Source organism: Tamandua tetradactyla, chromosome 12 (assembly GCF_023851605.1).
Source record: "Tamandua tetradactyla isolate mTamTet1 chromosome 12, mTamTet1.pri, whole genome shotgun sequence".
Classification (NCBI taxonomy): Eukaryota; Metazoa; Chordata; class Mammalia; order Pilosa; family Myrmecophagidae; genus Tamandua; species Tamandua tetradactyla.
In genome coordinates this window covers 18,310,434-18,454,612 of record NC_135338.1, presented here as the reverse complement: position 1 = coordinate 18,454,612, position 144,179 = coordinate 18,310,434, and the positions used below count along the sequence as shown (strand labels likewise).

At 43.1% G+C, this 144,179-nt stretch overlaps 3 pseudogenes; 2 read left to right on the top strand and 1 right to left on the bottom strand.

Annotated features, from left to right (window-relative positions):
- Window positions 1-39,786: 39,786 nt before the first annotated feature.
- Window positions 39,787-97,746, top strand: LOC143651350 (keratin, type I cytoskeletal 18-like; annotated as a pseudogene).
- A 14,565-nt stretch (window positions 97,747-112,311) lies between these two features.
- On the bottom strand, window positions 112,312-114,100 carry LOC143651349 (acetoacetyl-CoA synthetase-like; annotated as a pseudogene).
- Window positions 114,101-142,656: 28,556 nt separating this feature from the next.
- Window positions 142,657-143,957, top strand: LOC143651247 (ribosome maturation protein SBDS pseudogene; annotated as a pseudogene).
- The last annotated feature ends 222 nt before the right edge of the window (window positions 143,958-144,179 follow it).

Below are 144,179 nucleotides of genomic sequence, written 5' to 3'. Positions count from 1 at the left end.
GAGGTTCGGGTCTTCACAGCACCTCATGTCCTGTGCCCCAGGTGCTCTGTCTAATCCCAGGTGCCCGGTAGGGTCCTGGAGATCACAGACCAGCACCACCCTGGAAACCGGATGCCTCGGGAAGCCTTGGGTGAATGGTTGTAGCCAGTGAAGGTTGTCCCGTGCCCGCCAGGAGGCCCTTCCCCACAGAATCAGCACGGGTCACACTTATGCACACGGACAGGCGTGCCTCCTTCAGTGTGGCCCTGTGATGACAGTGCACAGGTCAGATTTGGCACCGTGTGGGCTGTAATTAAAATGTACAGAAATTAAACACGATGCTCCTGCTCTGCCTGAGAAGATGCAGCACCCCTGGATGGGTGTCTACCTGGGCTCTGGGTGCCGCCTGCTGCTGCACTCCCTTGGGCGTCCTTTATGCCTTAAGTGCTGGCAACTGGCAGGCAGGGTGCTCAGCTGTGCTCGGGTGACAGGGAGTGATGGCGGTGCCAGGCTCACCGTCTGCCCCCAGCCCATCCTCTGCTCATCTGCTGCCTGGTCCTGCCTGATAGTTCCCATTCTGGATGCGATTTGGGGAGCTGGTGGCTGCCTTTTCAAACCAGTTGCTAGTTGCTGACGTGTACATACTAAGTGCAGGCCATGCCTATCAAGAGACAGGCCCCATAAGTCAGGGCTGGATTCTAGGAAGAAGTGGGCAGCTGGGATGTGGCAGGAAGGGTGGCACCCCAGGATAGGAGGTCAGCAGGGACAGGGGAGGGTGGTCTCCTGGGGGAAGGGGTCAGCAGGGACAGGGGGTAGTGGTGCCGTGGGGGAGAGTGTCAGGAGGGGCAGGGGAGGGTGGTCATGTCCCGGGGGAGAGGGCCAACAGGCATAGAGGAGGGGCAACAGGGAGGGAGGGAGATTGCCCGGGTCCTGAGGGTTTCATTTTAAATTGGGGCCTGGTGGACGGCCTCCTGTCTGGACCTCAGCCAGGCCACACTTGCTGGGGCAGCCTCCACCCCAACTACAACCTCTCTGCAGTGGGTGGGGCCACCTCCCCTGTCTGAGCTCCTGCCCCAGACCATTTTATCCTGGAGCCTGCAGGTCAGGGGTGCTGGAGCGTTGGTCCTTGGGACGCATTTGCCGCACAGTATCCTTGTTTGCTTGGTTTTTAAGAATCTTGGGTTAGAAAACAACAGAGTTTTTAGCTTGTCTTTTATTTTTTAATTACCTGTTTTATTAACACGCTGCTCTAATTGGTTTATTTCTCAGTAGGCCTGTGACACTGAATGCAAATAAATCATAGTATTATATATTTAATTATAATGACAATTTTGAGTTGTAGATTTAAGGGATTTTTCTTCCAGGCAGTTCAGGTCACTTTATAAACATTAGCCAGTGTTTCCAACTGCTGGTTTCGTGTGAAAATAATGATTCCATTTTATCAAAAAAAGAAGACTAAAACTTTATGAATTTTTTTTCCTCATCTGTCTCGGGACTTGTTCCAGGAACTGGAGGTTTTGATCTATTCCTCATTGAGCATCTGCTTGATGTTCACTAATCTTAATGCCTTTTTCTGTATCTTTTAGCAGTTCATCCTTGATTTTGAATTGCTCCCTCTGTGCCTTAGGGTCGCCTAAGCCTGTGGGTGGTGGGCATGGAGCGGATCCTGGGGCTGTGCTGAGCAGCCGTCCCGGGGGCGCCGGCCTTTGGCTGCGCCTTGGAAGCCGGACATGCTGGGGGGGGGCCTGTTCCTCCCACCAGCCTGGGGCTGGGCACACTGGCCAGAGGGCCTGGGCAGTGTCCTCGCGAAGGCCATCGAGGGGACCAAGGCCAAAGGAAAAGCGCAGACGGCGCAGGATGCAGTGAGATGCCTGGACAGTGCGCTCCGAGGAAGAGCCAGGGCTCTTTTTTACAACAATCCGTGGAGTCCTCCCTTGTGTGACAGGCCAGGCTGGCCTTGGGTGACCCAGGCACATGGTGCCTGCATGCCCTCACCACTCTGTTTTCCCTATGTCCATCTTTTTAGGGCTGGGGCACAGAACAGCCTCGGCATGAGATGGAAGGACCTTTATTGCCTGTTGTTTTTCTAGATGAGCAGTTGACAATGTGAGACAAGGAATGGGCAGGCCTCCTGGGTGCTGATGTAACCAGCCCCTCATAACGGTCCTTTCCATGGACTCTGCTTCCTCGCACCTCAGGCTCAGGGACAGCTGACCCTTGTCCCCCAGGCCTGCTTGTGCTGACGCAGTCTGTTTCAGACCCAGAGTCAAGACCCTTCTCGGCAGCCACAAGTAGGTTTCCCTCCTCCAGGACCTGAGGCACACCAGAGAGGGCTCTGAGGGAGAGCAGGTCCGAGACCATGAGAGGAGCAGCAGGTGGACAGCTAGACTGAGGACAGCGCATTCCAGCCTCCCTCCTGCAAGCCTGGGGTGATATTCATTGGAAACCCAGAAAGGGCCCCATCCCATCTCTTGGTTCTTTTGGTTATTGTCTGTTAATGACCCTCCTTTCCTACATCTGTCCATCCTCCCTACCCTGAAACCCACAGAAATCCTCGCGGTGGGTTTGCGTGTTTGGACCGATCCTGGTTGGGTAAAGGTGTTGAATCTGACTCTGCATTGGTGCTTGCGTGTGCAGCCAGGGCCAGGCTCACTGTGTCCCTTTGGGAAGACCCTGTGTGGCCTCTGCCCTCACCCCCAGCACCAATGAGGCACCTTCCCTTGAGTTGGTGCCGCAGAGGGTGTGCTGGCTGTCAGGTCTGGGAGTCATCATCCATGCCGGACCTTCATTTCACCAGCTAGGTGCTAGGTGTGGCGTCAGCTTCACAGAGCTGTGAGGATACACATTGCTGAGTTGCGATCCCAGCTGGTCTGTGAAAACCAACCTCCATCCTGGCTTTTCTCTTGCCAGTGCCACTCCTCCTTCTCCCATGCCCCCCACTTGCTCCAGCTGGGGGCGGCCTGGGGCCTCAGAGCGAATTTGCCTGATGCAGCGCCTGCATGGGCACTTGCGTGTGATGGGGAAGGATGCTGAAGGCCAGGCCACGGGAGCGCAGGGACCCTGGCCATTCCACACCACCATGCCGGTTCCATCCAAAACAGCATGGCAGATGGCAGGGCTGGACTGCGCTGGTCATTCTCGGCTCTGCCATCTCTGCAGCCGTCTCCTCGGGTGTCCATGTCTTGTCCCACACCTGTGGGGAGCTCACGAATCATGGCGCCAGGGGCCACCACTGCCATGCATATCTCATGGAGAGCACAACCGCCTGGTGCCCACCCCTGCACTGGGGCTGATGGAGGGTCCACTGGGGCGCCGTCTGTCGGGAGCTGCCCTACAAACCCACTACTGGGGCCCTGTTTCAGAGCTGCCAGAATGGGGGCCTGCCATTGGCACCTCCAGTCTGCTGCATGGATATGTCTGCAGGGACATCTGTGGATGGTGGTTACTAGGGACGATGCCCACTCAGGGCCTGTGCTCCCAAACTCAGATCAAGTCCGAGGACTGGATGTCCATGGGGTGGAGTTTGTTGTTTTGATTTTTCTTGCTCTGCGGTGGCAGCATCTTAGTGCACCACTGTGTTCTCTGATGGGTCAGTGGGATTCAGCATTCCTGGGGCATGCTTCTTAGTTCCTGGAGGCAGTTCTGGGCAGCACAACCTGTGAGTCCAGCATAACCGAACAAATCCAGGACAGTAACAGCTGTTTCAGCTAATACTTCTACAGCAAAATCATTATGTTGATTTGATAGTATACTATATGGAACACAGATTTATATCCATAATCAACGTTACTGGAGAAGTATTCACAGCACACAGCATCATCTTTGTTCTCTAGAGTCTATTCTATTTTCTAGAGTCCTTTGAAAAAATTTAATTTGAAAGGTAATTTTCCAATAACTTGTTTTAAGGAAAACTCTTGTAAAGGACTCAGGCCTTTCTTTATAAAGCATCTGTTCAAAATCCTTTCCAATCATCTCTTTAATCACTGCTGCATGAGAAATGTTATGTGGAGCTTTCACTTGTATGCCTTTTTATTTTTAGACACTTTTATGGCTAGAGTTTAATCAAACATCATAGTATACTAAGAAGATCAGCAGAGGTGAGTTTTCTGCCTAGTGGGCCTGTGGTCAGTGTTTCAGAAAAACCATCTTGCATTTTCTGAAGCTCAGGTCCCAGCATTTACTGTGTGAGGGTCAGGTTTCTTTGCTATCATGGCAGTGTCCTGGGGAGGAAGGCAGAGCCAGGAAACCTTAGGATTTCAGATCTAAGTCAGGAATGCAGCAGTGTCCACCTCTGCACAGTCCCTGTTGGGAAGATGTGGTGCCATCCATGCAGTCTCTGTTGGGCCAACACAGTGCCGTCCACCTCCGTGCGGTCCCTGTCCCAGCACAGTGCCAGGACTCTGCATCCGCTCCCAGAGGCACTATACCCAGAATGAGCGTTGGTGACTGGGTTCTTGGGTGCTCATTTTAATCCACTAGCTGATGTGATTAAACTGAGGCCTTTTAGCCCCGTGAGCAGCCCCAGTTTCAAGACTGAGTGACAGCGAGAGCATGTGTGCTTAAGGGGAAGCATGCTCACACGGGCCAGAGCAGAGCAGGGTGAACGCCGGCCAGGCTAGGAGAAGAGGGGTGTGAGGCCCCGGGCTGTGGCTGCAGGGAGACGACCCACTGAACCCTGCACTGCAAGTCATTCTTGTGGAGATGCCGGGCAGCTTTCAGGACGGGGGAAGATGTCTGACACGGGCCTCCGGGTCACCCACCCTGATCTGCAAGCAGCCAGGAACTGCATGGAAGCTGGGGGTACCGGCAGTGTGCAGGGGCCCATCCTGTGTGCTCGCACTGGGGGCCTTGGACAGCCTTCATCCCAGTGGCTCTGGCTGTCAGAGGCCTGTGCCTGTTGCCCTCTGGGGAGCCCCTGTGTGAATCCTCTCCCTTCAGTCTACCATGTACATGGTGAGAGCCCCGCACACCCCTTGCAGGCTTCTGGGTAGTTTCCAGGCATGGATTTGTTCTCGTTTTATTCACTCCTTTTCAGGAGACCTTGCTGATAGTGGCACAGGTTTCTATAAATGAGCAAAGCCAGCAGCCGTGCTCGACTCAGGCTGATGGACAGAGCCATTTTGTAATCAGCCGCGAGATCCTCAGCTTCTGAGTCGGGTTCTAACTGTGCATGGGGGTGCATGGACAGGAGGGTGCTGGGACTTCCCAGTGCCACGTGGATCCTCTGCTGAGATTTATCCCTGACGGGCCTGCCGTCTCCAGGTGCTTTCATTCTAAACCACTGCGGATGGCAATTTTCACGCCCATTTCTTTTACAGGCTTTACCTTTGAGTTCAGGAATTGGATCCTGGGCACATCTGCTCTTGGCCCCCGTGTGGCACAGCCAGGCCCGGGCCCACTGCCCTCTGCCCATCCCCTCAGGCTTTGTGATTTCTCACTATCAGAGGCCTCCTTGTTCTGCATTGTGAAGTTGTCTGGGGATGGAAGCTCAGAGCAGGGTCACATTTAGAGGCACAGGCATGAAAAATTGGTGAATGCGCCTGCGGGGCCACCCACCAGCCCTGCATCCCCAAGGTCAGGTCTGCACATGGCAGTGAGGCTCATGCCACAGCTGGAACTGGCACCGCACCACAGGGTGCCCTGCCCGCGCTTTGGCCACCTTCACTTATCCCTTCGGTGTGTCAGTTGGATGCTCCCAGTCCTGGGTAGAAGTTTGCTTAAGAACCAAGCACTTTCCTTACAAAGGTACCTATTCTTCTTTGTCAATCTGAGAAGGAAACTTCTGCGTGTTTAAACTCGGTTGTTGAATTCGTGCCGTGTCTGTGGTGGCTCTAGAGGTGACAGTTCTGCCTGTGAGCTCTGAGCACCAGGCCTCTCCCTGGTCTGGGCATGGGGTGTGCATGGCTGCCTTCCCCCCAGGGTTGGGCCGAGGGCTATGGCTGCACTTGAGTCCCAGGAACATCCAGGCCAAGCCACCGCCACTGGCCTCACGTCAGAGCTGCCACCTCTCCATTTTCTAGCATGTGGATGACCTAAAATAGATGCTTCTGAATTGTGAGCGGGAGCCCAGGCAGCCATCCCAGCCACGTGGTGCCTCATAGCAGCAGCCAATGGGTCCAGGTCCTGGGCATAGCTGCCCACGCTGCCCTCCTGCCCTCGCGGTCGACTCTGGGGCTCCGTTCAGTCACACCAACCAAGGACCATTACGGCTCCCAGAGCTCTTCTTGACCCCAAGGCCAGGCACTACTTGTGTTTCTTCATTTGAAGATTCTTTGACTTTCAACTTATGAGAGCCAGTGGGGGCAGTCCTCTTCTTTTTGGAGCAATGGCCGCATCCAGTGTGGGGAGGGGTGCCTGCTAGGGAACATGCATCCTTTGTCCCGAGGTCCCACGGCACCTGCTGCCTGTGGGCTCTGTGCGCTGGGCCGCGAGAGATCCTGTGTCAAGGGAGATGGGTGCATGGGGTCACTTGCTTTTAAAATGTCTCGAGTTTAAAAAAAATCACTTCTCTTAGTTCCATAAGAAGACACTTGCGTGTTTCCTTTGACAGCTGTTCACACAGTGTGTACGTGTGGGGGCCACATGGGTTTTGTCTTTCATTTTGATTTCGTGTAAGTACTAAAACTTGTGCTTTTGCTCCCCACATTGGAGGGAGGCGGGTGGTGAGAAGACCGTGCTCTTGAAGAGATAGTCATTCTCAGTCCCAGGTTTGCTTGTCTGGAAAGCTTTGTGGATGTCAGAAGCTTGGGCTGTTGGTCGACTGTTCTGACCTGCTCACCCAAAAGTGTGCGTGAGCTTCTCTTCCCCTTTGTGAGGCCTTGAGACCACGGGCTCCCTGCTCCCTAACCCGCCATTGGTCCACAAATGACGAGGCATCTTGGGGGCCCAACAGAGGTCTCAGGGTGCTTGGGCCCTGGTACCCACAGCCAGGGTATGTGCTTCCTCATTGTTGCTGCTCCTGGATACGGGTGTGCGGAGGCAGGGCCAGGACTGGGCCTGCTCCTTGGGGGCCACAGCCAAGCAGGATCCCTGGACCTGGGGTCTCTGGCATCCTGTGTATGCGTCACAAGATGTGGCAGTTGCTGAGTGGCCCTGTCCCGTGACTTCCAGGGCTGACCCCCTCACCTCCCCTCTTACCCTCCTGGATCCCTCCTGGTCCATGACCCTGGACAAGCCTGGGTGGGCTTTTCCATCACATCCGTGGCATCAGCTCAACCCTGCCCGTGGCACCACAATGTGCTGCAGTGTGCAGGATGTAGGCACGGCCGTACGCAGCCCCTGTCCCGCTCCACCAGGCCCCTCCTTGCCTCACCCAGCACCCCCGCACCCCTGCCGGGGCACCCTTTACCATGCTCCAGGGGTGCTCTTTTCATCCAGGTCTAGGAGGGCAGGGCCAGTGGCTACTTGGCTGGGCATGGCCATCCTGGGGCTCCGACACCCTGCCCGCAGCAAGGGCCTCCCTGGGTACCTCCGGGGCTCCCATTCCGAGTAGGTGCTGCCAGAGTTGAGCGGACATGTAGCTTTGAAAGCTGCTGGTGTCTGTGGACTGAGAGGCTGTGTTTTCAGTGGAGGATACAGCAGAGCTTTCATTTACCACGTAGACCTTTAGCAGGTGAAAGGAGAAAACTTTGCAGAGCTGCACGCCCTCCCCACGCTGTAGGCTACCTTCCTGGTTTCGTCATTCTTAGCAGTAAACACTGTGTCTCTGTGCCTTTCCCTTGACATGCCTCTCACACAAGGCACACATTCCCCACAGAGCTGTGTTATGTGTGAGCACCAGACTCCCCCACCTCTGAGCAGGGAGGAGAAGCTCACTTAGGCCGGTGGTTGACCGTCCAACAGTCCCAGAAGCCAAGCACCCTGGGTGCTGCTTCTAGAAGCTAAAGAGAAATGGGCCTAGGAGATGGAAGGACTGTGCTTCCGGGCAAAGGGCCCTGCAGCAAATGCCACTCCTGCCATAGGGGTAGGCACAGCCAGAGATGCAAACTATAGCCCAGCCAAGTGGCAGCTGCAGGGTACCTACCCACCATCCTGTGCTGCTGACTGCCGAGGATCCTGCCCCTGCCTGGGTGCACATTGAATGGGCAGCATGGCAGGACAGATGTCACAGGGCACAGGCCTGGGGTGTGAAAGTCTCACCCACTTCTCATATCCCGCTGTCTAGTTGGAACATCTATTTGTCCAGCCAAGCAGGTCTGCTCACCAGTCGGTGTCACTGGCCTGGGCTTGTGTGACCTCTGTGTCCTTCGCACTCAGGGTCTACCATGAGTGCCCCTGTGTCCTTGTTTAGGCCTCAAATGGTCAAAAGTCTCAAGAAAGATCACTCAAAACTCCACGCACATAGTGTAGAGCCAGCCACCTCCCATCTGCCTCCTTCTCACGGGGCTGTTCAAGTGAGGCGTCCTTGCCATCCTGGGAGAAATTGTGGAGGTTAAAATGGGCAGGGCCAATCCGGGTGAGAGAATGCCAGTGTGGGGCGGGGCCTCCTTCCAGGCGATGCAGGGGTGTGCCCAGACGTGCTGCCCAGGACCCAGGGGGTTGACCTGTCCTCGGAGGCTTGGGACCCCCTTGCTCCTCACCCCCCAGGCGTCAAGACATTGGGAGCTGCGATGCAGGAAGCAAAGTTTCCAGGGGTTGTATGGGTGCCCTCTGGGGTTGTTGGACAAGTGAGAGCCCCTCTTTTTTTTTTTTTTATATATTTTTTTATTAATTAAAGAATTAACAAAACAATTAGAAATCATTCCAATCTACATGTACAATCAGTAATTCTTAATAACATCACATAGTTGCATATTCATCATTTCTTAGTACATTTGCATCGATTTAGAAAAAGAAATAAAAAGACAACAGAATAAGAATTAAAACAATAATAGAAAGAAAAAAAAAAACCAAAAAACCTATACTTCACATGCAGCTTCATTCAGTGTTTTAACATAATTGCATTACAATTGGGTAGTATTGTGCTGTCCATTTCTGAGTTTTTATATCCAGTTGTACAGTCTGTATCCCTTCAGCTCCAATTATCCCTTCTCTTTTTTTTTTTTTTTAATTAACGGAAAAAAAGAAATTAACCCAACATTTAGAGATCACACCATTCTACATATGCAATCATTAATTCTTAACATCATCACATAGATGCATGATCATCATTTCTTAGTACATTTGCATTGGTTTAGAAGAACTAGCAACATAACCGAAAAAGATATAGAATGTTAATATAGAGAAAAAAATAAAAGTAATAATAGTAAAATCAAAACAAAACAAAACAAAAACCTATAGCTCAGATGCAGCTTCATTCAGTGTTTTAACATGATTACTTTACAATTAGGTATTATTGTGCTGTCCATTTTTGAGTTTTTGTATCTAGTCCTGTTACACCGTCTGTATCCCTTCAACTCCAATTGGCCATTACTTAGCCTGTTTCTACGTCCTGCTGGACTCTGTTATCAAGGACATATTCCAAATTTATTCTCGAATGTCTGTTCACATCAGTGGGACCATACAGTATTTGTCCTTTAGTTTTTGGCTAGACTCACTCAGCATAATGTTCTCTAGGTCCATCCATGTTATTACATGCTTCATAAGTTTATCCTGTCTTAAAGTTGCATAGTATTCCATTGTATGTATATACCACAGTTTGTTTAGCCACTCTTCTGTTGATGGAGATTTTGGCTGTTTCCATCTCTTTGCAATTGTAAATAACGCTGCTATAAACATTGGTGTGCAAATGTCCGTTTGTGTCTTTGCCCTTAAGTCCTTTGAGTATATTCCCACCAATGGTATTGCTGGGTCGTATGGCAATTCTATATTCAGCTTTTTGAGGAACCGCCAAACTGCCTTCCACAGTGGTTGCACCATTTGACATTCCCACCAACAGTGGATAAGTGTGCCTCTTTCTCCGCATCCTCTCCAGCACTTGTCATTTTCTGTTTTGTTGATAATGGCCATTCTGGTGGGTGTGAGATGATATCTCATTGTGGTTTTGATTTGCATTTCTCTAATGGCCAGGGACATTGAGCATCTCTTCATGTGCCTTTTGGCCATTTGTATTTCCTCTTCTGATAGGTGTCTGTTCAAGTCTTTTTCCCATTTTGTAATTGGGTTGGCTGTCTTTTTGTTGTTGAGATGAACAATCTCTTTATAAATTCTGGATACTAGACCTTTATCTGATATATCATTACCAAATATTGTCTCCCATTGTGTAGGCTGTCTTTCTACTTTCTTGATGAAGTTCTTTGATGCACAAAAGTGTTTAATTTTGAGGAGTTCCCATTTATTTATTTCCTTCTTCAGTGTTCTTGCTTTAGGTTTAAGGTCCATAAAACCGCCTCCAGTTGTAAGATCCATAAGATATCTCCCAACATTTTCCTCTAACTGTTTTATGGTCTTAGACCTAATGTTTAGATCTTTGATCCATTTTGAGTTAACTTTTGTATAGGGTGTGAGAGATGGGTCTTCTTTCATTCTTTTGCATATGGATATCCAGTTCTCTAGGCACCATTTATTGAAGAGACTGTTCTGTCCCAGGTGAGTTGGCTTGACTGCCTTATCAAAGATCAAATGTCCATAGATGAGAGGGTCTATATCTGAGCACTCTATTCGATTCCATTGGTCGATATATCTATCTTTATGCCAATACCATGCTGTTTTGACCACTGTGGCTTCATAATATGCCTTAAAGTCAGGCAGCGCGAGACCTCCAGCTTCGTTTTTTTTCCTCAAGATGTTTTTAGCAATTCGGGGCACCCTGCCTTTCCAGATAAATTTGCTTATTGGTTTTCCTATTTCTGAAAAATAAGTTGTTGGGATTTTGATTGGTATTGCATTGAATCTGTAAATCAATTTAGGTAGGATTGACATCTTAACTATATTTAGTCTTCCAATCCATGAACACGGTATGCCCTTCCATCTATTTAGGTCTTCTGTGATTTCTTTTAGCAGTTTTTTGTAGTTTTCTTTATATAGGTTTTTTGTCTCTTTAGTTAAATTTATTCCTAGGTATTTTATTCTTTTAGTTGCAATTGTAAATGGGATTCATTTCTTGATTTCCCCCTCAGCTTGTTCATTACTAGTGTATAGAAATGCTACAGATTTTTGAATGTTGATCTTGTAACCTGCTACTTTGCTGTACTCATTTATTAGCTGTAGTAGTTTTGTTGTGGATTTTTCCGGGTTTTCGACGTATAGTATCATATCGTCTGCAAACAGTGATAGTTTTACTTCTTCCTTTCCAATTTTGATGCCCTGTATTTCTTTTTCTTGTCTAATTGCTCTGGCTAGAACCTCCAACACAATGTTGAATAATAGTGGTGATAGTGGACATCCTTGTCTTGTTCCTGATCTTAGGGGGAAAGTTTTCAATTTTTCCCCATTGAGGATGATATTAGCTGTGGGTTTTTCATATATTCCCTCTATCATTTTAAGGAAGTTCCCTTGTATTCCTATCTTTTGAAGTGTTTTCAACAGGAAAGGATGTTGAATCTTGTCAAATGCCTTCTCTGCATCAATTGAGATGATCATGTGATTTTTCTGCTTTGATTTGTTGATGTGGTGTATTACGTTAATTGATTTTCTTATGTTGAACCATCCTTGCATACCTGGGATGAATCCTACTTGGTCATGATGTATAATTCTTTTAATGTGTTGTTGGATACGATTTGCTAGAATTTTATTGAGGATTTTTGCATCCATATTCATTAGAGAGATTGGTCTGTAGTTTTCTTTTTTTGTAATATCTTTGCCTGGTTTTGGTATGAGGGTGATGTTGGCTTCATAGAATGAATTAGGCAGTTTTCCCTCCACTTCGATTTTTTTGAAGAGTTTGAGGAGAATTGGTACTAATTCTTTCTGGAATGTTTGGTAGAATTCACATGTGAAGCCATCTGGTCCTGGACTTTTCTTTTAGGAAGCTTTTGAATGACTAATTCAATTTCTTTACTTGTGATTGGTTTGTTGAGGTCATCTATGTCTTCTTGAGTCAAAGTTGGTTGTTCATGTCTTTCCAGGAACCCGTCCATTTCCTCTAAATTGTTGTATTTATTAGCGTAAAGTTGTTCATAGTATCCTGTTATTACCTCCTTTATTTCTGTGAGGTCAGTAGTTATGTCTCCTCTTCCATTTCTGATCTTATTTATTTCCATCCTCTCTCTTCTTCTTTTTGTCAATCTTGCTAAGGGCCCATCAATCTTATTGATTTTCTCATAGAACCAACTTCTGGTCTTATTGATTTTCTCTACTGTTTTCATTTATTTCTGCTCTGATCTTTGTTATTTCTTTCCTTTTGCTTGCTTTGGGATTAGTTTGCTGTTCTTTCTCCATTTCTTCCAAGTGAACAGTTAATTCCTGCATTTTTGCCTTTTCTTCTTTTCTGATATAGGCATTTAGGGCAATAAATTTCCCTCTTAGCACTGCCTTTGCTGCATCCCATAAGTTTTGATATGTTGTGTTTTCATTTTCATTTGCCTCGAGGTATTTACTAATTTCTCTTGCAATTTCTTCTTTGACCCACTCGTTGTTTAAGAGTGTGTTGTTGAGCCTCCATGTATTTGTGAATTTTCTGGCACTCCGCCTATTATTGATTTCCAACTTCATTCCTTTATGATCCGAGAAAGTGTTGTGTATGATTTCAATCTTTTAAAATTTGTTAAGACTTGCTTTGTGACCCAGCATATGGTCTTTCTTTGAGAATGATCCATGAGCACTTGAGAAAAAGGTGTATCCTGCTTTTGTGGGATGTAATGTCCTATAAATGTCTGTTAAGTCTAGCTCCTTTATAGTAATATTCAGATTCTCTATTTCTTTATTGATCCTCTGTCTAGAAGTTCTGTCCATTGATGAGAGTGGGGAATTGAAGTCTCCAACTGTTATGGTATTTGTGTCTATTTCCCTTTTCAGTGTTTGCAGTGTATTCCTCACGTATTTTGGGGCATTCTGGTTCGGTGCGTAAATATTTATGATTGTTATGTCTTCTTGTTTAATTGTTCCTTTTATTAGTATATAGTGTCCTTCTTTGTCTCTTTTAACTGTTTTACATTTCAAGTCTAATTTGTTAGATATTAGTACAGCCACTCCTGCTATTTTCTGGTTGTTATTTGCATGAAATATCTTTTCCCAACCTTTCACTTTCAACCTATGTTTATCTTTGGGTCTAAGATGTGTTTCCTGTAGACAGCATATAGAAGGATCCTGTTTTTTAATCCATTCTGCCAGTCTATGTCTTTTGATTGGGGAATTCAGTCCATTAACATTTAGTGTTATTACTGTTTGGATAATATTTTCCTCTGCCATTTTGCCTTTTGTATTATATATATCATTTCTGACTTTCCTTCTTTCTACACTCTTCTCCATACCTCTCTCTTCTGTCTTTTCGGTTCTGACTCTAGTGCTCCCTTTAGTATTTCTTGCAGAGCTGGTCTCTTGGTCACAAATTCTCTCAGTGACTTTTTGTCTGAGAATGTTTTAATTTCTCCCTCATTTTTGAAGGACAATTTTGCTGGATATAGGAGTCTTGGTTGGCAGTTTTTCTCTTTTAGTAATTTAAATATATCATCCCACTGTCTTCTAGCCTCCATGGTTTCTGCTGAGAAATCTACACATAGTCTTATTGGGTTTCCCTTGTATGTGATGGATTGTTTTTCTCTTGCTGCTTTCAAGATCCTGTCTTTCTCTTTGACCTCTGACATTCTAACTAGTAAGTGTCTTGGAGGACGCCTATTTGGGTCTAATCTCTTTGGGGTGCGCTGCACTTCTTGGATCTGTAATTTTAGGTCTTTCATAAGAGTTGGGAAATTTTCAGTGATAATTTCCACCATTAGTTTTTCTCCTCCTTTTCCCTTCTCTTCTCCTTCTGGGACACCCACAATACGTATATTTTTGTGCTTCATATTGTCCTTGAGTTCCCTGATACCCTGTTCAAATTTTTCCATTCTTTTCCCGATAGTTTCTGTTTGTTTTTGGAATTCAGATGTTCCATCCTCCAAATCACTAATTCTATCTTCTGTCTCTTTGAATCTATCCTTGTAGGTATCCATTGTTTTTTCTATCTTTTCTACTTTGTCCTTCACTTCCATAAGTTCTGTGATTGGTTTTTTCAGTTTTTCTATTTCTTCTTTATGTTCAGCTCATGTCTTCTTCATGTCCTCCCTCAATTTATCGATTTCGTTTTTGAAGAGGTTTTCCATTTCTGTTCGTATATTCAGCATTAGTTGTCTCAGCTCCTGTATCTCATTTGAACTATTGGTTTGTTCCTTTGACTGGGCCATATTTTCAATTATTTGAGCATGATCCGTTATCTTCTTTTGGCGTCTGCGCATTTAGACAGATTTCCCTGGGTATTGGATCCAAAAGTTTGGAAGATTTTTCTGTGAAATCTCTGGGTTCTGTTTTTCTTATCCTGCCCAGTAGGTGGCGCTCGTGGCACACGTTTGTCTGCGGGTCCCACCAGTAAAAGGTGCTGTGGGACCTTAAACTTTGGAAAACTCTCGCTGTCCGGGAGGTTCGCTAGCCGAATCAGCTTGAGCCGACCTGGGGTCCGAACGCAGGGAGGGTTGCTGGCCGCCGCAGCCCGGAAAAGAGCCCGTCCGAATTTCCTAGTCAGCCCGGGGCGACAAGCGTGGCGGAAGGGCGCCAGCGGCAGCGGCCCGCCCGGGAGAGTGCACGTTCCCGGGGAGTCACGTGTTTGGAAGGGGCCTCTCCCACCCGTCACCGTTCTCCGCGGCCTGGGTATTTCCGATCCAGTTCTCTCAGTTGGTCCGGGGGGCCGCGCGTGGTATGGGCGCCAGCCGCCTTGGTTTCAGGGGACCGCCTCTCCAGTTCTCCCAGCCGGCCTGGGAAGGGGGAAGGGAGTGACTCTGGCCGCTTGCCGCCCCGCCTGGTGAGGCCCGCGCGCCTCGGTGATCTCACCCGAGCTGCTTCTCTCAGCCAGCCAGCCGTTCCAGGATGGGGTACGCTGTCTTTTTTATCTCTGTTGTGGCTTTGGGTGCTTTCTGTATCGTTTCTACTCCCCTAGTAGCTGTCCTGGAGAAGACACTAAGATCCGCGCGTCTTACTAAGCCGCCATCTTCCAGGAAGTCCTCGAAAGCCCCTCTTTTGAAGTGCGCGGGGCTGGCCCACTGAGGACCGTTGGCCGAGGTCTTTCCAGCAAGCTGAAGAGGTGGCACCATGCTTCTTACAAAAGCCACTTCCCCTTCACAGGTCCCTTGGCAGGGAAAGACAGGACCACCAGGCCCGGCCGGCCTTGTGTCCTTTGTGCCCTTGACCCCAATGCTCCACCTCTGCTTTAGTCACGACGAGCCTGCTCAGTTTTTATCATGGCCTCTCATGAAGTGCTGCCTGCATAAGAGTGGATAACTCCTATGAACCGTCTCATCTTGGGGGCGGCCCTGTGCTCCCCTTGGCGCGTAGCTACAAGCCCTTTTTCCAGGGCAGGGCTGGGGTTCTGCACATTGTGATACGTGGTGATTTTTATCTGGGAGCAGCCACAGGGACTCTCCCCTGTTTCGTGTGGTGCTCCTTTAAGAGAACAGCGAGAATGGTGCCGAGTGTTTTCCGCACCTTCCCTCAGGTCTGCAGGGCAGTGTGAGGGCGGCTGAGGGGTCGAGGGTCTCCCCATGGTGCTGATAGCAAGGTCCACGGAGCAACACTGCTACGTTCTGTAAATACAGAACAAAATGGGTACCTACCCATGTGTTCTTTTTAGTAGTAAAAATGAAATGTGGTTCTGGAATTGAATTTTATAACTGTGTGACTGGAGTAACATAGGGATTTTGGTTTTGTGTTGGTTTTCATGTCATTTAGTAGTTTTAGTTAAACGTCTTGGTTTCTGCCATGAGAATTTATTTGTGATGCTATCTCCCCTTTCTGGAAATATTTTCCCTTCCTGTGTGGCCAACTTTGCATGAAATGACATGCCCACCCCCACCCCCGAGGGCCAGGCCCCCTTCTGGGGGGCATCCACACATGTTCTCGGCCTTGCTCTGAAACTGCTTCTACCCAACTTGCTTTCTTATTGATCCTGTCTGTTCCTGTCTCCTTCTCCAGCCTGTTTTGTAACCCTGCCCCCCATGTATGTGATTCTTTGCTACTGTTTGGTTTTCTGGGAATACTGACTTCTTGGCAGTGACTTTTTTTACCAGGAAATAATAGCTAGTCATGTGGTAAGCAGTGCCTGGGGGGGTGGGGAACCGAGCCAACATAGGGGTTGGCTGGATGGATGTCATTTCTCCCTGACCTTGTTCAGTAAGGTCTACTTTACAACAAGGCCGAGAATGGGAGATGGCTTTCTTTGGAAATCTTATAAGGGCTATTCGTGATTTGGCCTTAGAAGAGAGGTAAGGAAGAAAAGGTCTTTCAGATGATAAACCTGAAGTGGCTGGCTATTCCCAAGACAAGAGGTGCAGGGTCACCTCTGTGACAGGCCTCTCCTTTCTGTTGGGACTGGAGGGACTGGACCTGGCCCTGGCCCTGAGGGGCTATGGAGACCCACCTGGGGAGTGATTTCAGGGCAGCTTCTGCCTCCATGGCATATTGGAAGTAGAAAACAGTACTTGACTGGCACACCCCTCCCAGCCGTGCCTGTTTCAATTTTAACATCAGCCAAGAACACACTTGCAGACACATTCTGTTCTTTTTTCTAGCATAGTAAGGGTCCCAGCTCTGAGAGGAGATAATTCATAGCATCGTCTAATTGGAATACTCATTACATGATTTTTAAGGTACTCTCCTACCTGCTTTACCTATATCCCATTTTGAACTCAAAAACAGTCTGGTGGAGTAAATAGTATTGTTGTCTTGCCGATTTGACAGATGGCAAAACTGAGATGTACAGAGGTTACGTGTCTTGGCTGAGGTCTGTGTTCATTTTTAAATTGTTATTTACCCCTAAATAGCCATGTTCTCTTAAAGATTGATCCCATTTGTGGGGGCAGATCCTGATTCAGTATTGTAGGGTAGGATCTTTTGTTTAGGTTGTTTCCATGGAGATGTGACACACCCAATTGTGGGTGTGGTCTTCTTTGGAGATATGACCCTACCCGTTCAAGGTGGGTCTTGACTAGTTTACCTGGAGTCCTTTAGGGAGAAACATTCCATAGGAAGCAGAAGCAAATATTTGGAGAGCCAACATGGACACAGACATTTGGAGATGCAGAGCCCAGCCGACGTCACCACGTGCCTTCCCATGAGATGCTGAGCAGGCCAGAACCAGAAGGATCCCCAGGGGTTGAGAGCACCATTTGAAACCAGGAGCCAGGAGAGGATGCAGCCATTTTGAGTCAAGGTATAAACCTCTGATTGCCTTAGTTTGGACATTTTTATGGCCTTAGAAGTGTAAACTCGTAACTTAATAAATCCGATTTATAAAAGTCATTTCTGCTGTGTTGCATTCTGACAGCATTGGCAAACAGAAACAAAGTCTTCTAGCCATGAGAAGGCAGGTGAGGGACTTGAACTTGGTGCCCTCACCCCAGAACCTGCCTTCATCACCACTCTGCCTTGACCGTGCTGAGAAAGGGACCAGAGTAAGGAAGTAGGTGTGAACCAGGGTGGAAGTAGTGGAGGGAATGTCCGGTTTTGGATGTGTTGATTTAGGGATGGCTTTGATTGGGTAGTCAGTAAATTTGTGGGTTTTAAAGCTTAGAAGACAGGTTTTTGCTAGAAGTTGAGATTTGGGATTAACCAAATATGAGGAATGGTGTAGAACTGCATTTTATTGAGTAGATCTAATTTAACATTGCGTTTTGTATTTATTATAGCATTTAGACTTTCCTGGAGGGAGAATTAGAGATAAAGACTCCATTTTGTAAATGAGGCTTTTCTGACGTTGTGTGCTTGCCCAAGGCACTAGCTAGAAACTGGTGGAGCTAAAGGTAGACTTAATGCATACAGATAGGCCAGAAAAAAATATTTAAAATGAAGCATGGAGAGACAAAAGGAATGGTGTTTTAGTGTCCTCATTGCTAACGCACAGACCTTGCAATGACCTGGTTGAGACAAATGTTTATTGGCTTGTAGTTTTGAGGCCAGGAGACGTCCAAATGAAGGCATTACTAAGGTGATGCTTTCTCACAGAAGACTGTGGTGCTCAGGGCTGGCTGCTGGTGGTCCAGGGTCCTGGGCTCCTTGGTCACCTGGTGTAGTAGTCAGGGTTCTCTAGAGAAGCAAAACCAACAGGAGATAGCTACAAATTTAAGATTTATAGAAGTATCTCACACACCTGTGGGAATTCTAGAGCCCTAAAACCATAGGGCAGACTGCAGGCTCCAACTCTGAGGAAGGGTCTCGAAGAAGTGCACAGTAGGGACTCACTGGCTGAAGAAGTGAAAATCCTTTCTACTCCTTAAAGGTCCTCAACTGATTGGATCACATCTAACTGATCAAATTTTCTCCTTTGTGGGAGACATGCTCTTAGTTGATCACATGTGTCATCAGCCACAGCTGCAGTCAGCTGACTGATGCCTTAATAAACCAGCCTTCTCATTTATCAGTCAGCCATGAAATGACCTTGCAGTAACGGTTAGGCCAGTGCTTGCCTGACCCGATACCTGGGTGCCATCACCTGGCCAAGTTGACACGAGAACCTGCCATTACACCTGGTAATGCACGTGGTGGTTTTTCCTTTCTTTTCTGAGTTCTTTTGAGTTCCAGCTTCTGGCTGTTCCCTAGGGCTTACTCTTCCTGTGACCTTTCCTATGGGGCCCTTGGTAATAGGATTAAGATCCATCCTGGGCCACACTTATCTGAACTGACCTCATCCTATTTACAAGAAATGGACTCAGTTCAAAACCACATTTCTCTGGGATGTATAGCCGCAAACAACCGTGAGTAAGGAAGGAGATGAGTAAGAGATATAAAAGGTCCATGGTCTAATGTATGTGTAATTGGAGTCTGGAAAGGACAGCACAGAGAGGGGAATGAAAGTCATTTTTGTGGATTAAATAAGTGACACATTTCCAAACTGAAGAAGCACCTCAATGCACAAATTCAAGAAGCCAAACAAACCCCAGCAGATAAATTGTCCACTGATGTTCCTAGTGGCACTATTCATAATTGCCAAAAGATAGAAACACTCCAGTGCCCATCAACAGAAGAGTGGAATAATAACATGTGTCATATACATATGAGGGTCTATTCTTGTGGTTCTGGAGCATGTGACAACATGGATGAACCTAGAGGATGCAATGTTGAGTGAAATAAGCATGACACAAAAGGATAGATATAGTATGATTTCACTATTATGGCTTAGATAAAGACAGCAAACTTCAAATTATACGACCCTGGAAGTAAATCTGCACTCCCATTTAGCAACGAACTACATGTAACATCTCTGTAGCTAGAGAGTGCAAATAAATTCCCAAGCAATGGCTTCCGTATTTCACATTTTTAACATTGCCCATTCATAATTAAGATTTTATTTACAAAATTAAAAAAAATAGTCCAGTCCTAGATATATAGTAAAGCTGCAGAGAACCTTAGAGGAAATCTGAAAAGCTTCCAGGGGAAGAAGAGTAGTACAAAATGAACAATTAAACTGGCAGCTCACTCTTCAGCAGAAAACAGAAGCCAAAGGACAGTGGACTCTTGATTGTCCAAACAGGAAGCAGTCTATATAGAATTTCTGTATCCATCAAAAGTGTCCTTAAGAATGAAGGTGATATAGATATATATATATATTTTCATGGGCAGGCACTGGGAAATCGAACCAGGATCCTCTGGCATGGCAGGCAAGCATTCTTGCTTGTTGAGCCACTGTGTCCTGCTCTGATATAGACATTTAAAAAAAAAATTTAAGAAACAAACAATACACTTAGAACCACCAAAAATGAAAATCTTCATTAGCCTAACCTTAGGCATATTTAATAAAGGTATCCAAATAATGATTGTAAAACCTGTGTTGTACTGTAAGGTTCATGAACTAATATAAAATTAAAGCAAGGAAGGAAAAATCTATAGATACAGATATCAGAGTTTCTTAGATTCTAAATATTATACATTGTCTTCAGTCCCATTTGATTAACAGTGAGAACTGTACATTCTCAAAGTATCAAGTAGACAGTACTTACAGATATGAACTTGGCTATAGTAGTGGCTTTGTTGCAAACGTTTTCAAATTTTTGATTTCAGGAATTCATTTTATCTAATGGTACTGTAGCTGCCTCTAGTTATTTTCTTATGTTCTTTTGTAAAATATAGCATATATATACAAAGCAAAGAAACAAAAATCAATAATTTCAAACCACACTTCAACAAGCAGCTACAGAACAGGTCCCAGAGTTTGTCATGGGCCACCATGCCCTCATCTCGGAATTTTCCTTCTAGCTGCTCCAAAACACTGGTGGCTTTATCAAAGGCATAATGAGAAAATCATATGGTATCTGTCTTTTTGTCTCAGACTTCTTTCACTCAACATTATGTCCTCAAGTTTCATCCACATTGTCATACGTTTTCTTGGTGTTGTTTTTCCTTTTTGCAGGGGCAGGCGCTGGGAATCCAACCCGGGTCTCCGGCATGGCTGGTGAGGACTCCGCCACTGAGTCACCGTGGCCCACCCTGTCATATGTCTTGGGACATCATTTTATCAAACTGCTTCATAATATTCCATCAAATGTACGTACCACGTTTCGTTTATCCGCTCTTCTTTTGAAGTGCAGCTTAGCTGGGTAAAGAATTCTTGGCTGGAAAGTCCTTCCTTCTCTTTCAGGATCATAAATATGTTATACCATTGCCTTCTCACCTCCATGGTGCCTCTTGAGTTCAGACTGAGTAGTCTGAACTCAGTCTTCTGTGTCTTCCCTTGTATGTGACAAGTCACTTTTCTCTTGCTGCTTTCAGGACTTTCTGCCTCTCTTCAGCATTTGACAGTCTGACTAGTATATGTCTTGGAGTAGGCTTATGTGGATTTATCCTATTTGTAGTTGATTTGGGCTTCTTTTCTTCGCATATATATGTGCTTTATAAGGGCTGGAGTGCTTTCCCCCATTATCTCCTCAACTAATCTAGCCCTTTATTCAACTCTTCTCCTTATGTGCTTTGTGCTGTTTATTTCCTTGCGATCTAGTTCCAGTGTTTCTGTCTTTTTGGCCACTTGTTCTTTTGTGCATTTGAGTTCAATGGTCCTTTCTTCTAGCTGGCTTTTTCTTCTACCTCTTCAAAGCTGCTGTCATGTGTCTCCAGGATATTTTTAATTTAGTCAACAGTATCTTTTATCTCTGTGAGAGCTGTTGTCTATTTATTCTTTCAAACTCTACTTTATGCTCTTCTAGTGTCTTCTTGCTCTTCTTTATGTCATTAGCAGGGCCGGGCCTGGCACTCGGTGGGTTGTGATGTGGCTCAGCGTGGCTCAGTGCACCATCCCTGCCTCCCCATCTGGACACTCCTAGGCCTACAGGCCTCTGTAGGCAGAGGGGCATGGTAGGCTCTGGGCACCAACCAGCTCAGGGGTCTCTGTGTGCAGCGAGAACAGGTTGACTGGCTTCTAGGTTCCCCATGGGAGCTCACGGCTGTGGATTCTCCCAAGCGAGCTATGGGGGCAGGCAGGAGTGCAGGGTGCACCGTGGCTTCTGGTCCCACTGTTCCTGCCCCAGCCTGGGCAGACCTCTGGGTTTAGCTTCTTAGCAGAAAAGTGCTAGGAGGAAGGCCGGCCTTCAAAGCCGACCCCAGCCTTGGCATTTGGGCTGGTTTGTTTCTTAAGGCAGAACCCCCTAATAAAGGAATATTTTCACCACCACAAAGGGGTGATTGTTGGAACTGGAGGGAGTCGGCGCCCCCGGCATCCCCAGCCACGCAGTTCCCCCGCAGTGCTCCGTGTCCAGCCGTGCAGGGTCGTGGCTGAAAAGCAGCAGCTGGAAAAGGACAAGTGCCGGGGACGCACCCCAGGGCAGCCTCCCCGGCCCTGCGGCTGCTCCGCCCCCACTGGATGTCAGCTACTTTTTTCTCACCAGCAGCATAACAGTTATGAAAGCCCATATTTAGTGTTGTATTTATGTATCTGCAGACTGATTCTCTTGTTTCTGTTAGTAAACTGTTGATGGTTCTAGATCTTTGGGCTCCAGCTCTGGCTGACCTGCTGCGGTGACCAGTGCAGGGGTGGCCTTCCACGTGCCGGCCATGTGGCCTTGGGCTTCCCTGAATGGCATCGAGGTCTGGGAGGTGGGCCCTGGTGGGCCCGGCGTTGGCTGTGGATTGTTTGCCGTGACCTCGGCACAGGAGTTTGACCTTTTCATGACGTGGACTGGAGCAGGTCAGCACAGCTGGCGGGGACGCTTTTCAGGGCATGTGGGTGCAGACAAGTAGACACAGTCCTAGGCACGTGGGCTCCATCCTGGTCAGGTGGGCATGGGCAGCTGGGTGTGGACATTGGTCCTGCCACCCAGGGTGGTAAGGCAGACCGTCCCCGCCCTCCTCCTGTGACTTACACACTGATGCCGGCTTTCCTGGCGGGGGAGGAGGTGCAGAAACCCCAGACACAGCCCCCTACCCACACCCAGCAGGACGCAGCCGCCTGCCCACACCCGGCAGGACACAGTCCCCTGCCCACACCAGGCAGGACACAGCCCCCTGAATGATCTCTTTCAGGATCTTAAGTATATCGTACCACTGCCTTCCTGCCTCCGTGGTGCTAGCTGAGTAGTCTGAACTCAGTCTTCTGTGGGTTCCCTCGTATGTAGTAGGTTGTTTGTTTCTTGCAACTTTCAGAATTTTCTGTTTCTCTCCCACATTTGACAAACTGATTAGTGTATGTCATGGGGAAGGCTTATTCGGATTTATTCTGTTTGGAGTACACTGGGCTTCTTTGACTTCTATATTTATGTTCTTTATAAGGGTTGGGAGGTTTCCCTCCATTCTATTCTCGGCTACTCTTCCTAGCCCTTTACCCCTCTCTTCTCCTTCTCGAAAGCAGTGATTCTTATATTTGAGTGCTTTGTTTTGTCTATCATTTTCCTGTGATCCAATTCAAATTTTTCCATCGTTTTGCCATTTGCTGTTTTGAGTGTTTGAAATCAGTTATCCTGTCCTCTAGATGACTTATTCTTTCTTCTGTCTCTTCAGATCTGGTGCTGTGTGCCTCTGCTATGTTTTTTATTTGGTCAAGAGAGCCTTTAATCTCTGTCATATCTGCTATTTTTCTATGTATCTTTCAGATTCCTCTCTATGGTCTTCTACTGTCTTCTTGCTCTCCTTTATGTCATTCGCTGTCACACTTATTAAGTAGAGTCATACGAACATCTCTGATTAGTTGTTCGAATGTCTGTGTCTCCTCTGGTATTTTCATCGGGTCGTCAGGTTGGCCTGTATCTGTCTGCCTTGTGGTATTCTTAGTGATCCTCTGCTGTTTTCCTTGCATGTAAATACCTTGATTTACTTTGGGGCTTGATTTTTTTCAGTAGTCTGTGTTTGCGGGATGGTTGTAGAGCAGGGAGCAGGGTATGGGGTTGAGCAGTCAGTGTGGTGATTGGTTTCAGGCCAGGTATAGGTACAGTGTGTGGATGTTCAGCTGATGCTTGGCAAACGTGGGTGCCCAGCATCCAGGGCAGATGTAGTTGTGTGGCTGCGCAGATCTGGGGGGCAATTCCCTGGTGGGCAGTGGTCGAGGACATGGTGCCATTTACATGTATGTGTAGAGCCGTGGCACCAGGACTGCATTATGCTTTTGTGGACTGGGTGTAGGTGTGACCAGGCTGCGCTGTCTGTGCTTTCACAGAGCTGGGGAGCATGACAGAGGGCTGTGTGCATGCACAGGTATAGGAGAGCTGTAAACTGATGCGCAGAGCTCAGGGGCCATGGGGTGAGGCTCTGCAATACAGTGGGCAAGGAGGCAGGTGTAGCCCTGGTATGGAGGTGCTGGGGCTTGCTAGGGAGGGGTTGCTTGGAGTGTGGGGAATGGGAGGCAGTGATGGGGTTCTCGTGCATGGGGTGTGGCGTGAGTCATGTGGCCACGGGCTGTTCTGGTGAGGGTAACGCATTCGAGCAAAATCCCAGGCTTACTTCCTTCTCCCTCGCTCCCTTCCACGCACTTCTGTGGGCTCCATGCCACTGTGCCATGCTCCAGCTTTCTGCTGCTCAGCTCCTTGGCCTCTGCAACCAGGGCCCCTCCGTATGTAGTGCAAAAGGCTCTCCCATGTCAATTGCACTCTTTTTTTTTTTAATGATCATTGCATTCTGCATATGTAATCAATAATTCCCAATATCATCACATAATTGCATACTCATCATCATGATCATTTCTTAGAGCATTTGCATCAATTCAGAAACAGAAATAAAAGGACAACAGAAAAAAATCCATACATATCATACACCTTGTCGCTCCCTTTCACTGATTATTAGCATTTCAATCTAAATTTATTTTAATGTTTGTTCCCCGTATTATTTATTTTTACTCCATATGTTTTCAGTTGTACTCTTGACTCGTCACCTCAGCCACCCTCCTGTCCCTTCTCTAACTTTTCCATGGAGCAGGAGTGAACTGGATCTACCCTATTCGTTTATCTTTCTGGAAATCCTGGCTTTGTTCTTTGATATTTTCTGTCCCATTGTTTCAAATTCCTTTCTCTCCGCCCTCCTTCCTGCCTCCGTCTCACCCTTTTCCAGGGATGGGTTTCTTCGGGTGCATTCCTCAGCAGCTCTGAGTATATCACAGGGGGTTTTACTACACTTTTACTACACAAGCTGTGGTAAAGGAGAGCAGTTTCAAACATGTGTAAGAGATTAAGCCCTTCCTGCCAGCAGCCTGATGCTTTCATGGGGAACCTTCAATTCCTAGATGTGGTAGCATGCTCCCTGCCACGTGTCTATTGCCTCAGCGTCCAACATGACCTCATGTCCCTTGGTGTCCATCTCTCAGGTCCCTCGGCATCCATCCCTCATCTCTGTCTGTGTCTGGCATGGCCCCATCGTGCCCCTTGGTGCCTGGTATGACCTTGTTGTGTCCTTTGGTGTCTGGCATGGCCCCATCGTCCCTTGGCGTCCAGCACAGTCCCGTCATGTCCCTTTGCTGTCCAGCACGGCCCTGTTATGGTTCTTTGGTGTTCTGCACAGCCCTATCGTCTCCCTCGGTGTCCAGCACAGCCCCAGAGTATCCCCTTGGTGTTTGCCTCGGCCCTGTCATGTCCCTTGGCATCCAGCACAGCCCTGTTGCATTCCTGTGCAGGCAGCTTCCTGTCTGGAAGTCTTGTCTCCTCTCTCACTTATCGGTTGGTACTGGCAAAAGTGCTGTTTCCTCACCACAGCCATGAGCTCTGCTGTTGCCACCACTTAAGCAAACGTGGAGCCAACGTGGTGGCTTATGCGAGATGCTGTGGCCAAAAGGCGGGGCTGTGTTGGATGCGTTTCTTCAACAGGTAGGAGGCTCTGCTGGTGTCCCGGGAAAGGGGCGTCTGTGAGCCCTCGCTGCACTGTCCCTGTAGCCTGGTGACAGATGGCTGTGGGGCCAGAGACCTCAACAGAGCTTGTGCGTGCCCCATGCAGCCCCTGGGGGTGTTCTCGGGCACTCAGACGCCCCGTGACATCGGCCCTGTTGCCGCCCCACAAGACTGGCTGAGGCTCTCAGTCCCCTGTGGTGTCCCCTGCCTGTCACCCCTGGTGGTCTCCTAGGGTCCCCAAGACCTGACTCCTGACACATGTGCCCCGACTCAGTCCTGGCACAGGAGCCGGTGTTTGGCCGGGACACTGTGGGGAGGGGACATGTGTGGGGCCCCTCTGCCTTTGCTATCAGCTCCTGGCTCTGGCATCAGCTCCTCAGCAGTAGACAGCATGGCAGCCGCCCAGTGTGGGGAGGGTGGGGAAAGGACATGGGAAAGGACTGCAGCAAGGCAAGGATGAGATAGGTGAATTCAGTCTCAAGGACTGTGTGTGCCTGCTGTCCCCAAAGCCTCCCAGCCTCCTCTGCCTGGGCTGCTTCGTCAGGACGGGACTGAAACATGCAGAGGTGGCCTTGATTTCCCGTGTGAGTGGGCTCCTGTTGCTCCCAGGGCTTTTGGGCATCTGCTGGGCACAGCTGGGCTCCTGGCTCTTTTCCAGATCCTCCTCAGGTGCTCTCTGCCCCACTCTGCCCCACCCTACCAGAAACAAGAGCCACCCAAGTATTTGGCCCTCATATTGCCTAGCAAGCCCCCGTCCTCCCCTTGAGCTCTGAGCTGCCATGGGGCCTGTGCCCTTGAGCCCCCAGTGTCCATCTTGTGGGTCCTGGGGGATGGCACAATGCGCGTGGCCTCCAGTGGATAGCTCTGAGTATGCTTCTGGATTCAGGCACCCCTGCTGTGGGTGGTGCGTGGCCTCTCGCCTGTGTCCTCCCGCAGACCCTGCTTCCACCAGCTGGCCTGTGCCCGGCTGGCACACGTGCCGCAGTCCATCGGGGGTCAGCCATTTCACTTGGGATAAAGTGCCATTGCTAGTTGAAATGGGACAGAGTTTGGAGGCCGTGGCATTCACCCATTTCACTGCACAGTTCACTGGTTTTCAGGATGTTCACAAGGCGTGGTTTTGGTTCCAGACATTTTTAGCACCCCAGACCCAATAGCAGTATCTGCCCCTCTCCCCACCCACACCAGCCCCCGGCAGCCACTCACATGCCTTCCGTCTCCGTGGACATCTAGTATGTGGCCTTTGTGCTGATTCCTTTCACACAGCCTAACAGTTTCAGGGTCTATCCAGGCTGTAGCGTGCCTCAGAGTGTCATTCCTTCTTTGGGCTGAGTGATATTCCATTGCACAGAGACATGCAGTTTGTTTATCCGTTGTCTGTCAGAGGACATTTGGCTGTCTGAGTAATGCTGCTACAAAGATTTGTGCTGCGAACGCTTTGTGTGGATGTAGGTTTTCAGCAGGACTGGGAGTGCTGGGTCATGTGGTAACTCTGTTCACTTTTTGAAGAACGGTCACGCTGTCCTCCAGTGGCTGCTTGGGTTTCCTCTCCCCACCCCAGCAAAGCCTGGGGGCCCCGGCTTCCTCACACCCTCTCCACTACATGCTCCTGCCCTTCTTTTCCATCCTCGCCATCCTCGTGTGTGTGAGGTGGCATCCCATTCTGGGTTTGGCTTGCGTTCCCTCGATGACCATGGTGCGCCAATCTTTTCGTGGGTGTCTTGTGTGTTTGTCTACCTTCTTTAGAGATACGTCTATTCAAGTCCTTTGCCCATTTTGTTATATATTTTTATCACGTGGGCAGGCCCCAGGAATTGAACCCGGGTCTCCGGCATGGCTGGGGAGAACTCTGCCACTGAGCCACCGATTCTTGTGGTCGCTATTCTGAATGGAAAATTTTCCATAGTTGTCACGTCAGGTAGGTCAGTGCTTGTGTTTAGAAACATTACTGACTTTTGTACCTTAATCTTGTTTCCTACCACTTTGTTGAATTTGTTTATTAGCTCAAGTAGCTTTGCTGTAGATTTCTCAGGGTGTTCTAAGTATAGGATCATGTCATCTGCAAAGAGTGAAAATTATGCTTCTTCCTTCCCTATGTAGATGCATTTTATTTCTTTCTCCTGTCCAAATGCTCCAGCTAGGACTTCTAATACAGTATTGAGTAACTGGTGACAATGGACATCCCCGTCTTGTTCCTGATCTTAGGGTGAATGCTTTCAGCTTTTCAACATTAAGTATGATGCTGATTATGGGTTTTTCATATATGTCTTATATGATTTTCAGAAAGTTTCCTTTGATTCCTAACTTGTGAAATGTTTTTATCAGGAAGGTATGCTGGATTTTGTCAAGTGCTTTTTCCACGTGAATTGAACTGATCCTGTGATTTTTTCCTTTTTTATCTGTTAATGTCCTATATTACATAGCTCAATTTTCTTATGTTGAACCATCCTTGCATTCCTGGTGTGAATTCCAATTGGCCACTATAATTCTTTTGATGCGGCATTGTATTTGATTTGCTAGTATTTTGCTAAGAAATTTCATTCCTTTCTTGTATCATCTTTGTCTGATTTTGGTATAACAGTGATGGTATCTTCATAAAATGAGTTAGGCAGTGTTCCTTTTCTTCAGTTGTTTGGAAGAGTTTGAGTAGGATTGGCATTAGTTCTTTTTAGAATGTTTGTTAAAATTCTTCAGGAAAACCCATTTGGTCCTGGGCTTTTATTTGTGAAAAGAGTTTTTAGTGACTGGTTGAATCTCTTTTCTTGTAATTGGTTCGTTGGGATCTTCTATTTCTTCTCAAGTCTGTATAGGTAATTCATGTGTTTCTAGGAATTTGCCAGGTTCATTTCAGATGTCCAGTTTGTTGGCATGGAGTTACTCATAGGGTTCTTTTACAATTTTAAAAATTTCTTCAGGATCTGTGGTTATGATCCCCTTCTCATTACTGATTTTGTTTTGCATCCTTTCTATTTTTCTTTATTAGTCTAGGTAGGTGTCTATCAATTTTATCGATTTTCTCAAATAACCAACTTTTGGTTTTGTTGATTCTATTGTTTTGTTGTTCTCCAATTTGTTTATTTCTGCCTTAATCTTCATTATTTCTCTTCTTTTATTTGCTTTTAGGGTTAATTTGCTGCTTTTTCTCTAAATGCTCCAGGCGAACAGTTAAGTCCTCAAGTTTTGCTTGCTCTTGTTTTTTATTATAGGCACTTAGGGCAGTCAGTTTCCCACTCAGCACAGCCTTCATGAAATCCCGTAATTTCTGATATATTGTATTCTTATTATCATTTATCACTAGATCTTTACTGACTTCTCTAGCATTTTTTTCCTTGAACTGCAGATTATTTAAGAGTGTGTTGTTTAATCTCCACATATTTGTGAAAGCTCTGATTCTGTGGTGACTATTAATTTCTAGCTTTATTTTTTTGAGATCAAAGAAAGTGCTTTGGATAATTGCAGTCTTATTAAATTTGTAAAGACCCAGTTTTTGTCCCAGCACATGATCTATCCTGGAGAACATTCCATGTGTGTTCGAGCAGAATGTATATCTTGGTGTTTTGGGGTGTGATGATCTGTATATGTCTATTTGATCTAATTCATTTATCCTTTTGTTTAGGTTCTCTATTTCCTCGTTCATCTCTGTGTTGTTGTTCTGTCTATGGCAGAGAGGGATGTTTTGAAGTTTCCTACTACTACAGTTGCTACGTCTATAGCTCCCTTCAGTTTTTCAAATGCATGCCTCATGTATGTTGGAGCTCCTTGATTGGGAGCATACACATTTATGGTTGTTATTTCTTCTTGGCAAATTGTTCCTTTTATTAATGTGTAGCATCCTTCTTTGCCTCTTATGACTTCTTTACATTTAAGGTCTATTTTGTCTGATATTAGGATAGCTATTCCTGCTTCTTTTGATTACAGCATATAGATGAATTATTGTTTCTAATCTGTTCTGCTAGTCTCTGCCTTTTAAGTGGTGAGTTTAATCCATTAATGTTCAATGTAATTACTGTTAAAGCAGTTCTTGACTCTACTGTCTTGTCCTTTAGTTTTTAATTTGTCAAATCTATATATTATTTTCTCTCTCTCTCTCATTTCTCAAGCATTCCACCATGGCTCAGCAGGCAGAGTTCTTGCCTGCCATGCCGGAGACCCAGGTTCAATTCCTGGTGCTTGCCCATGCAAAAAAAATTGATTACCATTATTCATATTCTTCAAGTCTGTGCCATCCTCCAGACCTCCCTCTCATGTCTTTTTTTCACCTGACAGAACTTACTTTAGTATTTCTTGTAGAGCTATTCTCTTTTTGACTAGTTCTCTCGATCTTTTATGTCTTTGAAGATTTTAATCTCTCCCTCTATTTTGAAGGTTTACTTGGCTGTATAAAGAATTCTTGGCTTAAAGCCTTTCTCGTTCAGGATCTTAAATATATCATACCATTTCTTTCTTGCTTCCATAGTCCCTGTTGAGTAGTCTAAAATCAGTCTTATGTGTTTTAGTAGATTGCTTTTCTTGTGCTGCTTTCAGGACTTTCTGTTTCTTTTCGACACCTGACAGTTTGGTTAGTATATGTCTTGGAGTAAGGCTGTTGGGATTTATTCTATTTGGAGTTTACTGGTTTCCTTTGCTTTGCATTTTATGTCTTTTATAAGGCTTAGGAATTTTTCCCTGATTATATCTTCAACTAACTCTCCTAGCTCTTTATTCTTTTCTCCATTTGAGACACCAGTGGTTCTTCTATTTCTTCACCTCTTGTTGTCCATCATTTCCCTAAGATCCAGTTGCACTTTTTTCTTTCATTTTTCTTGTGATTTGTATTTTTGTACATTCTAGTTCGGTTGTTCTATCTTTCAGCTCACTTGTTCTTTCTTCTGCTTCTTCAAAACTGCCATCATGCATCTCTAGTGTATTTCATTTGGTCTACTGTATCATTCATTCCTGCCCTTCCACCCATCCTGCCTGTCACCTGTCCTGTCCATCGTCTTCCTGCCTGTTACCTATCCTGCCCATCACCTGTCATGCCTGTCACCCATCCTTCCTTTCACCTGTCCTGGTAGTCACCCATCCTGACCATCTACCCATCCACCCATGGCCTCACCTGGGTCTGGAACAAGCCACTGGACCTCTCTGTCCTCTGCCTCCCATCTGAGGGGGGCTCACTTCCTATTTTTGGAGTCAGTGTGAGCGAGCAGCCCCATTCATCATGCCAGGCCCCTGATGGGTAGTGACCACGCTGCCCTGACTTATTTGTAGTTTAACTCAAACACATAAAAAAAAGCGTGGTCACTACAAGAGCAACTCTTTGGAATTATTGAGGCTTTATTAAGGCCTAGTACATAACCAATTTTGATGAAGATTTAGTGTATGCTTGCAAGAAAGTATATTCTATACATGATACGGTATCTTCCAAGCCAGCTTGTTCAAACCTGGTGTTAAACCAGTTCTATATCCTTCATCTCTCAGAAACTGGAAATTCCCCTCAGCAATCCAAAAGTTATTTTATCTTGTTTTATTTTTTATTTTATTTCATTTTTCAAAACCTACAGCACCAGACTTTTATTGTTCCCCATGAAGCCAGGCCCTTTCTTCCCTGGTACTGTGCCCCTGCCCACGGCAGCCCCTCCTCTTTCACAGGTTCCTGCTCCTTATTTTGCTCTGATCTCTTGTGGATTTCTGGATTTTCTCCCCACTGCTGTAGCACATTGGGTCCCCAGGTGTTTCCCCCGAGTCTAACCACAGGAACAGTGCCATGGTTTTCCTGATGTGAGACCCTCCTTCCCACCACATGGGCACGTGTGTGCAGGTGTGGGTGCATGGTGTGTACGCAGCATGCAACCCTCTGGGCTCCCACCCATTCGCCAAGTCTTGCCATTGGCACCCCTCGCAGGCCACGCACTGCACCGGGCCCAGGCCGGGGCACCACGGGTGGGCGGCCCAGTGAATAAACAGTGAGTGAACCCCAGGGGCTTGCGACTGCACCAGTGGCATAATGCCCAGGCCAGGGGCAGACCCATCGGGTGACCCTGGGTCCATTCACCCTCCTGGGAGTGACCCCCTAGTCCCCACCTGGACCATGTTAGACCAGAGAGTAACCTGCATGGCCTTGCTTCCACCTCTCCTGTTTCTGTACCAATCGCCAGGCCATGCAGCTGCAATAACTGAAGACATATACTCTCCTATTCATTTAATTCTTTGACAAAACTTTTGAGGATATAATTTACAATTTTTCCAGGAAACTCAGCATAAACAATTTCCATTGGAAACTGGGTCACTCCATACATGTGTTAGTGTCTTCCTATTAATTCATTACCAGATAGTTTTGTTCAAATGTATTTGACATGAAACAAAATGTAGGCTTTTTGAGCAATCACTTCAGTGATTTTAATAAATATATCTGGTTGAATAACCACTGTAGGAGCCAGGGTTAATGGAAAGCCTGCGGAATTTATTGGGAGCAACTGGCTTCGGAGTGGCATCAGCAATAAACTGTGGAGACTGCTATCTGCTTAATTGGAGGACAGTCTGAGAGGGAGAGAATGTTTGCTTTTTCTTAAGCCCCAAGGTCTTGTTAGCTATCTCTTTTATGTAGGGAGTAATATACTGAAAAGTAGGCACTCTGTTTTTTCACGAAATGTATGCATGCTTTTAGTCACGTAAACCCTGCAGTATATAAGCAGGAACTAGTTAAGAATAAAGTTGTCTGTTATTGCTAAGCTTCAGACCCCCTGATCCCATCTGTCTTCCTTTCTTTCTTTCTTATCATTCCTTAATATCGTTTGAGCTCCGTTTCATGGGAAACAACAAACCACCACCACAGTCATTATATAGGATATTTTCCTCATCCCAAAATGTGCCCTGGTACCCTATTGCTGTCAGTCAATTCCCTTCATCTTCTGGCACCATAAATCTGTTTTCTCTTGCTATAGTTTTGTCTTTTCTAGAAAGTCATGTAAATAAAGTCATACTGATCATATCCTTTTCTGTTTGGCTTTTTAACATGCTTTTGAGTTTCCATCTTGTCATAAATTTTCAGTATTTCTTCCAGTGCAGAATTCCATTATGTGGGTATACCAGAAGTTTTTTGTTCATTAACAATCATGAGTGTTTGAGTGATTTGGGTTTGGGCTATTACATAAGCTGCCATGAGCAAATACAAACATGTCTTTTAGTAGACACATGTCTTTATTACTGTAAGGTCAGTATCTAGGAGTGGGATACTAGCTTATTTGGCAGGCTTGTACATTTGTAAGAAATGGCAAAACAGTTTTTCAAAAAGTGTCTCTCCCGTTTTGCATCCTGTCATGGTTAGGGACAGGTGTCAACTTGGCCAAGTTGTGGTACCTGTTTATCTGATTGGGCAAGTGCTGGCCTGTCTGTTGCAATGAGGACATTTCGTAGGATTAGGTCATGATCACATCAGCTGCATCCACAGCTGATTCCATTTGTAATCAGCCAAAGGAGAGTGTCTTCTGTAATTAGTGATGCTAAATCTAATCATGGGAAGCCTTTTAAGGAGGACTTAAGAGGAGACAGGTTCTATTCCTGCTTTGGCTGGTGAGCCTCTCCTGTGGAGTTCATCCAGGCCATCCATCGGAGTTATCGGCTTCGCAGCCTGCCCTGTGGATTTTGGACTCTGCTTTCCTATGGTCACGTGAGACACTTTTATAAATTTTATATTTGCAAGTGTTCCCTGTTGATTCTGTTTCTCTAGAGAACCCTAACTAATATACATCCTTACCACAAATGTATGGGATCCTAGTTGCCTGCGTCCTTGTCAGCCCTCTATGGTGAGTCTCACAGTTTTAGGCATTCTGGCAGCATTAGCTCATTGAGTCTTTAATCTGCAATTTAACTTGATATGTATCTTCATTATTCCCCAAGGAAAATCAGTACTTTACTTAGAAAGCTCTCCAGTGACACTCTCAATGCCCAGCCAACCCTATGGCATATTTCATTCTAGTTACCTTTTATTATTTTATGTCTGGAGTGATGAAAGCAAGTTTCTTTTTTCTTCCTTCCTTCCTTCCCTTCTTTCTTTCCTTCTTTCTTCCTTTTTCCTTCCTCCCTCCCTCCCTCCCTCCCTCCCTCCCTCTCTCTCTCTCTCTTTCCTTCTTTCTTTCTCTCTCTCTTTATCTCTCTTTTTCTTTCTTTCTCTCTCTTCCCTTCCTTCCTTCTTTCCTTATTATTTATTTTTCCTTCTTCCTTCATTGTTTTTTGTTTCCCCCTCCCGTTTTCCTGCTCCCTCCCTCTCTCTTTCACTCCCTTCATTCCTCACTTCCATCCTTCCTTCTTTCCTTCCTTCATTCCATTCCATTTTTAACCCCTGTAGCCTGATATAATCAATCTGGAAGTTCATTCCTTATCTTCCCACATCTCATTTACCCTCTTCATTGATAGTATGCAATGGTATTAATTTGATACCACTATGAGTTAAGGCTGAGAGGAGAGACATGTTCTTCCCCTCCTGGAGAATACATTCCAGTGGGACACATCCAGTCAGAGCCTAAATTATGTACTGTATTATAAAGGGAAGAGTGCTGTGTATACAGTTAAAGCAGGCACATGAATAACAAGAGACACAACATTGCAGCTTTTAAATACTATGATCTGCAATTTTCTAAATTTTAAGGTGCCTTAGGAATTACTTGATTTTTATTTTATATTTTCTTAAACTTTCTGATTCTGCTTTCCTATCTTCTATGGAACTCATATCCTTAAATTACTTAATCCCCAAGTACAAAGGGAAAATAATACTCGTTTTATATAAAATTCTTGTTTAACAACTTCAGGTGTCTGGCTCAAATATCCATCTTTCCATTAATTCATTTAACCAGCAAACATTTATTGAGGGCCCATTCTGAGTGACCCCCTGTACAGGGTTGTCTTTGTAGGGGGGAATACAAAACACCTGGGAGAAGTCATTTCTGTTGAAGAGATGATACTCAAAGACACCAGATGTAAAGCAAACTAGTAGATTCATTGCTATAACAGAGAGCAAAATGTGAGAAAGCATCTCTCCATTCCTGGGGAAATCCAGAAAGAAGCAGGTGAGGAGGAAGTGAGGGCCACCCCCAGCACAGGGAGGAGCCAGCATCAAGGCAGGGCCCCCAGTCCTGGTATTTGAAAGGAAGTCAGTGGTGTGGGACCAGAGAGCAGAGCAGAGGCACCAGGGACAGGATCATGAATGAATTTCTTATCTTATTCGATGGTCCTTACAGGCTCTCCCAGTCTTCCCTTTTAGGTTAAATAGCGTGGAAAAGAAGGGTGTGTTTAATATAGTAAAATAATAAATGGTCGATATAAAAAATTGTTTGACATAAAAACAGCCATAATCAGACTGTTTAGACATAGCTATTAGCAATATATTGAAAACATGCAGACATCTGGGTTTTGTCTATTTCCTTGTGCCTCTGGGCTATGGTGGGAGATGGCAAAGGAATGAGGTTCAGATGGAGCAAAAGATAATTCCTTGTTCTCATCTTATAATGCAGAACCAACATTTCTGCATCTTTATGACACTTCACTAATTAAGATAATCACTTACTCATATATTTATAGGATTTTATATTTGTATTCTGTATGAAATTACTTGTAATTACTTGATTACTTGTAATCACAATTACGAGTTGTTTTTCTGAAACTATTTCTGTTCATATGGCCTTGTACTTTTTACCTTAGAAAGACTCCTAAGCTGAAATATTATATTTTAAGAAATAATGCAATATATCATGAAGTTCAATGCAAAGAACAACTGTAAAAAAATAATAGAGATATAATAATACTAAGGGGACGTGATTCATATTTTAAATGACACAAGTTAAATTTAATATTATTTACTTAATATTTCATACTTAATATGAAATTCTTCCAAAGTGCTTAAAGGTTCCAAAATTCTTTCAAGGAACATCTTTGTAACTCTTTTACTCTGTAGACATCTCTGACCTGACTGATGGGTCACTGACAGTGGCACGGACTACACTGGGATGAAGAGACAAAAGGGCCTCTGGCTACCAAACCAGAACTTCAGCCTAAACACACAGACACACACACACACACACACACAATTCTTGGGGACATGGAGCTGACCTGGAGCCTCATCATAAGCTCTGGGAATCACTGCCCATGAGCAGGGTAGGAGACACCACCTCAGGTGGAGCCACTCAGGACTTCCCAGCTTGTAAAGGCTCCTGGATTCACCGACTCTGTCTCATTCCCCAGAGTCTCACATCTGTGCTGGGTGGACTCAGATATGGACGAAAATCCTGTGATACTCGTTCAGTCATTGTCTGTGTTTTCTATTGAAAAGCCCTTGATGTAAAGTATGAAAATGATTCCTTCCTTAAATTTGCTCTTTATTCTATTTGAGATTCAACATACGTAACTGATACAGAGTCAGGTGGACGTGGGTGAAATTTCCTTAGTCATTGGAAACACTGAGGTCAACAGTTAAGATGAGGAACACTGAAATTGAAATACAGACATTGTGACAGATATTCAACAGTAATTTGAGAAATAAGTATGAACAGAAAGAGATGAAGAAACAAGCAATGGATATTGGTTGGCCTGGGAAAAACAGGAGAAATGAAAATGAAAGATGAATTGATGATTAATTCTTTTTTATTTTTATTTTTTCAATTTACTTATGAAATATAACCACATACAAACACAAACATTCTTACCATATGATCATTTCAATCTTGTTATATAATCAATAACTCACAATATCATCACATAGTTATATATTCATCATCATGATCATTTCTTAGAACATTTGCATCATTTCAGAAAAAGAAATAAAAAGAAAACAGAAAAAATTCATGCATACCATACCCCTTACCCCTCCCTTTCATTGATCACTAACGTTTCAATGATTAATTCTTGAGTGAGATGGGAGCATGCACCTTTGACCCATGGGAGCCACCGGGGGGTGCTGTGGGTCCTCTCAGGGGACTGATGAAACCCAAGTGATTGGAACTGAATGGTCCCCAGGCCCTTGCTCACTGGCCTGCAAGAGAGGTCACAGCTGGTGCTTCCTCCCATGGGGACACCCAGAGCTGACAACCACCCAGGCCTTCCCCTGACAGAGGATCTACTCCCTGGTCCTTGGACACAGAAGTGGGTGACACTTTGGTGAGTTTTGGGAGGTGCCTGCAATTTTCCCTAGGAAACCTCAAGTTTATAGATTTGTGATGTATAGTTAACAAAATAGGGAAAGAGGGAATAGGATTGCTACATATTAGAGATTGAATCTTGGTCTCCACAAAGACATGTTCATGTCCTATCCCCTGCTGCCTGCTCCAGCACCCATGCATGTGTATTTACAGGTCTTTAGAATAATTATAAAATGTGTGAGAAGTCAGTAAAGTTATTAGTTAGGAAATCTGGAAACTCAGTGTCTCCTTCTTGACCTCTCTCTTTTTTGCAACTTCAATGCCCCTGCCCTTCCCCAGACATCCAATCTGCTCTGGATGCTTATCATCTATCTTCTACGCCCACCCATCTCTGAGGACCCTCTCAGGGCCATGGGTTTCTGGCTGCTCCCTGGGTGGCCATAAGCTTGTCATCTCCTCAGGGTGGAAGAGCAGGAGAAGCCCATCTTTCTTTTCTGACCATGATGATTGTGCTGTATTGAAAGGATGTATGTACCCTAGAAAAGACATGTTTTAATCCTAATCCCATTTTGTAAAGGCAGCCATTTCTTCTAATCCCTATTCAGTATTGTATGTTTGAGACTATAATGAGATCATCTCCCTGGAGATGTAACTCAATCAAGAGTGGTTGTTAAGATGGGTAAGGTAGAGACGTGTCTCCACCCATTAGGTGGATCTTGATTAGTTTATGGAAATCCTATAAAAGAGGAAACATTTTGGAGAAAGCAAGAGATTCTGAGAGAGCAGAATGACATATCCACAAGAAGCAAAGAGTCCACCAGCCAACGACCTTTGGAGATGAAGAAGTAAAATACCTCCTGGGGAGCTTCATGAAACAGAAAGCCAGGAGAGAAAGCTAGCAGATGACATCGTGTTCGCCATGTGCCTTTCCAGATGAGAGAGAAACTCTAACTGTGTTTGCCATGTGCCTCCTCACTTGAGAGAGAAACCCTGAACTTCATCAGACTTCTTGAACCAAGGTATCTTTCCCTGAATGCCTATAGATGCCATTTCTATAGACTTGCTTACTTGGGACATTTCCACAACCTATAAACTGTGAAGTTGCAACTTATTAAATTCCTCTTTTCAAAAGCCTTCCGTTTCTGGTATATTGCATTCTGGCAGCTAGCAAACTAGAACAATGGTCTTTCTGTGAATCAAATTCCTGGGCCCTTCTAGGATGGACCATTGTCCCATCAAGGCTGAGAATGGTGCTTAAGGCTGACTGTGCTGTGATAGGATGTGGTGTGTGAGAGGGAATAAGAGGAAATAAGATTGCTATATGTTTCTCTCCTGAGAGGGAAGGAGCCTGTTTCCTTGGATTCCCAACTAGAGGCTGTGCAGGGTTTTCTCCTGCTCTCTAATTCTACTCTGTGGGGGCCAGGCACATTCTCTGAACAGTCTCTTCTGTCCCGCTCTCAAACAGAATGAAAGGGGGAAACATGAGAAAAAATGTCTTACTCTTGAACAGGCCCCTTCTTCAAAGTTCTGAATAAACTATGGTAAATGCACCATATCCCAATAAGGGGGTTTCTGGGTCATGTGTTTTCCCCTGACTTGTGAGGATGGAGTGGGTGCAAGGCTGTGATGAACCCAGAGTCCTTTTCTCTCTCTTCAGACCCAGGAACTTCATCCCAGTCATTAAGGAAACTGGACTCTCCAACATCAGGGAACAATAGGTGACATATTTATGCATTTGTGCAAACATGCTCATAATGCAATTTTGGCACCTATCGATCATCCAACAAAGCCTCTCCCTCCTCATTTGCTTTCTTTCCTCAACCTCTACCTCTTATTTCTAGGTAACCAATATTCTACTTTTTGTCCATATAAATTTACCTATTTGGACAATTCTTAAAAATGCACTCACATAAAATGATTCTCTGTGACTGGTTCTCTCATGTCACTTCTTCACAGTTTTTGAGGCTCCTCTGTATTGAAACAGGGACAGCACTCCATTGCTTTTATTCCCACGATTATATTTTTATTATCTCCATGTTTTCAAGTAGTTCATTTTGCTTTTATCCCCACGATTACATTTTTATTATCTCCATGTTTTCAAGTAGTTCATGACCAGCAGATGTTTTGGGACAATTTTTACAATAAATGAAAATATTTTTCTGAAAACATGGCACATGTTTCTTCACTAAGTGAAATACCTCCTGTTCTAGTTTGCTAGCTGCTGGAATGCAATAGACCAGAAAGGGAATGGCTTTAAAGGGGAACTTAATAAGTTGCTACCTTATAGTTCTAAGGCTGAGAAAATGTCCCAATTAAAACAAGTCTATAGAAAAGTCCAACCAAAGGCATCTAGGGAAAGATACCTTGGTTCAAGAAGGCTGATGTTCAAGGTTTCTCTCTCAAGTGAGAATGCACATGGCTAACACAGTCAGGGTTTATCTCTCAGCTGGAGAGGCATATGATGAGCATGGTGTCATCTGCTGGTTTTCTCTCCTGGCTTCCTGTTTCATGAAGCTCCCCAGGAGGCATTTTCCTTCTTCATCTCCAAAGGTCGCTGGCTTTTGGAGATGAAACATTCTCCAAAATGTTTCCTCTTTTATAAAAAGGACTCCAGCAAGCCAATCAAGACCCTACCCAAATGGATGGAGACACATCTCCCCTCATCCAGCTTAACCACCATTCTTGATTGGGTTACATCTCCAGGGAGATGATCTAATTACAGTTTCAAACATACAGCATGAATAGGGATTAGAAGAAATGGCTGCCTTTACAAAATGGGATTAGGATTAAAACATGACTTTTCTAGGGGACATAGATCCTTTCAAACCAGCACACCTCCCCACCCCACCCCCCACTCCTGAGGAAACAGCCCCTGTGGGGGGCCCTGGTGGCACCCCACAAACATGCAGCAAGGCAACCCTTAGCCTCCTGATCCTACTCACCCTGTGTCCTCAGCAGCTGGGATGAGGCAGGTATTCCTGGCAGGTCACTTGACCTTCAGGCTCTTCAAAGCTGACTCCAGGCTCCTCACCTCCCAGATACCCTGTTTGCAGGCACTACCCATGGTGCTGACCCACGTGCCCTTGGCCTTTTTCCTTGGGCCCGGAGCGCCGGCTGGTGCTGCGCTGTGCAGGGAGCCCAGGACCTCAGGGCGCACCTTCTGGCCGAAGTTCTGGAAGTGCCCACGGGCCGGGAGGCAGCACTGCCAGCTCTGCTGGGCCATGTCCAGCTGCCCTCCCTGCTCAGCGTCCTCGCAGTACCATCTACGGTGAACAGCACCAGGACCCAAGCGTAGCCATTGCTACCAGACTGTTCTCTGGTAGGAAGGTGCAGCCCACAGCGGTGGCATGTCAGAGGCCAGGCGCCCACGGTCATGCTCTGGTCAGCATGACCTCAGGCCACATGGCTCCAGCAGAGAAGCAGACCCTGCGCACCCAGCCATAGCTCCTGCTGGACGCGACCACCGGTCCCCCAGAGGGCATCTTGGAGCCCCATGGCATCGGTGCCTCCGGGCCTCCACTTCCTTGGTGCAGGCTGAGCAGTCCTCACACCTGAAGTTGCAGGAGCCAGAGGCCAGGAGGCCAGGCCAGGCCAAGGATGGTGAAGCCAAGGGGCTTCTCTACGCCCTTGCACAGCCACCTGTCCTGCTCCAGGGGTCATATGTCCATGACCCGGAAGTGGCTGCCCCATGTGCTTTTCCTCTTTGGGGTCCCAGCACACACAGTGGGCAGCCAGATAGATCCAAAGGGTGATGAACACAGGTGCCCACACGGGCCCTTCGGGGTCCGCCCACAGGCGTGGTGGTCATCATGCAGTTGCTCTCCGGGCCCAGGCAATGCGTGCCACCCGCCCATTGTGCTCTCTGGGTTCATGCACCTTGGTCCCGGTCTTCTCTCAGCTGGGCACCTCCTGGTTGTGGGGCAGGTGGTGACTTGTGTGCAGCCCTGCTTCCGGCTGTGCCAGCTGATCCTCCACCACGAAGCTTCGGGAGGCCCCCATCCCCTCACTCCCTCAGGGCTCTGTCCGGGCTCTGGGCAGTCCATGCCAGGCAGGTGTAGCCCTGTGGGCACCATAGCCTCCATCACCTTTGAATAGACTTTATTTTGTAGAATAGCCTTATATTTACAGAAAAATAAGAAGACAGGACAGAGCATTCCCTTTTACCCTGAGCCCAGTTTTCCCTATTAACATCTTACATCAGTTGGTGCACTTGTTATAATTAAGGAACTAACATTCATATAGTATTTTTAATTAAAGGTCATGCTCAGATTTTCTCAGTTTGTACCTAGCTTCCCTTCTCTGTGTCACCATACAGAGCAAATGGCACATGACATTTAGTCTACAAGGCCTTTTAGGTTCCTCTGGCCTCTTACAGTTTCCCCAACTTTCCTTGCTTTTAATGACCTTGAGATTCTGGGAAGTGCAGGGCAGGCATTTTGGAGGCTGCCCCATATTAAAACATGTCTGATGTTTTCCTCATGATATAGTTTGTGGGGAAATCACCATGCACAGCTTTCAATTATGCTTCTACTCCTGTGGAAGCTGTAGCTAAGGGAAGTAGTTGGAATTTTTCTGCCTATATGATTTATCTTTTCCCTCCAATTTGGTAAATTTATGTGTTTTCTTATTTATTTATCCTCTTTTAAATTTTTCACTGTTGTAACAAATATGCCACACACATTTTCCCATTTTAATCATATTCTCGTGCATGATGCAGCCTTTTTAATTGTATCCTCAACATTGTGTTAACATTACTGACATCTGTTACCCTCCTTTTTTTCCACCTCAGATAGCAACTCTTCACCCATGAGGCTGTAAATCCTTCTTCTCACCCTGCCCCACCTTTAGCCCTGGTATTGTAAAACCACCAGGTGTCACTGTGAACTAGGAATTTCTTATAAGTGAGATGAGACATTTGTCTTTTACTGTAATGACATATGTACAACAGAAACTTCCAACTTTAACCACTATCATAATTCTCCCATGTATGGACAAGCACATTTTGTTTATTCATTCTCTAGCTGATGAGTATTTTGTATCATTGCACCACTAGCTATTGTGCATAATGCTGCTATGAACATTCCCATACAAGTCTTTGGTGAACGTGTATTTCCTTTAATCTCTTCTGAGAATGGGACTGCTGTGCCACATGGTAACTCTCTGTTTACCATTCTCAGGAACATCTGGAATATTTTCAAAAATGGCTCCACCATTTTACTTTCTCACCAGCCTTGTAAAAAGCTCCTATTTCCCACTTCCTCACAAAACATATTACTGCCTGTTTGTTTGGTGATAACCCTGCCAGTGCCCATTAGCTCTCATCTCACTCTGGTTTGCTTTGCTTTTCCCTAATGACTAAGGGTGCTGAGCATCTTTCCTGTACTGTGCTGCTTTTACCAAGATATGCACAGCTAAGGGTCTGATGCTGTCCCATGGGTGACTGACTTAGATGACATGTAGCTGAAATCACATCACACTTCACCTCCATACAGGCAGAAAATCTGTCATCAGCAACAGGTTTCTCTCAGACACAGTGAAACAGAATGAGACCAACACACCCAAGGCAGCCTTCTAAGCTACAAGCATCTGGTCAGTTCTGCCAGTATCAGGCTCCCCTGGAGCTCATCCAGGGCTCTAGGAAAGTAAAAAGTGAGACTTGGGTCTGCTCAGGAGGCCTTTTTCTCAGCATGTAACTCGGTCACCACTGGATACAAGTACCAATCCCACTTGTGGCCTCTGTTGCATGAGCACAGGACCCTACACTGGGAATGAGAACTTGGATGAAGTCCTGACTGCATCCCCTTTTCCCTGCAGACACAGCTCACATGCAGCATGGAGGCAACCACCTGGCAAAGAACGCATCAGGGTATTCTAGGTTAAAATAAAGTTCTACCAAAAGGGATAAAATGAGACCTGGATAAAGAAAACCATGTTGATAGATATGGTGACAATATAGAAAAGTGAAAATTATGCTAATTTTATTTTTAATATAATTAGTAGATATAGGTAAACACAGGTGTATTGGAAAACATATCTGTGTGGAAATTAAGTCCAAGAATATCCTGGAATACTTTGCAAAGAATGAAAAACAAGGGGACACAGGCCACTGGATATGGAAATATATTTTAAATCAAAATTAATTAAATACTGTCAGGATACTACAGAAACAAAAATGCAGTGAACTGCCCTGAAACAGGGCCATTCATGCAATAGTCTAAGGATGGTGGATTATTCAAGTAAATGAAAATTCACTTCTTCCTCTTGATTCCCTCCTACTTCCTGCCTGGAGCCCTCACCCTCTCCCAGATAGCCCCAGTTCTCTTGCTCCTTCCAGTATCACTCAAACACAACTTGTGCCTGTTCTAGTTTGCTAGCTGCTGGAATGCAATAGACCAGAAATTAAATGGCTTTTAAAAAGGGGAACTTAAAAAGTTGCTAGTTTACATTTCGAAGGCCAAGAAAATGTCCCAATTAAAGCAAGTCTATAGAAATGTCCAATCAAAGGCATCCAGGGAAAGATACCTTGGTTCAAGAAGGCATCATCTGCTAGCTTTCTCTCTTTGCTTTTTGTTTCAGGAAGCTCCCTGGGAGATGCTTTCCTTCTTTATCTCTAAAGCACTGGCTGATGGACTTTCTGCTTCATGGTGCTGCAGCATTGTCTACTCTCTCTGAATCTTTCTCCAAAATGTTTCCTCTTTTACAGGATTCCAGTAAACTAATCAAATGGGTGGGGGCATGCATCCACCTAATCCAGTTTAATAACTCAAATCACATCTCCAGGGAGATGATTTAATTACAGTTTCAAACATACAATGCTGAATAAGGATTAGAAGAAATGACTGCCTTTACAAAGTGGAATTAGGATAAAAAACATGGCTTTGCTAGTGTACATACATCATTTCAAACCAGCATATTCCACTCTCTGGACCCTAAAAGAGACATGTTTTTCTCATATATAAAATCTATTCATTCTGTAACAACATCAGAAACCTTAAACCATTTCAGTAACATTACAAATACAATACAAGGTTAAAACCAGTACAAAATCTCAAAGTTAGTTACAAGCATGGTCTGTCCTAAGGCAAAATTCTCTCCACTGGCTCTGGACCTATAAAACTCAGGACAAGTTGTTTTCTGCCAACATATAAAGGAGGAACAGTCATGGAATACATACACCCATTTCCATAGGGAGGAAGGAACATGGAGATCACCAGACGCAGTTTCAAAAACTCACAGGGAAAAGCCCATTAGATTTCAGAGTCTGAGAGTCATTTATCTTTGGGGCTTTAGAAAGCAGCAGTCCCACCCTTTCAAAGGCCTACACAGAGGCCTGCCTCTCTCCAAATGCAATCTTGGGGGACATTGGGGAGACCATCTCTTTTTAGCTCTGCCCTCTCCAAGGATCGGGGTTGCCCCTGGGCTCTCTGCCATCTCCAGGGTACATGCTCAACCCCTCCATGTGGTGGCAGCCAGGCTCTCACCAATCCCCAAGGAATGTGCTTCACCCTCTCCAAGGCCTGAGGCAGCATGACTCTTCCACTGCAAAGAGGTGGAAGGCCCATCCTCTGCCTTCAGGGTAAACTCACCCTCTCCAAGGGCTTGGGTTGGTCCAGTCTCCTGGCATGAGGCTTCTTGACTTCAGACCTGAGCCTCCATGACTTTGCCTCTGAAGCTGTTTTTCCTCCAATGTGTCCCTTCTCTGTCCCTCTCAGTCCCAGCTGGCAGTGATACTCTTTATACAGATCCCACAATACTTTCATTGGCTTTCTATACAGTAGTTTCAGATCATGTTCATCAGACATAAGGAGTTTCCACAAATCCTTCCTGGATAACTCCATGTCCTATCCTGTCTTCCCCTGAAATGGCTGACTGGCTCCACATTTGGTTAAATCCTCAGGCACTATTCTCTGGGGTCTCCCTTCCTAGAGGCCCAGAATTTTCCAACTTCAATTTCTTATTTCTTTGTACCCAAGAGTTCAGTTTTCAGGTTACCTCTTTTCTGTCACATTTCATTATAAGCTATGAGGAGAAACCAAACTGCGCTTTCCACATTTAATTTGGAGATTTCTTCTGTTAAATATCCAAGTTCATGGCTTTTAAAATTTGTCTTCCAGCAAAAGCCGCTAGTCAATTTTTCCAGATTATCTGCTATTTTAAAACAAGAATTGCCTTCCTTCCAGTCTGCAATAGCACACACCTCATTTCTGTCTAGAGTCTAGTCAGAGGTATCCTTAGAGTCCATGTTCCTACCAACAGTCTCTTCAAAGCATTCTAGGCTTTCTCTATCAGGATTTTGACAACTCCTCTAAATTCTTCCCCTTATCCATTTAAAAAGCCATTCCAACATGTTTGATATTTGTAAAATGCAGTAGCACACCACTCCTGATACCAAAATCTGTTCTAGTTTGCTAGCTGCTGGAATGCAATATACCAGAAATGGAATGACTTTTAAAAAGGGGAATTTAAAAAGTTGCTAGTTTACCATTCCAAGGCCAAGAAAATGTCCCAATTAAAACAAGTCTGTAAAAATGTCCAATCAGAGGCATCCAGGGAAAGATACCTTGGTTCAAGAAGGCCAATGAAGTTCACGGTTTCTCTCTTAAGTGAGAAGGCACATGGTGAACACAGTCACAGTTTCTCTCTTGGCTGGAAGGGCACATGGCAAGCACAGCTTCTTCTGCTAGCTTTCTCTCCTGACTTCCTGTTTCATGGAGCTCCCCATGAGGCATTTTCTTTCTTCATCTCCAAAGCGTTGGCTGATGGATTCTCTGCTTTGTAGTGCTGCAGCATTCTCTGCTCTCTCTGAATCTCTCTTTCTCTAAAATGTTTCTTCTTTTATAGGATTCCCATAAATGAATCAAGACCCACCCAAATGGGTGGACACATGTCTTCACCTAATCTGGCTCAACAACCACTCTTGATTAAATCACATCTCCAGGGAGATGACCTAATTACAGTTTCAAGCATACAATGCTGAATAGGGATTAGAAGAAATGTCTGCCTTTCCAAAATTGGATTAGGATTAAAACATGGCTTTTCTAGGGTACATACATCATTTCAAACCACCACAGTGCCCAATGGCTTTGCCATTCATGTACCCTCCCTTGACCTTTCGTGAATTTGAAACTTCTAAATCTCTCTCCCTTACCAGAAGGTCCCTTCCCCATTCTGCCCCAGGGAAGCAACCCCCACTCATCCACCATGACAGATGTCAGTGCGGAAGTAAGATACACCCCCCTGGCTCTGCCTTGGCTCATGGCTTCTGGGTGCCTCTGTATTCTATGTGCAACTTAACACAAGTCCTAGAAAGTGTCTCTGGAACTTAAGAAGGATGAGAATCTTTGGGATACAGAGGCAGAGTGGCAGGCAGGCACTGAGAGGTCCCCACTGAACTCCAGATCCCAGACTTGTTCATCGATTGCCCCCCCCCCCTTTTAACCTCTATTTCAATTTCAATTCTAATCCAGACATTCTACAGGCTGCTTGGTCCTCAAATTGTTGTCCTATGTAAAAGACTTCTAAACATATTTCTTTCTTCTAAGATAAAAATCAGGGAAACTCCATCATCTGCCAAGTCTTATGGAAGACATGCTCCCCAAGGTGCCACCGTATCTACTCTCTTGCTGCAAGAGATGCCTGACCTCAGGCTTGGGAGTCCCTCATAAGGGAGGTCTTGATCCAGTCTTTTAATGCTGATGAGCAGAGGCTCCTGGATATCCCTGTGGAGGTGCTGCATGTGCTCAGGACCTCAGTCTCCCTCCACAATGAAGCTGTTCTCGAGGACTTCAATTAGTGACCATCTTTAGTAGCTATCCATTGCTGTGTAATAAATGCCCCAAGTTAAAAGAGTTTAAAACAACACACATTTATTATCACGGAATTGGGGGTGACATAGTTGGGTGTTTCTGGCTCAAGGGCTTTCATTTAATTGTGGGTGAGCTATCAGCAGGTCTACACCCATAAGAAGGCTTGGCTGGGGGTGGGGCTGGCTTCTAAGCTCCCTCATGTAGCTGTGGGCAGGTTTCAGCTCCTTACCATGTTGCTTCTCCACAGAGAGGTCAGGACAAGGCAGCCAGGGCCCCCCCAGGGCTAGTGACACAAAAGACAACAAAAAAAACCTCCCAAGACAGATCCCAGTGTTTTCATAAACTGGTCTCAGAAGTGACTTACCATCACTCTTTTCAAATTTAATATGTTATAGAACAGCTATTCAGTAGAGGCCACACTCAAGGGAGAGAATAAACCCAGATTAACAAGGCAATTGAGGTGACATCTTTACTGGGGGTTGTGGAATATTCAGTAAAAATAGATATATAAAATGTGCCTTGAGTTTCCAGTTTTTCCATCTCAGACACACAGGTGTATCACATACAACACATGGATGTGCATACACACACTCACACGCACATTCTATATCTAGTTCCTGGATCCACTTTGGGCTGAGAAAGCATTTCATCCTGGATTACCAGTTTCTGATATTTGGGTTATGCTGACTTCTAAAACTGAATTAATGGACTTTCCATTATTATCTCTAGAGTGGACTTTCTGAGCTTGTTTGAGAGTTAATTCCTCTCCCCATATGTATTAGCTAACATTCTTTAGAGAAGCAGAATTAGCAGGAGATATCTGTAAATATAAAATTTATAAAAAGTGTCTCGTAACCGTGGGGATGGAAGAATCCAAGATTTGTAGGGCAGGCCACAAGCTGGGAGCTCCAATAAAGGTTTTCAGTGAACTCTCAGGAGAGACTGACTGGCTGAAGTAGGAAGAGTGATCTTCTGGGTCCTCCTTAAAAGCCTTCCAGTGATTAGATTATGTCACAAATTGCAGAAAGCCTTCCCCTTAGCTGATTGCAAATACAATCAACTGTGGATGCAGCCAATGTGAGCATGTTTTAAGGCCGTGAAATGTCCTCATACCAACTGATGGGCCAGCACTTGCCTGACTAGACAACTGGGCACCACCACCTGGCCAAGTTGACACAGGAACCTGACCATGACACTATATGGGTGTATATGTGTGTGTTTGCTTTGACTATGGAACCACATTTTGGTGCAGATTTAGAATCATCATAGAAATGCATACTGGAATCCTGCTTCATTTATTTATTAGTGCATGAGTCTGTGTTACAGTCTCAGGAAATATTCTTCAAATATCAGGTTTTCAAAGGTACATCAATTAGATGAACTTCAATGTCATTAAATATTACATAGGTGGTGAGTAATCAGATATTCACATGAATGTAAAACAATAGAAACCTTTAATAACCAAAGACTTTTATTCTCCTCACCATTTAATTAGTTTGACGAATATAACTTTTGAGGACATAATTTATAATTATGCCAGGAAACAGCATAAATAATGAGTTAGGGAAAGTACTAGAGGCTGAGGGGTGAGATATAGCCTTCCTCTCATGGAGAATACATTCCAGTGAAAATAGACATGCAAGGAACCTAAACCATGCAGAGATTTTAAACTTGAAGAGTGCTGTGTATATAACTAAATCAGGGCATATGAATAAGGAGGGACATAGTGATGCAACTTTTCAGTATTGTGATCTGCCATTTTCTACATTTTAATGTGCCTTGGGAAATTATTTGAATATTTTTTACAGTTTCTTAAACTTTCTGATTCTGCTTCCTTATCTCCTGTGGAACTCATATCCTAAAATTAATCACCAAATATAAAGGGAATATAATCTCATTTTATTTTAAATTTTTATTTTACCATATCATATATCTGGCTCAAACATCCATCTATCCCTTAATTTATTTAACCAGCAAAAATGTATTGAGGGCCCATCTATGTAGGCTCCTGCACTGGGTTGACCTGATACAGGGTAAATACAAAACACCTAAGAGACATCACTTCTGTCAAGATGACACTCCAAGACACAAGATGTAAAGCAAACCATTAAGCTCATTATTATAACAGAGAGCAATACATGAGAAAGCAACTGTCCATGAATGGGGAAATCTAGAAAGTGTTTACCTGGGCAGGTGAGGGGTGAATGAGGGCTCCCCCAGCACAAGGAGGGGCCAGTACCAAGACAGGGCCCCCAGCCCCTGGTGTTGAAGGGAGATCAGTGGTGTGGGATCAGAGAGCAGAGCAGAGGGCACCAGGGACTTGTTGAAAATCAAGAATGAATTTCTTCTCTTACTCAACTGCACTTACAGGCTCTCCATCTTTCCCTTTTAAATTAAATAGCATGGAAGAGAAAGGGTATGTTTAATATATTAAAATAGTAAATGATCAATGTTAAACATTTGAAATAAAAGCTACCACAATCAGCCTGTTTAGACATAGCTGTTAGCAATATATTGGCAACATACGTACATCCAGGCTTTTGTCCTGTTCCTTGTTCCTTTGTGCTATGTTAAGAGATAGGGAAGGAATGAGGGCTAAATTGAGCAAAAAAATTATAACTCATTTTGTAATGCCAGTTGACATTTCTGCATCTTTCTGGTACTTTTCACTAATTAAGATAATCACTTATTCATATATTTTGTAGGATTTTATGTTTTTATTCTGTATTACAAATTATAAGTTTATTATCTCTGAACATATTTCTGTTCTTATAGCCTAGTGAACTTTACTTTGGAAAAATTCCTAAACTGAAATATAAAAATAGTGCAATATATCATGAAGCCAAATGCAAATAACAATTATTAAAAAATGAAAATAAAGATATAATAATACTGAGGCATAATCTATATCTTAATTGGCACAAGTTAAATCCTTTCTTATTTCATACTTAGGTTGGAATTCTTCCAAAGTGCTTAAAGCTTCATAAATTCTTTCCAGGAACATCTCTATTACTCTTTTACTCTATAAATGACCCTGACCTGGCCAATGGGTCACTGACAGTGGCACAGACTACACTGGGATGAAAAGACAAAAGGACCTTGGAATCCCAAACTAGAACCTCACCCCACACACAGCAGCCCACAAGCCTTGGGGACATGGAGCTGACCTGGAGCCTCATCATAAGCTCTGGGGTCACCACCCATGAGCAGAGCTAAGAGACGCCACCTCAGGGTGGAGCTGCTCAGGGCTTCCCAGCATGTAAAGGCTCGTGGATTCCCCATCCCTGCCTCATCCCCCAAGCCTGCTGGGTGGGCTCCGATCTGGGTGGAAACCCTGTAGAACTCATACTTTGGATTTGTGTCTGTATTTTCTATTTAAAAGTTCTTGATGTAAAGTATTAAAATAAGTCCTTCCTTAAAGTGGCTATTTATTTAATTTGAGGTTTGATGTAAATAACCTACATAGAGTCAGGTGGACTTGGGTGTTATTTCCTTAGTCCTTGGGAGCACTGAGGTCAATGGTTAAAACCTGGGGACATTGAAATTGCAATGCAGACTCTGAGGCCAGTTTTTAACAGTAACTTGAAAAAAATACAAACAGGAAGAAACAAAGTAGAAACAAGCAGTGGATGCGGGTTGGCCAGTGAAAAACGGAAAATGTAAATAAAAGGTGAATCTACACTGAAATTGTATAGGAAAGAGCTGGAAGCATGTGCTTTTATCACTGGAGCCACCAGGGGGTGCTGTGGGTCCTCTCAGGGGTCTGATGAATCCCAAGTGGTTGGAACTGAATGGCTCCCAGGTCCTTGGTCACTGGCCCACAAGAGAGGTCACAGCTGGTGCTTCCTCCCAAGGGGAAACCCAGAGCTGACAACCACCCTAGGCCTCCCCGTGACAGAGGATCTACTCCCTGGGCCTTGGACCTGGCTGGCATTTTGGTAATATTGGGCAGGTGCCCGCCATTGTAATTTGTGAAATACAGTTTCCAAAATGGAAAGAGGAAGTAATATTACTGCATTTTATGGACTGAATCACATTGTCCACAAAGACACATTCACACCCTATCTCTTACTCCCTGCCCTAGCACCCAGACATGTCTGCACTTCACTTCCAGTTTCCCTCTCCTACCCTGTGCTGACTCAAGCTCCCTTCCTGTCAGCATCCCTTTATCACCTGTAAGATCTTCTGGGTGCAGCAGATCCAGGGAGCCCTCTCCTGTGTCCCCTAACACTCTACTGAAGCTCAAATGAGCTCCAGGCCTTGATGTCAGCAGCTGCTTTCCTGCACCCAAAGGTCAGTGCTTGACTTTGAATCGTGGCTGCACAAGGCCATTTGCTTTTCCCCAAGCATGGTTAGTGAGTGACCTAGTTTGCTAGCTCCCAGAATGTCATATACCAGAAATGGAATGTTTTTTAAAAAGGGGAATTTATTAAGTTGCTAGTTTACAGTTCTGAGACTGTGAAAATGTCCAAATTAAAACAAGACTGTAGTAATGTCCACATTAAGGTACCAACAAGAAGTCACCTTCCCTCAAGAAAGGCCAGTAACATTCAGGGTTTCTCTCTGAACTGGAAAAGCACATGGCGAATGTGGCAATGTCTGCTAGCCTTCTCTCCAGGATGCTTGTTTCTTGAAGCTTCTCTAAGGACATTTGACTTTTTCATCTCCGAAGGTTTCTGGCTGCCTGGGCTTTTATGGTTCTTGTTCTGTCATGTCTCGGCTGTTTCAGAATCTCAAGGCTTTTCCAAGATGCTTCCTCTTTTAAAGGATTCCATTAAAGACATCAAGAGCCACCTGGAATGGCGGAGTCACAACTCCCTTAATCCAAGTTTAATCCCCACATTTGGTGAGCACATCTCCTTGGAGATAATCTAATCAAGTTTCCAACCTACAGTGCTGAATAGGGAATCAAAGAAGCTGTCACCACAAGATTGAATCAGGATTCAAAGAGGGATTTCTAGGGGACATAATCCTTTTAAACCAGCACAGTGGGTGATACTAAACACAATTTATCTGAATATCCCCTATTGCTCAGAGTGCTTTTGAAGGATTCTAGATAGTGGACTTTCCACTGACAGTCAACAGCATGTACTTTACCTCATGTTGCACTTGGAAGTAGCTACTCCAGGTCAGGTGGCCTTCAGGATCACTGCATTCAGTAGCTTTTAATAACTGAAGACCCACCTAGCAAAGCCTAGTAATATCCCTCATAACATTAGCTAGGGAGGGAGTTTAAAGACTGACCCCTAAATATTCTTGGGTAATAGCTTGAGCTCATACAGATCTGTTGTTCTCCAGAGCCTCAGCCACAGGCTCCCTGGTGCTCCTTCCCCTGGGTCTTGGCATGTGTGCATGCATCAGCAGGGGTGTTGTGGGGCTGGCTAGTAGGAATTTCCTCTGGGGTTGGAGTGGAAAAGCAGATCTTCATCTGAAAGCTACTCTAAATTTCTACCTAATTAATGTAACCTGCATCTTGATGGATCCATCTCTACTTGTTGGTTCCACCCACTGAACAGGAGCTTTCGGAGAAGAGCTCAGGAGTGAAGCAGGAGCACATGCCTGGGTGGGTGTGCTGCTGTGGATGGGAAGCTGCAAGAAATAAGCCTCCCAATAGGAGGGTTATCTACATTGAGATTTTCAGAAAAGATAGAAGAGAGGTGGGTGGGAGAGAGATAGTAAATAAGTAAAACAAGGCTTGACACATAATGTGATGCAGGGGCATCCTATAGTAATAAAAAATTGTGAGATGTGAGTAAAGGGCTGAGTTTGGAAATTTGTGGCCTTCTGTGTCACCTTCCTGATCACTATCTCCTTGCCACTTCATTGTGTGTCCCATTCCCCAGTTTTCCAAACCCATCTGGATGCTCATGCTCCATCTTCTGGGAAGACCCACTCATCCCTGGGGCCCTCTCAGGGCTGTAGTTTCCTGGTTGCTCTCTAGATGACCTGAGGAGCTTGTCATCTCCTCAGGGTAGAAGAGCAGGAGGAGAAGCTTATCTCTCTATTCTCAACAAGTATGGTCTTTCTGGGAACCAAATCCCTGGGCCCTTTTAGGATGGGTCATTGTCCCATGAAGGCTGAGGAGGTTCCTGAAGGCTGACTCTGTGGTGGTGGGACATGGTGTGTGAGTAGGGAGAGAGGAGCCTGTGTCTTTGGACTCCTAAGCAGAGGCTCTGCAGGGTTTGCTCCTGCTCCCTATTTCTGCTCACTGGGGCAGGACACATTCCATGAAGGATCAGTCTCCTCTGCCCCCTCCCAAACAGAATAAATGGAGGAAATTTGAGAAAGAATGTCTTATTACTCAAGAGGCCCCTCTTGCAAAGTTCTGAATAAATTATGGTAAGACCACTGTAGCCCAATAAGTGTCCCCTGGGTGATGTGCTTCCCCCAGCCTGTGAGGATGGGGTGGGTGCAAGGCTGAGATGAGTCCAGATTCTCTTTCTGTCTAGTCAGCTCCAGAAACTTCATTCCAAGCATGAAGAAGCCTGGACACTGAGACACCAGCAGGTCTAGGGGCCTGGGGGCCTGTCCCTTGTGGGTATCGGGGCACCTCCATTGGGAAACCAGGCCCTGGTGCCCTGTTGGGGGCCCTGTGCTCTGTGTTATGTGCCCCCTGGGTCCCAACAGACCTCACCACATCCCATGCTCAGCTTGCATGAATTTCAGGCCCAGGGACGCTGGGCAGGCAGGAGAACTATTTGCATGAACGGTTCCTCTCACCCCTCTCATTTAAGGAAAAGATAAGAGAGCATTTGGACAGTTCTTCTCAGCTGTGGACTCAGGAAGTAAAGTTCTGGGGGCATCTCCATCATGGCCTGGACCCCTCTCCTCCTAACAGTCCCTACTCTTTACCCAGGTTACCAACTTTGGAAAGCAGGAGAGGGAACTGTGGGGTGATGCCCAGTGCCATGGTTCTCCCCTTCATGTGGAAACATAGTGTGGATGACAGCCCCAGACTCACCCCTGTGTCTCCCTCTCCTCTCTTCCAGTGTCCTAGGCACAGTCGGGGCTGATCCAGGAAGCCTTGGTGTCAGGTTCTGCTGGTCAGAAAATCACACTTACCTGCAGGGGAAGCAGCAACAATGTTGGAGTTAATTATGTAGGCTGGTACCAACAGCTCCCTGGGGGCACCCCCAAAGCTGTAATGCTTGGAAACAATTGGCCCTCAGGGATCCCAGCCCTGTTCTCTGGCTCCAAGTCAGGCACCATAGCCTCCCTGAGCATCTCGGGGCTCCAGCCTGAGGACAAGGCAAATTATTACTGTTCATCATGGGACGATGGCATCAGTGCTCACGCAGTGCTGCAGGCCCATGGGGAAGTAAGACAGAAACCTGCCACTGCCCAGTGAAGCTGGTTGTGCCTCTGACATCAAGTGACAAACACCAGTGGAACATGACAGTGGCATTCTTAAATTTCAGTGTCCCGGGGTTTGAAGGCAAAATCACAACAGCTCATGCTCATTAAGTTCTCCCCCCCCCCCCCGCCCGTTCACTAGCATTCGGTATTGTCAGACTTCTTGTTTCATCCAATGTATTGCATGTGACATGATCTTCTTGTCATCTTAATTTTCATTTTCCCAATGAGTAATAAGGGCACATATCATTTTTAATGCTTTTCCTGCTACTGCATATTTCTTTTTTTTCTGTAATGCCTCCTTATATCGTTTGCCCATATTTTTCTCCCAGTGGAGATTTAGTTTTGTTTTCTTTTAGATTCACATTGAAACTGATTTCCCTAACTAAAGTTATGTTTAAGTACATGAAAAACACCAGCAAAATATTTTCAAGACATTATGGGAATTTTCTAAGCCACTAAATTATATCTACTTAAAATGGTCTTCAGCAAGAGAATGTCCAATTCCAGGTGTGGTGTGCAAAGGTGGAAGGCAGATTAAATTATATATTTATGTAGCTAGAAATATGTTCATATGATTTTAAGCCCAGAATAAGGGTGTTCCTTGATCTTTCTTTCTCATTTTTCCAAAAAACATCTTTATTAGGTTGTCATTTTTATTGTATAAATTTCACCTATTTAAACTATGAAATTCAATGGTCTTTCGAATATTGATGGATTTGTGCAAATATCCTCATGATGCAATTTTGGAACGTATCGATCACTCAACAAAGACTCTCCCTCCCCATCTGCTCTCTTTCCCCAGGCTCACCTCCTACTCCTAGGTATCCAATATCCTACTTTCTGTATATATAAATGTACCTATTTGGACATTTCTTATAAATGAATTCACAACATGTGACCATCTGTGACTTGCTCTCTCAGACCATTTCACAGTTTTTGAAGTTCATTCATCTTGTAGGAGGGTCAGCACTCCATTGCCACCCTCCACTATTGCATTTTAATTATCTCCATGTTCTGAAACAGTTCACAACCAGCAGGGTGCTTTGGAAGCACTTTTTACAATAATTGAATAAATCTTTCTGAGAACAAGTTGCGTGTTCCTTCACAAGGTGAGATACCGCCCCCAATCCCACTCCTGAGAAAGCAGCCCCTGCAGGGGTCCCTGGTGACACCCCGGAAACATGCAACAGGGCAACCCTTAGCCTCCTGACCCCTACTCACCCTGTGTTCTCAGCAGCCGGGATGAGGAAGCCTATTCCTGGCAGGTCACTTTACCTTGAGGCCCTTCCTGGCTGACTCACGCTCCTCACCTCCCAGACTCCCCAGCTGCCTTGGCTGACCTGCACTCACTTGGCTTTTCACCCCAGGCCCCAAGCCCCAGCTGGCTCTGCCCCTGTGCTGCGCTGCCCCTGCAGCGCTACCAGCTCTGCTTGGTCATTTCCCGCCACCCTGGGACACCTTCCAGCATGGACTGCACCGGTACTCAGGCGTGGCCGATGTCATCAGACTGTTCTCTGCAAGGAAGGTGAGGAAAGCAGCGGTGGCATGTCAGAGGCAAGGGGCCAACGGTCATGCTCTAGTCAGCCTGGCCAGGCCATACGGCTCCTAGCAGAGAAGTAGACCCCATGCACCCAGCTGCAGCTCCTGCTGGACGTGACTGCCAGCTCCCCAGAGGGCATCTTGGAGCCGTATGGAGTGGGTGCTGCTGGGCTTCCACTTCTTGGTGCAGTCTGAGCAAGTCCCACACGTGAAGTGAAGTTGCAGGAGGCTGCAGCCAGGAGCACATCGTTGGGGTCAGTTCAGGCTGAGGACTGTGGAGCAAAGGGGCTTCACAATGCACTTGCACAGCTATCCATCCATCTCCAGTCCAGGGGGCAGATGGAGATGACCTGGGAGCCACCGCCCAGAGAGTGTGTCCTCCGCGGGGGCTCTATCTCTGTGCAACACTGAAACCTCCATTGCTTTTTAATATACTTTGCTTTTTAGAAGAGTTTTATATTTACAGAAAAGTAGAGAAGATAGGACAGAGCATTCCCTTATTCCCTGAGCCCAGTTTTCCATATTATTAACATCTTGTATTAGTTGGTGCCTTTGTTATAATTAAGGAGCCAATATTCTCACATTATTATTAATTAAAGCCCATTTTCTGTTTGGACCTAATGTCTCTTCTTTGTTCCAGGATCCATAGCAAATACCACTGAACATTTAGTGATCTGGTCCCTTTAGGCTCCTCTGGTCTGTGTCAGTTTCCCCAACTTTCCTTGCTTTTGCTGACCTTGAGAGTCTGAGCAGTGCAGGGCAGGCATTTTGGAGGCTGCCCCACAATTGAGACTTGTCTGATGTTTTCCTCATGATACATTTTGGGGGCAGCAGTAGTGCACAGGCCACAGTTATGCTCCTGCTCCTTCTGTGGCTTGCAGCTAAGGGGAATTTTTTGGAATTTTTCTGCCTGCCTGATGGATCATTTCTTTCCTATTTTGTAAATGTATTTGTTTTTTTATTTGATTATGCTCCTTTCAAACTTTTTATTGTTGTAACAACTATGCAGCATACATTTTCCCATTTAAACCACATTCAAGTGCAAGTGCAGCAAAATTAATTATATCCTTAATATTATATTATCATTACTGATATCTGGAACCCTCCTTTCACACCACCTCAAACTGAAACTCCTTGCCCATGAGTCTGTAACTCCTTCTTCCTTCCCTGCTCCACTCCCAGCCCTTGGGGCTGTAGACATAAGTCTACAGGCCTCAGGTCAGGAAGGAGATAGGACACAAGTGAGTGGGAACATGTTTGCATGACTTTCCCCTTCTCCATGAGTCCTGTATGGAGTTTAAAAAAGGGCCTCAGCAGCCCAGCTCTGGACCTGGAGGTCCCTGGGACTATGTCCACCATGGCCTGGACTCATCTCCTTCTATGCTCCTCTCCCTCTGCACAGGTAGGAACAGACCTCATGGTCTGGCTCAGCTCTCAGTAGCTTCATGAGTTCTCTGTCCATCACTGATGAGTCAGCAGGTTCTCTCACCCAGCCTGTGCTGACTCAGCCATCCACCTACTCTGCAATTAAATTAATCTGTACTCTGAGAAGTGATATCAACATTACAGGGAGAAGCATGTCACGGCATCAGCAGAAGTCAAGGAGCTCTCCCAAGATCCTCCTTTTTTATTATTCAGACTCAGATATGTAGTTGAGATCTAGAACTTCTAGTTGCTTCCCTGGTTCAAAAGAGGCATCGACAAATACAGCACATTTGCTCATCTCTGGGCTCCACTCTGAGGATGAGGCTGACAACTATTGCTAGATATGGGAGAGCAGCTCCCGTGCTCACACAGGGCCCTGGGCCAGGGTGAAGGGAGACACAAACCCCCTATGCTCACCTGAATGAGCTGCCTCCTGTTGTGGCCTGAAAAGTTAAGACAAAAAGAAAAGAAAAGAGGGGCTTTGAAGTCTTTCCTGAGAACTGTTCTGAAACACGTGTTGTAGAAATAGTTCAACTTTTTGTACTGGGAGACTTGAAAGACAATAAAAGGAAATGAATTTTTCTCTTTTGGGATGACTGGAGCTGGTGAGCTATTGCAGCTGAGAGGTGAGATCTCTTGTCATATTCTGTGATGCAATCACCTCTTCTGGTGCAACAATCAACAACCAGCTCATCATGGGTAACTCAGGTCTCTGTAACTTGGTGGCCCATGGTTAAGCATTCAGTCTCTATTAAGGCCCAGTTGCAGCTAAAGCTGTTTCTCAAAAGAAGAGCAGTTATCTTCAGTGGATGTTAAGGATTTGCTCCAAAATTCTAAGGGTTCACATTTTGATTTTCCTATAGCAGTCTGCCATATGCTCCAAACAGTATCCCCTATTCGAAACTGACACTTCATCACCATTGGATCTGATATATCATATGGCTCAAGTGGCAGAGAAACTTGCACAGCAGCCTGGATATGTTGCAGAGCCTCCTCTTGTTCTGGTCCCCAATAAAAACTAATATGTTTTCTGGTCACTTGGTAAATGGGCAGAGTAGCACACCCAAATGATGTGTGGTGTTGTCTCCAAAATTCAAAGAGGCCAACTAGGCATTGTATCTCTTTTTTGGTCATAGAAGGGGCCAAATGCAACAGTTTTTCCTTCACACCACAAGGAATATCTCAACATGCCCCACACTATTGGACAACTAGAAATTTCACTGAGATGGAAGGCCTTTGTATTTTTGTTGGATTTATCTCTCATTCCCTGACAGCAAATGCCCTACTAACACATCTAGAGTAATTGCTACTTCTTGCTCACTAGGTCCAATCAGCATGATATCATAACATAATGGACCAGTGTGATGTCTTGTGGGAGGGAGATATGATTGAGATCCCTGCAGACAAGATTATGACATAGGGCTGGAGGGTTGATATACCCCTGATGTAGGACAGTGAAAGTATACTGCTGACTTTGCCAGCTGAAAGCAAACTGTTACTGGTGGTCCTTACTGACAGCTATTGAGAAAAAAGCTTTTGTCAGATCAATAGCTGCATACAAGGTATCAGGGATGTGTTGATTTACTCAAGCAATGATACCACATCTGGAACAGCAGCTGCAATTTGAATCAATCATCACCTGGTTGAGTTTATGATAATCCACTTTCATCATCTGATACCCACCTGTTTTCTACACAGGCAAGAAAGGAAAGTTGAATGGGGATGTGGTGGGAATCACCACCCCTCCCTGCATACTACAAGTCCTTAAGAGTGGCGCTAATGTCTGCAATTCCTCCAGGAATCCAGTATTGTTTCTGACTTACTATTTTGCTAGGTAGGGGCAATTCTAGTTGCTTCCACTTGGCTTTTCCTACCACAATAGCCCTGACAGCCAGAGTCAGACAGCCAATATGGGGATTCTGCCAGTGGCACAGTATGTCTATTCCAATTATGCATCCTGAAACTAGGGAAATAATTACAGAATGGGTCCAGGGACCCACTATACTCACTGTGAGATGGGCCTGATCTAAAACTCCATCAATCACCTGACCTTCATAAACCCTGACTCTGATTGGTGAACCAGAATGACATTTTAGGTCTCCTGGAATTAGTGTCACTTTTGAGCCAGTGTCCAATAGTCCAATAATCTGATCATTTCCTTTCCCCCAGTGCAGAGTCACCCTGGTAAAAAGCTGTAGGTCTCCTTGAGGAAGGCTAGGAGGAAGGTTAACAGGGTAAATTTTTGGCAGTATAAAAGGGTCCTTCACCAAGGGGACCTGGCCTCCCATCATTTGAGGGCTTTGGGTCTATAAACTGTCTGAAGACTGGTAATTAATTAAGGGACCCTGACTTTTTGTTTTTTTAATTCAAGCATTCAAGTGAGCCCTTACCCTGACAGCATCTCAGTTGTACATATTGCTTCCTGCTGGGCCTGTGCTTAGGACCAAGAGACCCAGGTGAGGTGACAGATGGGGTAGAGGGTTGGTCCCAGCCACACCCAGCTCAGGAGACAGCAGTGACCAGACCACAGGGTCCTCAGGACTCACCCAAGTCTCCAAGCCTGAGGAGAAATGAGCCCCAACCTTGCCTGAGGATGTCCCCTCAGTGATCCAGTCATGTAGGGACCTCTGGGGATGAGCAACAGGTGCACCTGCACCTTCAGATACAGGAAAGAAACTTCCCTTGGATACAGGGCCTTGGGGGGGAACTCCCTGCTGCCACTTTTCCATGAAGATAGTAAATTGTTATACAAATACCAGCATGATCCACATGTAGAATCTAGAAAATAGGCATGTAGAACTTAGAAATGAAAAATTTTACAGGGCCTTGGGGGGGAACTCCCTGCTGCCACTTCTCCATGAAGATAGTAAATTGTTATACAAATACCAGCATGATCCACATGTAGCATCTAGAAAATAAGCATGTAGAACTTAGAAATGAAAAATTTTAAGTATTTAAATTTGTAAATTATATCTAATTAAAATGGAAATGATTCATAATTTCGCTCTGCCTGTCACACAGACACTCCAAAGAATGTTGTGAGAATTCAGTGGAACACGTTACATGAAAACCCATTTTGGGTTCTCCTGGCTTTAGCTGCCTGAGCACATCAGGGGACGTCAGTGTTTGCACATGGATTTTCCAGGCCCCCTCCTTCTGTCATGTGCTTTTCCAGGTCTGCTTCTGGTGCCTACTTCCCTGACCCTCCTCCCTCACTTGAGCTCATCCTGGTCCTGCTCCTCTACCAACAACAGACTCCTGCTGTCCATGTTTCTTGGTCCAGAATGTTCTTAAATCCAGACATAGCCCCAGAAGAGGAAGAGAAGTTTTCTCCAAGACAGCCAGGTCTGCAGGCTCTTCCCAGGCTGCACATCCCCTCACCCCAGGACACTCTTCTCAGCTGTCCTCAAAGCCCCCTCAGCCACCCAATCCTGAGGCCTCAGCTTGAAATCCAGTCTCCTGGCCTTCCCAGATCTCAGAGCTCCCAGAAGTTAAGATAAAACCATCGAGTATTTCAATGAAACTCCATTCAGTTGGAAAAAAAGTTATGCCCTTTAATAAATTTGAACAGCTGTGTTATACCTGCTAGGAAAATTAAAATTAAAAATTAAAAAGTAATGTTGCCAATTCCCTTTTACTGCATATTATATAACATGTTCTTCATATTTTACTTAGAAAGGACACCTAGTGCTTTAAGTTATAATTTTCTAAATCAAGAAATCTGATATATTGTTTCCCTCTATGAAAACTTATTACTGCAAAGGAGAAGCTAAGCTTACTTATAATCATGCCTAAGAGCCATGCCCAGAAAACCTCTTTTATTGCTCAGATGTGGCCTCTCTTTCTAAGTCAACTTGGCAGGTGAACTCCTTGCCCTCCCTTCTACATGGGAAATGACTCCCAGGAGTGTAAATCTCCCTGACAATATGGGACAGGAATCCTTGAATGAGCTAGGACTTGGCATCATGGGATTGGGGATGCCATCTTGACCAAAAGGGGTAAGAGAGAAATGAAACAAAATAAAGTTTCATTGGCTGAGAGATTTTGAATAGAGTTGAGAGGTTATCCTGGAAGTTATTCATATGCATTTTATAGATATCCTTTTTTAGTTTATGGTATATTGGAGAGTTGGAGGGAAGTACTTGAAACTGTTTTACTGTGTTCCAGTAGCCTTGATTCTCAAAGATGATTCTATAACTATTTAGCTTTTAGACTGTGACCATGTGAAAACTTTGTTCTGATGCTCCTTTTGTCAAGGGTGATGGACAGATGAGTATATCTGTTAGCTATTGTTATTTATCTAAATCAGGGGTTGGCAAGCTCTAGTCCACAATTTGCTTTTCACTTTTTAAAAAATATGTCAAAATGTCAATAATAGGGTGCATGGTGGTTCAATGGTAGAATGTTCACCTGCCAAGCTGGAGACCAACGTTCATTTCCTGTCCCATGCACCCCCCCAAAAAAAAATTGTCAATAGTCATAGTCTTTATGTCTATGCCAATGCTAACTATATTCAAGTACCTGTGAGCACATGTTTTTTTATTAAGGTCAAATGCACATAACATAGAATTAACCATTTTAAATCACACAACCCAGTGTCATTTAGTACATTCACTACGATGTGCAATCACCCCTTCTTTCTCATTCCAGAACGTTTTCCTCATCCTCAAAAGGAAACTCCAGACCTATTAGCAGACCTTCTCTATCCTCCACCCCCAGCCTCTGGCAACCACTAATCAGTTCTTTTGTCTCCATGGATTTGCCTGTTCTGGACAGGTTCTATTAATGGAACCATACAAGATAAGATCACTGCACTTGTTTATGTTTGGTTCAAAGCTAATCATGAATGTTACATCTATAAATTATTGGGGGAAAAAATCTGAAGAAGAATATTTCATGAAACATGAACTTAATATGCAATTCAAATTCCAGTGTCCATAAATAAAATTTTGGTGGGAATAAAAAAAGAACTGTGCACTGAAATATTTTTTCTTGATGTTGCAAAACCCAACAGCTCTTTTTCTTGTGTCTTAAAGTTCTTTATTTTAATTGTACATTTATTAATAATAAGAACAATAAAATAATAGCAGACTCCATATGGTGGAACTAAAATTAATTAAGTCATCACTTCCTGTAACAAGTAACTAAGATATCAAACACTTACCTTTGTCATGAATATTTTCTCCCTCCATAATTTGGTTGAGTTTCTCATCATGAGGTTCTTATCATGGGGTGACATAATTAAGGGTTTCATCCAGGAAAACTATTTTATTGGATTCCACAATGAAATCCTACTTTTTTATGGCAGTTTTTATTGCCACAGACTAATGTCATGTACAATCACTTAGAATTCAGGAGAAACAAGGCTCCTGGACACAATCTCTGATAGCAATCCTAAGTAACACCAACATAACACTAATGTAAACATGAAGCTAATGAGGACTGGCCAGTGAGAGAACTGCTTTTAAAAATGACAGAAATGGGAAAGAAGGAATGGAACCATAGCAATGACCCATTGCTCTGAGAGTTAAACCATGTTTAGTATTCATTTTATGTAAACTGTTAAAAGATGAAGAGTTTTAGTTTTGATGTAGAGCATTTAACTACCTGGAATTAATTATAAAAATAAGGAAACAGAAAAGAAGTTTATATTCTTCCTCTTCAGAGAGTAATTCAATCAAAATTTCCAAACTCATATTTTACCCTTGGGCATTTTATTAATATTCCCTTTAATTTGATGATGCAAATAATAAACACCATCTTTCCTCTGATGATTATGGGTATGGGGGACAAAATAGAACAACCAAACAGAAAATACCTTTAGTTTATTTGCAAATTAAAATAACTATTCTCCATAGGTGGGCTTTTTTTTAGCGGCAGTCAATTAAATCAATAGCTTCATGGATGTTAAATCCTCACTGATAGCCTAAGAGATATTGGCAATGTCATCACATGGTTGTGTATTTATTCATCACCATGATCAGTTTTATTCTGACCCAATGATTGTATACCATGTATGGACTGTATAGGTGTGAAGATTTCTAAATTTTTAAAAAAGAGAGAGATTAGGAAATTCTGCTTCAAATTCAAAAAATGCATTAATTGCTGTTTGTGTTCTCAGATAATGCATATAAGAGAACTGCAAGCTGCATTGTGAGATAATTTAATAGAGAAAGGTTCTCTGGAATTTTGGGACAATCCCCAGAAAGCAGCATAAATCAATCCACAAACTTTAATGAGAATCATATCAATGAGCATCAATTATCAATTGTAAGAATTGCATATTTACACTAGTCCAATGAGGAGTGTATTAAAAACAATGCATGCACGGATGAGGTCAACTGTGCAACAATTGTAACAAGTGTTACAACTGTAACAATTATACAGTGAGGACATTTGATCACTATTTGAAATCTTGAGTCTGTCCTTTCTCAGTTCTAATAAAATTTAGAGAACAAAAATAAAACAATTTGTAGAGCCTTCATACTTTCTGGTTTTAGTGTTAAAACCACCACCATTCACTGATGAACCTTTAAGCTAGTAAAAAAAAAGAAATATTATAACTCTCATCCTACATTTATAATAAAATCATTTTTAAATTGATGAACTGATATAAAACATCACCATGATGTTAAGAAAAAGTTTTGTGTATAATAACATGAGATCAGGTCATTGTGTCAGTGATAAATTATGAAGATGAAGAATCCATGGCTCTGCTTGTCCCAGCCTGGTAAACAAGTGACTGAGGAAAAATATAATTTTTAACATGTTCAAAGAAATCTAAAAACAAAACAAATTGTGAAAGCACAACTGCATCAGAAAGCAATTGTGCTCCTCAATGGCCAACAGAGGTTATAATTAAATTGTCCACACTTTGTCCTCTGAGAGAAAGTGAGGCTGCAGGCCTGGGAGAAGGGCAAGTTCTAAGCTCTCTGCTGGTGATTGTTTCCTGAATCAGGACACACATTCTCCACTAAAGAAGAGGAGTTGGATTTCCTTCTACAACTCAGAGGGTTTTCTGAGGAACCTGAACAACAGTCTTCTCATTTATAGGCAGCCATGTGTACCTGAAGGTCACAGTGTATTTAGAATTGTGCCCCTCAGTAGTGGTCATGAAAAATGCAGTATTATAATCAATCAGGAGCTTATAACAACCTTGATTGAGATAGACCTAAAGCCACCCTAAAGAGACCTAGAATTAGGCTCTGGTTCTATCTTCAGGGATACCATTTAAGTTGAGACTATTTAAGTTGGGTTCATGATTTCATAGACCATCTACTTCAAGGTGAAAGAGCCACAGGAGGGGCTGATCTGTCACTATAAGAATGACTAGCTCTTTGGGGAGTATTTTGATTAGGGAACCCCTGTCCCAGGAAGGCTGATGATGGCAATAAAGAGGGCAGTGGAGTTGGGGTCTGCCATGGTGGGATGCAGTGTGTGATGAGAGAGGCTTCTGTTACCTCAGACCTCCAAATCAGAGGTGATGAAGGGTTTGGGTCTGCTCTCTGTGCTCCTGCTCCCTGGAGATGTGATGAATTCCCTCTGAGGAGTCAGTCACCTCTGTCCCCTCCCTGACAACAACATCAGTGGTGGAAGGAGTAGAAAGTGTGCCTTAACTCTGATGGGGACCCTCCTCTGAAGTAAGGATGTAGTTGTGGTGACCATGCAGAGGTCAATAAGGGGTCCTTGGGTGATGTGCACCCCACACCATCACTCCCATATGTGAGGGTGGGTGGGTTCAGGGTGGGGGTGGGGCAGAGTCTCCTCTCTCTAGTCAGCTCTAGGATGTCATCTCAGTAAAGAATGTAGCTGTACTCTGAGACAGCAGGAAACAGTGGGGTCCTATCCTTTGGGGGCCTGTAGGGAATCTCAGAGGTGAACCAGGCATGACATCTTGGTGGCCTCTTTCTCTTTTCTCTGGGCCCAGTGGCTGCAATGTCCCCAGATCACAGAAGAGGGTCTCACAGCCCCATCATCCTCAGTTGGAACATGCTCACTGGCATGTAGAATTGTCATATTCCTTATTTTTTGTCAATCTTTTGGATGTAAGATGATCTCACTATGGTCTTAACTTTCCTTTCCCTCATTACTAATGAGGGTGAACAGCTTTTCATGTTTTTCTTACTATTACATATTTCATCCATTGTGGAACACCTGTTAATGTCTCTTGCCAATGTTTTCCTACCTTTTAGATTGCTTGCCTTTTCTTACTGATTTTCCTAAATGAAATTATTCTTAAATACAACAACAACAACAGCAGCAAAATACTGTGGAACACAACTGGATTTCAAAGCATTACATGAATTGTCTAAAACACTACGTTTTGTCTACTACAATTACCTTCAACAAGCAAATGTCCAGTTCTGCTTAAATATTGTGCAGAACATGAGAAGACAGATGAAACCATATATTTAGGTACCTGGAAATATGTTCATATTTTTAAAATGCAGATTGAAAAATGATTCTTGATCTTTTCTTTTCATCTCATAGAACAGTTTTATGGAGATCAGTTTTCATACCATAATGTTCACCAATTCAAAATGCACATTTTTATTGTTATTAGTATTTATATTTGTGGATTTCTGCAACATTCATTATAATTTTGTAACATTTTTATCTCCTTGCTTCTATCATGTAATTTCTTCATAATAATTTTTGATCATCTATATTACAGCAGAGGTCAGTACTCCATTAATTTTAATATACTTCATTTTAAGAACAATTTAGGATTTACAGAATAAAAAGAGACAATAGTACACAGTGCTGCCATATGACCTGAACCCGGGTTTCAAGGATGAGGAGACATAAGCCACAATTAGAATGTGGGGGGTCTCTCACCAAGGAAGACCCCACCCACAGGCACATCATTACCATATAAACAGTCTGTGAGCAACCAATCAGGATATCCCAACCTGAATTCCCATCAATGATCCCACCTCCCTGTTTTCCCATCCCACAAAACTCCACTAAATTCTCAAATCAGAAGGACAGATTTGAGCCTTGCATCCTGTCTCTTTGCTAGTCAACCTTTTAAAGACCTTTTTCTTCTCAGCAGTAGGACCTTCATTGGTAACACATTCTGGCTTGCAGGAAAGTCAAGGGTCCAGATGCTCCCAATCCCAAGCCCTAATTTTCTCCATGTTGAGTCCTCATTAGGAGGAATTATTAACAAAGCTATTCTGAGCCCCAAATCATCCTCTCAGCCTAAGTATTGGCTTGGCTGAGTTGGATGACCTAGCGGATCTGTCAATATAATAAATATTCTTGTCACTTGGGAACCTTAGAAATAAGCAGCTCCAGAATGGATTTGCAGGGAGAGACCCAACCCCTCAATGCAGGGAGGGATCATAAGAGGGACAGGAACCAGTGGGCTTTTGTTTGGTCTCTAAGGAATGACCCTAACAGCACAGGGAGCACATGTCTTCACAATAAGCACATAAGAAGGCACTCAACTCCATTTGCCATTAGGAAAATTAAAATCAACCCAGAATGAGAAATCACTTCACATTATAAGCTCTAGGCAAAAAGAGGAAGGAGGCATTTCAGTTATCTGAACATATCTTCATGTTGCAGGGATATTGGAACCCTCATCCACTGATGATGGAAATGTAAAATGCTGTCCTTGCTTCAGAAAAAAGTTCAACTCTTCCTCAAAAAGCTAAATATAGAGTTAATTCCAGCAATTCCACTTCAAAGTAGAATCTAAAGATAATTGAAAACATGTCATCATGCAAAAACCTGCACAAGAATGTCCATAGCTGAGGAATGGACAAAGACTTCCTGACCAATAGGGGGAAAGCACATGTAAGTTAAGAAGGTATCACTGCCTAAGAGAGTTCACCAAGGGTCAAGAGGCTATTCTGGAGCTACTCCCATGCAGGCTTCACCTGGATATTGCTGGTTGCCATGTTTTGCCGAACTCCAACCAACGTCATTCCTATTAACCCTAAAGAACGCCTGGGGCTTTATCTATGATTCTACAAATGTTACATGCACTAAGTTTACTTTCCAAAAACCTATAACCTCCAGATAATTTCTAAGCCAGATGGATCCTGAAAGCCAGAGGGTCCAGTCTTTCAAAGAATATCAAGTAATTCCATCTCCCTAGCTTATATTGTTGACACCCCTTTTCAACATAAAAAATTCAGAATGGGTGTAGCCCAAGTAGCCCTTAAAATGGGGAGAAAGATCAAAGGAGAAGGAGGAATTCTATCATAGAAAATAGAATTTTAACAAATGAGTATGGCTACTGACTCATTATAGCAATATTTACATTTCAGAATATGTTACATTTCACCATAGAAACATTTTAAAAAATGAAAGTAAAAAAGAATGTCTCTGGTAGTATCATTTATGACAGCTCTGTAGTGGAAATAACCCATGTGTCTTGAAAATGATGAATGGTGAGCACAGGAGCATATCCATAAACAGGAGCTTACTCAGCCATCAGCTGGAATCATTTACTGCTGCATGCTCCATGTGATGAATCTTAAAATTATTATGAACCTTAAAATTACACAGAGCACAGTAATACTCAGCCTCAGCCTCAGGCTGGGCCCCTGTGATGGTGAGGGCAGCTTTGTCCCCAAGCAGTGAGCCTGATAATTGGGCAAGGAACTTTGTGTGCCTATTGCTGGTGCCCCATATCAGACCCTGGGGAGCCTCGTAGGGTTTCTTTTGGACCCAACTGGCATAGTTACTGGCGGTGACTCCCCAGCACTGTCCCTCCAGTAGTTGTGGACAGTGAAGTTTCCTAAGCCATTACATTCTGGGAAACGGCTCCTAGAAACAGCAAGAAAAACCATGGTCAGGAGAGATGGGCAGGTTCTTGGCTGTCTGTCCCCACCCCATGGAAGGGAAGCCCTCCTGACCTATGCAGTGAGCCAGCAGGGTGAGCAGGAAAGGGGTCCAGGCTGTGGTGGAGACACCCCAGGGCTGTGCTTTCCAAAAACTCACCCCAGGGTCCACTTCCCCAGCTCTCATTATACCCCTAAGTCTATGTGCAGGGCGGGGCTTTCATGCAAATGAGCCCCTTCCCTGGAGGACTCAGCAACTTGCCAGTTTACAGTTGATAGTGAGGTTTCCCAATAGGAGCCATGCGGTAATGGGCCCCTAAGACGGTCTTCCATCTGTGCTCCCTTTCCCAGGGCCTGGCTCACAGCGCCATCTGGTGTCCATGTGGGGAACAGCACAGATGTAAGTGTGTCCTCTAGCAGGTCTTTCCTTGGGCCTCCTCATCAGCTCAGACCTTCCGTTTTTTGGTTCCTTCAGTGGGTTAAATTCCACCCTCCCACACTCCAGGCAGGAAAGCTGGTGAATATATATTGGGAAGGGGTGGTGCTTGATGCTTTCCTGTCTCCCTCTCTTCTTAACTCCAAACCCCACCTCAGCCATCTCATATGAGTAGACCTGGGGCTTCCCCGAGGCCTGAATTCAGATTCCCCTAGAGGTCTACGTGCACCTGGGCAGTGACAGCCCCAGGGTCAGAGGCTCTGTCCTACCCAGGACCCAGCAGCAGGCTAGAATGTATGTTTTAAATGAGAACTAATTCATCTATTATAAATTCACCCTTGTAATGCATTCCACTTTGTGGATTTTAGTATATTCAAAACGTCATAGAATCATCAGTTCTCTCTAACTCCAGGATGATAATGTACACTCACACTTCTCTGCAGACATAGGCTACTACATCTCTAGTTTCTCTCAGAATGGATTTCTCTCTATGGACTCAGAGAATGTGTGGATTTTTGTGTGTGACTCCTTTTAGTTATCATAATAATTCTAAGGTTCATCCACATGGAGTGTGCAGCAGTAAACAATTCCAGCTGATGGCTGAGTAAGCTCCTATTTGTGGATATGCTGTTGTGCTCACCATTCATCATTTGCAGGACACATGGATTATTTTCACTATAGAGCTGTTATAAATGATACTGCCAGAGACATTCTTTTTTATTTTCATTTTTAAAAATGTTTCTATGGTGAAATGTAACATATTGTGAAATGTAAGCATCACTATAATGAGTCAGTAGTCATACTCATTTGTTAAAATCCTATTTTCTATGATAGAATTCCTCCTTCTCCTTTGATCTTTCTCCCCATTTAAGGGTTATTTGGGCTACACCCATTCTGAATGTCACAGATTTCAGTGGAGAAGTGAGACAAAACCTCCTGCCTCTGTCTTGACCCTAAGCTTCTGGGTGCCTCTCTATTCTATGGGCAACCTTAACACAAGTCCTAGGAAATGAGTCTTGAACTTAAGAGGGATGTGAATCTGGATTCAGAGGTAGAGTGTGGCAGGCAGCCACTGAGATCCCACATTGAACTCCACAGCCCCCATGGGTGGCCCTCTCTTTGAGTGTGGGCTGGACTGAATGGCTGTCCTCTAGCATATTAAACATGGCAGGAGTAATGGCAAGTCAGTTCTGAGACTGGATCATCAAAAGACTGGGCTCTGTCTTGGGGACTTTCATTTTCTCATGTGTCATTAGCCCTGGAGGACCTGTCTTCCTTGTCCTCACCACCTTGTGGAGAAAACACATGGTGAGAAGCCAAGGCCTGATGACAGCCATGTGAGGAAGCTTGACAGCTGCCCCCACCCCCTGCAAAGCCTTGGTAAGGGTGTAGCCCCTCTGACAGCTCACCCACAACTCAATGACAGCTCTTAAGTGAGAGACACCCAGCTAAGTCATCCCTCAATTTCTGATGTCCAGAAAATCTGTGATAATAAATGTGTGTTGTTTTAAACTCTATTTGGGATCATTTGTTACACAACAATGGATAGCTAATAAAGGTGGTCACTGTGGAGAGAGAGACTGAGGCACTTGGGCACATGCAGCCCCTCCACAGGGGCATCCAGGAGCCCCTGCTCATCAGCATTAAAGGACTGGCTCATGACCTCCCTCATGAGGGACTCCCAGGCCTGAGATCAGGCATTTGCTGCAATAGGAGAGTTGGTTTGGCAGTGCCCTGGGGGGGCGTGTCTTCCATAAGACTTGGCAGAAGATGGAGTTTTCCTGCTTTGAGACTTAGCAGAAAGATATTCATTCATGAGTCTTTTATAGAGAACAATGATTTGAGCACCAACCAGCCTGTTCAGTGTCTGGATTAGAATTGAAATAGAGTTTTAAAAAAGGGGAGGGGCAGAGAATCAACGAGAGAAATTCTGAGATCTGGAGCCAGAAACTAACAAAACAGTTGAGGTGATGTCTTTTTGGGGGGTGTAGAATATTCAGTAAATACAGATATTTAGACTGTGCTTTGAGTTTCCAGTTTTCCCCTCTCAAACCCACATGTATGTGCACACACACACACACACACACACACACACACACACACACATATTCTATTTCCAGTTCCCACATGCACTTTGGGTGAGAAAGTCAGAATTTCATTCTGAATTACCATTTTCTGATATTTGGGCTATGCTGACTTCTAAAAATGAGTTGATGGGCTTTCATTATTTTCTCTACAGTGGATTTTTCTATCTTGTTTGAGAGTGATTTCCTCCCCCCATCCGTATATATGTGTGAGTTTGCTCTGACTTTGCAACCATATTTTGGTGCAGATTTAAGATCATCATGGAATGGATATTTGAAGCCTGCTTCATTTATTTATTAGTGCATGAGTCTAGTTTACATTCTCAGGAAATATCTTTCAAATATTGATTTTTCAAAGCTACCTCAATTAGATGAACTCCACCATCATCAAATATTACATAAATGGGGAATATACAGATTTTCACATGAATGTAAAACAATAGAAACCTCTAATAAGCAAAACCTTATTCTCTTCCCCACTTAACTCATTTGACAAATGTAACTTTTTGAGGACATAATTTATAATTTTTCCAAGAAAGTCAGCATAAACAATGTACAGTGGAAACTGGGTCTCTCCATGCACAAGCGTTGGTGTCTTCCTATTAATTCATTAGCAGATAGGTTTATTTAAATATATTTGTCATGCAATAAAATGTACCCTTTTCAAATGGTCATTTCAGTGATTTTAATAAGTATATCTGGTTGAACAATCACCACCACAATCATGATATGGGACATTTGCCTCACTTCAAAATGTGCCCCATTCCATTCAATCAATTCCCCTCATCTTCTGGCAATGATAAATCTATTTTCTTTTGCTATAGTTTTGCCTTTTCTAGAAAGTCATATAATTAGAATCATGCCAATTGTCTCCTTTGGTGTTTGGCTTCTTAACATACACTTTTGTGCTCTATCCATCTTGTCAGACATTTTCAAAATTTCTTCTAGTACAGAATTCCATTATGCAAATGTACACAGGTTGTTTATTCATTAACGATATGGGCATTTGAGCGATTTCTATGTTTGCGCTATTATGGATAAGGTGCTATGAGCATACATGTGCTGGTTTGAATCTATTATATACCCCAGAAAAGCCATGTTTTATTCCTGATCCAGTCTTGTAAGAGCAATCCTGATTCCATACTGTAGGTTGGAATCTTTTGGTCAGTCTTTCTCCTGGGAGGTGTGAAACACCCAATTGTGAGTATTAACTTTGATTAGATAAAGATGTGATCCCACCCATTCCAGGTGGATCTTGTTTAGCTTACTGGAATCCTTTAAAAGAGAAAACATTTTGGAGAGAGTCAGAAATGACAGTAGCCACAGAGCTTACAGAAATGTCACAGCAGAGCTGACACAGAGGCAGACACATGACAACAGAGACATGGATGTTTGGAAATGCTTGGAGCCCAGCAGGCATCATCATGTGATCTTAAACAAGCCAGAACATGGAGACAGCCCAGAGAAGCCAAGAGATGAAAGCCAGCCCTGGATAAGCAAAGTGAGGAACCTCCACATGGGCAGAGACTGAAGGCAATGGAGCCCAGGAGGATGGAACAGGCAGAAACCAGCCAGGTGACTACCCAGCTGATAGAGGTGTTCCTGACACATCAGCCTTCTTTGAGTGAAGATAACCTCTTGTTGGTGCCTTAATTTGAACACTTTCACTTCTTTAGAACTGTAAACTTGCAACTTATGAAATTCCTCTTTTTAAAAGTCATTCCAGTTCTGGCATATTACACTCCAGCAGCTAGCAAGCTAACACAAGACATGAACAGGTCTGTTAGTGAACATATGTCTTCATTACTGCAGGGTCACTATCTAAGAGTGGGGTGCTAGTTTATGTGGCAGGGGTAAGTTTAAGTTTGTAAGAAATGGCAAAAGACTTTTCCAAAATATGCCCCCCATTTTGCCTTCTTACCAGAAATATATGGATTCTCATTGCCTGCTCCCTTGCCAGCCCTCTGTGGTGAGTGTCTCAAATTTTAGGCATTCTAGTGGCATTAGCTCATTGAGGTTTTGATTTGCACTTTAACATTTTCAATATCTTCATTATTCCCCAAGTAAAAGAAGTACTTTAGAATCAAGCTCTCCAGTGTCCCTCCCAAGGCTCAACTACCTGTAAGGCACCTTTCATTCTAGTTATCTTTTACTATTTTATGTCTGGAGTGATATGAACAAACCTCTCTCTCCTTCACTTTCTTTCTCCCTTTGTTCCTTCCTTCCTCCCTTCCTTCCTTCCTTTCCTTCTCTCTTTCTATCTTCCTTCCTTCCTTCCTTTTCTTCCTATTCTTCTCTCTCTTCCTTCTTCCTTTGTTTCCTTACTCATCCCTTCTTATTTCTTTTTCTTTCTTCCCTCATTATTCTTTTATTCCCATCTCCATTGCTCCCCCTTCTCTCTTTTCTTCCTTCCTTCCATTATTATTAATGAATAAACAACTTGTGTTCCATACACATAATGGAATTCTGTACTGGAAGAGATATTCAAAATTTTTGACAAGATGGATAGACCTCAAAAGTATATGTTTAGATTTTTTTCTTTCTTTTTTTCTTCCTTTCTTCTTTCTTTCCTTTGTCTCTTCCAATTCATTTTTAGCCCTTGCAGTCTCATATAATAAATCTGGAAGTTCATTCCTTATCCTTGCTTCCCACATCACTTGTACCATCTTTATTCATCAATATAGTTCAAAAGTATTTATTTGATACCACCAGGAGTAAAGGAAAATTCTAGAGGCTGAGAGGAGAAACACATCTTTCTCCTCATGAAGAATACACTCCAATGGGGACACACATGTCTGAAACCTAAATTATTTAGTGTATTAGAAGTTTGAGTGTTGTGTATATAATTAAAACAGGGCATGTGAATAAGGAGGGAAACAGTGATGCAACTTTTCAGTATTGAGATTGGTCATTTTCTAAATTTTAAAGTAACTTGGGAATTATTTGATTTTTTCACATTTTCTTAAACTTTCTGGTTCTAGTTCCTTATTTCCTATAGAACTCATATCTTTAAATTATTTAATCACCAAATATAAAGGGAAATTAATTTTATCTAAAATTCTTATTTTACAGCTTCATGTTTCCGATCAAACTTCCATCTATCATTTAATTTCTTTAATCAATATGCATTTATTGAGGGCCCAGTCTATGTGACATCTGTACTGGGTAGGCCTGCCAGGGGAAAATGCAAAACACCTGAGAGAAGTCACTTCTGATAAGGAGCTCTCACTTGAAGACATTAGATGTAAAGCAAACCAATGCACTCATTACTATAAAAGAGAGCAAAGATGTGATAAAGCACCTTCCATTACTGGGAAATCTGGAAAGAGTTCACCCGGGCTGGTGAGGAGGGAGTGAAGCTCCCCCAGGAGAGGGAGGGGCCAGCTCCAAGATAGGCCCCAGCCCCTGATGTTGGAAAGGAGGTCAGTGGTGAGGGACCAGCGAGCAGAGCAGAGCCACCAGGGACTTGTACAGGATCATGAAAGAATTTCTCCTCTTACTAGACTGCTCTTTTGGGCTCTCTCAGTTTTCCCTTTGAAATTAAATGGCATGGAAAGCTGGGGTTGACAGACTTCTCAATTTGGCCAATCTATTGAATGTAACATGATCTTCTTGTCATCTTATTTTTATTTTCCTAATTACTAATGATGGCAAATATCTTTTTTTGTTACAATTGCATGTTGTTTCTTATGTGAAATGCCTGTTTCTATTTTTCCCCAAGTTTTTCTCCCAGTGGGGCTTTAGGCTTTTTCTATTGATTTGTATTAAAACTGATTTCCCTAGACAAAATTATTCTTCAAAACAAGAATAAACAGCCAGAAAACACTTTGGAACCCATCAGGATTTCAAGACATGATAGGAATTCTCTAATACCCTAAGTTTCATCTATCTAAAATGGTTGTCAGCAAGGAAATGTCCAACTGTGATTAAATATTGTACTCCAAATTAGAAGACCAATTATAGTATATATTTAGATAGCTAGAAATACGTTTGTAATTTTTTAACCCAGAGCTAAGGGTAAGCCTTCATCTTTCCTTCTGCATTTTATGTAGTTGGCAAAATCCCTGAGTTTCCTCTTGCCTATGTCAGATTCTCAGACTTTCCTTGGTTTTGATGACCTTGAAATTCCAGGCAGTGCAGGACAGGCATTTTGGAGGCTGCCCCACAATCAGGACTTTTCTTATGTTTTTTTCATGACCCATCTTGGCGTGAAATCACAGGGCACAGCTCAGAGTTACGGCTTTCCTCCTTGTGGGAGTGGCTAAGGAAATTGGAATTCTTCTGACTTGGTAATTAACTTGTCTTCCAATTTTGAAAATGTATTTGTTCATTTGTTTACACATGCTCTTTTTAAATTTTATGGTTGTGACAATTATGGAGCAAATATTTTTTTCCATTTTAACCACTTCTTGTTGATATATGTGGAAGTATTGATTATAGACTCAATTTTGTATTATCATCACCAACACCTATTCCCCTCCTTTTTCAACACCTCAACAGAAACTCCTCACCCATGAGACTGTAACCCTTTTTTTGGCCTTCCCCCATCCCTAGCTGCTGGGACCCTGCAAACCTCAGTGTGTGTCAGTGAACTCTGTTCTTCTAGGTGTTTCATATTAGTGAGAGCATGCTATTTTTTTCTTTTATTGTAATGATCTATACACAACAGAAAATTTCAAATTTTAACCACTATCATAATAGTCCATATATGGACAGGGCATATTTTGTTGTCTACTCTCCTGCAGATGAGCAGCCTGATAGTTTACATCATTGGCATTGCACATAATGCTGCTATGAAACTTCCCCTACAAGCCTTTTTATGGAGATATTTTTCTTTTTATTTTGGGTAGACACCTAGCAGTTGGATTGCCGGTTCACATGGTTGCTCTGTGTTTAATTGTCAGGAAATTCCAGGAGAGTCACCAAATACTTGCACGATTTTCATTTTTCCACCACTCATGGAAGAGCTTTCAACATGGCCACCTCATTACAAAACATGTTATGATCTGCCTTTTTGATGATGACCTTTCCAGTGCACATGAACTGATGCCTCATTGTGGTTTGGTTTTCTTTTCCCTAATGACTAAGGATGCTGACTCTATTAGCTAGGGTTCTCTAAAGAAACAGAATCATCAAGAGATATCTGTACATATAAGATTTATAAAAGTGTCTCAGACAATTGTGGGGATAAAAGAACCCAAGATCTGTAGGGCAGGCCACAAGCTGGCAGCTCCAATGGAGGTCCTCAATGAACTCTCAAGAGGGTCTGGCTGGCTGAAACAGAAAGAGTGACACTCCCTTTAGCTGAAGACACTCCTCTTAGTTGATTACAAATGAAATCAGCTGTGGATGCAGCCAATGTCATCATGATTTAAGTCCATGAAATGTCCTCACAGTAACAGTCCATCATTTGACCAGACACTGGGCACCACCACTGGGATAAGTTGACACATGAACCTGACCATCACAGTACATCCCTTCTCATCTTGGCAGCTATACATATCACCTTAAACCATACTTAATCTCTAAATGGAAAACAACAACAGACACATTCCTTCTTCTCCCTACAATACTCAATTGTCTTGCGTACAACCAGAAATATATTAAATCTCTACCAAATAGGATGTAAGTTCTTGGGTAATATTCACTCTTAAACTTGATATCCTACAATTTTAAATACTATAGCATGAACAAAACAGCTTATATCATATGATAAAAGGGGATAAAATAAAGGGGAAAACAGATATTTGATTTAAGTATAAATACATAGATAATAATTACAAAGCAAGGAAAAATAGATAATAATTACAAAGCAAGGAAAAATATCCATACATTTAGAGTCTTCCTTTCTGTAACTTATCACATGGTCATCGTTCATATTTATGGATTCATATACCTTCTTCCACTACCCATTCATGTCCCTTTTACTCTCAGCAAGTACCTCAGCTGTCCATGGTGGCATGACTCAAACCTTCATTCCTGAAGTTTCAGAGCCATTTGCTTGGATTTTATTGTTGCAGTTTTCCATTAATTTTTTGCAGGACATGGTAGCCCTAAGAGACACCCTAGGGGATCTCCTATATTTCAGGAAAACACTTCTGTACCTCCATTGTGCAGTTGCAGTCTTATTTCTGCCTGATAGTCAGGGTCAATCACCCCAATCAGTAAAGTAGTTCCCTTCTTGGCTTGTTGATTCAGGTGCATGAGTTGATCAAAATGAGCAAGTGACAGTCTTAGAATACAGTTCAATGGAATGATTGCTATTTCTCCTGATGGGAGCATTCCCCCTTCTGGAACTAAAACCTGTAGACCAGCAGAGCTCATGGTTACAGGGACAGGAAGCAAAAATTTTCCTAGTGAATCACTAAGGGTAGTAGTGAGCAGTGTCACTTCACTTCCACCCCTTGATTCCCAGAATAGGAATCCTAGATATTGGAGAAACATCGCCATACACTGGATGCTGATTCTAAAGCCTACACAGCCTCCTGGAGAATATTACTGTAGCCCTGCTCCAGCCATACCTATTTGGCATGGTAATTGCGTTTTCAAAAGGCCATTCCACCGTTCTATCAATTCAGCTGCCTCTGGCTGATGGGGAACATGGAAAGACCAGAGAATTCCATGAGCATGTGCCCATTCCTGCACATCATTTGTTGTGAAGTGAACTCCTTGATCAGAAGCAGTGCTGTGAGGAATATCATAATGATGCATAAGGCATGCCATAAATCCATGGGTGGTAGTTTCGGTAGAAACATTACATGCATGCAAAGCAAACCCATATCCAGAGTATGTGTCTATTCAAGCTAGGCAAATTACTGTCCCTTCCATGATGGAAGTGGTCAAATGAAATCAACCTGCTACCAGGTAGCTGAGGGACGAACTCAGGGAATGGTGCCATATCAGGGGCTGAGTGTGGGTTACTACTGCTTGAAGATTGAGCAATCAACAGTGGCTACAGCTAGGTCAGCCTTGGTGAGTGGAAGTCCATGTTGCTGAGCCCATGAATAACCTCCATTTCTACCACCATGAAAATGTTGCTCATGAGCCCATTGGGCAATGACAGGTGTTGCTGGAGAAACAGGCTGACTGATGTCCACAGACCTGCTCATCTTATCCACATGATTGTTAAAACATTCCTCTGCTGAAGTCACCCTCTGGTATGCATTCACATGGGACACAAATACCTTCATGCTTTTAGCCCACTCTGAAACGTCTATACACATAACTCCTCTCCTGAGCACTTTGTCACCAATCTTCCAATAATGATCCTTCCAAGTCCCTGACCATCAAGCCAAACCATTAGCAATTGCCTGTGGGCCAGTATACAAACTGGTCAATTCTCCTTCCAAGAAAAATGAACATCCAGGTACTCTGCTCAAAGTTCAAACCACTTGGAGGATTTCCCCTCATCACTGTCTTTCAGGGACATCCTGGAATGAGGCTGCTGTGCTGCAGCTGTTCACTTTCAGGTGGCACCTGCTTATCATGCAGGACAATATGTAAACCAGGATTGAGTTTTCTCTCCTTAGTCAACTCACTGTAAGGAACTCACCAAGAAGCCATAGCTCTGGTCTGCGAATGTGGCAGAAGTGTAGACTATGGGCATTTGGCCACTTACTCATGTAACTTACTTGTACATTCAGTAAGTATGGCCCTATCTCATACATAGCAGTTCCACTTTATGATGGAGTGCTGCTGCACATGCTAAACCTTATGGCTTGGTGGGTCAGACAACACACAGCTAATGAAAGGGAACTCAGATCTCATTGTAACTTGGTGGATTATGTTTAAGCATTCAGTTTCTCCTAAGGCCTAGTAGAAGGCAAAAGCTGTTTCTCAAAAGGAGAATAGTTACCTTCATCAGATAGTAAGGCTTTGCTCCAAAATCAAAAGAGTTTGCATTGTGATTCTCCTATAAGGTCCTGCCAAAGGTTGCATACAGCATCTTCATTAGACACTGACACTTCCAGCACCATTGGATCTGCTGGATCATATGGTCCAAGTGGCAGAGCAGCTTATACAACAGCCTGGAACTGCTGCAAAAAGCTGCCTCTTGTGCAGGTCCCCATTCAAAATTAGCTGCTTTTCTGGCCAATCCATAGATGGACTGGAGCACACACCCAAATGAGGAATCTGTTGTCCCCCAAATCCAAAAAGACCAGCTAGGCTTTGTGCCTCTTTTTTGGTAATAGGAGGGGCCATACCCAGAAACTTATCCTTCACCTTGGAAGGGATATCTCATCCTGCCTCACACCACTGGACACCTAGAAATTTCACTGAGGTGGAAAGCCCCTGTATTCCTCTGACACACCAATGCCTTAAAATAAGCCTAGACTTCTTTCTACTTCTTTCTTACTAGGTCCGATCAACATGATATCATCAATATAATGGACCAATGTGATGCCCTGTGGGTGGGAGAAATGATCGAATTCCCTGCAGACAAGATTATCACATAAGGCTGGAGAGCTGCTATACCTCTGAGATAGGACAGTGAAAATATATTGGTGAACTTGCAAGCTGAAAGCAAACTGTTCCTGGTGGCCCTTAAGTAACAGCTACTGAAGAAAATGTTTTGCCAGATCAATAGCTGCATACTAGATTCCAGGGCATATGTTGATTTGCTCAAGCAATGATACCACATCTGGGAAAGCAGCTGCAATTAGAGTCACCATCTGGTTGAGTATATAATAATCCACTGTCATCCTCCAAGACTCATCTGTTTTCTGCACAGGCAAAGTAGGATAGTTGAATGGAGTTTGTTGGGAATCAACATCCCTGCAAGTCTTTAAGTGTGGCACTAATTTCTGAAATCCCTCCAGGAACCCAGTATTGCTTCTGATTTACTACTTTGCTAGGTAGGGGCATTTCTAGTGGCTTCCACATGGCTTTTCCTACAATAATAGCTCCCACTCCAGGAGTTAAAGAGCCAATGTGGGGATTCTGCCAGTTGATCAGTATGTCTATTCAAATTTTGCATTCTGGTAATGGGGAAATAACTACCGAATGGGTCTGGGGACCCTCTGGACCCACTGTGATATGGACATGAACTAAAACTCCATCAATCCCCCTAACCTCCATAAGCCCCACTCTGGCGGACCAGAGTGATGTTATGCATCCCATTTAATTTATGTCCCTTCTGAAGCAGTGTCTAACAATCCACAAATATCTGATTATTTCCTTTTCCACAAAGCACAGTTACCCTGACAAAAGGGCATATCTCTCATTGGGGAAGGCTTGGAAGAAGATTGACATTGTAAATTTATGGCAGTGTAACAGGGTCTTTCCCCTAAGGGTCCCGGCCTTCCTCTCATTCAAGGGGCTCTGGGTCTGTAAACTGTCTCAAGTCTGGAAATTGATTAAAGGGCCATGATTCTTTGTTTTTATAATTCAAGTTAGACTTCTCTTCACTTGACCTCGAACTCTTCTATTTATACAGCTCAAACAAGAATTTAATAAACTGCCCATCTGTTGTACTTCTAGGTACCCCATGATCTACTAGCCAATGCCACAAGTCTCTGTGAGTCAGATTATTTTGAGTCCTGCCTTGAGTCTGCTGTCCATTATGATAGCAATGCCCACTCTGTCTTTGGCAATTTAAATGCAGCCACCTGGCTTCTGACAACTCAGAATCTGGTCATCCCCATTGTGTTTAAGGATTCCAGCTCAGTGACAGCAGTTCCCACAGTAATATCTGACCAACAGAGAAGGATAACTACAGGATGATTGAGGTACTCTCACAAATTTGTTTCTCACATTTCTGGTAAATGGTGTGTTCTCTGGACCTTTCTGGGATGCATGAGCTGGCTTTCCATCTTAAATTCACCCTAACATTCCAATCTCTCTAGGCTTCTGGAAGCCTTCATCTACATTATACCAGGGCATTTCTGACATTTCAATTTCAGGTAATGTTGGCCACTTTCTGATTCATGTTTCAGCCAACCATCCAAACCAACCATTAATGTCTTTTCTAACCCCTTGAGCTTTAATATTGAATGCAGAATCTCTGTTTAGTGGTTGCATATCAACAAATTCAGCCTAATCCAGCTTTATATTCCTTCTGCCATTAAACCACACTTTAAAAATCCACTCCCACATATATTCTCTTGATTTATGTCTATATATGTTGGTAACCTCATGCAGTTTTTCTGAAGTATAGTGTACCTACTTATGGATGACATTTTTTACTTCAGCTTTTAGGGCCTGTTGAGACTTCAGTCTAGTTATTGGTCTAGAAGTAAAGACAGTTAGTGTGGTTGGGTCATGAAAAGAATTAGAAGTGTCTTCCAAGCCAATTACTTCAGGGCATTCCTTTGCAGTTTTATCTCTTGAAACAGGATTAATCACTCCAGGCAAAGGAGCAAGGTTGAGATTTTAATTTATGTTGTTAAGTTGCTACTTGAGCAATGAATTCAGAGATCTCAAGTCTGAAGCCACAGGAAATAAGACTTTCCTTCAGGGCACTCATGAAACTTTTGCATCTGACATACAGCATGTAAGCTTCTCAGTCCCCCCTTTCCCTCATCACTGTATCCAGAATATCTCACAACAATAAACCAACATCTTTATATCTCTTAATTCCACAATACCCTGTAAAGGTGTAAAAACCTTGCAAAAACCTTGCAGGGTATCTGCCATTAAAGTGAGGACATTGATTGGAAAGGAACAGGACCATGAAAAATGGGATGATGATGCATAGATTAATAATGGTGACTGTGGAGACAGTAAAACCCTAGACTGTGCTGAGTCTTTTCTAGATAACCCTGTAATGGTCTGCTCTGAGAACAGCACCCTACCGCCATCCTGCCCTGAGGAAATGGTTTCCCCACCTGCATTCAGTCCTGAGGATTCAGCCACCAAACCCCAACATGAAGATGTTAACTCTTCAGTGCCCATGAAGTGTGTAATTACCCCCATGAGGAAACAGCCCTTGTCCAGGGCACAACTGTTCAGAGAAAACTTCTGTAAATGTCTCAGATATCCAGAGATTTTAATACCACAGTCTTCTCTCCTAGCACTTTCCATGTCCCCGTATTATTCCTTTTGGGATTTCCCTCATTCTGTCATAAACATAGAAATTAAATTAAATAGATCTTAATAATACAGTGTCTTTGCTTACTGCTTGGCAGGCAGGAATATACTGGTATCAGCAGAATGTAGGAAGCTCTCTGAGGTTCTTCCTGTTCCATTACTCAGACTCAAACAAGCAGTTGGAATCTGTGTTTTCTAGTTATATGTCTGGATCAAAAAAGGCAGTGAAAACCATCACACATTTACTGCTCTCTGGGCTCCAGCCTGAGGATGAGGCTGATGATTACTGCCAGATATGAGAGGATAACCCCATTCCTCACAGCAGGCCCAGAATTAGGGGGAACTGAGACACACCCCTACCTTTCTACCCTGAGTGAGCCTCCTCCCTTTGTGACCTGAAAAAAGTAAGATACAATAAAAGAAAAAAGAAGGGCTTTGATGTCAGAGATCTTTTCTGAAAACATGAGTAGTAGAAATACTTTAATTCTTTTTACCAGGAAACTTGAAAAGAAAAAAAAAAGAATCCAAATTTTCTTTTTCTGGGGAAGCTGCAATATTAAGACCATTCCACAGTCTTGTGCTAGTGAGATATTGCAGCTGAGAGGTGAGCTCTCTTTTCAGTACTTGTGATGCAACCATGTCTCCTGGCACAACAGTCCCTCTATCTGGAATCTGGAGCTCCCACAGTCCCACTATATCCTGATGAGCTGCAGCACCAGGAGAATTGAGCAGGGCAAGCTCAGAACCCCATAGGTAAGCACTCAGGCATGCCAGAGACTTGTCAGGCCTGGAGTCTCAAGGCCATCATGGGTCACTGTACTCAATCCTGAGATGGTCCTCTTATCAGGGAAGCGGGTCCAGTCTCCAGGGGAGCTGAGCAAACTTCATGGACACCAAACTGGGGTCGTTTAAAGTGCCCTAGATTCAGTGTCTTGTTACTCCATGTGTCCTGCAAAAACAGGTTGGTGTATTGCACTGAAAAAACAGTGTACTAAGTACAATAAGGAAGAGGCTACAGAATATGCTATGCTTTGGACCAGGAGGATGAAGGAGGCCAAAGAAAAATGCAAGGAAGAGATTTTCAAGAGATGGAGGCTGTTCTCTCTGAGAGCTTCTACCTGAGTCCAATCAAAAATAAGATTTTCTAAGAGTTACAAAGAAATAAGATCAGACTTGAAAATAATAAAAATAAATGAGTAATCAGGAGAATAAAGGGTAAAATAAATTGGGTAGATGGAAATACTTGCAGTTGATGAGAGGGAGGTATAAGGGGTATGGGATGTATGAGTGTTTTATTTTATCTTTTTCTGGAGAGATGAAAATATTCTTAAAAATTATAATGGTGATGAATACACAACTATGTGTTGATATTGTGAGCCATTGATTATACACCATGTATGGGCTCTATGTATGTGGAAGATGTCGAAAGTAATTTTTTAAAGGAAGAAAACATTTAGAGAAATAACAACAAAATACTTTGTTTTCCTAATCCTGAAAGACTTCCTGAGTAGAGATAATAAAGCTCTATTTAAAAGAAAACAATAGCTTGCTGTTGACCTAATCTCAAACAAAAAATTTACTCTCATTCCCAGAAATCATCCCAGAATTTCCTGCATGATGATGAAAGTGAGAACAACCATATAATCTGGTAACCAGCAATTTCTTGTCCTTAAAAATCACAAGTCTGAATGAGGGGGAGGACTTCTGTGATAATGTAATATAAGTAACTTTTCCTTTTCTTTTTTTTTCTTCTGTATCCTGGCCCTTTCTCTGTCTGTTTGGGGTTATAAAAGTCAAAACCACTCTTCTTATTCCAATTTGGTTTTGGAAATATTTTTCCTCCAATACCTTTTTGATGCATCTTTAATAAACTCAGCTTCTCACCAATGAAAATAAATTTGTTTTTCTTTGATGTGGTATCAGATGTGTAATACATGGACCATGTTTCATAAGAGTAACAGTTTGGTGATTCAGCCTAGTCACATAGCTCTAAGTGGAGCTTTGATCCATTCACATCAGCCAGGAAGTTCTCTTGGACCCCTCAGCCTCAAGCCTAACAGCTGCTTGGGAGTTTTTCCTGGAGGACCAGGTCTGGAATGTCCAAGCAGAGGTGTCTGTTGCAGAAGGACAACACAGGTGCATCTGTGTAAAGGTGACTTTGCATTCAAGTCTTTGCTTATACTGGGAGTGTGATATTTGCTTGTCATACCCACTTTGCTTCCTTTAGTTTCAATTAGCTTATTGTGTAAAAAGGCCATTGAGTTGATCCAGGGTTCATGTATGCAGATGCAGCGTATTTAAGCCCCACTATCTGTGACCCTGGATTTGTGCTTCTCCTGTTGAGTTTGTGCAGTTGCAGTCTTCAGTTGTTTGGGGAACCAGTTTTATTTGAAGAGACACAACTGTGATGTTGTGCCTTCATGATTTCTGTTGATATTGCCCAGCCATTGGAAACTCTCAAAGTTTGCTAGCTACATCTCCCTTGGGAAATACTTTAATTTTTGTGTAACTATGAAAAGCTTCTCTTAAAAATTTTTTTAGTACATTATTGGTACTCTGTGTGGTCACAATAAAAATTAAGTAAAGGTCAGAAGATGGCAATCCTGAGCTTCAGGTAATCATCTAATTAAAAATATCGTTTAGTGAGGAGTAAAATTTAGGTCAACCTCCAGAGTAACTAGTAAATCACCAGGAAGAGCACAGAACAAATGCTGAGGGGACATCAGTGACAGGACACACAGCATACATGTCTGGACAGGTGGAATGGCTGACATCCCACACAGAACTGTAAGTCCCCCAAGCCACAGATTCTGGCACACCTACTCCGTGGACACAGCAGGCTGCTTCCCCAAGGGGAAAGGAAAAGACTTTACTAGCATCAGTTCCTCCAGGTATATACTGAATCCCATTGCTCAGTATATACCTGTAGGAACTGAATGTGGGGACACAAATGGACATTTGCACACTGGTGTCTCTGATGGCAGTGTTCACCATCCACAGTGGGTGGAGATAAACTAAGATACAATGATTGAGGAATGGAAGGGTGAACTATGGTATCTACATACAATGGACTGCTGAGCAGCCAGAAGAATGAATGAAGTTGTGAGGCATGGAACTGGGTGTGTGAGCCTTAATGACTGCATATTGAATGGAATGGCAGGAACAAAAAGGCAAATATTATCATTCCTCAATCATACAAACTAATTGTAATATAAAAATTCCACGAACATGGGTTATCAGGTTGGGGCCTATTGTAAAGGGTCCTAGATTGTAAGCTCTTGCAGAAGTCACATGTATTCAAGAGTTGTAACTACTGTTTCTAAATTCCAACATACTGAGTCTTTTTTTTTAATATGTAGGTCATTTCCAGAAACTTTGGGTATTTATGTGATGCCTGAGAATCAGAATTAGAGCTCTGAAGCCATGAAAGTCAGCAGTACAGAAACTGCTTAAAAAGTTGAAAAAGTGATCAGACTTTGAGTAGCGATATGAATGAAGCTGATTTGGATAGGACTAAAGTAAATTAGAATACAACTAAAGGATAATATGGACCATCATTTAAAACTTCACCTTCCATGTGAGACCAAAAGGAGAAGTGTTTATTTGGTGCAAAATTTATGTTTTTGGTAGTGCATTTCTTAATTTAACTTATATGGTCAGTTTAGGTGAATACCATAAGTACATGGAAAATTGAATAGGATATGAGACCTTATTGGTTTGTCCAGGTTACTATGATGCTCTGATATATCCCAGAGTAATTTATGCAGTGAATAAAAAACTATTTTCAAGGCTTCCTTGGGGGAATGGGGAAAAAGGAGGAAATATTGAACTTCCACTTTTGGAGAACTTCTGTTATTCTTTTTTTTTTTTTCATGGACAGGTACTGGGAATCAAACCCAGGTCCTCTGGCATGGCAGGCAAGCATTCTTTCCTGCTGAGCCACTGTGGCCCACCCACTTCTGTTATTCTTGCAAGCAGTGGGGACAACAAAATCAATAGGCCAATCCCTCAGTCTTGGAATCTGCCTCTATGAAACTTAACCCTGCAAAGGATAGGCTAAACCTACTTTAAGTTAGGCCTAAGAGTCACCACCAGAGAGCCTCTTTTGTTGCTCAGAAATGGCCTCTTTTCCTAAGCCAACTTAGCTAGTGTACTCACTGCCCTCCCCCTTACATGGTAATGACTCCCAGGGGTGTAAAGCTCCCTGACAATGTGGAACAGAAACCTTGGGATGAGCCAGTATCCAGCATCAAGGGGTTGAGAAAGCCTTCTTGACTAAAAGAGAGAACAGATAAATGAGACACAATACAGTTTTAGTAGCTGGAAGACTTCAAACAGAGTCAGGAGTTTATCTTGGATATTACTCATGCATTATATAGGTATCCCTTCATAATTTATGGTGCAATGTAGTGGCTGGTACCAGAAACTGTTGAGCTGTGTTCCAGTAGCCTTGACTCCTGAAAGCAGTGTGTAAAGATACACAGTTTACAATGTGACTCTGGGATTGTGAAAACCTTGTGTCTGTTGCTTTTTGTATCTAGGGCACAGACAGATGAGTAAAATAGTATTGATAATGAATAAATAATAGGGGGCAAAGGGCAAAATAAATTAGGTAGATGGATATACTAGTGGTTAATAAAATGGAGGGTTAAGGGTTATGCTATGTATGAGGGTTTTTTTTCCTCTTTATTTCTTTTCTGTATTGATGCAAATGTTGTAAAAATGATCATGGTGATGATATACAATTATGTGATGATGTTATGAACCATTGATTGTACACCATGTATGGAATGTATGTGTGTGAAGATTTACCAATACAAATAGTTTTAAAAAATATAAAAAAAAAGTTGGTCATATTCCCCAGTTTTGAAAATATACTCATTCCATATCAATTGGAAATGTTATCTTTATCACACCCTAAATTCATATTTATATTATGGCTCTTTTTTTGGCTGGCTATTATGTTCTGCTATATTGTCTGTCAATTATGTAAGTTGTATATTTTACATAATATTAATGCATATAGTACAGAAGACATTATAATAATAGTTTAAAATATTTAAAAGTGTGCAGGATGCCTCCCACTAACTTTTTAAAGAAGAATTTTACTAACAATCTATACATTTACTCTTTCAGAAGAACATTAGCATCACTCTATCAAATTCCTCCCAAATTGTCTTATGGGTATATATTAGAATTACATCAATTATATTACCTTGAGGACTTTGACACTTTAAATATACATATTATAGGGACAAACAATTATGAAATTTAGAAAAGGTAATATATGTGTTGCAGTTGTAGTCAGCTGGCCATTGTGTGCAGTATGGCTGTAGACTCTCTTGTACAGAAGTTATTCTGATACACTTAGCTAGTGTACTCACTGCCCTCCACCTTACATGGTAATGACGCCCAGGGGTGTAAAGCTCCCTGACAATGTGGAACAGAAACCCTGGGATGAGCCAGTATCCAGCATCAAGGGGTTGAGAAAGTCTTTACTTTACTTTAGTGGCAGAACTTTACTTTACTTTAGTGGCAGAACTGCCAGAGCAATTAGATAAGGGAAATAATGATATAGATGTGCTGGCCTGTCAGCTTTTAAATTCAGGATGTCAGAAAAAAGGACCTGGCCAAAGGATAAACTGTCTTAGCTGAAAAAGGACTGGGATACCAAAACCTGAAATCCTTGGGAGAACATCAAGAAATAACTGATACAATTTTTCAAATGAGCAAATCTTGAACTTGACTGTCCAGTGCAAAGTCTCTTTAGCAGTTCCTTTATACGCTATGGTTATTAGAAATTGCTCTGCTTGTTCCCAGCTTTGCCCTCATTCAGTGCCTTATAATATTTGGCATATACATAGTGAAATATGTCTCTAAAGGATTTAACAAAACTGTGAATGTAAAATACTTTCATGAATTTAAAAAATTCACACAAAATTAAATGATTTTGGGGGGGAACAATGTGGCAACTAAATGTCCTATTAATCCTTGTAAAAAGATTTTCTTATTACTGTTTTAAAATGCTGTTTTGAGTATGTAGTATCATTCTGACAGGTTTGATTTTAATGGTAATTGCATGCTATAAGATACTTGCTTGAAGACAATTTGCAAAAGTGTTTTAGTTACTTTAGTATATAAGGTATAAAGGACTTTTTCTTTTTTTGCATTGTCAGGCACCAAGAATTGGACATGTGTCTCTGGCATGGTAAGTGAGAATTCTGCCACTGAGTTACCATCACACGATCCTAAAGGATTTTTTTTATTAAAAGGAAAATAAAGTAATTTAGTCATAAAATTAAAAAAAAGAAGATTAAAATGTAAAAGAAAACTAAGAAATATAGTAAGTCACAGAATTTTGCAGAAAGGGAAATTATAGTCAAATGATTTGATGGGTCTCTATAGTTTTTTTAAAAAAGACTTATTAAATAATAGGTATAGATAAAAACAAAAATGGTCATTTCTCTGATCTCCTTTCTCTCTGATAAAGTTTTCTTGAGTCATTTGTCTGTTTTTAGGAATAGTTTATAAGTTTTTTTCTGACTAATTAGTATAAAAGGCAGAAATCTGTGTTTTATCAGAATAACTTCTGTACTTTATGTAGACATTATCACACCCTTGACTGTTTAAGAAATTCAAGTTTTCTCATTTTAAAAAGAGCTAAGTCCTTTTCCTTAACTTTAGCTAAGTAAAAACATTGTTTCAATGCTGACAACTTTTAACATTTTGATTTCTCAAGGCCAAACACTAAAGGGTATCTTTTTATTCCAAAAAGTTGCAAAAGATTTTGTTTTAAAGCTTTTAAAAATTAAGTGGTAAAAACAGTTATTTTAGTATAAGTGGCATAAGAAATGCTTACACAATGCTATAAAATTCAAAGAGGTTTTCTTACCTTTTATTGGTAGCTGATCTGCAAAATATTAGACAAAAATATTACATGACTATAGTTTCATTTATTTTGAAGGATGTTCTATGTCACAGAAACATACAAATTTCTTTGTTAGTGTGGTAGTTAGATTCAGTTGTCAACATGGCCAGGTGAAGGCACCCAGCTTTGTTGCTGCAGACATGAGCCAATGGTACATGAACCTCATCTGTTGCTAATTACATCTGCAGTCAGCTAGGAGACATGCCTGCTGCAGTGAATGATGTTTGACTTAATTGGCTGGTGCTTAAATGATAGAGAGCAATGTAGCACAGCCCAAGCAGCTTGGCATACTTCATCTCAGCACTCACAGCTCAGCCCAGGCATTTGGTGATGCAGAAATGAATCACCCCTGGAAGAGTTGTTGGAACCCAGAGGCCTGGAGAGAAGGCCAGCAGAGATCACCCTGTGCCTTCCCACATAAGAAAGAACCTCAGATGAAAGTTAGCTGCCTTTCCTCTGAAAAACTAACAAAATAAATCCACTTTTATGAAAAGCCAATCTGTTTCTGGTATGTTGCATTCTGGCAGCTAGTAAACTAGAACAGTTAGTTACATGGATTTAATGCTTCTCTGAAACAGCTTGAAGTCAGCTACAGATCCAAGCATCATCATCAACAAAAGGAAAACTTTAAAAAGAAGCAAGGAAAATATATAAATTATGTTTGACCTGTTAAGTAACATAGCAATAGTAAAATGTAAAGAAGAAATTAAATTTCTTCTTTAAATGAAGTGCTTACATGTTTAATCCCACTACTGCCATGCATGGTGTCTCCCCACCTGAGTGACTGGTAGACTCATTTCTGTGATCCCTAAATGGATAAGTATACAACCACATCACATGGATATGCTCCAGGAGTAGATGGGAACATACTGCTACTGAGAAATCCTTGCTGCCAAAGACATCTTTCTCTTGCCAGCCAGAAAATACTCAGTTGCTTTAGCTCTTCAGTGAACACTGCCTCTTGACTAGCTCTGTTGTATAATTCCAAAGGATGTGGTGAGACAATCTGATGGAACCCTAAAGCCCTCTGCCCTGTTTTCTAAAGGACCAATGATGCTGTTCCACAGCAACTGTATCAATGACATACCTCCTAGGCCTATAATTGCCAGAGTGATGTGGTTAGAGTGTAAAAAGATGCAATTATCACTAAGGCCTTCTCCTATGTGGGGACAGCATATATAGTATTGTAATCTTAACACCCAATGTAGATAAAAAAATAAAGACAATTGAAATTAAGTGCTGCATATATATACTAGATAAATATGACAATATCTCTTCAACATCGAATTGTATGCAAGATGATGCCAATCTTGTTAAACGTCAGAGTGAACTAAACTCACTTTATTAGTGGTTAATGAATTTACTTATGAAATGCAGAGTAGCCTTTATTGGGAGAACTGCTATTTTGCTTGCTATATGTTTGTCTTGCTGTTGCCTGTAATGTGTCTGTGTATTTTTGTCCAGAGCATCTTGCTGAGTAATATAACAATTCCTTTTCCTTTATTCAGCAGAAACAATTACAGAAGGTGGGACCTTTACCCACTTTTCCCTTATAAGAAATGCTCATGAGATACTGCTTCTTAAGAATGAGAAATATTACATAAAAGAGGGGGGATTTGATAGATGGATTAATAGAAAAATACTCAATATAATCCTTTAGTGGTAAAATGCTTAGTATAGTCTTCAGTAGCTAGAAAGCTGTTTATTATGATCAATTCATTCAAACAGTCTTGAATTATTTTAAGCAGAAAAAAGCCTGTGTTAGCTTACTAGCTACCAGAATGTGATATACCAGAACTGGAATGGACTTATATAAGGAGAATGCAATAAGTTTCAAGTTTACAGTTCTAAGGCCTTTAAAATGTCCAATTTAAGGAATGCAGGAAGATATCTTGGTTCAAGGAGGCTGATGATGTTTGGGGATTCTCTCTCAGCTGGTAAGGTACATGTCGATGTATGCTAGCTTTCTCTCCAGGCTTCTTTAATGGCTTCTCCAGGGCTCTATCCATTCTGTTGGTTCTGTTGGTTCTGGTGGTTCTCTCAAGATTCTGGCTTGCTTAACATCTCAGAATGATGGCGGTTGGGCTATAAGCATCTCCAAACATCCATGTTTCTGTTCTCCACATGTCCACATCTGTGTCAGCTCTTCTGTGGAGATTCTGTCAGCTCTGTGGCTTCTGCCATTTCTCAGGTTTCTCCAAAATATTTCCTTTTTTAAAGGATTTCAGGAAACTAATCAAGATCTACCTGGAATAGGTAGAGTCACATCTCCAGATAATCAAAAGTTAGCACTCACATTTGGAGATAATCTAATTGAAATATTCCAACCTACATTATTGAATCAGGATTAAAAGAAATGACTACCTCCACAAGATTGAACCAAGATTAAAACAGGGCTTTTCTGGGATACAGACTTTCAAACTGGCAGAAAGCCCTTGTTGAAATAGTTTGCTGTTTCCTTAATCTCAAAAAAATCTCTGCACCCACAAACCCACCCATGTAGCCTGCAAGATGATGCAAGAGAAATCATCATACTGCCTCATAAACAGCACCTTCTTCTTGAAAAACAAGTCTGAAAGAGGGGAGAGCTTCTAAGATAACAGAACATGCTTACCCAACACCTCTTCTAATCATCTTTCTTCTGGATCCTGGCTATTTCTTTGCCTATTTGGAGTTATTAAATCCATAATATCCCTCTCACTCTCAATTGGTCATGGAAATGTTTTCTCCATTCCCTTATATGTGCACCTGTAATAAAATTCACTGTCTCACCAAGACAAAGAGACTTGTTTCTCTCTTTGATGGGGATTAGGTGGAAACTGTGTTTTCTGATGGTAACATCTTCACATCCTTGGAGATAGAGCACAGAAGAACTTGGAACCATGGTAACTGAGTACCCAGATCCCACACACATCCACCTAGCAAGCTCTCTTAGCCAAAGTGGCTTGAAACAGCAACATGGTTTTCTGCTGTGTACACAGTTCCTGTGGTTCTGGCCTCAGGAAAACTAGAAATAGAACTTTTTTCCATTGATTAATCTGGACATTAACTCAACACTCCACCATGAAGCCATTGGGCATTGGCTGAGAGGTTCTCAAATATAAGTTGTGTTAGTTAGATTCAGTTGTCAACTTGGCCAGGTGAGCATACCTAGTCTTGTTGCTGCAGACATAAGCCAATGGTACGTGAACCTCATCTGTTACTAATTACACCTGCAGTCAACTAGGAGGTGTGTCTGCTGCAATGAGTGACGTTTGACTTAATTGGCTGGTGCTTATATGAGAGAATGCAACGTAGCACAGCCTAAGCAGCTCGGCATTCCTCATCTCAGCACTTGCAGCTCAGCCCAGGCCTTTGGAGATGCAGAAAGAAGTCACCCCGGGGAAAGTTGTTGGAACCCAGGGGCCTGGAGAGAAGACCAGCAGAGACCATCTTGTGCCTTCCACGTAAGAAAAAACCTCAGTGGAAAGTTAGCTGCCTTTCCTCTGAAGAACCAACAAAATAAATCCCCTTTTATTAAAAGCCAATCTGTCTCTGGTGTGTTGCATTCCGGCAGCTAACAAACTAGAACATAAGTCAATGTGCCCAAATTCAGACAATTCAGGAAATGCCCTCATTGTCATCCTTTCTGGGCAACCCCATATCCCTCCTTCTCTCAGTGTGCAGGAGGCTTGAGGAATGGACCATCTGTGGCAGGGCTGGGAACCCTGATGGGCCTTTCATATTCATATCTCAAGTGAGGAGGCTAGTGGTGATGATGAGGCAAACATTGTCCACTTTGATAATCTGGGGCCCAAAAATGGTCATTGCCTTTCCATGTAGGTTGGGTATGTGTGCAGAAATCTGTCTGTGCCTGATCTGAATTACAGTCTCGTAAAATCTTCCATGGCTTCTGTGCATTTGTTTTTCATAGCTCCATGTAGGAGATAAATAAGGATATGCTCAAGGAAGTCATTTACACCATAAATGTGTGCAAGATGCAGGTAACTCATGGCCCTGATCCTGGCTAGGAATCTGTGCAAGTCAGCATAAGCATTTGGGGTCTACTTTCCAGTGTCCTGAGTCCGTTGAGGCCTATTGAAAGGCCCAAATCTTACCCAGCACCCTCTCAGGGCTTTGTCATCTGATTGGCCCCAGTCTCATGCCCAAAGGCATCTGGGTCTCCACAACTCACAGCCCTGTTTTCATCCAGTGGAAAATCACTTTTCATATACTCTTGTTTTATCATCTGAGAAAAAGGGATGGAAGATTGGTTTCATTTCAGGGTATGCCATGATCTCCTTTGCACTTTGCTGCTGGTTTTTCTCTGAACCCAGCAATCCCAAGAGATGGTCATCTGGTCTGTCTTTACATATTTTCTCCAAGGCTTAGAGACCTTCATGCTCTGAAGGGTGGTTTGAGTCAAAAAGGAAAGGGGTTCACCTTTGACATCAGTTCCTGTGCAAATTGCACACTCACAGAACACATCTATCTTCCATGTCTGTCAGGAATTGTGGCCTGAGTCACGTGCATCATATTCCAGAAGGGAGGCTGTACAGAACTGTAGTTCACCCTCTCCTTGCTCTCAGGTGTTGAAAGGATTCCTTTCTGGGGCTATTTCAGCAGTGATGCAAGGAGCATCCCCTCTGCCTAGTGGACTGCCTGCCCTCCCCACCTCCCAGGATAGAATCCCCAGAATAGGATGGCTGGGTCACACACATGAAGATAAAAATCAATAACTTGAGATACAGACATTCTAAAAACTTTCAGTGGCTCAGTGGCTACCAATGCCCATTAGCATGGTTGCTTCCTTGTATCTGCTGAACCCAGCTGTCAGCATTCTCTTTCATTTTGGCAGTGTGGTGTCAATGGGGCAAAAGGAATTGCTTTCTGTGATTTGATTTGTGACTTCCTTGTAAGAAGTGGAGCCCCATCCAGTCACGAACTGGCATTTGGATTTGATTTCTCAGAGGCTTCTGTTCAGGTCCTCAACCCTTTAAAAGTCTTTCTCCATAGGTACTCCAGGCATTTGTCCTTTGGTTGGAGTAGTGATCACCATGGCTGCACATTCTCAGACCTCCCTTTATGCAAGAGAAAGGCAAATCAGTTTGTTTCTTTGACATCAAAGCTGTTCGTAAAATCTCAGTCTTGCCCATGCACTGCCTGCAAAGTGGGAAGGGAACAAGATGGAGCACGGCCCTCCCTTTCATGTCCACAGCAGATCTTGCCTTTCACAGTATGGAGGGCATATCCTCAGGTCTGAGCATGGATTGTTCTAACTTCTGACCTTCAGGACCTGGAGTAGCCAATTGAGGATCACTCCTCTGAAGACCGAGGATGGTTTTTGAGGATTCCTTGGGATGATGCTCTTTCCAGGCAGTGATCTTGGGAGGGTCTGTTGGGACACAGCCACCAGGTGATCTAGAAGTGTCTCAGGATTTTATTATTCCCTTACGTTATTCTACTTTATGGTCTGGGACCATATTCTGTTGTAAGAACTCCTGCCCTGCTTATTTCCCCAAGTCATGTAGCATCTGGGAAATGTTGGCACAGATACAGAGCAGCCCAGTTGCTGCCCTTGAGGGAATCTGCCTCAATGGTCTGACCACAACACACTCTAGCTGACTTGCCAAGACAGGGCTCTGTCTGTGGTTGAAAAGGCCATGGACAAGCAAAACATGGAGAAGGGTGAGCCAATGGATCACAAACTGCTGGACATGATTTCAGAGGATCAAACTAAGTCAGGGGACATATTGTAGAGGACAGCATTAATGGGGGCAGCTTCAGCAGCCTATATCCAGCCCTGTGCACTGAAAACATGCCCAAATGGTGATGGTCAGCATCTCACACACACTCCCACATGCTCTAAGGAAGTCTATTCACACCCACAGTGACCACTTACAGGTTTGCCTAGATTTGGCCCAGGTAGTGTGGGACACAGTTGAAAACCGATATCAGGGAACTCCAAGAGAAATGCCTCTCTTTGTGGTCTAGTGGGTATGAATCCAAGACCACATTTTTCACTTGCAAGGCACCTTCTAGCCAGGATGGGAAGAGTTGTGGATCCAAAATGATCATGACAGCTGTGGGTACAATTTCCAAATTTTAAAATCTGTGTGTTTATGATGTGAAAATAAAGAAAAATCACAATGATCCCTTTTGGAGGCTCTATGGAGCTAACTCAGTATTCACACCCATGATTCAACCAGGCAGCCTGGGTTTTGGGTCCATGCAGCAGTTACTCATGGCCTTTGGGCCTGTTCTCATCCCAAGTGGGCAAACACATGACTGAATGTGAGAGCACATAGTTTGTCTGCACTCCATGATGGGTACCTTTATTTTCTTTCTAGTGAGCAAAACATGCCTTCACATCCATCATCTCAGGGGAAGCTTTCTGACTCCCTTTCAACTGTTTTCTAAATCCTCTGCTATCATCCAGCACCATTTTCAGAGAGGGGCAGGGTAGGTGGGCCCCCATCTTTCAGGAAAGGAGGACTAAGGCCTTTGGGAATAAGGACCCAGAGAGGGAGCCACATAATAAAGAAGCAGGAATTCTGGCCCAGCAGTGCATTGCAGCAGGCTCTAAGGCAAAGCAGATAGGTAGAAAATAGGATCAGAGAGGAAGTCAGTGCTCTCTGCAAGGTGCCCCAGAGCATGGAACACTCCATGGCCCACTGCTCAAGAGGCTTAGACTTGGACTGCCTTTACCAGGGCCTCAGTCACCTTTTCCAGAGTAATGCAGTATCCAGAAGAGGTATCTGCATTTTTAAAGACTTCTAGCTCTGAGATCACTAGAAGTGAAGTCATCCAGGATTGGGGAGTGGGGTACCTTATGGGAGGACACTCTGACAGTTGTAGACTGATGTTCCCACTAGCAAGGTCAGTTACTTTTTAAGCAGATTCATTGAGTTAAGTGTTTCTTGAGCCTGCTTTTGTGAAAGTTTTATTCAGAAGGGTTTTGGGAGATCCATGGTGATTCTGGACTTGGATTGGAAGACTGATTTCTCCAGCACAGACCATATCTCATGGAGTCCACAAGGGATCAGGTAGTCTGGGGCTCCCAGTGAGTATGAGCTGACCAACTCTATCACCCCACAGAGCTGAAGATTCCTCACATGGTCAACATTTTCTACATGACTGATTTTAAGGCAATTATCATTTTCTTGTCACCAAGCAGACTTCCCCAGAAGGGACCAAGATCAAGAACAGGACACTCTAAGCCCTTCTGTGAAGGAAGAGGAAGGGACTCAAATTGCCAAAGGGCAGTACTAACTGACCCTGATGTCTATTGACCTTAGTTTCACTCTTCCTGTGCCTAGCTGGTTGAGTGGGTTGACCATCCCCAATGAGATAGGCCAATCCATGTGGGCACTTCCCTCACAACCAGCTTATCAAGACCTGCATACCATGGCTCCAGCTTCATCCCTGTACTGCTCCTGATGTCAGGATGACCTTGCCCATTAAGAGACTGACATGGACTCCCATGGACCACTCATTATCTTAGGAAGCTCTGCACTTTCCTCAGGCCCATGGGTGCTCACCCAAGATCTTTCCAGGGGTCCCAAACCTACCTTACTCCACTGCAGCATTTCTCAAGCTGCATAATGAATTACCATTGGAAATAGGTAACATTTGCTTGGTGTAAATAGCAACTGCAAGACTTGAATATTATATTATACCCTGTTTCTAGTACAGCCTGAGAACTGAGCATTGGTTCTGTCACATAATGTGTTGATTTGAATGAGATGCTGGCTTTCATCCTGTCTTTCAAATAAGAATTCATGCAGGGTCATCAGTCAGTTTGTTGTACATGGGAAAAGCAAGAGGAACAGTGAACTTTCCATGGCTCCCCAAAAGAAACACACTGGCCTCTTTCCCAGAACAAATGTACATTGCAGTGTCAGAGCCAGAAGTTTAGTCTGACCATCTGAATTCCTTGCTGTGGAGGTCAAAGGACATTACAGAAGTCATAGCAACCACTGAGCAAAATGTGGATATCTTTCAAAATTACATTTGTAAGGACCTTAATTCCAACTATATGCTCCTTGTGTGAAATACAAAATTATAGACAAAGTAAAAACTTCTGACTCAGTCCCAAGACTGGTGGTTGGTCAGAAAGAATAGGTGGAGCACAGAACATTTTTAGGGTAGTAAAAGTATTCTGGATTCTACTGTGTAGCTGAATGTATGACAGCATGCAAGGATCTGAGGTCTCTTTTGTACAGCTCTGCATCCCTTCCATAGGAGTGTAGCTCAAGTTTGGTGTGAAATACCAATGAATGACATAGCAAAGAAAATGAATGTTCAACATTAATCCAATTGGAAACAAATTGCTAGATGAGAAGTAAACCAACTTTCAACATAATATTATCAAGATATTCAGATGCACAGAAGCCAGGAAATAATTACAAGGTACATTAAGAACCAAGATTATATGGCTAAGCCAAATGATCAAATTAAGAAGTTAGAGGAAAAACAGAATTTGGAAGAATGAATCAAGGATGGTCAACAAATCTAAATAACTTCAACAAGATGTTTAATGATATAAAGGATATTAAGAAGACACTAAGAGAGTATAAGAATTAGAGATAGCCATATCCTAAGTCCTGGACTCTTGCCTTCCTCATCATAGAACATAAATTTACCACCCACTCTACCACTTTCTGCACCAAATACTAATCTTTGAGTTCTGTCCAGTTGCCCAGCCACTGGGTTTGGTTGATGAGCAGCACACCCAGTGTCTATGCAGCACACCCAGTGTCTATGCAGGTGCCAGTGGCTTGGGCTACCAAGCCACAGTGTCCCACTCCCCTGGCTCTCAAGGTATCTGGGACCCAAGAGCCTTGCCATTGGGATATCCAGAGGTGTAGTGGGAATGGAGGGCATCCAGGGCAAGAAGGCAACCATGCAGGCACTGAACAACTACCTGGCTTCTTACCTTGACAGGGTGAGAAGACTGTAGACAAAGAATCAGAGATTGGAGGGCAAAATTTGGGCACACCTGGTGAAGAAGGGACCCCAAGTCAGGAACTGAGTCCACTACTCGAAGATCATCAAGGAAACAAGGGCTCAGAACTTTGAAAATTCTGTGGACAATGCCAGAAACCTTCTGCAGATTGACAATGCCTGACTGACTACTGATGACTTCAGAGTTAAGTACAAGATTGAGCTGGCCATGTGCCAGTTTGAAGAAAATGTCATCTATTGGCCCAGAAAGCCACTGATGACAAGAAAATCACTCAGCTGCAGCTGGAGATGGAGATCCAGGCTCTCAAGGAGGTGCTTATCTTCATGAAGAAGAACCATGAAGAGGAAGTAAAGGGCATACAAGCCCAGATTGCCAGCTCTGGGCTGACCATGGAGGTTGATGCCCTCAAGTCTCAGGACCTCAACAAGATCATGGCAGACATCTGGGTCCAGTGTGATAAGTTGGCTCAGAAGAACCAAAAGGAGCTGGACAAGCACAATTCTCAGCAGGCTGAAAAGCACCACAGTGGCCACCTGTCAGTCCTCTGAGATAGGAGTTGCTAAGATGACACTCATGAAGCTGAGACTTATGTCCAGCCCTTGGAAATCAACCTGGATATCATGAGAAAGGAAGGCCAGCATGAGAAAACCTGCAGTAGGTGGAAGCTCACAATACCCTGCAAGTGGAGCAGCTCTATGGGGTCCTGTTGCACCTGGAGTCAGAGCTGGCAAAGACCTGGACAGAGGGGCAGCAGCAGGCCCAGAAGTATGAGACCCTGCTGAATTTCAGGGACAAGCTGAAGGCTGAGATCATCACCTACTGCCACCTACTAGAAGATGGGGTGGACTTCAGACTCAGTGCTGCACTGGGCAACAGCAACTCCATGCAAAAACATCACCCTCTGGATCATGGATGGCAAAGTGGTATCTAACACCAATGACACCAAAGTTCTGAGGCATTGAGGCAGCAGATGCAGGATCCCTTTGGGGAACAGGTGGCCAATAAAAATTTCCACTTCTTCAAAAAGAAAAAGAATTACTAAGAATACATCGAAAAATAGCAGATCTAATGGAAAGGAAAGATATTTTAGATGAAATTTAACTGATACTAGAGATACAACTGCAGATCTGAAGAAACAGAGGAAATGGTCAGGGAAGGTGACAGAAAACCTGAACTCAAACATGCAAATGAACAAATGGAGAAAAAAAGCGTATACATTTGAGCTGGGTTACAGGGAAATAACCGAGAGCATGAAGCACACAAATATGTGGAATATAGGTATCCCAGAAGGAGAAAAAATGGGGAAATGGCCAGGAAGAACATTTCAGGACATAATAGCTGAAAATTTCCCAACCATTATAAAAGACATAAATATGCAAATCCTAGAAGCCCAACATACCCCAAATAGAATAAATTCAAATAGATCCACTCCAAAACATGTGCTACTAAATAGTCAAATATTAAAGAGAAGGGGAGAAGTTTGAAAGCAGCAAGAGAAAAAGTATTCACCACATGCAAGGCTCAATGCTGACTTCTCAGTGGACACCACAGAGGTGAAAAGACAGTGGTGTGATATATCTAAGTTACTGAAAGAGATAACTGTGAGCCAAGAATTCTTCATCCAGAAAAACTGTCCTTCAAAAGTGAAGTACTTAAAATATTCACAGATAAACAAACATTTAGCAATTTTATTAACAAGAATCCTGGCCTGCAAGAAATACTAAGCAGAGTTCTGCTGACTGAAAAAAATACATAGGAGTGAGGTTTGTAGAAGTGTACTGAAGTGATGCCAATCAATAAGTGTAACTGAAAAAAACAAAAAGAGAAAAAATTAAAAATTCAACAAATAAAGGTCAAAGGATAAAATGCTCAAAGTAAAGATGTCTTCTAAAGTAACAACATTGAGAATTAATGGGTTAAACTCCCCAATAGAAAAGAGGCAGGTTGAGTGGTGCGATAGTGGCTCAGTGACAGAATTCTCACCTGCCATGCTGGAGACCTGGGTTTGATTCCCGGTGCCTGATCATGCAAAAAAAAAAAAAAAAAAAAAAAAAAAGATGCAGATTGTCACAAATGATTTAAAAAATCCAACTGTATGCTGTTTACAATAAACTCATCTAGACCTAAAGACACAAATGCGATTAAATTAACAGGATGGAAAAAGATCATCCATATGAGCTGTAAACAAGAAAATCTGAGGTAGCTATACTAATATCCAACAAAATAGACTTTAAATGCAAAAATGTTAAAAGAGACAAGAGAGAACACTATGTATTAATAAAAACATTATATATTAATGAGCTAGTCAAGTTGCCCCAAACAGCACTGGCAAACCTTGAGGAAGTAATAGACATCTCTATAGTGATAGTGGTTGACTTCAGCACACCACTTTCTGATAGAGAGAGGATCTAACAGAGGATCTACACGGAAATAGAAAACCTAAATCACATGATAAAATAACTCTACATAACAGACATATAGAAAATTGCACCCCAATTGCAAAAGCAGGATATGCATATTCTCAAGTGCTCATGGAATTTTCTCAGGAAAGTCCACATGCTGGGACATAAAATAGGTCTTAATAAATTTTAAAAGATTGAAATTATACCCAACATTTTCTCTGCTTATAAGGGAATGAAGCTAGAAATGAATAAGAACTGGAGATCCACTAATTTCACACAAATATATGGACGTTAAACAACATGACCTTAATTGGTAAAAGAAGAAATTGCAAGAGAAATCAGTAAATATTTTGAGATAAAAGAAAACAAGGATTTAGCATATCAGAACTTATGGGATGCAGAGAAAGTAGTGCTAACAGGGATGTTTATAAACCTAAAAGCCAACATTAAAAAGAAAGAACTAAAGTCAATAGAACCAGTGGAGAAAGTAGAGAAAGAACAGCAAACTAATACCAAAGTGAGCAGGAGGAAATAAATAAAGATTAGAGTGGAAATAAATGAAATTGAGAACAAAAGAAAAACAGAGAATCAATAAAAGCAAAAGTTTTATTTTAAGATAACTAATAAAATTAGAAAATTCTTAGCTGTCCTGGCAACCAAAAAGAGAAGACATGCAAATAAAATTTTAAAGTGAGTGGGAGATAATTGCCATGAGCCCTGAAGAAATAAAAAATATCATAAAGGAATACTATGAAAAATTGTTTGCAATAAAACTAGACAAGATAGATTAAATGGATAACTTCCTACAAAAACACAAACAGCATGCTGTTCTAGTTTGCTAGCTGCTGGAATGCAATATACCAGAAACAGAATGGTTTTTAAAAAGGGGAATTTAATAAGTTGCTATATTACAGTTCTAAGGCCAGAAAAATGTCCCAATTAAAACAAGTCTATAGAAATGTCCAATCAAAAGTATCCATCCAGGGAAAGATACCTTGGTTCAAGAAGGCTGATGAATTTCAGGGTTTCTCTCTCAAGTGAGAAGGCACATGGTGAACACAGTCAGGGCTTCTCTCTCAGCTGGAAGGACACATGGCAAACATGGCATCATCTGCTAGTTTTCTCTCCTGGCTTCTGGTTTCATGAAGCACCCCGAGAGGCATTTTCCTTCTTCAACTCCAAAGGTCGTTGGCTTGTGGACTCTGCTTCATTGTGCTGCAGCATTCTCTGCTCTCTCCAAATCTTTTATTCTCCAAAATATTTCCTCTTTTATAGGACTCCAGATACTTATCAAGACCCACCCAAATAGGTGGAGACATGTCATCACCTAATCCAGTTTAACAATCACTCTTGATTAAATCACATCTCAAGGGAGATTATCTAATTACATATTCAAACATACAGTATTGAATAGAGATTATTCTGCCTTTACAAAAATGGGATTTTGATTAAAAGATGACTTTTCTAGGTGACATATATCCTTTCAAACCAGCACAGACTGCACTGACTTGAGAAGAAATAGAAGACTTCAGCAAACCAATCAGAAGTAAGACATTGAATCAGTCATCAAAAATCTTCCAAAAAGGAAAAGCTCAGAACCAGGTGGTTTCACAGGCAATGTTTTATGTAGCATTCCAAGAAGAATTAACACCAATCCTGCTCAAACCCTTCCGAATATTGAAGAGCAAATATATGTAATTCATTCTATGAAGTGAAAATAACCCTAATACCAAAACCTGCTAAAAATAATATAAAAAAGAAACTACAGATAAATCTCTCTAGTGAATATAGATACAAGCCTCCTGAACAAATTACTTAAAAATCAAATCCAAGAGCACATTAAAGCAATTGTACATGATGAAGTAAGTTTTCTTCCAGGTATGCAAGGGCAGGTCAACATACCAAAATCAATACTCTCCATGAAATACTCTGCATCAACAAATCAAAATGGAAAAGATCATGTGAATTAATACTAAAAGGCATTGACAGAATCCAGCACTCTTTCTTTATAAAAACACTGAAAGGCAAAAATTTTCCCATCATGATACAGCACATATATGAAAAACTCACAGCTAAAATCATACTTTTAGCATTCTCTCATAGATCAGGAACAGAAAAGTATGCCCACTGTCACCACTGTTACTCAACAATGACCTGCAGTTCTAGCTAGAGCAATTAGGTAGGAAGAAGAAATGAAAGGCATTCAAATTGGCAAGGAAGAAGTCAATTTTTAACTCTTTGCAAAAGACATGATCCTATATTTAGTAAATCCCATAAATATAATGACAAACCTACTAAGTTAAAAAATGAGTACAGCTAAATTGAAGGATAAAGATCAATATGGAAAAATGAATGAGGTTTCTATACACTAGTAATAAGTTAACTGAGGAGTTAATAAAGAAAGAAATTCCATTTACAGTAAAAATTAAAAGAATGAAATACCTAGGACTAAACTTAACTAAGGATGTAAATGATGTATTCAGAGACACCTATGAAATATTACTAAAATAAGTCAAAGAAGCCCAGAATAAATAGAAATACATTCCACATTCATGGATTGGAAGGATAAATACCATTAAGATGTCAATTCTATCTAAACTGATATACAGATTCAATGCAATACCATTCAAAATTCTAACAGCCTAAGTTGCAGAAAATAGAAAAGCTAACTATCAAATTTATTTGGAATAGTGATGGCCTTGAATAGCAAAATCCATCTTAAAAAGAATGAAGTGGGAGGTATCACACTTTGGGATTTAACATGTATTATGAAGCCATAGGGGTCAAAACAGCATGGTGCTGGCATAAAGGTAGACAAATTGATCATGGAATCAAACTGAGATTTCATAAATAGGCCCTCAGATCTGTGGCCAAATGATTTTTGACAAGTCTGCAACATTTGGAACAGAGCAGTTGCTTCAACACATTGTGGTGGAATTGGATAGTAATATCCAAAACAATGAAAGAGGACCCCTATCTCATACCCTTTTCAAAAATTCACTTAAAGTTATCAAAGGTCTAAATATAAGAGCCAGTATAACAAAACACTTAAAAGAACATATAGGGAAATATCTTCAAGACCTAGTGAGAGAAGGTAGTCTTCTAGACTTTACACCCAAATCACAAGCAATGAAAGAAAATCTAGATACAGGGGACCTCCTCAAAACTGAATATTTCCACGATTCAATGCACATTCCCAAGAAGTTGAAAAGTCAGCTGAACTAATAGGAAAATTTATTTGGTAACCAGATATCTGCAAGGGGGTTAATATCCAGAATAAATAAGAAATCATACAACTCAACAATAAACAACCAAATTTAAAACTGGGCAAAAGACCTTGGTAGACATTTTTCCAAAATAGAAAAATCACAAAAAATGCACATGAAAAGATGCTCAATTTCACTAGCCATTAGAGAATTGCAAACCAATTCCATAACGAAATAATCATTTTTCATCTAATAGAAAGGCTGTCATAAAACAAACAGGAAAACATGAGTATGGAGAGGATGAAGAAAAAATTATTCACTGCTGGTGGGAATGTAAAATGGTACAGCCTCTATAAAGGATGGTTTGGTCGTTCCTTAGAAAGGTGTGTATAGAGTTGTCTGATGGACTAGCAGTTCCACTTCTCAGTATATACCAAAAAGATCTGAATGCTGGGAGGCAAACAGGTACTTGCACATTGATGTTCATAGTGGCCTTATTTACAATTGCCAAAGTACGGTAACTGCACAAGTGTCCATCAACACATGAATGGATTAAAAATGTGGTATACACATACAATGGAATACTATTCTGTAGTGAGAAAAAATGAAGTTCTGAAACACACACCATGATGAACCTTGAAGATATTACGGCAAATATTGTATGAGCTCACTAATAGGACTGAATTATAACATTTAAACTCATAGACAAACATCTAGAATGTAGGTTACCAGGGGATGGAAGAGGGCTAGAGAATGGGGAATGGTTGCTTTAATAAGTGCAGAATATTTAATTAAGTTGAAGTTAAATGTTTGGAAATGGATAGAAGTGATGGAAGCACATTCTTGTGGGTGTAATGGTTATGCAGGATTGTGAATGAATGTGATTGAAAGGGGGAGTTTAGAGACACATATGTCACCAGAAGGAAAGCTAGAGGTAAAAACATGGGATATATAATAGAGTGAATCTTCTCATAGATTATGAATATGATTAATAGTACTAATATTAAAATACTCTCTTATGAACTAGAACAAGTATATTGCAAATGACAAGGAGTTAATAATAGAGGCATATTTGGGAGACAAGGTACCTATTGCAAACTATGGATTATAATTAACAGTAATATTTTAATGTTCTGTCATGAACAGTAACAAATGCATCACATTGACACTAGGTGTCAACAATAGTGGGTATGGGAGATTTTGGATTTTTTTATGTTTTTATTTCATGTAATAATTATTGTTATTATTATTTTTGGAGTCATGACAATGTTCTAAAATATTCTAATCTATATAGTGATATGAGAGCCATGGATGGTATTCTATCACAGATTGTTTGGGGTGAGGAAATATCTCAATAAAATTGAATTTGACAATACCCAGAGAGATTCTAGATTTTGAATTCCAGTCCTTCCATGTGATGGGGAACTTGAGGCTCACACAGACTGGGTGCTACTGCAGCTGTAAGGTGGATATTTCCTCATGGGCAAACCTTGCTTTCACACCATCTCTGCCTTCCCCTTGAGTTTTGGAAAAGGTACAATAAGGTTTACAAGTGCCCTGGTCTTGCCTCAAGAAATAGGGGAGGATTTACTTACTCAGAAGGCACCTGGTATGCAGGGTAGCTAACCATTGAAATTCTACACTGTGACCCTGAGGGATGGACTGATTTTTTTCAAACCCATTGCAGACATGCACCAAGTGTCAATTTACATTCCTGCATTTGGTAAACAAGTCTTGTGGTCTTGCATGGTCTGGTTCTGTGCCTTCTTGGTTCTCCACTTAGATAGTCTCTGGTAACCTGTCATGCACCACAGGATACTACTGGGAGTCCAGCTGCCACTCTGGACAACATCCCCTGTGTGTAAGTTTGCCTACATCACTGTTTTCAGAGTAGGTACATCTCTTCCCTGGCATTTTTGAGATCCTGAGCAAGACTGGTGACACCCTGAGACCTGAGACTTTGTTTTTACAGCAGCACAGTAGCATTTATAGAAATTGATTGAATGAGTGAATGTATGAATGAATGAAGAAATGAATGTTAGAAAAGATCATTGTCTTTGTGCCCAGAAAAATTGTTTGATTTTCTGTATTTCAAGTGAAAATACAATTGTCTTAGTTAAATAAGTTTATAAGTAACACCTGCAGTTCTGAGATGTATTTGTTCAAATTTTCAAGCAGTGTTTATAAACATTTACTTCTGTTTGGAGAACAGCTGACTTCCTCTTACTGCCTCCAATACTACCTGAAAAAAATTGTCAGATGTGCAAGAATTTCCTGCACAGTTGCCTTGAATTCTCACCTATCCATTGGGCTGCCCTTGTTTTTAGTAATCAGTTTTCTAGCCTCAATGGAGATGAGGGCTGAGCTTCAGTAGGGGATGTGAATTCAGACCCTCTCCTGCTGGTTCTCCCAGACAACTCTGAAAATAGGCAGGGCCTGGGTCTTCAGAAGGCAGGACCCCTTAGGGTGGTACAGAGAGCACCTCAGAATCAGTGGTGATGGGCTAGTTTCATGGGATCCTCAGAATCAGGGGTTTCCTGTGTGATGAAAATCTTGGGAGGCTAGAGTTGATTTTGTGGTTACTGCAAATATATCTAAGTATGAGCATTTCAACTTTTCATCAATATTACAAATTATAAAAAAAGCTTTGATATTGTTTATTTTGTAAAAGTCTCCTAAGTCTTGTGTCTATTTTGCAAATATAGCAGATGTCAGTTCAGACTTCCCGCAGCAAGTGTACCTAATAGCCACGAGGGGCCAGTGGCTTCCGTATAGCAAAAGCCAAAACAGAACACATTGAAGCAAACTTATTGGGTAGAGTAACAGTTTGCAAGTATTTCCCACTTTTCAGGCCAAATGATCTCAGTAGCAACTTCAACTTGAAGAATGTAGAAAAAAAAGCAGCCACCAAAACATATAAGGAATTGATATTGGTGTATTTCAATAAAACTTTATTAACAAATGGAGACAGGGGTCCTGACTTGACCCCCATGCATTGTTTATTCCCCATTGGTCTAGATTTCCTTTTAACTGATTCTTTTCTCTCCAAGCATGGGACTTTAACCAGATGCATATCCAGGTGTCCATTCTGCTGGGTTCCCTTCCCTCTCCTTCACTCCTCTGTTCCCCTATCATCCTCCTCTATTTGTGGACTCCCACACCCTGGACTCCCTCAGCACTGGGTCTGATCTCACACTGAGGAGACCCTCCTTGGTTTGGGGGGCTGTGTGGTCCCTTGTGTTTCTCAGAGCGGAGCAGTCCCAGGACCAGCTGAGCTCTGTCTCCCTCACACTGGCTGCCTCTCCTCCCAGCCCTTCCTGGGCTGTTTCCCCTCAGGAGTGAAGGAAGGGAGGAGCCAGGAGGGGTAAGGGGTCCTCCCACCTGCCCCAAGGAAATGGGGAACCAGAGAGAGGACACTCAGGATTCTAGTGTCACAGCTGCTAGGTCTTGGCTGGCCTGTCACTGTCCTGTGTCCTCTTGGTTACTGAATCCACAGCAAATTCCCTCAGTGAGCCACTCAGCTGAAAATGGTCTTCAGTGATTCCTTGCAGGGGAGGCCCCTCATTGGGCTCCTGGCTTAACTGAGGTAAAGGGGCTGCAGCCTGGAGAGGAGGCTCCCTGTGGGGGGCCTGATGTTCAACACACCTGGGCTACAGCAGCCAAATGTTCTTGTCCTCTGAGGACATTCAGGCCAGGCCCTGCTGAGCCCCAAGCAGAGAGGACAGAGGGGAGCTCAGGGTGGGTGATGATTTGCATGTAGGGTCCTCCCTCCCCCAAGTGGGGCAAATGGGTAAAAGAGACATTCAGCAGCTCTGGAGCAGCTTTCCCTGGGGCATCTCCACCAAGGCCTGGAACTGCTTCCTCATCACCCTCCTCACTCTATGCCCAGGTGACTATCTGTCAGGGGACCAGGAGAAGGGACAGGGAGAGAACATTCTGGCCCAGCCATGTCCTTCTTGTCCTAGGGATGTGACATGTCAATGGCTGCAGACTCAGCATCCCTTTGGTTCCTTTCCTTATTCCAGGGTCCTGGGCACAGTCTGGGCTGATGTAGGAAGCCTCAGTGTCAGGGTCTCCTGGACAGACTGTCATCATGAATTGCAAGGGGAGCAGCTACCTGGAGTAGTTGGTGCTGGCTGGTACCAACAGCTCCCTTGGCCCCCAAACTGTGATGCTTGGAACTGCTCAACCCTCAGGGATCCCAGCTCAGTCTCTGGCTCCAAGTCGGACAGCCTGTCCTCCCTGACCATCTCAGGGCTCCAGCCTGAGGACAAGGCAGTCTATTACTGCTCAACAGTTGATAACAGCACTTGTGTACCCACTGTGCTCCTGACACAAGGGGAAGTGAGATACAAACTTCCTCTCCCTCTGCCTGGCTCCTTGCTTTTCACTCTGCATTATTTTTCTGTTAATAATGCAATATCTATAATAAAAAGTATAATGAAATTCTAATTACAGGTATCAAAATTACTAAGATTATTAAATCTAACATCAAATGTTGGTGGGACATGTAACAAGTAGAAACTTCAGGGTTGCTGGTTAACCTATAAAATGTTACAGCTCTTTGAAAAACATCTTTTGAGTTTCTTCTGAAGTTAATCATGCACTTTCTTCTTTGACCTAGAAATTCTAGCTTCATGTATATACAGGAACAGACACATGCAAAATTATGCATAGCAGTTTTATTTTTGAGTCCAGTGAGGAAAACAACCCATTGGCACATCAATAGGAGAAAGTAAAAAAATAATAATAATAATAAAAGGAGAAAATATAATCTCATTCTAGTATAGGAATGTGATGGACTGCTTTTTAAGCTATAACAACCACTCAACTACTGAGCCACATGACATGGATTAAAATTACCCAGGTGCTTTGTGGAGAACCTCTCTTCAGTGTCTTCCAGCACATTGGCCCTCTTATTTTAGGATTCTTGGGAGTGCAGTCTTTGGAGGTCCCAAGACATTGCAGCAGCACTGGTTTGATTATCTCATTTCCGCTCAATGTCAGTTGTAAAAATGCTACCTCTAACTCTAAACCAGGTGAGGGGTGGGGGATTGAGGCAGCCCTTGGGGTCTCCTCTCAAATATCTCCCTCTTCTCTGAATTAACATCTTCAAGTTTGTGAAAGGAGGAGGAACAGGACCAAAGAAATTATCTGTAGGTACCCATCCTTCTTCCTTAAGAAGACAGCCTTTCTGGAGTGGTGGTGAGTAGCTCTCCACTTCTTATCAGCCTTCATTGAAGTTGACTCTTCACAGTCTCTAGTGTGGAGTGGGAAGCCCCAGAGGTACTGCTGATGAGGAGCTCAGGCCCATGCAGGACACAGGAATATTCAGGGTTCCTCTTCCTTAGCTGCACCCTCCAAGTGATACACAGACTTCTCTGCTGGACCAATCCCTGGAAGTCTGCAGCATCCATTCTCTCTGGTCAGTTTGACTCCAGCTCTGGCTGAGTTGTATAAAATCCACCTTATGCCTCTTAGTACAGGGAATGTGAGGGAGCAGTTTTTTCTTCTCTCAGTCTATTCTTATTGCCATTTCTCTTTAGTTGTTATTTTCCAAATTCTATAGTAGGGAATGTGGCATAATCAGAGCCAAATAAAATGCCCTAAAATGTTATGTGTAATTCTATAGCAGTCAGCATTTCCCCAGCTTGGGGTACAGAAAGCAGTCATGGGGTGCACAGGTAGTTCAGTGGTTAGAATGTCCACCTTTCATGTGGGAGACCTGTGTTTGATTCCTGTACTATGCACCCCCCCAAAATAAAGAAAGAAAGAAAGAGAGCAGTCATGGATCCCTCTCTTATTTCACTCAGGGAGAAGGAAGTTTCATTTCAGAGATTTCTGTTCCCACTGTACCTGTTTTATGGTAAGGAGGAAAATATAGGAGGATTATATTGAAATGACATGAGTCATAAAACCTAATTTCTGAGCTGACCCCTTAGATGCCAATTCTAAGAAAACAGAAATGAGCATACCATGGCCCACTTGCTACCATATACACATTACAGAAAACAGGGATTCCAGGACCTTATCTGACTGCAAAGAGATGTCCAGCTCAGCCAGGTGTGGGGCAGGCATATGAAGATGCTTACAAAGTGCATCCCAAATGGCCTAGGTCCTGCCATCCTGGGCCTCACTGTCCAATGAGCACAATGGGCATTGATAGCTGGTCGATGCTTCCAAGAAGTCCACAATGTTTTCACCTCCTGGAGTTCACACTCCTGTGGAGACCACTCCCACACAATGACCAAGGGCATATAATGAAGGGATGGTGACCCGTTTTGAAGTTAAGAGGTAAAAGAAACTGGGCTTATGTCCAGCTAGCTCTGTTTCTCTATATCTCATCTTTACCTTTTAGAAATTCAATCCAGTGCTTTCTGGTCACCCACTCTGAGGGAAGCCAGCAGCCAAGTAGGAAATCACCCTCAAAGGGGGACCTGAAGCCCCCTGAACACAGTCCCATGATGCTCTTGTGGGTGGACACTCTAGACCTGGTCACACCCTCAGAGGTCTGCTGACCTGCGCTACAGCAACCTTGGGGGGATCCTGAGTCAGAACCCCACAGCAAGGCTGCCCCAGAATTTCTCACCCACAGAAATATGGGAGACAATCAATGCATTTTGTTTTCAACTGCAAACTTTGAGGATAACTTGTCACTTCACAACAGGTCACTAGTACAGCCTGTTTTCAGGATATCAAAATAAAGATCTATAACTTTCAGATATATACTTTTCCCCAGATGTTTTGCCTGAGAATGCTCCTGCAGTCATGTTTCTCATGACACCCGCACTCCTAGAGACCCTTTCTCAGAGGAAACTGAGCCTTAAACCAGAACCATGTGGTCACAGGTCCAAAAGGGCAGCCCTAGGAAGAGTGTTCATGGGGAAAACTCAGCAGTAACTTCCAGATCCACAGACACCTTGCTGAGAATCAGCTGTGAGCCCAAGGGCTTTTCAAGAGCATCTTAGTGTGAAGGTTCTGTGTCTTGGAGAAACACATCTGATGCCTGTTCTAGTTTTCTAGCTGCTGGAATGCAACACACCAGAGATGGATTTGCTTTCAATAAAAGGGGGTTTATTTAGTTGACATATAGTTCTTCAGAGGAAAGGCAGTTAACTCTCAACTGAGGTTCTTTCTTATGTGGGAAGGCTCAGGGCAATCTGGCCTTCTCTCCAGGCCTCTGGGTTCCAACAACTTTCCCCAGGATGATTCCTTTCTGTATCTCCAAAGGCCTGGGCTGTGCTGCAAGTGCTGAGATGAGATATGCTAAGCTGCTTGGGCTTTGCTACATTGAGCTCTCTCATTTAAGCACCAGTCAATTAAATCAAATATCATTCATTACAGCAGGCACACCTCCTAGCAACTGCAGATGTAATCAACAACAGATGAGGTTCACATGCCATTCACTCATGTCCACAGCAATAGAACTAAGCACCTTCACCTAGCCAAGTTACACCCAAATCTAAATACTACAATGCCCAAATTCAATACCACCTTGAATTGAGGGTGGAATAGTTCTAAGTTCTTTCAGTAGTGGTGATGGCCTGTCCTCTGAACAGTAGGTCATGCTGTGGCACTGCTTTCTGTTTCCTTAACTGGGTTCAGTAAGGACCATACACTCAAAAAGGTCCCAGTTTGGGGGTTTGGGCCCTATCCTACTGATGGTGACTCCACACCTGTGTCCTCTCTGGCCTGGCAAATTCCCTGAGAAAGGACCTTTGTGTTGTCTCAGCAGCTGCTTCCTCCCAGGGCTCTCTCAAGGAACAAACTCAACCTTCATCCTCCTCAGTCCACAGGATGAGCTGAGCTCCAGAATCAGGGCTCAGGGAGGTCCTGGGCAGGCAGAGTATGGGAACACATTTCCATGAACAGCCCCTCCTCTGGAAGAGGGTGGGAGAAAAAAGGAGGCTTGGGGCAGCCCAGCTCCACTCTGGACCCAGAGAGCTGTGTCCACCCTAGCCTGGACTCCTCTCCTATTTGTGTTTCTCTCTCACTGCACAGATAAGAAGACTCAGGGACTCAGGGTAGATCTCCCAGCCTGCCTCAGCCCCTCTGGTTTAGGTCACAAATAGCTTAGACCTGGACCTTGTCCCAGCTCCCATACATGTCTGTGTTGGCAGGTTCCCTCTCCCAGCCTGTGCTGACTCAGCTGTCCTCCCTATTGCATCTTTGGGAACAATGGCCAGACTCACATTTGCCCTGAGCAGTGGTGTCAGTGTTGATAGCTACAGCATATATTAGCATCAGCAGAAGCCAGAGAACAACACCTGGTTCTTCCTGTACTACTACTCAGACTCAGGCAAGCAGCAGGGACCTGAGTCCCCAGCTGAGTCTCTGGATACAAAGTTACCTCAAGCATTGCAGCATATTTTCACATTTTGGGGCTGCAGCCTGAGGATAAGCCTGAGTATTATTACATGACCGGGGACAACAGTGCTGCTCACATTGACACAGGCTGATGGGGAATTGGGACAAAACTCTGGCCTTCTCGGGGTCTCTGTGTATGCCTCTTTTCTCTTATTAAGTCAACTGCACTGACTGTTGTTCATGATGGCTTGCCCCATTTTCTTATTCCATGCTTCTGAAGCATCAGGGGAAGAAAAACAAAGCATAAACAAAACCAAATAGAAAAGAAGTAATTCTCATGACAATAACAAATTCTACCCCTGGATGGCCACATGGGGTAAAATCAAAGCCTCAGGAACTGAATTTTTACTCTTGGAGGAAAGCACTCCTGCCTTTGGTAGGATTCTCCTGGGGTCAGAAGCCCAGGGAAGCTCTCGTATATGGTCAATCCCTGAGAACACGGATGTTGCACACTGTGGTCAGAGCTCAGATGTACCCTTCCCTCTCATCAAGTGCACCCAGGGCTGGCTAAAGCACCCTGTGCACCAGAACAAGGTATGAAGTTGTGAAGTGCTGCTGAAGAAGCAGGTCCTGGGGAAATCTACATGCAGGCCTGACTTGGCTTACTCATTAGTGCCTACCTCTTCAATTGTAATATAAAGGAGAGAGGTTTAAACATGTGAGAATTGGGACCCTGAGACCAGTAAAGCGTGGATGGCCATAATTGCTGGGGAAACCCTGATCCTGCTCCAGGGAATCTAGAGGAAGTAGGTTCTACTGATATGACTTTCCCACAGCTGATGCCTCTCAGGGCCCCTGGGGACCCCTGTGGGTGGTTCATGCTGAGCCCACAGGAACTGTGGTGTGTCCTCCTCTCCTTCCACACCCCATCGGAGCTTTGCCACCCTCAGGGTATAGGTTGCATATGTGGACCATCAGAATTCAGGAACTCCCAAATATATCAAAAAGTAACTGCAGCCCAGGAAGTTCCTGAGAGGGCCTGTGGTCAGCATCTCCTTCAGGAAGAGCTGTGGAAACATTATGTGTTACCATGATGATTGGTACCTAGTGTCCACCTTCAGAAGTTTCAGCCTAGCAAGAGTGGTTATCACTGCAGAAAAGTTGAGTGTAATACCCATGCCTCCAAGAGCTCCCATCTCTAGCAATTGCCCTCCATGTCCATGTCTGGCACATAATTCCCCCATTACATCTGTGTGGGACCAAACCAGCTCAACTATTGTCTTCTACTCTTACTTATGCACCAAAATGCAGAGGTCTGATGCTCTAAACTTTGCTATTCTTTATGGGGTCAATGAAATGAATCCATTTTCTTCTTACTTTCCTAATGACCACAGAATCATTGTGTGTTCAGAGGCAAAAATAGCCCCAGCACATGCTATGTGGGGATAATAAGAATTACAGAGATCAAGAATGTGCGACACAGGAGACCCTGTTATCCTGCTGTCTTGAACTCAAAATGCTCCCTGCTCCTGGGCAAGCCTTTAAGGACCATTCCCTGAGCTCTGAAACCTTAGCAGAGCCTGGATTCTCTCTTTCTCTTCAGGTACCACCCTCAGGAGCTCCTGAAATCCCAGGTGTAGCACAACCTCCACACCAAGGAGATGACACTCTGTCCTCCCCCTTCTAGGATGAGGTTGTTGATGATGTTGTAGATGCTCTTTACCTGGGCAGGGCTGAATGCAGGCCCAGAAGCCATCTTCAGGAAGAGGAACACCTTCTCCCCCTGTCCTTGTTGCACTGGCACCCACACAGGCTGTCCATCACCTCCTTGAAGGCTTCCACAATGTTATAAATTTCCAAGCTGCAGAGTCACACTTGGTTGGGGTTGAGTGTGCTGTCACAGCAGCCAAGCTTGGTGATGTCCCCCTGTCTTGGGGTTGATCCTGTAGTGATCACTGGGCACCCAGACACAAGGAACTTAGATATCTAAGTATGTTGTTCTGTACTTTTTCACATTCTTGCCTTTCCATAAATATGTGGGCTGGCAGGGAATCAGCTTGGTGCCCACCCATTCACCTGTCTGTCTCCAGAATACCTTTCCTTCCTTGTTCCAGGGTTCCACCACCATGCCCAGGTTCCATACCTGAATGTCTCCGTTGTACACGGGAACACGAGAATCATGACCCAGGAAGCATGAGATGAGGTCAGTCCCATCTGAGATGGAGCCCTGGAGGATGCTTCTCTTAATGTATCTTAGATGTACTTGTAGATTTGGGTTCTCAGCAGCAAGCCAGTGGATGGAATATAGGAAATACCTGGAGACAATTTTTCCAGTGGTTTCATACCCTTCTCTTTCAGTATCAACAGCCAATTGGCCCTGTTCCTTAGAATGGTGTTGCTTATCCATCAAAGTCCCACAGCACACTGGGTGTGGGGAGCCTGGAGGAGACATCATAGAAACAAAGGACATATCTGTGGACACCACAGTCATCAGCCAATTCCACGCCATACAGCCAATTGTAGTGCAATGCAGGACTATGTTACTGCAAGTCATGTCATGAAGCATGTGCTCTGTCAGGTCCTGGAGGAGGGTGTCATGACCAAATTCACCAGGTACTTGGGAGCACTCATTTTGCCCAATGAATTATCAAGAGAGGATGGTTGAAAGGTAGCTTCTCAAAATCCAGGTGGGATGCTTGTTCTCCTGTCCTGATTTCAAAAAAAGTCATCCAGAAATTGATCTTTGGAATCTTGGAAATGTCTATGTTCCCCCTGGTGGTGATGTAAGGTGCCACTAACAACTTTTTCAAGTCTGGTTGTCCCTTCTCTACCTGCTTCAGCTTTCCATGTGGCTATATACTTTGCATTGTTTACCACTGCCCCCACAGAAATGATGAGATTCAGCTGGTTTGGGGAAAATTGTACTATAACATGATTCACACAAAAGTCTGAGGAGTGAAGTTTTGAATGGCATCAATACTGGTGGCAGCCAGCATAGCCTCCACAGCATGTGCACATTTGGGCATATAACCAGCTACCTAATTATATATTTCCATGGCCATTTTCTTCATTGCTGCAGCAAACAGAGACACTTTTTGCTTTACCTCTTCAAGAGTCACCTTTGTGATTTCCTCCTTGTCTTCCCTTGCAATATAAAGGGAGACCCAGCCATTCTCCTTGTGTTGCAGCAGGTTTCCAGCATAGTTCAGGTGACTGCCTTTAAACTACTCAGGTACATCCTCAATACCTTTTGATGTGCCCACAACCTCTTTATATGTGCTTGACAAGACAATGCCATTGAATTTCCAGAACTCTTCCCAGAAGTCTGCATAGGATTCCATTGACCAATGGTATAAGTTAATATAATTTTCCAGTGCCAGACCAAAGGAAGTGCTGACCATGTTGGGAAGTAATACTTCCATATATGCTTCCTGATGGCAGGCTCCCACATCACCTGGATTATGTGTTTTCCTCCCACCTGGCCCATGGCTCTTTGAACTTGGATGTGAGCAAGGGCAGCTGGGCAGGTAACATGGACTGAGCATGGTTTGCTGCCCTGGGCCAGATATCCCATGCACCCTGTCCTGAGCCTCAGTTTAATACTGTATTTATTGTAAATACAATAACACAATGTTGCTGCTTTTCCAGATCCCAATTACTGTAGAAATAAGGATTCAATGGATCTTATTTTTATTTTGAATACCCTTCAACCATTTCCATGGATTTTATGATGCCAGGGGGGAAATGACTGCCATTTTCCATGGGAAGCCCCAAGTTCACAATTACTGAAGTGGAAACATGGAACACAAGGCAGGAACATTCCTGGTTCTGAGGGTTGAAGTCAACTAGACTTAGGTGTTATAAACAATTCACAATCAGGACCCACACAGCTGTGTTGGAGCAGGTGCTTCCATGTCTGTAACTCATGGAGATGCTGTGGGGTGAGGTTACAGTGTGGATTAAAACTCAAGTGGTCTGGAGTTGGACCTGACACTCTGCATTTCTAACCAGAACCTCCACTGACAGAATCTGTGGTCATTTTTAATAATAACAATCCATGAGATTCACACAAAACAAAAAGGGAAGTTCTCAGCAGAAATGAAACAGTGTAATCTCTAACATAAAATTAATGACTTAGATTAAAGAAGAAACACTCTGCATGCAGAAAGCAGATAACAAATTACAATGGCAAGAAGGCATAAAGTGGGAGAGGTTCCCCTTTCTTTAGCAACAACAACAAAACCAACATTGTACTCATCTCTTCCTGAACTCCACTCAGCCTTTTGTCCCACATCCTGGGGGCTTCCTCTCCAGCATATTCTTAAGCACTGTCACCATCCCAGATCTGACTCTTGATGCCCTTTAAGTGTTCAGACCTCTCTCTATTTCCACCCCCATTCTTCACCCTGGCTTCTTCCGTTAAGTGCTATGTCTTAACATCAGGAAAGCCACAGAAATATCTCCAAATCTTTCTTTGGAGTTTGGCAGTTTCCCATTCCTCATGCACAACATCTAATTCCTTAGTTCATCAGGGACATGTTGGCTGCTTCTCATTTTTGCATCACACTATGACCCTCTTCTATTACCTGGGTTGCCTTCATTTTTCATTGAATTTAGAGAAATATGTAGTTGCATGCTCATTTATTCCCTTAAACCATCCCCTCTTCCCCTTCATCAGATCATATGACAGATAAGGTAGGAAGAGGCAACTGACTTTGTGAGCAGCCTGAAATTGAGTTCATGGCTAAAATGTTCCAGCTCTCAGCCAGTGTATGCTCTAAAGTACGTAGTCTGTGAGACACACTGTCCCCAGATATCTTCTTTTGGAGTTGGAGGCTTTTGAAATGACCCAAATAGAAAAGTAGAGGTGGCTGCTCTGTGGTGGGCAGGGGCGAGCAGGGTCTGGCCATGGAGGGGGAGGCAGAAGCCTCTGTCAGGGTTACGGTCATGGCCTCAGACATGATGGGATGGGCCTGTGCTGAAGTTCTACAGGCTCACAGCTGGGACCCCGGACCCCAAGCCTGGGCCCCACCTTCCCAGACAGGGCCCCAACTACTGAGGTCACACACAGGGCCCAGGGAGGGTGAGGTGGTTGGGGTAGAGGATCCCAGGAGCCCATTTGCAAGCAGGCCCCTGTCCCCTGGAAACTGAGGGGATAAGAGAGGTATGGCCATGTCTACCCAAAAGAGCTTCTTGTCTGGGTGCCGCTCAGCCTCCTCGCCCTCCTCATCCACTGCACAGGTCCTCAGTGTCCTGATGCTGTGAGTGCTAGGAGGACCAGGCCCCAGAGCTCTTTTGGGCAGACATGGCCATACCTCTCTTATCCCCTCAGTTTCCAGGGGACAGGGGCCTGCTTGCAAATGGGCTCCTGGGATCCTCTCCCCCAGCCACCACGTCCTCCCTGGGCTCTGTGTGTGACCTCAGTAGCTGGGGCCTTCCCTTTGCTCTTCACCCAGACCCTAACAGGAGTCTGTGTTTCCAGGGTCTCTCTTTCAGCCTGTGCTGACACAGCTACCCTCTGTATCTGCCTCCCTGGGGGCCTAAGTCAAGCTCACCTGCACCCTGAGCAGTAAGCACAGCACCTGCTATGTTGTATGGCACCAGTAGAGGCCAGGGAAGGACCTCCAGTTTGTGATGATATTAGGAAATAGTGGGATGTCTGGCTCCAAGGGGGACAGAACCCCTGATTGCTTCTTGGGCTCCAGCTCTGGGGCTGACCACTACTTAACCATCAGTAAACTCCACCCTGGGCATGAGGCTGCCTATTTCTGTGGAGTATACTATTACATTTGGAGCAGCTGTGGGTAATCCACAGTGACACAGGCAGAGGTGAGTGAGACAAAAACTCCTGCTGTTGTGCTCTGTCCCATCCTCCTCCCACTGACTTGATTAGCAGTTTGAAGGAAGCCTCCTCACCTACCTGAAGTCTCCATCTGCCCAGGTGTGAGGGTCACTCACTGCCTGTGTCTGAGAAGAGCCTGTCTCTGTGCTCTGCCCTTGTTTGGATGTGACCCACAGCCTGTGTTCCTCTGTATTGCAAGATATTTTCTCAGGAGTTCTTGTAACATGTTGAATTGCATGTGGACATGTTTGGTTGTCTCCATACCCACTTCTGAAGGATTTTAAATTTCCAAGGCATAGAGCTGTCCACAAGTACACTCAGTCCCACCCACCCATCAGCTTTTTTTTACCGTGGTCCTCAGCATCTGTGACATGTCCACACAGAGCAGAGCTCTGAATATTTCCATGGAGAATCAGGACATTGAACTTGACTCTCCAGGTTCCCATGTGCTTCCTGGAGTTCCTCCTGTCCTTCACCACACCCCAATATTCTCAAAGTGCCCATTGGACTCAGGGTGAGCATTTTTCTATGTCCCTGACATTTTGGGTGTGCCCTCCCCACAGGGAAGTGGCTCACAGGAAGGAGAAAGCTCAGGTGAAATAATTTCCTCCACTAACAGCCCATGTGGATGCTCAGAACAGGTCAGGACCCTCTCCTCTGAATGGCTGTCATTGCCCAGGCCTTGGCTAGTCCCCCAGGATGAAATGAGGGTGGAAGGAGCATGGGAAGGAGAGGCCTTGGGAGATGGTCTGGGCCCAATTCAGACTCCACTATCTACAGGATCAGACATTAGGGATCTACCTCACCAGCCATAGGAAGCTGAGGTGTTGTAGAAAAACAGGAGTTTGTGCTGTGCATGGAGCAGGGTGTGGCAATTAATCCCCCATTGTCCATTCATTATTATCACTCAAAAGAACTGAGAATCATATAGAAATCCATGAGCCATTAGAAATTTCTTCTTACTTCATGTATTTTATTTTTTGTGGTAATCCAATGAGGTTGAACATTATGCCTAAATCACCAAACCTTTTGTGGTTATGGAAGGGCCAGATTCTCCATCACAGTTTCTTAATTAAGGGAACATGAGGACTGTTCCCCCAGCTCTTCTCAGTGTCATGTTCTCCAGATTTTCATGATTAACTATGGCCTTGATTCAAATGCTGCAGGATCTCCATTTCCCTTTTATTACTCTCAAAACCTGCTTAAGTCAAGGAGGGCAGCTTTCCACTACTGCGTGGGAAAGATTTAAGATTTAAAGTAACATTAAATTGATATCACAAATCATGACCCCTGCCCTGGGGAGTCTAAATGGGTATCGTAACTTGAGGACTTATATCTTATTCTTGTCTTTTGCTCAGTGTCTTGAACACTAGGTTGTTTTTCATGTAATGCATTAATCATCCGGGCATTGAAATTTCATGTTATTCACAGGAGAACATAAATGTTCCTCAACTTCCAATGCTCATCCTTCTCCAGAGAGCCCTGAGTGAGCTGGTCCTAGAGGAGGGCAGGGGCTGGTCAGGAGTACGGAAGGGCTCATGGGGAAGGGGCCACTGTGTACTGAGGTTGAGAATCTCTTTTGCAACCACCATCTGCTTGTGTTTTTTCTAGTCCATGAAGAGGGGAAGGTGAGGTTGGAGGCTGGGAAGGAAACAATAGGCAGGTCCAGAAACATCTTGAACTTGACCCTAAAGGTTTTACTGAATCTTGGCCAGAGGATAACCTAAGGATATTTTCAAGAAGAGAGATGTCTCTATGAGATGACTGTATTTGAGTTACCCCCTTGACTGTGGTGTAAAGAAGGAAATAAAGTGATGGCAAATGGACAAGACCATACCCAGGGACTCTGGATGGCACATGTGAGCAGTGATGGGCACAAGCACTCAGGCAGCTGGGGCAGCATGGGGAAGGAGAACAGAGAGGGGTGCTGTGGGTAGAGCATGGAGAAGATCAGTGCTGACTTTCCACGGGAGCTGAAGGATACCTGACTGTCAGGAGTGGACTCCAGATTCCCAGTGCAAGGAACTGGCCAAGATATGGTGGCAAACACATAATGACCTTTCTTCATGGTTAGTGTCTTTCTCACTGTGGGTTACCAAACTGGGAAACAATTCCATGACAGAATAGAATATTTTCTGTTTCATCATCAGTGTAAGAACAGAGCCATTATTACTTCCTGATAGTAAATACAGACTCAGTGTACATTTATTCAATGAATATGTGAATTCACCTAAATTGTAATTCCAAAATGAAAATCAGGTCAAAGGCACATTAATAATTATTTCTTTCTTAGCACTATGATATTGTGATTCTCAGTGCATTGAAGAGGAGATGCCAAAGACAATGCTGACCATAGCTTTGGAGAAGAGCAGAGGAACATGGACCCGAGCTCTGGATGGTTTAATTAATAGTATATATAAGACAGTGGTTAGAGCCTGGGACAGGTGACCCAAATGATGGACTGGACTCCATGGGCTCATGTGGAAAAGATAGCAAAGGTGGTGATGGGCCCTCAGGTCCTGAGTAAAGAAGCCACAGGAACAGGTAGATGGCAGAACAAACTCTGAGAACAGAAAGCAAAGTCTTTTGGCAAACAAACTACAGTGCATGAGGTAGTAAGGGAATGTCTGCTTAACATTTCAATGAACTAAGATCCTATAAGATAGATATATATGGACAGTTGTTGAATACAGAGCTCTAAATCCATCATACAATTAATTATGATGTACAGCTCCCTACACCAAATTTCCACGCACTGCTGACCTGATGGAAGAGCCCTGAAAGCAAGAATGTGGCACTATGTAAAATCTGTTCCCAGAAAAAAGAAGTGTCTGCAGTAGAAAAAGTGGCTGAAGGAAACCAATGAATGATTGTCTGAGAATTTATGAGCCAATCTGGAATTAATTGTAAGGAGTGCATCATGCTATGAACCACACAAATGCAAAACTAAGAATCCACTGTGATTCCTTCAATTTCTAATCAGTTCAACTACTATCTAAACTCTGTGGAAAAGAAAACACAAACCACTTTACAGGAGAGTTGTCAGACTCCAAGATTTAAAAGTACAAGATTGAGAGCATAAAATATGGACCTACATAATAAATCATACACCAATGAAGTGATATCATGTCCCAGATTTGTTCTAAAACACTTAAGTGAGAGTGTAGATTGAGGGGTGCAGGAAAGTGAAAGATTAAACAGAGGAGTCATAGTGAGGATGGTGGAAGTTGGGTGATAGGGCAAATGTTTCAATGAGATATCTTCTATATTTTTGAAGTTCTATCAATTTCCATAAAAAATATTTACAAAAATCCTTGTCCCTATCTGCATTGATGGACACATGCCCTATTTTTAATTGATCTTCACAATTGTCAAAGCAGGTCAGGATTTCACGTGGAACTTTATTTAATAACAATGAACAGAAGAGATCTTGAAAGGTGTGGAGATCTTGAAAGGAAGAAGAGTTTAGTGTCCAAGGACAGGAAAGACAGGAAAACTGGAAGCTGAGAGCGAGGGGAGAGCCCTATGAGATGGGCTGTGGGGATAGGCAGATGCATGTCAGGGGCTCCTGAGGGTGTTGCGTTCTTCAGGGAGCAGCAATGAGGAACCATTGTTGGATTCTGAGCCAGGGGGACATGCAGGGCCTGAAGAAAAAAGTTCTCTCTGCAGGTCATGGATGGAGAGTACCCCAGGGGAGAAATTGAGCTGGCCCTGGACTATGCACCTAAAGGACCTTGTGAGTGGAGATGTCAGGGCATCTGTGGAGTTAAAGCAAATGTGGATGTGGGGAACAGTGAGTGGGTGCTGCTTTACCTGCCCAGGCATCCAGACATGTGCAAACAGCATGACAGTAAAATGCCCAACTCAACTTCCTGCTCATCTTAAATGAATGAGTAAGAAAATGCAGATGGAAAAATCTGTTTTAAAAATGAGCAGTTTCTATAATCCCTATGACAAAAGCCTAACAAAAATTTACAACACAAATATGCATCAAACTGCGAGCTCTGCTTAGGGAAGGAAGAATGACTTCAGAAAATAAAAGAAATGTCTCACACTGTGTAATGGTAAATATTAGTTTACCAAAGGAATTAGTTTTTAAAAAAACACTGAATATAATTTATTCACTGTTCAAATTTAAAGCAGTTTTTATCTTTTTGGAATTTTGCCTTTGGAGCTTGCCTTGGGATACTTTTATTCCCTGAAAAAATGTCAGTTTTATTCTGTTCCTTTGAAGAGCCTCTACCAGCATTTCAGACCAACCCATGTGATACCTCCTCTGTGCCACCTGACCTGATCCACTCCATGTCCTTTCATCTTGGCAGCATCTTCACTGGGCATTCCAAAGGGTGTTAGTTCATGCTCTTGTTTGCAGCTTCCATGGACCTGGCACCTTCTGGAATGAGGAACTGATTAGAAATCCAGGGAAGCTTCTCAGAATCACTGTATCTAGAAATAAGACATAAATGATTGGACACAGGCAGTGGTTGGTGTGGGGGCAGATAGCTGGCCTCAAACACCTTTGGGTATGATGAGATTGAGCCCTGTGAACAGGGGTGAGGTGAGACCATCTGGAGGTTTCCACCTTTGGGCTCAATAGGGACCAGTCACTCCAAGGGGCCCCAGCCTTTGGGTCTGGGCCTTGTGCTCACTGGTTGGGACTCAACAGTTGTATCCTCTCTGGCCTGGCAGAGTTCCCTGAGAAAGGACATTTGTATTGTCTCTGCTGGTGTTTCCTTCCAGGCCTCTCACAAGGGACCAGCCAAATGTTCATCCAGCATGGTCTAGTGTGAAATGAGCTCATCAAGGGTCAGGGAGGGCCTAGGCAGGCAGTGAATGGAAAAACATTTGCATGAACAGCCCCTCCTCTGACAGGGGTGAGAGAGGAAAAGAAGCCTGAGGGAGTCAGACTCCACTGTGGGCCTTATAGGGCTGTGTCCACCATGGCCTAGGCTCCTCTCCTTCTCATGCTCCTCTCACTGTGCAGGTGAGGACAGGCCTTAGTAACTCAGTGCAGTGGTTCTTCCTGTATGAGTCCTCTCTTCCTCAGACCTCCCAGCAGGCTCTCCCTGGTCCCTACCCTATCACCCCTGTCTGTATGTGTTTATAGGTTGCTCTTCCCAGCCTGTGCTGTCTCAGCCATCCTCCCTTTCTGAAACTCTGGAACATCTGTGTGACTCACTTGCACCCTGAGCAGTGGCTTCAGTGTGGGGACTTCTGGATATACTGGTACAAGCAGAAGACAGGGAGCCCTCCTCAGTACCTTCTTATATTCCACATGGACTCAGACAAGCACCCGGGCTTGTCAGCAGCCGATTCTCTGGATCCAATGATGCCTCAACCAATGCTGGGATTTTGCTCATCTCTGGGCTGCAGCCTGAGGATGGGGCTATTACTGCTGTATATAGCATGGTAACTCTAAGAGTTACACAGTGCTACAGACCAGTGGAGAAGTGAGACAAAAACCTCTGCTGTGCTCCTCCAGTCTGGTGAAGTCACCCTATCACTGCCTGAAGCCTAATCTCACTTAGGCAGAGGCTTCTGTTGACACCTCTTTGGCCAGTGCTTGATTTTCCTGGGAGCACTGTATGTGAAAATATCTTCTCCATTTTTCTCATTCAAACATTTATTTGATCCAATTGCTAATATCTTTTACTTTGAGCATGTCTACATAGGCAGAAAACTGGTTCTAAGGACAAATTATTGCTTCAAGGAAATGATAGATGTGGAATAGGTGGTTGGGTCCTAACCTCCACCCCACCTCAGCCCACACCAAAGCCAAGGATTGAGGATTATTCAGTGTGGTCTGAGAGATTCTCATTGGTTAGCTAGATTCACCAGGTCCCAAGTGAGCTCTTCCTCAGACAAGGTCTCTGCTCTCTGACTTCTCACATTTAATAATTCTGGCCTGGCTCTACAAGCTGTTTCTTCCTTTACAATGCCTCCAGGTATGTTGAGCCAATAGTCTACTCCTCAGTGTCACATGACTGTCTCTTTGACCTCTCAGCAGGTACTGGGTTGTCCAGAGACAGGCTTCCCTCATTCACCTGAGTTCCACTCTATAATTATCTTCTCTCTTTTTTATTACAAGGTGATTTCTTGCTCATGCCAAGAAGTAGAACAGCTTGGGGCATGAAGGGATCAATGATAGGGATAAATAAAGAAGCTCTAATGCTACAAAATACTTGAAGGAGTATAAAAGAGATGTAGGAAAGTTGGTTAAACACTCTGGTGCTTCAGGAAGGAGATTCTAGGGACCACCGGACCCTGTTCTGGGGCACTCCCCTACTAACACTTCTCCCTGCACAAGGGACTGCCTGAAAAGACTCTGTAAATGACCCATCAGGAACACCTTAGCTGTTCCTCTCTCCCACCCCTCCTATGAGGATGATCCTCTTAGTTGCTCAACTCAATTAGTTCATGTCCTGGAGAAATCAATGGTCAAGTTCTTCCTTAATTTTGGGAGCTTCTCTGGCTTCCCCTGATTGTGAGATTTGAGCAAAATTGTGTAGGTGCCTCCAGAGTCTTAGTGTGGCTGGGTCTGAGGTAGCTGGGACTGGTGCTTGCCCTCCCCCAATCAGCAAAACTCCCATGAGTCCTCCAGGTGGCCTCATGGGTTATCATGACCCCATATTTCCCTTGAGCAGCAGCAAGCTTCTCCTTCCTCCCTGCAGGGCCTCTCACATACTCAATTCATTGAAAAGATGAAACATATGGTGGGGGTTACTTCTTCTGGAGGACAGCCCCCAATCCATCTTATTGCCCTTGGCTCACCCACCTCTGCCTCTCATCAGGCTTCTGAGAGGGTAGAAGCCTGGTGACACTTTCTCCTCCATTGTTGAAAAGGCCCCAGGGAAGCCTGATCAGTGCTGACCCCATAGGTCATGGCAGAATTTGCAAATGCAGGTGATGCGCAATGAGCCTGAAAATGGATATTTTGTTAGAACAGACCAGGAGACCATTACTGGGAGGTGAGCATCCTCCCTTGTTTTGGTGAACTCCTTGCTTGGTGGAATTGTCACTGGCCTTGTGGTAATGTGTCTTTTTAACCATCAAAGAAGCCCTTTGTCCATTGGTGTGGTGAGGAATGTATTTGAGAAAGTTTTATCCCTTAGCTTCTGTTCCTGAATAGGGAAGTCCTGCTAGGCTCACTGCATGTTGCTATTTTCATAATTGGGATAACCTGGCTTTATTATTTTGAAGACTCTCAGCATGCAATGTTCTACTCAGGGGATTTTTCTGGTAAGTTTTGGCTCCTATATCATTAGGGAAGAGACTTCTCTGGCCTCTAAATGGAAACTGGAAAATTGTACTAAAGCTGTTGCCTTTTTTTTTTTTTTTGCATGGGCAGGCACTAGGAGTCAAACCAGGTCTCTGACATGGCAGCAAAGAACTCGGCCTGCTGAGCTGCTGTGGACCCCCTGCTGTTGTCATTTTGAGATTCCCTGTCTATGCAGCATGGTGGTGTTAGGGTCCAGGTCAGGATGGGACATGTCCCTACATTCATTTGCCCTGGACTGAGAAAAGGCAGGTGAAGTGGAGACACGATGTGTCTTCTCAAGAAAGAAGGCAGTAATGCCATTCCTCAGCCTGAGGGTATTGAATGATATGAAGGTGCCCTTTAGGGTTTCTATATTCCTAGTCCCAGAGAAAAGTGACCAGAAATGTGAGCCAGATTTTAATCCCAAGAATGAAATATGTCTTCCAAAAATGACATCTTACATTTTCTATTTCTGAGTGCTAGAATAAATTCTCTGCAGAAAATTATAATGTTGCTCATATATTATAAATTATCACTTGTGAATTGCAATTTGTAAAGCACCAATGTCATTTTTGATAATGTCACAAAGCTATTGAGATAACAAGAACTCAATGAGGCTAGAATGCTTTTGGGGTTAGTTTGCTCACCTCTCAGATTCTTATTCCTTGGGTGAATTCCTTGAGTCAAAGCAGTGGCCAGCAGGATATTGTGTGATGCCTTGAGAGTGCAGGTGCTGGGCCAGACCACTGATGAACCACTCAGGTGGTTCTCTGGGAGTTAGGGCAACAGTCTTTCCTGATCCTACTGGTGTGCCCCTCATGACTTCATGAGTTCCTAGGTCTCCAACCCCACACAACTGGGCAGAAGTGGAGCATCTCCTTTTCCTCAATGCAGGCTTTGTCAAAACCTCAGCCCAAGAACAGAATGACAGGCAGAAAAGAGCTAGAATGTCTTTGCATTGGTTGAGTCTGATCCCATAATACTGATGTTAGAGAATGATATAGAGCATGTGGACAGAGTTCCCAAAATGGAGCCTCAGGAGAGAGTTCTGATGTGTCTCACCATGCCCTGAAGACTTTCTCCCTCAGCCATTTTCAAAGGCAGCCTTTGCCAGGGGTTTATGGGAAGGGGCCTGCAGTTGCTCAGGACCTGCATTTCACCTCTATTTTGAATGGAGCAGGTTGCTGTGACCCCAGACTTACCCATGTCTATCTCCCTTCCCATATTTTTAATGTCTTTGCATGAGTCTCGAATTAGACAATTGTCATCAGTGGCTATACTCCTGGTCAGAACATCACCATCATTTGTCCTGGAAGTCTCAGCTAAATGGATTGTGTTGATGCTCACTGGCATGAAAAACTTCTATCCAGAAACCCCATGAGTGTGATGCCTGATGTTCCCCAGATGACAGCCCATGCAGGAGGTTATTATTCCATGCCTGAAGGAAGTATGTGAGAACTGATACTGCATTTTGACACCTGGGGAAGTGAAGTGAGCCCTCCCTTCTGTTCCTCTTGCTCATTACTCCCCTGTTAACACCTATATCAACACCAGCTCAGTGGGAGATTTCTGCTGTCCCTCTGCCACCAGCATGAGTTGCTAAGGACATTCCATGCACTTGGGTCTTGGTTTTTTAATGGATATCAAATAATAATCTTTAATTAGGTGACAAATATGAAATAAGAGCATGTATAGTGAAGGCTTTTAAAGGCATGCAGAAAATTTACAATACAATCAATATTTCATGTGGGCTTTGATGTGGTTACAAATTCACATTTATGTACATGCCATGATGTACAGCTGAACACTATGCCACAATTTAAAAATAAAAACATAAGCCCAGCTGAATGATGCTTTTCAACAGCAGCTCTTCAAATCATATTAGAGAAGCACAGTGAATATCACTCTGCTCGTGTCTTTAGGAATATCTTCCTTTCTGTTATTTTCCAGTCTTAGACATGATCATTCATTTCTCCTGCTTGATTTGCATTGTCTAATGCTTGCTGGAATAATAGACAATAGTGGACATCTTTGCCTTTCCCTGATCTTAGTGCAAATCACACATTTTCTAAATTGCTAGTTTTAGGAACAAGTATTATACATGGGAATTTCTATCACCATATGTAAAAAGTTATCATCTATTTTTATTTTCTCAAGTGTTAACTTTTGTTAAACATTCTTTCATAATCTGTTGAGGTAATAATAGGAATTTTCTTTTAATCTGTTGATATGGTGTATTATATTAAAGGATTCCCCAATAATGAAACAAACTCACATTCCTGGAATAAATCCCACTTTGGTTATTGTGCAGATTTAAACTGCTGTGAATCCTCATTCAATATTGCTTCCATGGACATGTGAACAACCCCACTGTGGGCAGTAACTTTGGATTAATTGGTTTTCATGTGGTTGTGTCTCCACCCATTCAAGGTAGGGCTGCTTACAGGAGTCTTTTGAGAGGGAACCATTTTGGAAAGAGCTTTAGTGGCGATGAAGCCCAGACAGCTTTGGACATGCAGAAGGAGAAAGCCCTGGGGAAGACTTAGGAAATGAGGAAAGCTAGCAGATATGACCACACACCCTCCCAGCTAAGAGAGAAACCCTGAACTTCATCAGCCCTTTCTCTGGAGTTGAGGTATCTTTTTCTGGGTGCCTTAGTTTGCACGTTTTCATTGCCTTCGAACTGTAAACTTGCAATTTAATAAATTCCCTTTTGAAAAGTCACTCCATTTCTGGCATATTACATCCCAGCAGCTTTAACTACCTAAAGCTGTCATATTGTATCAATTTCTCAATGAGCTGTTAGTTTCTATTTATTAATAGTTATTATAAGTTTAGCATCAAGCTGCTGATACTGGTCCATCATTTTTCTCTGTTTTTAAACTCTTTGTCAGGTGTAGGTGTCAGTTGTTACACTTGCTTTATAAAAGAATTAAAAAAGTTACATACTTTTCAGTGTTTTGGAACATACTGTGAAGCAGAGAAATTGGACCCAGGTCATCTTCAAGGTATGGTGGAAATCCCTTCTGACATGTGTTTTATAATAATTCTATTTAAGGTTTTTATCTTTAATAAAGCCAATTTTGTCAATGTTATTTTCATAAGGAAGTTAGTATTTAATCTAGGGTTCTTTTACTTTTTTTCACTGAGGTGCTAAGTTAATTCAAGGTTCTTTTTAATTTCTAATTTTATAAAGACTATTGGAATATTGCCATTTTGTATATTGTCTACTTTATATTGCAGTCTCCCTTTGTGTTAAATAAGTTAGCAAGTGTGTGCACTTTCTTTCTTTTTTCTTAAATAATAGGTTGATTAGAGATTAGACCTACTATTTTTCTGTTCTCAACTTCATTAATTTTTCTTTTATTATAATGGAATTATATTGATGATGTGTTCTTTCTAGTATGAAGTGATCATCATTTATTTTTCCCGACAACTCTAACTTCCTTCTTTTTCCTACTTTTATCCCTTCACCCTATGGTTCTCAAAGACTCACCTCCCTTTTCCTTTTAATTCACTTCTCCATCCATCCATCAAAGATGTCTTCCTTTTGCTTCAGTGGACTTTAATCTTCTTTCCTTATAGTTCAGAGCTCTCTTCTATATGAACACTGTGATTTCTCTTCATAGTTAGGGATATTTTCTATTTCTGGCCATGACTCCAGATCAGTAATAGGTCTGCTGTGAGCTTTCTTCTAAGTCTTTCAACATTTCCTTAAACTGACCATGCTTCCTGCTAAGGCTTCTGACTTCTGATGGGAACATGGAAGGTACCTTTCTAGGATTGGGGGGTTTGTTTATTTTGCTTTGTTTTGTTTTTCACTGAGAGGAACTAGAAGTTTGTGCATTCACTGTCATCCATACACTGAAGGTGCCAGTTTTGAGTAGTTTCAGTTGTCTTTGTTTTCTTATATGTATGTTTTTTTAATTATATGTTTTTAAAGAGGTATCATAAATGCTTTGAATTTCCTTAGTGCACATTAACACAGATATCCAGAATATTATATACCACATTTTGAAAAAAAGGGAAAAATTTCAGACAAAAAGATATTTCCTTAAAATGTTAATGTATTTTCTACCATTTACCTCATATCTAAAATTGCTTTAAATGGTGAAAAATGTTAGGCAAAGAAAATTGTTATGATAGGTATGTGTTATTTTTTCCTGGAACTTATCAACACAACATAAAAAGTGAAACTAGAGTTATAAAGAAAAATGGGATTGAGCTATTTTTCCACCATCAGGATGTGACATATTTCACTAACAATATGCAATGGAATTTATTTAATTTAAAAAATTGACTTAGTATAAATAAATGTATAAAACAATATGCTTATATTTATTCTCTCAATAACAAGTTCAATATAACATCATATTAAATATAATAGATACCTGTATTTCCATATATTAAAATATTCCAGTCATATAAACAGAATATTAAACTGCTAGCACATTAATATTCCAAGACTTGCATGGTAAATATATAAACAACTATAACACTCCCTATGGAAAATCAAATAAAATGTATAGAATTGGCAAAAATTTTTTCTTTAGTAAGAAAACTAGTTATAAAGAGGTAGACAGTTGGTAGATGATCTTAGTAGGATATGTTCTGAGACATTATATTTTCTTAGTTTTGAATATGGATGGAAGAGTTTTTATAATTGCAAGGAGACAGGACAGTGCTTTCTCCTTTCAAGGACTTACACGTTTCATTAGCAGGCTGTCCCCTTCCACATCTTTGTCTCTCAGCCCATATCCTTTCTTCATCTAGGGCACCGCTTCCTATATATAACTCACCATCCATGTTAAGGAATATCTTTTAAAGGTGCTTTCCCTAAATTCCTGACATGTTTTTTTGTCTGTTTGTTTCAGACAATAATCTACTCTTATAGAAAATTTCATATTTGCTTTACCTTTATTGAAATTCTTCTTTTAAACTACAAATGTCCCACACATTTGGAGCATATTAACATTAGTTATATTAGAGCTGGTCACAGTGTGGGTCACACAAGTTACTTAGTCACAGTCTGCTGCATGACAGTGACCAGGTCAGATGACAGAAGCTCATAAGACCATCAAGAAGGTTAGAAGTTTGACTGTGGCCAGTTGGTGGGCGTTACAGGGCTGCCCTATAGGAGCTGCATGGAGGGCTCCCACATTTGGGTGTGACCCTAATGCCAGGAAGCTTGGGGTGGAACCCTGTATTCCCAAGGGGGACCCAGTGCTGGGTCCTCTCTGGGCATGGAAGACCCTCTTGCTCACAGGCCATGTGCCTCAAAAGCTGCTTTCTCCCAGGGCTCTCCCGAGGGACACCAGATTAGCCCTACCTGTCACATCTCTCTATCCACAAGACTTCAGCTCAGTAAAAATTGGACACAATTTATATGGCTAACCATTCTTTTGCTAGGGCCCATAAAGGGAGGACAAGAGCAACCCAAGTCATTGAGGTCCTCAGGGACTGTGTCCACCATGGCCTGAACTCCTCTTCTCCTGATCCTCTCCCACTGCACAGGTGGGGACAGGTCTCAGCAACTGGTTCAGATATCAGTAGATCTGTTTATTCTCTAACACTCTTGACTTTCTCTCTGCAGCTTCCTTTTCCCAGTCTGTGCTAACTCAGCTGTCTGCCCTCTCTGAATTCCTGGGAACTCCCATGAGACTTACCTGCACTCTGAGAAGGGGCATCAATATTGCAGGAAAAAAAGCATATAGTGTTATCAGCAGAGGGCAGGGAGCTCTCCCAGGATACTCCTGTTCTATTACTCAAACTCAAATAAGCAATTGGGATATTGGTTTTCTAGTCACTTCTCTGGGTTGAAAGAAATATGAGCAAATACAGCACATTTGGTCATCTCTGGGCACCAGCCAGATGCTGATGCTGACAATTACTGACAGATGTGGGAGGACATTTCCACCATTCACACAGGGCCCAGGACAAGGCGGAAGTGAGACACAAACTCCCACTGTTCCTCTGAATGAACCTCCTCCCTTTGTGATCTGAAAAAAATGAGGTACAATAAAAGAAAAAATAAGGGCTTTGAAATGATTACTGAGATCTATTTTGAAAACACATATAGTTGAAATATTTCAGTTATTTGCACTAGGAGGCTTGAGAGGGAAAAAATCCCCAATTACTCTATTTTAGGGAGAGCTGCAATATTAATTCTCATTCCACACCCTTGGGGCTGGTGAGCTATTGCATCTGAGAGGTGAGCTCTCTTGTCATTAATTTTGATGCAATCATCTCTTCTGGAAAAACAGTCCCTTCATCTAGAATCTGGAGTCCCCACAGCCCACTATGTCCAGATGAGCTGTAGCCCAAGAGAGTTGATCAGGATGAGCTGGGACCTCCAAAGGGAAGGCTCATGCTTGTCAGAGACTCCAGCTAGGTCTGAAGCCTTGAGGCCATGTGGAGTATGCTGCCCAATACTGAGATGACCCTGTCATCAGGGAAACCACTCAGGCCTCTATGGAAGCTGAGCAAACCCTGGGACACCCAGCTGGGACTGTCCCACAGCTCTGACTTTCAGGACCCAAGGGCTCCTAGAGACCAAGTTCCCTCTCCTTCAGGCCATGATCATGGTGTCTCCTCATCCTGGCCTAGGAAGACCCAGGACTGGAAGGCTCCAGGGAAAGACAGAGAGCAAGGTCTTTTTAAAAAATATTTTTATTGACACATCTTTGCACACATGCATTCCATATGTGGTGTGCAATCAATGGCTCACAATATCAGCGTAGTTCTGTATTCATCACCATGATCATTTTTTAGAACATTTGCATCATTACAGAAAAAGTACAAAGAAAAAAGAAAAAAATCATACACATCATACCCCTTACCCCTCCCTCTCATTGACCACTAGTATTTCCATCTACACAATTTATTTTGCCCCTTATTTCCACAATTATTTATTTATTTTTATCCATATATTTTACTCATCTGTCCATACCCTGGATAAAAGTAGCATCAGACATAAGGTTTTCACAATCACACAGTCACATTGTAAAAGCTATATCTTTATACAATCATCTTTAAAAATCTAGGCTGCTGGAACAGAGCTCAATGGTTTCAGGTACTTCCCTCCAATCACTCTAATACCCCATGAACTAAAAAGTTTTATCTATATAATGCATAGAAATAACCCTCAAGATAACCTCTCAACTCTGAAATCTCTCAGCCACTGAAATTTTATTTTGTCTCATTTCTCATTTCTCCCTTTTGATCAAGAATGCTTTCTCAATCCCTTGATCCTGGGTCCTGACTCATCTTTGTAGTTCTGTCCCATGGTGCCAGGGAGATTTACACCCCTGGGAGCATTGTCTCACAAAAGGGGGGAGGACAGTGAGTTCACCTGCCAAGTTGGCTTACAGAGAAAACCACATCTGAGCAACAAAAGAGGTTCTCTGGGATTGACACTTAGGCCTAATTTTAAGAAGGTTTAGCTTATCCTTTGTAGAAATAAGTTTGATAGTGGTGAAACCCAAGATTGAGGCCTTAGCTTATTGATTTGGTTGTCCCCACTGCTTGTGAGAATATCAGAAATTCTCCAAATGGGAAAGTTGAATATTTCCTCCTTTCTCTCCATTCCACCAAAGAGATTTTGCAAAAACTTCTTTATTCACTGCCCAAATTTCTCTGAGGTGTATTGGAGCATCACATTAGCCTGGACAAACCAACCAAATCTCAAGAGTCTATGTACTCATGGTAAGAGAACATGGTGGTACTTAGATGTAGCAACTCCTTCCTTTATTTGTTTTGGGAGATGTAAAGAGACTGAAGGCACTGTCTCCAGAAAGATATCCAGGAGGCAGAATCTGAGCCCCTCCTCTCACAGAGGAAGGCCCACTTCACATTGCGTGTGAGGGATGGGAGATCTACACCCAGCTCTGCCCCATGCCCCTTCTCTCTGGTACTCACAGTCCTCTATGAACTCCTCCAAGGTGTATCCCAGGTGGAGTTGGTTCAGCCACCCTATGTTTCCAAGCACATAAGACAGAACCTGAAGTCATGTGGAAAAAGCAACAAGGCATGAACTGAAGGGGCATCTTGTCTGCAGCAACACCAGGGCTGTGTCCCCTAGCCCCTGACTTACAGAAACAACAACCAACCCTTGGGCTCTGGGATCCATTTTCTGACTCCAGGTGGAGCAGCTCAGCCTCTCTGAGCCTCTCTGTGCTCCAGCATGTGGATATGGCTAGTTGTCACTGCTCAGAGTGCAGCAGTAGCTCACCCAGGGCTCCAGGCCCTCAATGGCAAGAGACACAACCAGCAGCTTCCCCAGCCTCCCTAGACACAGGGAACTCACTGTGCATCTTTGATGCGGACTCCTGATATTTAATTGCTTGGTTCCATGTGAAAATATGGTGCACTATTCAGGCCTATTATATATAATAGTATGAGCTAAAATGCCTGGACCTGCAGGGTTAACAAATGCCTACATGCAACATCTCTCTGAACGTATCTGAGGCTACAGAAAGATGTATGCACACCCATGCATTATAGTGTGGCCAGGAAGGTTTCATGTCCACTTCACTTTTCAAAATAATTGACGAAAAATACAAGGTATAGCTAAGGGAACATTCATGTTCCAGATTTTTCTTTACTAGCACAATTGGAGGAGATGGCTTCACATATCCAGGTGCACAGACCTCTGACCAATGGTGACCATTCACCAATGTTATCAGCAACCCACTCACCATTTTTCCTGGCCTTGACATATGCCCTGTCCCGTGACTAGAAAGCCCTTTCCCCTTCTCTGCCACAGAGTTCACCTGATGACCTGTTTCATGTCCAAACATACACTTCACACTTTTGTTCAGACTTCTTACCCCAATACCCTGTGCACCCCCCACACACACATACAATATGCACATAGCAATTTTGCCAATTACATGCTCCTATGGCACCCTTTAGTTGTCCTCTCACTTACCACGCTTAGTGTCTGGCAAAACACAGGAAAATTGGAGCCACAGGGAAACAGTTGACAGACACTGACATTTTCTTTATCGTGATAGTCAGTGTAATAATAGTTTCAATTAAGAGACACATCCATGTGTGAGAACATCCCTTTTCCAATACAGGACCTATGGATGTCCCTTCTTCTGTTTCAGTCTTGAGCAGTGACATCAAGAATAATGTGAGTGAAAGGGAGGACACTGTGCCCATGGGTTTATTGGCATCCTAGAAGCCAGAAGATGTTTGCCTTGTGGCTAGCAAAGGGTGCTGTGTGATGATCTGGGAATGAGGAGACTGGGTCTGACAGCTAGTCAACCACTCAGCTGGATCCAGGGGAGTTGGGCCAATGGATTTCTCCCTGTTCTGGGATTTTCCTGCAACTGTGACTCACCATGTGACTCCATGAGAGCCTGCATGGCACCCTCACCCCATTCCATTTGAATTGGGTCATCTCCATTTCTTCAGTGAAGTATTTGATTATATCTGGTCCAAGAAAGGGCTGGTGGATAGCAAGGACACAGAAGGTGTCCACATGGAATAAGTTTACTCCTGGGGATGTCTGGCCAGGGTATAATACTCAGGTTGAGGGTAGAGGTCCCACAGTGGAGCTTCAAATGAAAGAGCTCTGAGGGCTTTTCATCAGGCTCCCTAAGTTCTTCTACAAGATATAGAGAAAGGGGCTTCTGTGACACACAGAGCTGGACTTTCTCACAAGGAAGTGAAGCAAAAACCCCTAAGAGTATGGGCTTAGGTCTCTTTTCAATGAAAGTCTGAGGTGGAGGTATTTAAAGGGGATGCTTCTGTTCAGCAAATCTTTCCCTGAGTGGAGGAAAAAGAAACACACAGGTTATGTCTGCAAAGTGAGACTGAACAGGACTTCTTAGGATTACACAGCCTGTGTTAGTTTGCAGGCTGCCTAGAATGCAATATACCAAAACTGAAATGGTGTTTAAAATGGGGGAACTTAATAAATTACAAGTTTACACTTCTAAGGAAGTAAAAGACAAGAGGTCATCTTCACTTAAGAAAGGACAAGAGTTCAGAAACTCCTCTGTCAGCTGAGTAGTCACATGGCTGGCATCTGCTGGTCCCTTGCTTCTGGATTCTGCTACTTTCACCCTCTGTTCCTCTGAGGTTTCCTCATTTTATTTCTCCAGGGCTGGCTTTCACCTCTTGGCTTCCCTTGGCTCTCTTTAAGCTTGGTTTGCTTAACATCTCATGGCAACATCTGCTGGGCTCCAAGCATCTCCAAACATCAGTTTATCTGTTCTTCATTTGTCTGCATCTGTGTCAGCTATGCTATGAGTTTTCTGTTGGCTCTGAGGCTTCTGCCATTTCTATTTCTCTCCAAAATATTAACTCATATAAAGGAATCCAATAATCTACTCATGATCTATCTGGAACGGGTGGAGCCACATCTCCATCTAATCAAAGGTCATGTCCACAATTAGTTGTGTCACAGCTCCATGGACAAAATCTAATAAAAATATTCAAACCTTCAATATTGAATCAAGATTAAAAGGAAGGGTTTCTTTCACAAGATTGAGTCAGGATTAAAACATGGCTATTCTGGGGTACATAATTTTCAAATCAGCACACAGCCAGATCAGGAAATGCACCCTATCTGCCCTATGTGCCCCAAACATACTGGAACAAGTTAATAAGAGTAAATACTGGGGGTAAGATGGTGGCTTAGTGAGGTGTGGAATTTTGTTTGTCATCCAGAAAAGCTAGTAAAAAGCCAGAAACCTGTACACAACAATTTCTGGGGCTCCATCAATGACTGGACACAGAGTATAAACCAATCTGGACCATGGACAGGCTAAGACCCCACACAGAAGTGTAAGTCTCCCTGGCCATGGATAGCCTGGCCATAGTGCCCATCCCCCACTTGAATGGCTGGGTGAATCTCCAAAGAGAAAGGAAACAGATTTTACTAGCAAGTGCTTAGCTCAGCCAAGGAACACTTGCAGAATTAATTAACAAATTCTGACTAATGAAAATGGGCCACCAGCACATTTAAACCTGGAATAAGAGTTAAAGGCACTAGGAGCTTTTGCCCCAGCAAAGAGAGGGTGGGGTCGACAAAAAAAAAGAGGATTTTTGAGTCAGACAGCAAAAAATAATGCAAGTGGGCTTGGTCCCTAGAAAAGGGGGCACATAGAGCCTAGAGATACATATAGCCACATAACAACTTCAACTCTTGATTGGCAAACCTGAAAAGCAGCTCATTAGGATACTCCCTTAGGCTTTCACCTAGGAAAGATCCCCAGGCTTCCTAACAACCACTGGGCTCCAGCTTGAGGATGAAGCTGCTTGTTACTGCCAGTCCTATTGCACAGGCCTCAGGGCTTCCAAAGCGCTCCAGGCCATGGAGAAGTGAGACATCTCCCCTCTCATCTGCATGAGGCTGGATGCCCACATACTGCCTGCCCAGGCTCCTTCTGGGGCATCTGTTTATCTTTTTGCTGTTGCCACTCTTGAACAAGGCTCACCAGAGACACCAACATGGGATTGGAACCTGTCCTTTCCTTACATCCTCAGAGTCCCTGACAGCACCCATTCCCAGGCACAGGAGTCTTTAAGGGAGGTAGAGATGATCATGGTCCTGATTGTGGTGATGGTGTTATGGGTGTACACATATCACAGGTTATCCAGCTGTGCAATTTAAATGTGTGCAATTTACTGTACATCAATTGTATCTCACTAAATCTATCAAAATGATTCACTATCTCACCATCAAAGAGAAAATTTTTTAAGCTCCAGACCCAATTACCTCACTGTCCATCTCTTCAATGGTTTCAGCATATTCTCCCATATGTTTTGTCCTTCCCTCTACATTCCACATTATTTAATGCACCTGAATATTTGTATACATTTGTACATCTTCTAAGAGCCCTGGCCCTCTCCTGGGGATAATGACAGCTTTGGTTGTCCTGTTTCAGGAAACCCTCTTTCTATTAAAGACCAGATCTCTGGCTGCCCCCTCAAATGAGCCCTGTTGAAAGACTTACTGAGGCATTTATTTCCAGAGCCCTTTGCATTCTGTCATCCACACAGCCTGTCATAGTGACCAGGCCCCATAGTTTCCATACCAGCTTCCTCTATTAATCCAGAACCTCCTCAACAACAAGCCAATTCAAAAAAATCAATTACCTTTTAGCATATGGGTAGCTGTGGACTGGCAGTGGCCAGGCTCTTTGTAAAATGCCACTGGCATTATTTCATGGAGAGGTTAGAGCTTGACCTGAGTGCAGTAAGGGGCATTGTGCATCTTCCCCAGAGTCTGCACAGTGGGTGCCCATAGCAGTGCAATCCCCCAAACTCTGCAGGGCTTGCTGATGGGAATTAAACAGTTGTATTTTCTATGGACTGGAAAGCCTCATGTTTATGGGTCTGTGTAAGGCCTCAGCAGGTGCGTCATCCTTTTCTCTCCCATTGGGTCAGAATTATTGGGCCCCTCAGTCAAGGAAACCAATTTCAGGATTCTGCAGGTCCTCAAATTGGAGTAAACATCACAGTAGGAGATATAAATTTGCATGAATATCTCTTCCTCTGCATGGCAAGTAGAGAAGATAAGAACAGCTGGCTCAACCCAATAGAAGCATGGGGTCTTAGCGGAGCTGTGTCCACAATGGTCTGGGCTCTTCTCCTTGTGCTTCTCTCTCACTTCACAGGTAAGAACAGACCTAGGAGACTCTGGGCAGGCCATGGCCTCCGTCAGCCTCTCATACCCAGACCCACAGCAGATTCATGCCAGCATATGCCACATCATTCATGCGTACCTTTGTTTCCAGGTTCTCTCTCCCAACCTGTACTGACTCAAGTGCCCAATCTCTCTACACCTCTTGGAACACCTATAAGCATCACCTGCACCCTGAGCAGTGGCTCCATTGTTGGTGGCTACTATATATCCTTGTACCAGCAGAAGTCAGGAAGCCATCCCTGGTATCTTCTCACATTCAAGTCAGACTCAGAAAAGCACCAGGGCTCTGGGGTTCCTAGTCACTTCTCTGGATCAAAAGTTGCCTCAGCTAACTCAGGTATTCTGCACATCTCTGGGCTGTAGCCTAAGGATGAGGCTATTACTGTGGTACACTGCATGGAAACTCTAGGACTTACACAGAGCTTCAGACCCATGGGGAAGTGAGACAGAAACCTTCCCGCTGATCACCCAGCCTTGTACACTCAATCACTGCATGTGGCCTAGCCTCCATTTGATAGGTAACTTCTCTTGACACTCTTTTGACCAGTACTTGATCTTCCTGGGATTAATGGATGTGAAAATATCTTCTTGCTTTTATTCCTGTGCATATTTAATTTGATCCGTGACTAATATCTTCTGCCTTGCCCATGTCTGCATAGTCAGAAAATTTGTTCTTATACCTTGGAAGAGGAAAGAAGTTGCTGATCTGCCCCTGCCTATTCTCAAACCAAAATCTGAGAATGACTCACAGATGTGTGTGTTTGGAGAGCTTCTCTTTGGTCAGCTGGGCCACCAGGTTCCAAGTGTGGTCTTCCTTTGGCTAATGCCTGCCCTCCATCTTTCCATTTCTAAAACTTCTAGCTTGCCTCCAAAAGCTGTTCTCTGTTTCTTAGTGGTTCTGGGAATGTTGACCAAACAGAGTCTTCACAGAGTCAAGTGACTCTCTCTGTGTCCTCTTAGCAGACACTGGGACATAAGTGTTAGGCTACCTTCACCACCTAAGTCCAGCTCAGTAATTAGCTCCTCTCTATTTCAATCCAAGATTATTTTTTGCTCATGTGAAGGCATAGATCAGGCTGTGCACTAAGGAATCAATCACACAAATGAAAAATTTTAACAACCCACAAGCCTCGAAGGAGGTTCAGGGAGTCAGAGAAAGCCAGGAAGATACTCTGAAACTTCAGGAAGTGGACTCTGGGGACCCATATGCCCTGGCCTGGTGTACTGTCCTCTTCACCCTTCTCCTTGCACTGGGCACTGCCTGAAGGGACTCTGGAAATGGCCCATCAGGAGCACCTTAGCTGTTAATCTTTCCCATCTGCAGTGGGGGTAGCTCTCAGTACTGCTCAACTCAATTGCTTCACAGCCTGGAGAGGTCAATGCTCAAGTTCTTCATTAATTCTGGCTGTGTGGGAACTAAGTAGACTTTTCACGAAGGAAGATAGATGAGCAGCAAATAGAAATGAAAGGATGCCTGCACCACAATCACGTGATGGTGCCTCCAAAGTCTCCTACTGTGTCCAGACCTGAAATGGCTGGAACTGCTCTCTGCTCCTCCCCCACTGAGCATGACTCCCCTGAGTCCTCCAGGTGCCCTGGCAGGGCTTCCAGTCCTGGCTCCATATCTCCCCCCATGCAGCTGCAGAGTCTTCCTTCATAGCTGTCCTCCTTGCAAGGCCTCTCACACACTGAATTTACTAAAATGATAGAACATCTCAGAGGCAACTACTTCTTGTGGAGCCAAGCCCACAGTCCACCCTGCTGCCCAGGGCCCAGCACACCTGTGCTTCTCATCAGGCTTCTCAGAGCATAGAAGTCTGGTGGCACTTGCTGTCCCATTGTTGTAAATTTCCATAGGAAATATATAAAATTTCTTTATGGAATTTTAAAGGAAATTTCCCTATGACATTTTTTTGACTTTTGATGCAAAAGTTTCCAAAGGAAGCCTAAAAATTGACCCACAGGGATGGGAAGTTAATACTTCAATTCTGCAGAGTATCTAGTTCTCACCAACTTAGAACTTACTTTCATTCAGTGATCCCATTGGGAAAATGAATACACAAGGCCCAGAGTGCAATGAAATATTAAATGTGGTCAATCTACAATTTATTAACAAGTCTGAAATTCAACATTATAGTACAAACCATGACAAAACAATCAACAATAGATCTAAATAGATTTTCACAAAGAGAAATAGATGAATGGCCAATAGGCAAAGAAAAAGATGCTCAAAATTTTGAATCATCTTGTAAATGAAAAATAAAATTATAATGAAACATCACATTATTTTTCTGTAACCCTACAACTCCTATGATCAAAAAAGCATAATAAAATGTCAATTTACAACAATTAAATTGCTAAAATGATAAAGTCTAACATCAAATATTTTTAAGATATGAAACAAGTAAAACTCTCAAGGTTGCTGGTTGAACTATAAAATGTTAGAAACACTTTGAAAACCATCCTCTAAGTTTCTTCTGAATGAAATTCCAATTTCATATATAAAAAAGTTCTACACACACATATGAAATGATTCTTAGCTGCTTTATATTCTAACAGTCAACTGAGTAAAACAACCTATTGGCATGTCAACAGGAGAAAATAAAAGCACACCCTAGTATAGAAATGTGACCAACTACTCCTCAAGCCATAGCAATCACTCAAGTATTGAGCCACAGGACATGAATTAAAATTGCTTAGCTCTAATTCTAATACACTTGATGCTCCTTCGTGTGCTTTCTTCACTGTCTTCTAAGACATTGGCTTTCTCCTTGTTGGGATGCCAAGGAGTCTAGTCTTCATAGGTTCCAGGACTTTACAGTAGTATCGGTTTGACATTCCCTGCTCATGGATTGGGAGGCTAAATATAGTTAGATCAATTCTACCCAAATTGATCTACATACTCAATGCAGCACCAATCAAAATTCCAGCAACCAAATTTGAAGGTTTGGAAAAGCTAGGTACTAAATTCATATAGAAGGAAAAGAGACCCTGAATAGCTAAAAGAATTCTAAAAAAGAAGTTAGAAGTGGAAGGATTAAATTCTCTGAATTTAAAACCTATTATAATGCCACAGTGGTTAAAATAGCATAGTACTGGCACAATGATAGAAATATTGACAAATGGAATCAAATCAAGAGTGCAGAAATAGACTACTAAATCTATGGTCAACTGATTTTTGACACCTAAATCCACTGAACTAGGTCAAAATAGTCTTTTCAATAAATGGACATGGGAGAAATGGATATCAATAGCCAATAGAATGAAAGAGAACCCCTACCTTGCACCCTGTACAAAAATTAACTCAAATTGGAACAAACACCCAAATATAAGAACTGGTATCACAAAAGTTCTGGAAGAAAATGTAGGGAAACATCTTCAAGACCTAATAATAGGAGGTACCTTCCTAAACTTTACAGCCAAAGCACAGAAACAAACAAAAATTAGATAAATGGCAACTCCTCAAAATCAAATGTTTCTGCACTTCAAAAGGCTTTGAAAAAACGTGAAGAAGGATAAAAGTCAGTGGGAGAAAATATTTGAAAATCATACATTGGACAAATGTTTGATATTTTATATATATAAAGGAATCATACAACTCAGCAACAAGAGAACAAACAACTCAATTATAAAATGAGCTAAAGGTATGAATAGGCATTTTTCTGAAGATCTAATACAAATGGCTCAAAACACTTGAAACAATGCTCATTTTCATTGACTAAAGGGGAATGCAGATCAAGACTACAATGAGGAACCACAGAACAGTCTTTCATAGTGGCTGCACCATTATATATTCCCACCAGCAGTGCATAAGCATCTCAGTTTCTCCACATCCTCTCCAACATTTATAGTTTCCTGTTTGTTTAATAGCAACTATTCTTATAGGTGTGAGGTGGTATGTCAGTGTAGTCTTATCTACATTTCCCTTATAGCCAGTAAAAATGAACATCTCTTCAATTAGCAGAAAGAGTTCAAATAGAGTCTAGAAGCTCCTCTGGAGGTTACTCTTATGCAAACCTCAGTTAGACATTGCTACCTATCATAACCTGCCAAACTCCAACTAGGATTATGCCAGCCAAACCTAAAGAACACCTAGAGAAGCATATAAGATTTCATAAGTGTTCCATGCTCTAAATAACTTTGTCAAAACCTGTTACCTCAAGATGGCCCAGATAAGACCAGAAACCTAGAGGGCCTAACCTCTCCAGAACATCAGGTAGTTCCATCTCCCTACCCCATATTACTGACAGACCCTTCCAATACTAAAAATTTAGAATGCCCATAGCTCAGACACTCCTAAAGAGAGGGATGGAAAGATCAAAGGTAATGGTGGAGTTATACAGTGAAGATAGGCTTTAACAAATGAATATGAATGCTGAATCATTGAATTGACATATCTCTTTCAGTCACCAGTATCTTAGAGCCACTAGAAGTAAAAACTTAAATTTGCAGAATTGTAGCCAATGTCAAACTCTGAATTATGTTCTACAACTAATTGTTGTTCTCTTCTTTGAAATTTATTGCTTTTCTGTATATATGTTATTTTTCACAAAAAGGAAGGAAAGAAGTCAATTGTGATGATTAAAAATATTTAAGCCTTCTAGCCTCCTATATTCTGGGTCAGCTAGAAGGAAAAATCTGAGACAATCTTATGGTAATCCATGACAAACAATGGGATCTGCCCTGTAACTACTTGTTGAAGAGCGCTTTGAAAACTATTGTTTGTTATTTCTTTTCTTTGCATATATGTTATGCTGTACAATAAAAAAAGTTAAAAAAAGACTACAATGAGATAATTACTTCACACCTATAAAATGCCTGCTATTAAGCAAATAGGAAACTATAAATTTTTGAGAAAATATAGAGAAACTGGGACACTTATACAGTGCTGGGGGGAATGTATAATGGTGTAGCCACTATGGAAGACTGGTGGTTCCTTGGGAAACTAAATATCAAGTTGCCCTATGACCAACATTACTTGGTATATACCAAGAAGAGATGAAAGCAATGACACAAACAGACATTTGCACACTGATGTTAATATTAGTATTATTCATAATTACCAAAAGATAGAAACAAATAAAATGCCCATCAACAGATGAGTGAATCAACAAAATGTAGTATATACATATGATGGAATATTATGCAGCAGTGAGAAAAATGACATCCTGAAGCACATTACAACATGGATGAGCCTTGAGGATATAATGCTGAGTGAAATTAGCCAGACACAAAAGGATAGATAGTGTATGATTCCACTTTTATGACCAGCATAAAGGTATAACCAAAGGCTTATAGTACAGAATATAGGGGACTTAGAGATGCAGAGAAGCTAGAGATGGGTGAACCGTTAGCTAATGAGGTTGAACTCCAAGGCAAGGGAATAGATAGGCGTGAAGGTGGTTCTCTAGTGGGTCTATAAGTAATATTACCATATTGAAGATGAACAAGATTGAAAGGGGTTTTGTAGACCTACATGTCCCATTGATTAACACTAGAAATAGGAATTAATTCTTGCAAAAATTGCTTCAAAGATGATTCTTGTACACAGAATGTTTAAGTCCAGGATATGGGTGGTGGGGTGGGAAATGCTATTGCATGCTATGTTCAAAATGAAACCATCAGCACTACCACAGCAACAGTAGACGTAAATAATAGGGCAAGGGACAAGAATAAAGAGGAGATTTAGGTTTCTCATTTGGTGTGGGCATGTTTATTGGTTATCATTATCCTGGGAACTATGAAAGTTTTTAAAGTTGAGAGTGTTAATGGACTGTGGACTTTGGGCATTATCATGATTCCTGATGAATGCAGGTGGCTAAATGATGCACTGACTGAGAAGTAGATTGATGAACAATGGTGGATACATATGATTGATATATTGTGCTGCTACAAAAAGGAGTGAAGTCTTGAGGCATGCAATGATGTGAATGAACCTATGAAATATTTGGTGAGGCAAAATAAGACAGAAAGAAAAGAACAATCATGGTATGGTCTCCTTTTGAAAATTCTTATAAGAAAATAGGGGCCTAGGTTTTCAGCTCTTACAGAAGATACATTTAATCAGAGTGGCAATTATTATTTCTGGATTTTGAAAGGCTCACATATATATATATATATATATATATAACATAAATATATATATATATATATATATATCCTGATAATTATAGATAAGAATGAAGATGAGATTACGCCGCGCCCCGCCCGCTCGTTACTTCGCAGCGCCGGTGGCCCTCAGGCCGGGCGGCGCGGGTCTGCTCAGGCTCGCTGCAGCCGAGGTCTGTGAGCAGCCGCCATGTCAATCTTCACCCCCACCAACCAGATCCGGCTAACCAATGTGGCGGTGGTTCGCATGAAGCGCGCCGGAAAGCGCTTCGAAATCGCCTGCTATAAAAACAAGGTCGTCGGGTGGCGGAGCGGCGTGGAAAAAGACCTTGACGAAGTTCTGCAGACCCACTCAGTATTTGTAAATGTTTCTAAAGGTCAGGTTGCAAAGAAGGAAGATCTCATCAGTGCATTTGGAACAGATGACCAAACTGAAATCTGTAAGCAGATTTTGACTAAAGGAGAGGTTCAAGTATCAGATAAAGAATGGCACACGCAGCTGGAGCTGATGTTTAGAGACATTGCAACAATTGTAGCAGACAAATGTGTGAATCCTGAAACAAAGAGACCATACACTGTTATTCTTATTGAGAGAGCCATGAAGGACATCCACTATTCAGTCAAAACCAACAAAAGTACAAAACAGCAGGCTTTGGAAGTGATAAAACAGTTAAAAGAGAAAATGAAGATAGAACGTGCTCACATGAGACTTCGGTTCATTCTTCCATTGAATGAAGGAAAGAAGCTGAAAGAAAAGCTCAAACCATTGATCAAGGTTATAGAAAGTGAAGACTACGATCAACAGTTAGAAATTGTATGTCTGATTGATCCAGGCTGCTTCAGAGAAATTGATGAGCTAATTAAAAAGGAAACAAAAGGCAAAGGTTCATTGGAAGTACTCAATTTGAAAGATGTGGAAGAAGGAGATGAGAAATTTGAATGACATTCATCAGTCTCTTCAGCTGTAAAACAGAAATGTTTTCATTTCCCATGGTACTGTTTGCTTTCTGTGGCCTGCCAAATATTGTTCAAACTATTTGACATTTTCCATCTCTGGGTTAAATACGCACATAAAAAGACTTTCCTACATAGTATAATAATTTGGGATTAATTTTGTTTTACTTATAAATTGAGTGTTAAGAGGCTAAAATGAAAAATCCAAGATACACAATCCGCACTGGCATTATGCTGCTGTCTCATGCCTTTATAACTTTCCAAGGTGAAAGTTATTTGAGGCAACTCTTATGGATATATAAAGTCAACAAGATTTGCACATTACTATAAGTAATATTTGAGGGATATGTCTGTGTGACAAGAAGGGAGCATTTGCTGGAAAAGAAACCATAATGTATTTCTGCTTAATGAAATTTTTGTATAGGGTTAACTGTATCGTGGTCTAATAGAAAGTTGGAATGAAGACTTCCTAATTAATTGAAAAGTAGATACAGGATGCCTGTCCAGGACTTAAATAATTTTCATTGAACATGCTACTATGATTTAGATTATTCTTGGTAAAAATAGTCACTTATTCTAATTCTTAAAATTTATAATATATATTAAATAGCTAGAGTTATATATAATCAATAAAACCACTCTTATTTTTGTTCAACA